The sequence below is a fragment of the Alosa alosa genome, chromosome 9 (assembly GCF_017589495.1).
Source record: "Alosa alosa isolate M-15738 ecotype Scorff River chromosome 9, AALO_Geno_1.1, whole genome shotgun sequence".
In the NCBI taxonomy this organism is placed as follows: domain Eukaryota; kingdom Metazoa; phylum Chordata; class Actinopteri; order Clupeiformes; family Clupeidae; genus Alosa; species Alosa alosa.
The window spans coordinates 6,166,463-6,308,770 of NC_063197.1; the positions used below are offsets into that span (position 1 = coordinate 6,166,463).

The 142,308-nt window shown below is 43.8% G+C and overlaps 8 protein-coding genes across 14 annotated transcripts in view; 7 read left to right on the top strand and 1 right to left on the bottom strand.

The window, feature by feature from the left end:
* Positions 1-12,312, top strand: part of LOC125300216 (coiled-coil domain-containing protein 18-like) — a 50,055-nt gene extending 37,743 nt beyond the window's left edge. The window contains exons 19-26 of the mRNA XM_048251940.1: positions 1-5; positions 2,500-2,599; positions 3,079-3,195; positions 3,336-3,404; positions 5,490-5,732; positions 5,950-6,087; positions 7,727-7,939; positions 11,749-12,312. The exon at positions 1-5 is cut by the window's left edge and continues 209 nt beyond it. Coding sequence (XP_048107897.1) covers positions 1-5; positions 2,500-2,599; positions 3,079-3,195; positions 3,336-3,404; positions 5,490-5,732; positions 5,950-6,087; positions 7,727-7,939; positions 11,749-12,051 — 1,188 coding nt within the window. The 3' untranslated portion in view covers positions 12,052-12,312. The remainder of the gene's footprint in view (positions 6-2,499; positions 2,600-3,078; positions 3,196-3,335; positions 3,405-5,489; positions 5,733-5,949; positions 6,088-7,726; positions 7,940-11,748) is intronic.
* Positions 12,313-20,434: 8,122 nt separating this feature from the next.
* scinla (scinderin like a) lies at positions 20,435-31,224 on the top strand. Its single transcript, XM_048253112.1, has 17 exons — positions 20,435-20,567; positions 22,018-22,212; positions 22,773-22,927; positions 24,200-24,361; positions 24,796-24,945; positions 25,449-25,535; positions 25,834-25,966; positions 26,247-26,335; positions 26,499-26,714; positions 27,075-27,208; positions 27,867-27,957; positions 28,060-28,230; positions 28,789-28,963; positions 29,375-29,490; positions 29,660-29,737; positions 30,165-30,225; positions 30,484-31,224. Exons 2-17 carry the CDS (start codon positions 22,032-22,034, stop codon positions 30,642-30,644), a joined length of 2,160 nt encoding a protein of 719 aa, XP_048109069.1. The 5' UTR covers positions 20,435-20,567; positions 22,018-22,031; the 3' UTR covers positions 30,645-31,224.
* A 288-nt stretch (positions 31,225-31,512) lies between these two features.
* Positions 31,513-35,895, top strand: zgc:109982 (uncharacterized protein LOC553564 homolog). The gene is made up of 6 exons (XM_048252728.1): positions 31,513-31,774; positions 32,444-32,605; positions 32,859-33,038; positions 33,384-33,477; positions 34,381-34,564; positions 34,668-35,895. The coding sequence occupies exons 1-6, from the start codon at positions 31,678-31,680 to the stop codon at positions 34,905-34,907; spliced, it is 957 nt and encodes a 318-aa protein (XP_048108685.1). The 5' UTR covers positions 31,513-31,677; the 3' UTR covers positions 34,908-35,895.
* A 1,829-nt stretch (positions 35,896-37,724) lies between these two features.
* On the top strand, positions 37,725-41,050 carry dr1 (down-regulator of transcription 1). 3 transcript variants are annotated; one of them, XM_048253635.1, is made up of 4 exons: positions 37,725-38,119; positions 38,414-38,637; positions 38,967-39,130; positions 39,634-41,050. In XM_048253635.1, exons 2-4 carry the CDS (start codon positions 38,418-38,420, stop codon positions 39,775-39,777), a joined length of 528 nt encoding a protein of 175 aa, XP_048109592.1. In that variant the 5' UTR covers positions 37,725-38,119; positions 38,414-38,417; the 3' UTR covers positions 39,778-41,050. The 3 variants fall into 3 exon arrangements, with proteins under 3 accessions (XP_048109592.1, XP_048109594.1, XP_048109593.1); XM_048253637.1 differs by having other exon boundaries at positions 37,725-37,878; positions 38,407-38,637; XM_048253636.1 differs by having other exon boundaries at positions 37,725-37,878.
* A 1,899-nt stretch (positions 41,051-42,949) lies between these two features.
* On the top strand, positions 42,950-84,858 carry gng12b (guanine nucleotide binding protein (G protein), gamma 12b). Of its 2 annotated transcripts, XM_048252714.1 has the most exons (4): positions 42,950-43,248; positions 54,262-54,324; positions 83,715-83,824; positions 84,253-84,858. In XM_048252714.1, the coding sequence occupies exons 3-4, from the start codon at positions 83,732-83,734 to the stop codon at positions 84,376-84,378; spliced, it is 219 nt and encodes a 72-aa protein (XP_048108671.1). In that variant the 5' UTR covers positions 42,950-43,248; positions 54,262-54,324; positions 83,715-83,731; the 3' UTR covers positions 84,379-84,858. The 2 variants fall into 2 exon arrangements, with proteins under 2 accessions (XP_048108671.1, XP_048108672.1); XM_048252715.1 differs by lacking the exons at positions 42,950-43,248; positions 54,262-54,324 and adding an exon at positions 82,518-83,437.
* Positions 84,859-90,228: 5,370 nt separating this feature from the next.
* Positions 90,229-93,080, bottom strand: gadd45ab (growth arrest and DNA-damage-inducible, alpha, b). Of its 2 annotated transcripts, none has more exons than XM_048252386.1 (4): positions 92,919-93,080; positions 92,111-92,212; positions 91,714-91,927; positions 90,229-91,088 (listed from the first exon to the last, which is right to left on the bottom strand). In XM_048252386.1, exons 1-4 carry the CDS (start codon positions 92,966-92,968, stop codon positions 90,975-90,977), a joined length of 480 nt encoding a protein of 159 aa, XP_048108343.1. In that variant the 5' UTR covers positions 92,969-93,080; the 3' UTR covers positions 90,229-90,974. The 2 variants fall into 2 exon arrangements, with proteins under 2 accessions (XP_048108343.1, XP_048108345.1); XM_048252388.1 differs by lacking the exon at positions 92,919-93,080 and adding an exon at positions 92,313-92,866.
* A 1,411-nt stretch (positions 93,081-94,491) lies between these two features.
* sec16b (SEC16 homolog B, endoplasmic reticulum export factor) lies at positions 94,492-120,876 on the top strand. 2 transcript variants are annotated; one of them, XM_048253420.1, is made up of 26 exons: positions 94,492-94,736; positions 95,096-95,132; positions 95,543-95,863; positions 96,071-96,159; positions 96,610-96,712; positions 101,992-102,067; positions 102,434-102,551; positions 102,918-103,069; positions 103,276-103,337; positions 103,444-103,582; positions 103,849-104,094; positions 105,318-105,415; positions 108,816-108,897; positions 109,456-109,573; positions 109,717-109,828; positions 110,210-110,315; positions 110,464-110,601; positions 111,441-111,554; positions 113,448-113,532; positions 113,753-114,127; positions 114,608-114,636; positions 114,819-114,935; positions 115,022-115,117; positions 116,274-116,391; positions 117,515-117,570; positions 120,487-120,876. In XM_048253420.1, the coding sequence occupies exons 3-26, from the start codon at positions 95,601-95,603 to the stop codon at positions 120,493-120,495; spliced, it is 2,901 nt and encodes a 966-aa protein (XP_048109377.1). In that variant the 5' UTR covers positions 94,492-94,736; positions 95,096-95,132; positions 95,543-95,600; the 3' UTR covers positions 120,496-120,876. The 2 variants fall into 2 exon arrangements, with proteins under 2 accessions (XP_048109377.1, XP_048109376.1); XM_048253419.1 differs by lacking the exon at positions 95,096-95,132.
* Positions 120,877-132,761: 11,885 nt separating this feature from the next.
* On the top strand, positions 132,762-136,208 carry LOC125300656. 2 transcript variants are annotated; one of them, XM_048252729.1, is made up of 10 exons: positions 132,762-132,772; positions 132,870-132,996; positions 133,202-133,500; positions 133,666-133,756; positions 133,989-134,105; positions 134,235-134,310; positions 134,390-134,641; positions 134,867-135,038; positions 135,179-135,327; positions 135,572-136,208. In XM_048252729.1, the coding sequence occupies exons 3-10, from the start codon at positions 133,466-133,468 to the stop codon at positions 135,613-135,615; spliced, it is 936 nt and encodes a 311-aa protein (XP_048108686.1). In that variant the 5' UTR covers positions 132,762-132,772; positions 132,870-132,996; positions 133,202-133,465; the 3' UTR covers positions 135,616-136,208. The 2 variants fall into 2 exon arrangements, with proteins under 2 accessions (XP_048108686.1, XP_048108687.1); XM_048252730.1 differs by lacking the exon at positions 135,572-136,208 and adding an exon at positions 135,447-135,559.
* Positions 136,209-142,308: the final 6,100 nt, after the last annotated feature.

The following is a 142,308-nucleotide window of genomic DNA, read 5'->3' on the forward strand; positions in this document are numbered from 1 at the left end:
CTCAGGTGAGAGATCCACTGCCAACTCCGCAGAGCTCAGGTAGTACCACCTCCATCTCACTCCAACTCTCCTCCGCCATCCCGCTGCACCTGGCCTCAGCCTGGTCTCTCTCACTCACCTGCATACGCCCACGGCAGCCAAACAAACATGAGACAAACATCCGGGCCCTCTCGGGTCACTGCATGTCCATCATGCAAATCCTATTGCATCTTTTGGTGCTGGCGTGTGTCTACACACTCAGTACCTCCACTTACTCCTTCCACAACAAGATTTTTTTCTTCATCCACTTAGCATTACTCAGATGGACCTGGTCCTGCATATGTGTGTATAAGCGATGATATGTGAGAAGGCCCCAGACTGTGTGTGTGTGTGTGTGTGTGTGGGGGTGGGGTGGGGTGGGGGTGTTTTCTCTTTTGTGGCTGTGTCTCTACAAAGCTGACCCGAACTGACCTGCGGTGCTGCTGTGGGAAGACTGTAATCATATCAGCACTTAGGCCATTGAGAAATCAAACAGACTGAGTTGTTGTCACTGTTCTAGCCACATATACTATATGTCTCTAGGGGCACTACTGTTGACAAACAAGACTTTTCAACTTCAACATATTTTTTTTTTCAGTGTTCTGAATGATGGATATTGTTATTATTGTCACTGCATCTTTTGTCTTGTGTGTTTCATGCCAGTGGTATAAAAACTGTATTTGTAAAAATAAGGACCTTGGAAAAAGGACCTTGGAAAAGTGAAGAGTGTTAAGGAAAAATGGTTATTTTCTGTTTGTGAGCTTTTGTCATGTTTTGTCAGTCAGCATCACTTTGCTATCTTTGACGCCTCCCTTAGTAGGTGTCATAGCTGTTGATGTCTGTGTGGTAAACGTCGGACTGATTTATTCTCCTGCCAAAGTCTGTTTTTGCACAACAGCAAACAACAGCACAAAGGCACCAGCCACTGGTAAACAACAAACACATCCCTGGAGAACATGTCACATCAGACACAACCGTGGGTTACTGTTTTGTTTGCGGTGCAGCAACTTTGTCATCTTTGCATATTTTATCCCATATTGTGTCAGTGCACTTCCATTGTGATGGGTGGCAAAAGGGTTTAGTTATATTGTTATATAACAGCCCTATTACACTCCATTATCCATGAGATCATGCATGGGCACCCACTTCATTATATTTTGGGATAGCCCTCAAGTTGATATATTATGAAACAAAAACATGAGGGGCCCTCGCCCATTATATTGGTGGATTTCGTCAAGCAGATCCCCAAGATCCCATCTTTCATATTGTTTTTATGAAAGTGAGTTAACCTGAGGTCTCCACCTAATCCCTATAGCATTTTGGAGATCCCCCAATTTCTGTTCAATCCCCTCTCCCTGCAAAGGTCTGCCAACATATGACACTATCCATTATATCTGGCTGCAAGAAAAGAAACAAGCTTCTGTCTGCATAAGCACCCTATAGGCAAGTACTGAACTATTTTTGCGATGATCATGACCTTGTCACACAAAAGCAAACAGCCACTTTCTCTCTGTTGCCATGATTATTATAAACCTTGTATTGAAAACGCACATAACCCCGTGTCAGAGAAAGGGAAGACACAAGTAAAAGCCCAGTCTCTGTATGTAAACACAATCTAATTTTGAAGGTGTATGATTAAAAAAAAGGAACGTTGATAGATAGGTCTATGTGAGTGTGGTGTTTCGGGGCACACTGTGGAAGATAATGCTGTGGTGTGTTATCGCTGCTAGCATCCTTGGAGGGAAAGCTCGGGATGCTCTCCCCAGCACAGCGTAAACAGGCCTGTCAGGCCCGAGGGAACCAGAGGGAGACGGCAGGGTTCCACGTGTTCTCGACAGTCGGTTCCGTGTTCCCTCATGCCCCCATCTCCCCCATCTCTCTCACTCCCTGTGGTGAGTCTCTCGTCAGGCTAAATGAGAGGCTGTTTTGCTGGAGCTCCATCATCAGTGAGATCAGTGAGCCTCGGGCAGCCACCTGCTTCCCGACAGACGCACACATTCGCTGGGATCCTCACATAATCAGCTTCACTCAGAGCTGTTGGCTAAACACTCAGAAGGGTGTGAAATTACAGCAGGCTGATCTGAAAAGTTACATTTTTTCTCCCAAATCCTTATATATTGTTTATAGAGGCTCAGTGGCTAAATACTCCAGGAAAGCATCTCATTTATAAATGACCTTAATGTTTCATTTTCTGATATATATTTACTTTGGTGTGTGTAGAAGGGTGTAGCAGGGGAAGCCTTTGCTAGTCTTTGTGTACTGTGTATCTGGATGTGGGTGTGCATATGCCTTAAAGGGTGGGCGTGTATGTGTGCAACATATTTCCATCAATGTTTGGATCTGTAATTCTTCCCTGTGTTAAGATCCAAATAAAACCATTAAAATGTATGTGCACATGTGCCTCTGTGTATGTGTGTGTGTGTGTGTGTGTGTGTGTGTGTGTGTGTGTGTGTGTGTGTGTGTGTGTGTGTCTCCCTAAAGGGAAACACAACAGGAGTTGGAACAGAGAAATGAGGAGGTTAAGGACAAGGACACACTACTGAAAGACAAACAGCATGAGCTCCAGCAGAAAGCCTTGCAGGTCTCTACAGACCTACAGACACACACACTCACCCCATACAATGCTATATTATGTAACATAAGTGTCATATGCTGTAATTATGACATACATCCACCTGCACCTGTGCAGCTGAATAAACACAGATGCACAATGCAGGCACTTAACCGCTTTGAATTAATTTGAAGCTATAAGCTATTTCAGAAAAGGAATTACCTGTTATATCATGAAAATGAAAAAAAAAAACATGATGCTCTATATCATTTTACCATATAGCATAATATAAAATATTTTATAAAGAAATACAAATATAGCATAGTTAAGGTGACTTAAGAGATGTGGTTGTTACTACCAAGCAGAACAATTTTAGCAAACTTGACTTCATTTTCCCCTGTTGAAATGGGGAAGGGGAAAGAGAGTAGATCTGCCCTGCAAAGCCAAAGTGCAGTATCTGCGAAAATTCTGAGAACCTTACTGACACTGTGTTGCTTCCCCACCTTCAGCTGAGCCAGTTGGAGTCTGCCGTCCAGGAGCACCGCGCTGACATGGAGCAGAAGCTCCTCTGCCTGCAGGAGGCCACGGAGAGGTCCGAGAGAGAGCTCAGCGAACGCAACAAGCAGGTCTGCCCCCTTCCTGCTTCCCATCCTACCTGTCGCCACTCCACCTGACAGGTCCTGCCAACCACACGCAGAGTTGGCGGAGCTGTGTGTTAAGAGAGCCCTGGAGGGGTGGTGGTGTCATGGTGCTGTCTGTTCACTAGGTGGCGTTCCTGAGCGAGCGGTTGGAGCTGGTCAAGGCCCAGCTGCAGGGGAAGGAGACTCTGGAGGAGGTAATGTTAATGTTATTGCCCTTCTCACTACCACCAACCACACAGTGTAGTGGTGGAAGAGCAAGGCCCACAGACATCAATCTAGCTCTGTCACAACAATACCCCTACACCACAGAGCATGCCTCGCAACAGGAAATAATCTCTGTCCATCCACCAAATGGAGACGTGTGGATGATCTCCATTCCCCCTAGACTGTTTCCCGTAGTTTCATCAGATTGTCCCACACATTATCCCCACCCCACCATCCCCAGAAGTATGGCCCAGTGGGAGAGCACAGTAAACACATTTGGCTGTGGGAAGGCTCTGGCACGCTGCTCCCAGTGTGGCTTAGAGAGAGGGAGAGAACGGGAGACGAGAGAGCAGGTCCCTCAGCTTCCTCTGTTCCTCTGACCACTGGCCCAAACAACACAGCGGTTGCGGACACCGCTTTCCTAACAATGAATGTCCAGTTTTGTGTGTGTGTGTGTGTGTGAGAAGCAATGAGTGTGTGTATGTGTATGTGGCATTGAAATGCTTTTTTGTGGCATACTGTACAAAAGCTGTTTCAAAAAACATTTGAGACCACACTTCTGATTGAAAAACTAAAAGCCATCAGCTCAGAATTGGCTGAAACCAGTCTAATTTAGGATTGTTTAAAGAGACAGAGAGAATCAAAACAGTCCAAATCCACCAACGAACTCTTTCAAGTTTTCAGAAATCCCTAGAACAACCTACCAGCCAAGTACCTTAAAAATGCCAAGTGTAGGAAAAGGGCTTCTGTTTTGAAGAAGCGCTGAATAGTGATTTTTTTTTCTTTGTTTGTTTACTGCACATTGCATGTTTTCATTTGATATGTAAAATTAAGCATCATTATTTTTGAAAGCATTCTCATATAACAGCATTTTGTTTTTTTCACAAGTGCCTAACATTTTTGTACTGTACTGAATACATTTTTTGTTTGGTTTTTGGCTGGTCTTGGGAGGAAGGAGGAGGCAATGGGAGGAATCGACACATTTTCAAAACTCATTACTGTCAGTAGCATGTTGTTGTGAAACGGTTCATCACTCAAAACAAGCACAGAGAACACAAGACCAACAACACTTAGGTCATTTTTCTGTTTTTATACAGTTGTTTGTGGAAAACAATGGGGCAGCATCATAAATATGGTTTCTGCCACAGTGTGTGTGGACAGTAATTGTTTGACATACGAGGTGCTAAGTGCTAAGTGTTGGAGATATCATGCAGTTCTCTGGTTAGCAGTATCTTTGCTTTGACCTTGAGTCTGGGATGAGGGGATTGTGTAATGTGCTTAGATTATGCCCCCTATGCTGTTTTTCACTAGACAAGAATGACCAGCTTTGATGTTGAGACCCCTCATAAACTTTTCATGGTGGTGTGATGTTACGTAGCCCTCTATAACATTCCATCACCATGGTCTCCCACAAAACCCTTGGCCAGTTTGAGTAAACCTGCCACAAACATTTCACTCCTATATGCAACGTGGGATTTGCCTGTGAACATTACAGTGTAGCAGTAATGTAACACTGAGTTGACTGCAGAAATGCATAATAAGCATTCATAATGTCGTTTGGTGTCAGCTTTGCGTTTGCTCCACCAGCCAGAACATTAACCAGCTGCTTGCTGCTGTGAGCTTTTGTGGTAGCTTCTCTCCCTTTGCCATGTGCTTGTGACACACCATCATGTGTGTGTGTGTATGTGTGTGTGTGTGTATGTATGTTTCTGAGCTTTTGTGGTAGCTCCTCTCCCTTTGCCATGTGCTTGTGACACACCCACCATCATGTGTGTGTGTGTGTGTGTGTGTGTGTGTGTATGTATGTTTCTGTGAGCTTTTGTGAGCTTTTGTGGTAGCTCCTCTCCCTTTGCCATGTGCTTGTGACACACCCACCATCATGTGTGTGTGTGTGTGTCTCTGGAGGCCATGCAGCTTGTGTTATTCTCCTCCTTTCACATGTTGTGTTTGTGACACGTTGGCGTGCACATGTGTGCGTATAAAGACATGTGTGTGTATGTGTGTGTATATGTGTGTATGTTTCTGTGTGTATAAATGTGTGTGTGTGTATAAATATGTGTGTGTGTGTGTGTCAGGAGGCCCTACTTCAGGCCCAGCAGCTGCGTGAGTGCAGGGAGCAGCTCCAGCGGGCAGCACAGGGTCTGCAGGACATGCGCAGCCGCTGTGAAAGCCTCTCCATGCAGCTAGAGGAGCGCCGCATCCAGGAGGAGAAGGTCCGACTCCACTCCCTTAACACCAGCCCACACTTACACACGGTCAACAACACAGTCCTGCACAGCTCCTCTAGTCTGCAGGAGTTAGTTGTGGATTGTTCTCACGTGGATTGAGTTGTCACTTTGTATTCATCTCTGAGTACAGGAGCAAAATGAAGTCTGCTGATAGTGGTGATCTGTGTACTTATAAAAATGTTTGAGAGCATGTAGTGGATCGTGAATATCTGTGAAGCATTTGTATTATCTGATGAAGTATGTGAGGCATTATCTTTCCCCCAACACACACACACACTCACACACACCCCCCCTTGGCCTGTGTCAGGAGAGCCAGGTGTGGCTGCTGGAGGAGGAGCTGGACAGGGCTGCGGAGCAGGCGGTCCAGACCGAGGGGAGGCTGCAGGAGGCCGTGGCCACGCTCACCCAGGAGCTGGAGGCAGTCAGGAGGCAGCACCAGGCAGAGGTGCGGTCTAAACACCACCCACACAGCCACCCAGCTCAGAGATGAGCACCAGGCAATGCCCAGACAATGCCAAGTCTTTGTAGTTGTAGTCTTTGACTGATGTTGTGTACGTCTTCAAGTATTTACCTGACACCTCTGCTGGATTGACTGAGTGACATCACGTCACAAACGTTGTAGAATTCAAAATAACTTTGTGAATCTTTGGTGTGAACTGGCCTAAAAGTAAATACCGGCAGTAAAAAGTAAAGCCGGCATTTGCCTAGGCCGTGTGCAAGCACCTCCACAGGTTACTGCAAGCTGTTGGGTCTACTGCTGCCATAGGACTTGGTTGCATCTCTACAGCTTAGTAGTACTAGGCATACAGTTTCAATACAGGCATATCATGTAGAATATTTACATCAGCCATAGAACCTTCAGCCTCCAGTCAGATAGGCTATCCAAACGTTTTGTTCTGGGACCAACTCAGTATTTCTTCACAAATGTAAGGATGCAGTTGCTATGTAAGTGAATAAAATGTAATTGAATTTATGCAAGAGAAATGCAGTTCAGTCACAAAACAGTCCTACTCTGTGGAGAGGAAGATGTAGACATTTTTATGGCCTCTAAGTGAGAGGAAGGGGCCATATCCAGGCCGTAATGGCCTCTCCCCATTTTCCACTCTCTCTTCCAAAGATGCACACTCACAAACTCATTTTCACATCAAGTCGCTTAACCGTCATGTTAACCGAGTTTGCTTTGCAGTGGCCCATATCTCAGGAGATTAAGGAACGTAATTTGCGTTGTAAAAGTAGCTGCAATTGTCCGATCAGTTTCCTCACAATTTGATTTCTGCGCCGCCTTAGAGTAAAACAAATGATGTGACATCAGTCAGACATCCGAGGTTTGTGCAGTAATGGAGAAACTCTTAAGCGGTCCTGTGAAGGACTCCGGTCTGCTGCAGCAGTCACCCTGGCTCCAAGTGCATTTTGGATGACTGTAATGCGTAGCCCCATTCTCAGAGTACGCTTCAAAAACAAGACAACGGTCTGCGTGTTGTTATGTCCGTGTGCGCTGAAGAAACAGTTCTTACAGTAATTGCAGCATATTTGAGAGTAAAACTTTCAGACACAGCAACTAATTTGGGCAAGTTTCATTTTTCATGGCCCCTTTAAAAATGAGAATCTTGATTGCATGAAAATGTAACCTAGATGTTATGTTTCAGTGTTTTACACTGAGAGACAACTGCTGATCTGTGGTTTTGTGTTTTTCCTCCCTTTTTAATACTATTCTGGATGTGTGTGTGTATGTTTGTGTGTGTGTGTGTGTGTGTGTGTGTGCACATATGTGTGAGTGAGTGTGTGAGAGTGTATTTTCATGTATATATGAAGACTTTGGTTCCAAAACGCTATATCTCCGTTTTTAAAAACAAACAAAAAAAAGTCATGCTATTTAATTGTGTATTTCAGGTAATATCAATCAAGTTGTGTTGTTTTAAATGAGTAAAGATAAATGCAGTTCTACTGGAATGACTGAAAACAAAATGTAAAAAAAAATATTTATGAAAATTCATTAAAATGGTTATAGCATTTTGGAACCAAAATATATATATATGTGTGTGTGTGTGTGTGTGTGTGCATTTGGCCTGTGTGCTGGCCTCTAGCTGACAGCGCTGCAGGAGAGCCAGGCGGAGATGATGAAGGCTTCGGAGTGTGTGTCCAGCACGCTGCGCCACTCCCAGGAGCTCCTGAGCCAGGAGCTGCAGCAAACACGGGCCCAACTAGACGAGGCCCAGCACAACGCCGCCGCCCTGCTGGCCGAGCTGGGTACCCGCGAGCACCTCCTGCACAGCACCAGCGAGGCTCTGCTCCTCAAGGTGGGAGTCCGGCAGCAGCAGGAGCTGTCACATGAAATATCACTGATTCCAGGTCGTTCTGGGTCTCTAGCACATTTAACCATCAAACTATGATGATAATAGAAGTGTTGACCATTTCCGAGCAAACTTTCCCATTAAATATTCCAATGGCCCACAGAAATGTCTGGAGTCAGCCCAGTTCAGTTGAAAAATATGCTCTATTGAGAGGTTGCTATAGCTACTCGCCTATTTCCTGATTTATGGCAATAAACACTCCAGTAAAACCACAACCATTGAGGATTCCTGACTGACCTGCGCTGAGGATATCTTCCCTCTCATTCCTTTTAAAGCTCTTGTTTATACTGTATATTTTCCCTTCACTGTTTCATTGATGGACAGTTACAAGGATACAAGGATACAAGGAAGTTTATTGTCACATGCATATAGTTACTGGAAGTAAGAAATGCAGTGAAATTATGTCTGGTGTCAGCCTATTTGTGCATTAATGGGGGGGGTGGAAGAGGGGGGGTAAAGAGTGCAGTAGAAGAGGGGTTTAGTAGATTAAGTGGCAAGGGCTGCATAAAAAAAGGTGGGGGAGGATTGGGATTGGGTGGGGGGCACCAACAAGGAGCACCCAAGAGCAACAGGGGCAAGGAAAAACTCCCTTACCAAGGAAAAAACCTTGGGCAGATCCACGGCTCAGTTCAGGGCCCAACTAGTATAGTTGAATGATTCCATGTTGTCACGTGCAAGTCCATGTTGTAAGCAACATATTGTATAGCTGCTGGAGGCAATGTGTACTGCTTTTCTAACCTTTACCATAACGGCTGCACGCTAACAACACAGTTGTCAGACAGGGAAGCCAGTTTCTCTAAAAGTTTCTTGGATTGATTGGCATAACTTTAATGGCAGAAATCAAAATGTCAAAACATGTCTAGCTCATGGGCGGATTATGAACTTTCGGGCCCCTGGGCCCAGATGTATTAAGGGCCCCCCGCTTATTGTCTTATATGTGGGAGGGGGGGTTTGGGGATCCTCCCCCAGAAATGTTTTAATTTGTTTGATGTGATTTCCTGTATTCTGGTGCATTTTGGGGATGGCCAATACTAAATGCAATCAGATTCATAGTCTACATCCTGATTTGTTGATATTGAGGCAATGATTCCATGCAAAGGCTTGGGCTTCAGGGCCCCCTGACCCCTTGGGCCCCTGGGCCTGGGCCCGGTAGGCCCGTGCAGTAATCCATCCCTGGTCTAGCTAACAGTATGCCCTGGCCTGGTCACTGTGAGTGTTCCTCCTGCAATGGCAGGGACTCCTAGTACAGCCACTGCAGGAAAGGACTGGGACTAAAAAAAGGCCCTGGACTTTCTTCCAAATAGGCCCACTACTATCAGCACGCACACACACATTAGCTGTCTATCATGTTACAGTCTCACAACTATGCCAGTGAAAGTATCACATTCAAAACAGTAATTTTACAAAAAGGATCATTATTGATTAATGATTATTCTTTTGACTCGTGCCTTCATTCATATAAGTAGCCTAATAATATAGATCTTTTTAAGACTAGTAGACTAACAGCCCTGGGCAGCTTTGTGCACATCACATCCAGATGTGCATGGCCCTAGGGTCAGAGCTAGTCCTCGCAAATACGTGGTAGTTGTAGTAGCAAACGTCTAGACAAGTAGACTATGCGGCTTATTCTTCGTCATTCAATAATGAGGCAACAACCTGTCTGTTTTGCGCAAGGACAAAAAAACGGCATAGTCATAGGCTACTGATAGACATAACTGAAGCATATTTATTTGGAGAGCTAGACACTGTCTAGGCTACTTGGCTGATGAAGCATATTGAGCAAGGCCGACAGCCGTTTGGATGGACGGCTGCTCTGGACTTCTCCAGAATGTCCTGATTGCCAGTGCGCCCCTTGCCACCGTCATGTTGCCATTGCTTGTTGGGTGGACCATCAACTTGTTCAGAGTTTCAGTGTGTGAAATATTTATCACATTTTATTGAATGTACCAGATACAACAAATTGGATTTTCAGACGTTGGTTAACTTACTCTACAGACTGGAGGTTTTGAAGTTCTTGGCTTTATAAGATTTGAAGTGAATAGCCTGTTTAAGTCTGTCCCAATGTTAATTCAGAAAGCATGGGCTCTCTAATTTAGGGCCACTAAGAAACAGAGCCTCTATTACTGGGCTCTTCCCTGAGGAATGGAGAGACTTCTGTTTTTCCAGAAAACTCTGGAATGTGTGCATAAAAAGGGAACGTTTGTAGATGGTTCCATTATGCCCTAATCAGTGGCGCAAACAGTGGGTATGCGCTATATGCGGCGCAACACCATGGGGGCTCCAAAGCGATGGTAAAAAAAAATATATATATATATATATATATATATATATATATATATATATATTTTCTATTTTCTATATGTAGCTACTGTTGTGCGTTTCTAAACCATTTCAACATTTTGTCAATGTTATATAACATTTTAGAGGACTAACAGGCTACAGTAGGCGCCCTATCTCATAAGATTCCATAATAGAATTTTTACATATAAGAGGGAGTGGGCATTGAGCGAGCGGGTAGGCCTACGAGTAGTGAGTTGCTTTCTATGGAAAAAAGATGGTTACAGCAAAAAAGCTGTCGGTGGCTAAAAATAGAAAAAGACAGAGGGAAAAGGAGATGGCATGTCAAGGGATGCGACATCAGTTAAATAAGTGGATGGTGAAAGGCAACAGGTAGGATTTAAAGTGTGACGTCTGTGCTTGGAGGCTTGCAAATATTCATGTTAAGAGACTAGCGTTTGTTAAGCATATGCCGATTGAAACATAGCTTATTCCATTCAGATAGCTAGGTGGCTACCATGCTAGTACTGCACTTTTAATGGCAAACAAAAATGTCACGCTAGCAATAACTCATTACATGTTTCCATATCCCAACTATGAAGGCTCCTTGTAATAACTTACTATTGTGTTTTCAATGTGGCGCAAACAAACAAGGCTAGAGTTGGATCAGCCTTATCCTTTGTAACAGCCGGCAACAGGACGTTATGAGAACCGTTTAGACTCTCTTAAAGTGACAATGCACCATTTATTAATACTTCCTCAAGTTAAACATCAAATTGGCAGCATTTCTTTAACAAAAAATATATTTAATAAACACTAATAGTGTAAATTATTGGCATTTTGTTTACTTGTTGCCTAGTTGTTTGTGTTCTTTTTTTTTTTTTTTGGGCAAGGGGGCGCCAATATTGTTGTTGCATACCCCCAGGTAGCTGCGCCCCTGGCCCTAATGCTGAGTGAGCTCATCTTGCTTTATGCTTCTCCCACTGCAGTCTAAAACTCTTACACAAATGCTTGTTTGCTTCGATCAAGATGTATTAGTTAGCCATAAATGACCAACAGTATTGTCCAGTTTTTATCAAGAATGTGTGCTTGCTCTCTTGGCATTCATCCTCCAGGTAGTAATTTGTCAGTGTTGTGTGTCAGTGAGCTAACTTGTCTCAATTGCATTGTATTTGGGCAACACGGTAACATGGCGTGTTTCATCAAGTTTTGATGTCACACCGATCAGATTAATTAGAGTTGTTGACACTTTGCTCTACCAGTCGAGTTACAGGAACCCATGCTTGTATTAGAGTTACAGGAACCCATGCTAGTATTAGAGCATATACATGAACACTTCATAACTGCAAATACTTAAATGCATACATACCATGAATCATCAATGCACTTAAATAGCACTAGCATAAGCATCTGTCTATAAGCATAAACATACATCAGATCTATATGCTCTTATGACTCTTTTCCTGTTACTGCCACAGGAGTCAGAGGTCACCCGGCTGAAGACTAAGATCTCCAGCATGGAGCGCGGGGCCGAGCTTAGGAGTCTCTCACAGAGCGTGGGGCTCCCCCTTCCAGAGAGAGGGGCCCACACCCCAGCCCCCAGGCCCTGGGCAACGGACAGGGACGACAGCACCGGGGGTCTGCCCTTCAGCACACGGGCCGGTGAGCAGACCCATCTGAGCCCCAGACGACTGACCGAAAACAAAGCAGACAAGGCACAAGGCAGCCCCCGGGATGGCTTGCTCAGGATGAGCCTGTTCACTGGACACGGGACACCTTAAAGTATCCACGTGAGTGGAAAACACACGGCTCTCCTGCTCTACATTTTAGGTCTGAACTGCACCCAAATTTTCTGTTTTTTTTCTGTCGTATTTCCTGAGAAATTGTAGTGGAAGAGCCTCAAATTGCTTTAGAGGTGGTGCTTCAGAGCGTATCTATCAACTATTCAGGCCTTGAATGAAAAGGATTTGGATCATTGCCAGATCTCCATAGTAACTTTTGTAAGCATTGAAAAAACAGATAATTTACAATAAATAACTGAAAAAAATTAACAAGAACCTCAAAGAACTGAGTTGTTTTATTGATTGCCCTTTGTTTCCTGAGTCCAGAATGTGGTCCACCTACAGTTATGCAATGCAGTGCATTGGGGCCTTGACAAAAGAACTTGTAGTGACATTCCTTCCTCTAATTAGACATCTAATGCATGGAAATCAGGCTGCTGGCACAAGGCCCTGAGAACAAATCTGCAGCCCTCCAGTACATCCAGTATCATGGCTGCTCTTTCTTCTCCTCTGTGGCGCACAGAGGAACCCAAATCCCCCAAACCAGACCAGTGGCTGGGCCTCTATCCCAGCCCAGTCAAAGCCACAGTGGGTTGTGCTGTGGCTGTGAGATGAGAGCCCAGGGAGATTCCGGACCAGGAGGGGGGTGATGCTGTGTGTGTGTGTGTGTGTGTGTGTGTGTGTGTGTGTGTGTGTGTGTGTGTGTGTGGAGAGGGAGAGAGAGAGAGTGCATGTGAGCTCATGTCTTTGTGTGTGTCTGTATGTGTGTCACTGAATGAGTGTGTGTGTGTGTGTGTGTCTGTGAGAGAAAGAATGTGTGTGTGTGTGTGTGTGTGTGTGTCTGGTGTGTGTGTGTGTGTGTTTGAAGACACCACACTCAACATAGTTCCTCTGAGGGGCTACATTGGGCTGCAGAGCCGTAACAGACATTTTGAGGTGAGCGAGAAAAATGAAACTTTCAGAGAGAACTGAGAGCGTGCAGGGCCTTTTGAACTGAAATGTAAACGAGCACACACACACATACTCAGACACGCACACACATGCACACACACACACACTCAGACACGCACACACATGCACACACACACACACTCAGACACGCACACACATGCACACACACACACACTCAGACACGCACACACATGCACACACACACACACTCAGACACGCACACACACGCACATAACATGACTCACTTTCTTCACCAGTGCTCTGCTCTCAGTCCTCTTAGTAACAGTCTCTTTGGTGCTTCACTATGGAGAATGACAACAAGCACAGAGTTAGTATTAGTTGTGGTATGGGCAGAGGCTAAAGTTATGGCAGTGGTGGCTGCTGCTGATCTGGTGAAACGTGGCACTACCCGCTTGGCAGCGGAGAGCCGGGCATTAGCATGGCTGTGCTGTACAAGAGGCCCGGGCAGGAAATGAGTGCGGAGCGAGTCAACATCTGGGGGCCATTCAGCCCTGATGCGTCGTCCAAATCCTCCGCCCCCAACCCCTTCCCCCCACTCCTCCCTCAACCTCCGTCCTCTTTAGAGGATGCTTACTGGAAGAGTCATCAGTGTTATCATCTCCAGGAGCGCACTTACCACAGCACAGCACCTTGCCTCCTGTGAGCGCCGGCGATACAAGATGAGAGCATTTCTATTCCCTCCTCAGCGGTCCGGCCTGCGCTAGGAGTGGACTCTCTACAGCCCCCCTCACCACACTCCTCGAGGTGAGAGAGCCGCCGGGGCTAATAGAACTGCTCTGACCTGTTATGGCCTACCCTGCCCTCCTTTTCTCTGCTACTGGCCTCCTTGGCAGTTGAGCTGAGCACCTTGGGAGGGGTGTGAACCACCGTGCCCCAGCCTGCAATTGGTTGGGCGTGCAGCACAAGCGTTGCTCTGCTCTGCTCTGCTCTGCTCTGCTCTGCTCAGCGGGCGGCGAGTGCCAGAGTAAGTTTCCACTGCACTGCCGCAGGCTCAGAGCTGGCTTTGCGCAGGCTCCACTCCTTCCTAGCCTTCCCTATCGAGTCAAAATAAGAGCTCTGGTGAAATCATGGGCCTATATGCAACAGGAACCATGCGTTATGTAACGGTGCAGTAGTTGAGAAAAGTGTAGCGCTAGAGTATGACAGTAATTCAGCCAAAGATAGAGAGGTAAACGTTGATGAGCGGCGGCACACTAGCAACATTCCATTCCTGTCTTCCGTTTGTTTACACTTAGCAAACGCTTCTGTCCACAGCGACTTACAAAAAGGGGCCAATCAAAGTGCAGGGCGACAAGGACGTGTTAGTGCTGCAATAAGTACTCCTCACATAGAATCGAGTACACTACACTGTAACCCTGACCTGAAGACAGTGTGTGAGTGTGTGTGTGCGTATGTGTTTACGTGTGTGTGAATGAGGATGGATGTTGAATTTGTATTTGAGCATGTGTGCACGAAAAATGTGTTGATTCTGTTCTAAGTTTTGTCTGTCAGCCTTTGAGGCTGTCTGTGTATTCACATTGCTTCTGACTATTTGAGCACCATTTCTTTTTTTTATTTTTGTGAGGTGTGACTTTCTGTGTGCGTGTGTCTGTATGCCTATGTGTGTGTGTGTGTGTGTGTGTGTGTGTGTGTGTGTGTGTGTGTGTGTGTATGTGTCTGTTTGTCTGTCTGTGTGTGTTTGTAAGGGTGGGTCTCGGCGAGCTGAAAACAATGGCCAAAACTGCTGAGGCTGCTCAGAGGGGTTTAGCAGGCTGCTTTGCTCACTCACCCCTGGCAAGTGCCGATGCTCAGTCATCCGAAGGCCGGAGCGTCAGAAGCCTCTCCCCACTGCCACCCTGCCATGCGCCACAAACCCACCAGGGACGGCCAGGGCCGGATCCTGAAATAACCTCAGGGCCCACCTCATGCTGTACCCTCAGGTAAGAGATAGGTGCTCTGGGGGCCTCTGAGTGTGGAAGTAAACAGACAGAGACGCACTCTGGAGTATTATGGTCTTGATTTACTGGAAGCAAGTCAGTAGATGCATGCGTTTCAGCTCTAAGCCATCTTTAGGGTTTTGAATTAAGAGAGAGTATACACATGAGAATGCATCTCCTGTTGTTTAGTATCACAGTTGTTCTTTATTCACTCCTGAAGACTCTTTTTATACTTGGAGTTGAGCGCACCTGCTTTTTCTTGTTGGGATTCCCAGTGAAATGGTATAAGCCGTTTATACTTTTTTTATTTGTAATTGTGGTAACAGCTATTAGCCAAAATATCTTAAATGTTTTCAGAATCTCCCCCATCCACTGGGCGCCAGTGGGCTAATGCAGGTCACATTCACACTAGGCCCTACTGATTCATGCAAACGTCATCTTAGATCACAAGTCACTGTGTGTTTTTTTTAAATAGTTAATATTTTTCTGTTAAGACAATAGGATCAGGTTGATGTATTACTGCAAGATTACTTATTATAGGAAGAAGGAAGTCAGTGGTCAGAAAACTGAGCTATAATGCGAGATTGGAGAAGCCGTCTTAGACTTGTGTGCATTTATTTTAGGAGCACTCTCAGACTCAGTGAAGAAGAGACGCATGTGCAAAAAGGTGTGTTCTGTGAATAGCCCAGTGTATACGGTGTGGGTGGGTGGAGTATTAGGTGTTTGTTGCAGCAGTGTTAATTTAGTCAGACGAGACAGAGGAAATATGTTCGTCAACTACCTTTTTTTTTTTGACTAAGACGAGACGATGGCCGACTAGACGGGCAGTAATGTCCTGAAACACTGACTAAGACTATCTTAAGATGCATTATTGTTGACGAAAAAAGACGAGACTAAAATGTTTTGCATGAAATAAAAACTAAGATAAAATCTCCCTTCATGTTCGGCGTCTACAAAATGAGAAGACAGAATATCTAGCTGTTATGTTTTCAAAATATTCAATGAGTTTATACATAACAGCTTTCTGGAGGCTAGTCATGCTGCTGCTGCAACCCTGTGGCTGCAACAATTAAACTACATGGAACAAGAACACTGGAGATTTCTGCCAGAGTTAGCAAGCTAACTACCTAAGCTTTTATGCCACAATGCTACATACCCAGAAGTTGAAGCTTCTCTCATACAAATTAACATCCCCCAGAATGTCCATAATGAAAATGTTCAGCATGTAATGTCAACTATTCATCTAGTTAGACTGATGATGCAAAGTTTGCTAGCAAGTAAGCTAATATGGAAAGTTCAGCTAGCAAGTTAGCTATGGCTAAGATGGAGAGTCTGTTTGGGGAATGTGTTGTGTTTACGCATATCGCCATCTAGCATCTAGGCGGAGTAAAACATTAATAGTTTGGCCTACAACAGTGTTTCTCAAACTCTTTCAGTTTCAGGACCACTTAAATAACCCTAGCTAAAAAACTATACTATACTTCAACAGTGGCCTATAATTAGTCTACACAATAGGCCTACTCACTGAACCACCTTGCTTATTGTCTTTGCACTTTGCTTATTGTGTCAGAGGATTCATACTGTATGATTTAAATTGGCATATCTTACATAGACAGTGTTGCAGAACTGTTTGGATTTACATAAAGTTATATTGCAAACAACTCATCTATATTATATTTTACCACGCCTGCTCATGGACCACTTGGGATAGCTTGCAGACCACCAATGATCCCCGACCACACTTTGAGAAACACTGGTCTACTTAATATGACAGTGGTCCAGTCAAATCTTTTTACTGTCTATGGTCAATCCCAGCCGAAGCTATAACTGTAGCTCGACTTACCTGTGCATGTAAACATACTGACTGACAAAAATCAGAATGAGTAATTATAACAGACGAGTAGCCCTGTGGACACACAATGTTGTTAATCAGAAATAATTTGTTATAAAAAAAAATAAAATGTGTTTAAAAAAATAGGTGATTAACTTTTGCTCTTTCAGAAAAAGTTATGAGTGACACAAATCACATGAGTGAAGAAAGTTCCCTGTTTAGACGACTTCTCTTAGATTCCTTTTGGTCTGAGTCACTGTGGTTGTGAGTGAGTGACTAAGACTGTCCAGACATGCTCGTTAAACTGGCTTCCTAGAGATTTTCCCTCCAGTTAAAAACACTATTCTAGTTGTCATGTACACGAGTAGTATACATAAAAGTAGTACAAGTACAATACAAACAAAACACAACACAATGAGTTTGTGAGGCGGAGATGAGTACTCTCTCTCTCTCACACACACACACACAGAATCTTACAAAAACTCTTTGTTCCTCTTTTGACTTCATACATTTTCCAACAAATATCTGTCACTTACACACAGGCGATGCAAGAACTGTTGTGGGATTTCTTCCCCACTTTGTAAGATGCCTTAAAGATTACTGCCGCATCCTTGTAGGGCAGTCTCACTCAAATGCAGATTAAGCTGCGTGCAGAGGCCATGTGGCAGCTCTGAGGAGATCTGCGGGGAATATTAAAAGGAAAGCCCCCTCACTGGCTCTTCTCTCTTCTTTAAGACCTGACCACCTGGCATAGGATTCTAATTGCTTAACGGCTCTATTGTGATGTCATCAGCCCATGTTAAGTCTATGGGGAAATTTTGAGTCGTTTTTATTATAGTTTAAAAAGTATAAAAGTTACAAAGCTGAAAAATACATATTTCTTTTAAAATAGAAATATATATTTTATGTCCAGCCACAGAGGCCTTCTTCTGGTACACAGGTGGAGAAGGGCACAGTGTGTGTGTGTGTGTGTGAGAGAGAGAGAGAGAGAGAGAGCATGCTTGTATAGGTGTGTTGTGTATTGTATATATACTGTAATGATAGAGAGCTGCAGAAGTACACAAGAGCTACCACAATATGTGAGTTTGTTCTTTCACTCTTTCTGTCTCTGTCTCTCTCTCTCTTGCATGCTACATTATTATGCATTATACTATGGATTACAGCTGAGCTAAACACTCCCTCGTAGACTCATTATGGATAACTGCAAGGTGTGGCAGCTTAAAGAATGCATGGGAATGCAGCCCTACCTGTACTCACGTGTTGTCGTGTTTGTGGGTCTGGAAAGTCTTCAGCTATGCTCTCTGACTTTTTATTAAACTGTAAAAAAAAACTAGGTTGGATTTCACAAACATCCAGTGTGTGCTTGTTAGTATTCATGCACCACATTTCTCATAGCTCAAGTCCACTTTGAAACAACCAGACATTTGTATTCTTCACTCTATATATGATATTATGTAGGGGATATTTCCCTATCATCCACTGTAATGCTAATTCAAAGTGTATTGATAACTAATCAGTTATGCAATCCCATTCATTCTTCATAACAGATCAATTACCACTCCTGAGATACAGCCTGAATGTATATTAGCCTTCTTCAAAAGCTGAAGTGCATCATGCAGCCATTGCTCTGTTTATGTCTAGATTAGTTTACATGATTTATGCTCATATCCCCAGGAGACCTGGCACTCTAATTGAATTGGCACAGAGGAGAGGCAAGATCTTTTTATAGATAGACACTGAAACACTGCAAATCTTTTTTCTTTTTTCTTATCTTTTTTTAGCCAACTTTTTACTTCTACTCCTTACATTTTCACACAATTATCTGTACTTTCTACTGCTTACATTTTAAAAATAGCCTTGTTACTCCTATTTCATTTTGGCTTGTTTTCATTCCGGCTTGTCATCGTTAAAAAAAAACCTATCCAGATAAATTGCTCCATCCGGATAGAGTGAATTTGATTGTGGTTGGATGAAAAGTATAAACATATACCATTCCGACACCCTATTGGTTTGTACGTGATCCTTCGCACCTGCACATGACACAAATAACGTCCTCACACAAATAACGTCACACAGCAAGGACATAGACTTATGTAGTCAAGTACAAAGATGTCCATGGCAGAGACTCAAGAGAACTTGAGTGAAATGTCCCAACCAAGCATCAGCGAGGAGGTTGGTATCCAGGAAGACCAGCCAACCCTTGTACATCCCTGGCCGTTCATTTTCAATGGGCATATATGCGGCTGAAACAGGTAGTCTAGTGCATCCAACATTTTTCAACATGAACATTTTAATAGATTATAGTCATTATGACCTTTAGAAAAATGTTTTTTTGGGGAGGTTGGGTAGTGCACTATAGGCTCCTGTGGCTCGTCCTGAGCTTTTGTCCTTAATGCCATTTTTCCCCTTACATTACTTTTACTTTTATACTTTAAGTAGTTTTGAAACCAGCACTTTTACACTATTACTTCAGTAAAAAGCTTGAGTTGATACTTCAACTTCTACAGAAGTATTTTTAAACCCTACTATTGCTTTTAAAAAATGCTTAAGTATTCAGAAGTACAAGTATGCGTCCTTTTTAATGTATTGTAATGTAATGTTTATTTGGTCATTACAGTAATAGGATATACATAATTTGGTCACTCATAGGACTTACATCCAACAAAAACATTTTACCTATTTTCATAACCTTGCAACTGTTCAAATGGATGCAATAATATAATTTAAATCATTCTCTGTTCACAAACTCTGTTTAAATCATTCTCTGTTCACAAATCTAAAAACATTTTAACTGCCAAATACAAAACCAGATAAGTCATTTTTGAGTAGATTATTTATTGTTTAATGATGTACGCTAAATATCTAGCTATGTGGTGAATGTCAGGTGTCTAATTTCATTCCAATTTCACAATGATCATGGAGGATAACCTGGTTAACACCAGAGCATTTCTCAAGTCTCAATTGCAAAAAGGTCAGTGTAGTTCTCCCATGCTACATGGAGAATGTTTTGATAAAGAATCTATTAGGTTCGTGTAGTTCTCCCAGGCTACATGGAAGATGTCCTGATGAAGAATCTATTGCAAACAGGTTTGTGTAGTTCTCCCAGACTACATGGAGGATGTTCTGATGAAGAATCTATTGTCACCATCATTATCACAGCCAATTCAGCCAAGTTCAAATTGGACTATTGGAAAAAATTAACTTCAAGATGGTCAATCGCATTATTGCATTCAAAGACTCAAATGTGGTTAAAAGTAAGGCATACAGACATGCTCATTTCAAATGTAGTGGAGTCAAAAGTACAGTATTTGTCTTTCAAATGTAGTGGAGTAAAGTCTCAAAATATATTAATACTCAAGTAGGCCTACAGATACTCAAAAATCATACTTAGGCTATACAGTAATCAAGTAAATGTATGTAGGCTACTTAGTTAGTGTCCACCGCAGTTCATTACTGGAACTTTTGACACCTCTGATGACAGAGTGGCCACATGAATGCATGTTGATGAGAGAGAGACTTCACAACAAAGACGAAGAAAGACTGCTGGGATGCTGTGCGAAGGGTGTGTTACGCAAAAGTTTCGGCAGCATGCAGAAGTTAAGTCGTTTTGTGTAGAATGGCGTGCCATTGGCCAGTGACAAGCCTCTCCCCTGACAGCGCCTAACTGTATAAATCGGAAGAGCGTACAATGTTTTGGTGCAGACTCTGGACTACACAGCAGCAGCAGCGCCCCACAACATCTGCCCACATCAGACCGAGAGACGGATCCAGCAACCCTTCACAAAACAAACTAACAGGTAATACATAACATCACAGTTGATACAGACAAGCTGCATGTGTTAGCTTACATGTCAATGAAAAGAGCTCAGGTTTGATCGGTTTTGTCTGGTCCCATATAAGGCCTAACGTTTATTTTATACGACAACTTTTACTTATAAAATTCTGCAATTTATTTGCAGCAAGATATGGAAAATCTTGTCTCATCGTTAGTAGCCTGCTACACTCGCAAAGAAACTTGGATTGTGCTGCATAGACTACCAGTTGCGCTTTGCACCAAGAGGTTTTTTTTATGGCATTGGCATTGTTGCCGTATTATGTAACAGTTGTAGCATTTTTCCCTTTGCAAAGCTCAGCGAAGAGTCGCTCTGCACACTTTCTAAACCCGTGAGTAGGGAACTCACTTTTTTAGTAGTCTACTTTACTGATTGTATGTGTTATATAGGCTGTGTCTTTTGGCAACTGATTTTTTCAGTTCCTCATATCAGTAGGCTATTTTATCGAGGCTATACGAAACCTACTCGTAGCCTATAATGTTACCGGTCTACTTACCACTCGTTCTTAAATGCATCTGTTTACGAAAAAAAAAAAACTTAATAATAGGCTACGAGTTTGACTAAATTGTAGCACTGAACTCAGAAAAAAGGTATGCCCGGAAAATCAAAAGGATAAAAAGTCCCTTGTAGTTTTTTTTTTTACATGCATGTAGGCCTAAGGACTCGCAGATGAGTCATAGTCAGACCACGAACTTTTGAAGCGACTTTCAAAGACGCCAGACACGCACGAACGTTGGGGTAAATGGTTTCACATGGAAACCGATGAAGGCTACTGACTTGTCCACAAATGAAGTATGGCATTGGGAAGAGGTGGCATTCTTTGCCTGCAATGTTCCAATTTACTCTAAACCCACAAATGTTTACATGTGTTAAATGTTATTGCATGTTGCTTCATTTGAAAAACACTTTAGGTTCTGTCCTGTCTTGAAACTGACAGAAAAAATGTTAGAGAGAGCAAGGGACCATCTGTGTCTGTGCCACTGGGAAAGCTCTTTTGAGAAAACCATACACATACCCACTTTTGTTGACCCACCCTTTATGTCACTAAGAATGGTTGTTTACCTTGAGTAAATACAACTAAATTGCACAGGGCATTTGCAAATACAACCAAAATACAATTCTGTGAACCATATTGTCTACATGAAGGTGGCACATGAAGGGACTTTGTTCTACTATTGGCCAAAAACAGTTTGTTTTGAAGCCTGTGCACAGTTTTTATGAATATTTTCCAATTGACAGCCTGCGGGAAGAAAACTGGTGACATTTAGTTGAATGTGGACTTTGTTCTACTATTGTATCAGCCATGCACAGTTTGTTTCCAAAGTCTAATCAATCCGCTGGCCGTATGAATGCTGTCCTTTTATAACCCGTGATGTACGACGATTCAGCATTTCCCCCCTCTGTCCCTGTCTAGCACGTTGAAGCACCATGGTTTTCCACAAAGAGTTCCAGACAGCTGGGAAGGAGCCCGGTTTGCAGGTGTGGCGGGTGGAGAAGATGGACCTGAAGCCCGTGCCAAAGCAGCTCTATGGAAACTTCTACACTGGGGATGCCTACATCCTCCTCTACACCACCTCCGCCCCCTCCTACTACATCCACATGTGGATGGGTGAGTCTGCACTCTACTTGCCTGCCCCCATTCTGCCTAGTTGAGGGCAGACAAGGCATTCTCTGCAGGAAGAGATGAAGGCTCTGTTTCCCATCATAATCTTGACCACAAGTTCCTGTTTGGAAACTAGTTCACTTGCTTTTCTTGAACCCTCTATCACACAGACACTGTTCTATTTCCTTTAGCAACTGTTTCGGATGTTTCGTGTGTGTGTGTGTGTGTGTGTGTGTGCGTGTTGGGGGTAAATTTGTGTAGTGTGTCAACATATACATGTTAACCAAAGGGGCCAATAGATCTTTTTCTTCACCGAATCATTGACATGTATATGTTGACACACTACACAAATTTACATGTATATGTTGACACACTACACAAATTTACCCCCAACACGCACACACACACACAACACACACACACACACACACACACACACACACACACACACACACACACACACACACACACACACACACACACACACACGCACACACGCGCACGTAGCACATGCACACAAACTCAGCCCTCAGGTCTTGTGTTGATGTTTGATGTTGGTGCCCTAGGTAATGAGTGCTCCCAGGATGAGAGTGGAGCTGCTGCCATCTTTGCCACCCAGCTGGATGACTCCCTGGGAGGTGGCCCAGTTCAGTTCCGGGAGGTCCAGAACAATGAGTCTCTCACCTTCCTGGGCTATTTTAAGTCTGGGATCAAATACAAGGTTAGAAACATAGTACTTAGTTGTCACAGTAACATATTTTTCAAAAGTGGTTATTCATAATAGTCAATGTAAAGACTTATTGATTTAACCACGCTAACTCAAACCCAAAGTTTGTCTTTTGTGTAACTCAAATGCGTAGCAATTCATATATACATGGAGATCCAGTGTTTTTCACTGGAAGGAGTACATGGTGGACCATTTTTGAAAGAATGAAGATATACTTAAGAAATGGTTATTTGAAGGGTGTTAAGCTATTTAAGGAAATGAAAGAAGAAGAATGAGGAAGTGGTTCAATTTCATTAGAGATAGTCTGAAGTGTAACTCACAGTAAAAATACCAGAGATGCAAAGTGTCAAGCATTTGATAAATTATCAGTGCAGAAAACAATCAATTGCCTACTCTGTTTTTGTCAGGTCCAGGTGCCATAAAATACAAATAATTAATAGATTTCTTTGAATCTGGTTTGTTTTTGCAAGCTTGTACAGCTCATCATGAAGGCAACATAATTAAAGCCTTGACATTGAGGCCTTCACCCAGTAGACTATTTCAGGAACATTTCAAAAGGGTCTTCTTGTTAGATCTATTTGTATGGGAAGTGTGCCCTCCTGTTCTTCTCAAACTCCCCATAGGCGGTGTTACCATGGTGAGTTTGAACTGGTGGCGTAGTTGAGGTTGAGCACATCTGTGTTGCATTTCTCTCCGCTAATTAGATATACATTTGGCAAGTGAGCAGGAAAGCAGTGTAGTGAGGCAGGTACTGTAGCTTATACTGGTGAATGGGCTTCTGGTTTCCTGTTTTCCCTGCCTGACAAAGCCTTTTTTTTTCATTTATTGGACTAGAGTCAGCGCCATCTTTCCATTATGTGCTTTGTGCAGAACTGGGGAAAAGTCACACGAACACACTAGGAGTAAAGTAATCTCCTGAGGGGAGACACTGCTAACCTTGAGCGATCTCGTGTTTGTGCTTGAGTGTGTGTGTGTATCTATGTGTATGAGAGAGAGAGAGTGTCTGTTACAGAGCTGCTAACCACAGTAATGTTTTCTGGTCAGGACACAGGAAGCACATCTACCTACTAATAGAACATTCTGTTATGAATGTGGTGACAAGACACACGCTACATTTCTTTATGTTTATAGATCTACATCAGTAAATGTAGAGTAAGTCAACAGGCATTCCTTTATAATGATTGAGTTGCATGTTGTGTCCTTGAGCTTAGCTTTGACCCTCACATCTGTCCGCACTGTTGCTCCCCTTCGCCCAACCTCGCACAGAAAGGTGGGGTGGCGTCTGGCTTCCAGCATGTGGTGACCAACGACATGAACGTGAAACGCCTGCTGCACATCAAAGGCCGTCGGGCCATCAGGGCAGCAGAGGTCAACATGGCCTGGGCCAGCTTTAACCGCGGAGACTGCTTCATCATCGACCTGGGCAAGGTAAACAGACACAATGACAGGAGTTAAAGCATGCATAATCCATTCTTGCATTTGCTACAGATGACACTTGTAAAGCCTTGTTTAAATCAGACAAAATCTGGGATATTTTATTTCCTTCTTTCTCTTATGTTTACATTGCTGGAAATTGGAATGTCAACTGTAATGTTTTCTACTTATATGGTTATACCAGGATTATGGGGCTGATCAGAGAGAAGACAAGCACTTGTATTTATATATACGTGTCAGTGCTTTTGTAAATTAAACTGTTAACTTTAATGGGCAAATTGTTAATGATGTCTATTTAGTCAGGTTATGTGCTTTACCACTAAAACCATAGGGTTGGGGCTGTGACTGCAACTATCAGCTAGCCTTGTGGCTATATTGTGAATGATTTCAGGGTTACTGGTGGTATCTTTAACACTTTTAACCCACAGGATATCTACCAGTGGTGTGGCAGCGAGTGCAACCGCTTTGAGCGTCTGAAGGCCTCCCAAGTGGCAATCGACATTCGTGACAACGAGCGGAATGGACGTGCCAAGCTTCAGATGGTAGAGGAAGGAGGCGAGCCGCAGCCCATCATTGATGTAAGCGTGCGTGGAGATGTGGTTGGTGCAGAACAGGAAATGGCACCAAATCACATTGCAGATTTCTGTCTCTGTCTCTCTCTATATATGTATAGACTAGGAAATTGTGCTAAAACTTTGTAAAAGTTTAAGACGCTGTAGATGCCAAATGGTAGTACAGCACAACAAAAAGGAGAGACCAAAGCCATGAAGTCTCAGAGAAATTATAATCTGATAGGTGTTCTCAATAGTCACAGAATTATGAAAGCCCCTGGATATGCACTGCGTTTCAGCTTGAATTCTTCTTCAGGCTTTGGCATAAAGTAGATGCATTTTGTTAATGTCTCAACAGCTTGCATGATTACAGACTCCTGGCTTTGCACTGCTTAGAGATGAACAAGCGAGTTAGAGCTAAATTGTTAGAGAGGACAAAACCTGCCGTCTAAGTCCAAGCTATCCTCTCTGATTTGATCATAGCCGATCATCAGGCTCCTTTCATGGGAAATCCTTGTGTTTATTTTTAGGCACTCGGGCCCAAGCCTGCTATCCCAGCAGGAACTCCTGACGATGAGAATGTTGACAGAGCCAACAAGAAGGGTGTTCTCTATATGGTATGACTGTGCACTTTCTTTCTAACATTGATGCCATACTGTTTAGGGAGTACTTCAGAATATGTATTGATGTGTGAATGCAGTTGTATATGTCTACAGTATATATGAAGAAGGTATAAATGGCATGGATGTGCACTTTTTTGTGCCCACTATTTATGGACATGTACTTGCTGTTGTGTATAGTTCGTACAATGAATAATTATACTCTCACAATCTATATCTACCATTATACAGTGAATCTGTTAGTCACCTCCTCAGGAAAATAAAGTGTCTCTGAAACACCTTCTCTGTGCTGTAGATCTCCGATGCTGCAGGCTCCATGAAGTCCTCTCTGGTGGCCCAGGCCAGCCCCTTCAAACAGGAAATGCTCTCACCCAGCGAGTGCTACATTCTGGACAACGGTGCGGACAGCAAGATCTTCCTATGGAAAGGTAAAGAAGAGACAAGACACTGATTTAAAAACTCTGGACTTACACTATTTCAGCTAATGTCAGAACAAACTGTGGTAAACTGTTGTTGCAAGTGCTTTATATGAGAATCAGCTCACTTTTTATATTAGCCAGATGGACAACTGAGTATTGTGTTTGTATGTTTTTTTCCCCTCTCTTACAAACTCAAAGACATATTCCAACTGTCTGCAAGTGGACATGACAGTGCAGAATTGAACTGAACAAAATTAAATGGAATAAACTCTTGAATCCCCCTTCATAGGACCAACTGCGAGCACTGCTGAGAGGAAGGCTGCCATGAAGGCTGCTGAGCAGTTCATCAAAGAGAAGAACTACTCCAAGAACACCCAGGTACAACACACAGCTAAACCTTATTTAGCTTCTTATTTTCATTATTCCAATGAAATATCTGTTTTGAGATCATACATGATTTCACTGTGCTTGTACTTGGATTCAAGTGTCCTGAGTGTTGTCTCTGAGACTTGATCTATCCTCTTCCGGGTTATGTGTATAGATCCAAGTGATGCCGGCTGGTGGAGAGACCACCCTTTTCAAGCAGTTCTTCTCCAACTGGAAGGACAAGGACCAGACCACTGGCCCTAGCCAGGCCTACACCATTGGGCGCATTGCCCGCGTCGAGCAGATCCCCTTCGACACCTCCACTCTCCACTCCAACAAAGCCATGGCAGCCCAGCATGGCATGGTGGATGATGGCTCTGGGAAAGTCCAGGTAAAAATGACCACAGCACAGATTTGCAACAACACACTTCTCTTACTGTTGCTTCATGCACTTCTGTTTCTGTTGCTTTACTGGTACAGGAAGGTGTTACAACACCATGGCCATGAGTTCCGTTTCCCAGGCAGCTTGTACGGTTGACTGTTTATTACTTTAGCTAAAATTGTCTGTTGTGGAAATTAAATAGCAGCTAATCATTTTAAATGAATGATATCACCTATTTTGGATGATGTCCATATAAGATTAAACCACACATCTCAAATCACAAAAATTAAACAGGCCCACCCCCACCCCCACATTTCTAAATGAATAAATGCAGTCTCATGTATAGAGTGGCTGTTGGTTCTCCCTCAGATCTGGCGCGTGGAGGGAGGGGAGAAGACTCCCGTGGACCCGTCCAGCTATGGCCAGTTCTTTGGAGGAGACTGCTATCTGATCCTCTACTCGTACCGCACGGGAGGGCGCGACCAGCACATCATCTACACATGGTCAGTGTTCATCCAGACCAACAGAGGGCACTGTAATTAGAATGCAACATTTTCTTTACGACTGATGTAGGTTAGCCAAAGATTGTTAAGGCGGAGCAAGATATTCCACCAGGAGCCACTTCCGGGAACCTGGATCGCACGAGGGGGGGGGCAAAATCCCCCTTTATGCAGAGCAGAGGCAGACTGCTCCATTGAAGTCTATAGGCATAGCTCAGAATTTTACCACATATGCTAAGATCTTGGTTCTATAGAGTTAGGAATGTGAATTTTGGGCACATTTTCATGATCCTCAAACCCTTCTGGACATTTCAGGTACATTTTTGAGCATTTCAGTCTAGAGAAAATCGACCTTATATCAGGTGTGCGCCGGTTATGTATGCCGCTGCTGTTGGCCGGTTGCAACGTACGCTCATCAATACGTCATCGACGCGCCTCTTTATGCAGACAGAATTCGATCCCCATTTCGCGCCCATAGACATTAACTACGACAAAGTATCTTGCTCCGCCTTAACAATCTTTGGGTTAGCTAACCAAATTGCAAATCACCAACTGAATGAATGCTGTTTCAACCATCCTCAGTGGTTTGGGGTTGGGGTTTGTTGTTGGAAATTTAAAGTGGTCTTGGTGTACGATTTTCATTTGCTTCTTGTGCTTTTAGGCAAGGCCTGAAGTGCACTCAGGATGAGTTGGCCGCCTCTGCCTTCCTGACCGTTAAACTGGATGACTCAATGGGCGGGGCTCCTGTCCAGGTCAGTGTCATTAAACATAAAAGGCTTTCAACTGGACATAAGAATCTTATGAAGTTTAATGATGAAATGTTCAGGTTTTAACTCTGCTGTGACCTTTCACAGGTGCGTGTCACTCAGGGCCAAGAGCCCACCCACCTGATGAGCCTGTTCAAGGGCAAGCCAATGATCATCCACCTGGGCGGGACTTCCCGTAAGGGGGGGCAGAGCCGTGCTGGGAGCACCCGCCTCTTCCACATCCGCCAGGGCACCACCCGTGCCACCCGTGCAGTGGAGGTGAGTCTCACCCAAATCCTCCCCACCCTCCACATCTGGACATCACCATCAGGACTAATGCTCTACTGTGCAGGCCACAGATATCAACTATCAGTGGGGATCATCTGGATAGAATTACATTTAGCTTTCAGAAGTTTCACCATGAAGTGCTTCTCATATGATCTTGGACACATAGTCAGCATCTTTCTCCTCTTTTGACAGTACATAAGCACATAAATTGCACCTTTGTTTAAATTGTGTACTTCTGCCAAATGGTTTTCCTTCTCTCTGAAATTTTTCCGAATGTTCGTGTCATTTCTGGACGTTTACTTTGACATTGTTTCCCACTTAGCATCGCTGTAGGAAAGAAACAGCTTTTTTCTTACGACTCATTGCTGTTTAATTTAACTCACAGCCTTTGTGTGTGTAGACAAAAGATAAGAATAGGACTAAATATGTCATGTCATGTCATCTCTCTCTCCTCTCTCTCTCTCTCTCTCTCTCTCTCTCTCTCTCTCTCTATCTCTCTCTCTCTCTCTCTTTCTCCCTCTTTGCCTGAACCCTTTTATCCATGTGCAGGTGGAGCCCTCTGCTGCCTTCCTGAACACCAACGATGTGTTTGTGCTGAAGACGGCCGACTCCATGTTCCTGTGGAGGGGCGTGGGCGCCACAGAGGAGGAGATGGCCGCGGCCAAACATGTCACCAGCTTCCTGGGAGGAAGTGCCACTGAGGTGGCAGAGGGCAAGGAGCCTGGTGAGTGGCTCCCGAGAGACCCTGATCCCAAGATCAGGCTGTTTATAAAATAACCCACCAGAACAGAGCATGTGGCAACCTCTGTTGTTTTAAACATTTGTCAGGCAAATGTAGAAATATGTAAATCATACCAAAAATGTAGTTGAAATGAAATAGCAAAAATAGCACAGATGTTACACATCTTGTTAAATTGTTGTTAAATTGATGTGACGTTGGTGTTATGTTAAGTGTCTTCCGATTATATCACTCTCAATCAAATTATTAAATACTACTGACAATATGATAGCAATATTAACGGAGGAACTCCACTGATTCAGACACTTTTTAGATGCACAGCTGCGTGTCTGTTTGCTGAAGAGAAAAACTAAAAATGCTATTATAATTAGTGTCATTGTTATCATCCCTTTTCAGCTGCATTCTGGTCTGCCTTGGGTGGGAAGAGCGACTATCAGAACTCTCGGTCTCTTCAGAAGACAGTGAAGCCTCCACGCCTCTTTGGCTGCTCCAACAAAACAGGACGCCTCATTGTGAGTTGGAAAATGATGGAGCTATGTACTTGCCCTTTTGGTTTCTAATGATAGCAGCCATGGCAAACATTCTCTCCAAGCTCTAGACCTTCTCCACCATTTCACTTTCACAATTTGTGACTGTTTGTCATTTCTATTCATATCCTCTTCACATCGTTTCCTTTCTCAGGCTGAGGAGGTCCCTGGAGATTTCAATCAGTCAGATTTGGCCACTGATGACGTGATGCTCCTGGATACCTGGGAGCAGGTGGGTTTGTGTCCTTGTGTGCTAGGGCCAAGACGTTAAAGCAGCACTGTAGTTATTTTACCTTAATAGCGACTTCACAGTCATTATGATGCTACCCTGACTTATGATATGGAGAATGGAGTCTCTGGCATTGCACTATGTGACACCTGGCATTGCACTATGTGACACCTGGCATTGCATTTTGTACAATTCTTACGGGTAGGGGCATCATCCTTTTTGTTGACTTTTTATGAATTGGTATAATGGCTACCCAGTACATTGAAAACTGACGAAAAGGAATTAATTGTTACTTCAAGGAGTCTGTTGTGTTCAAACTGCTCATTTTGTTGACATGAAATGTTTCATCTGAAGTTTATTTGAAATGATATTTTTGGATTCCAAACCAAGTCAGGCATTCTGGAGCTGACATTTTTTCACCTTTCTACAGATCTTCCTCTGGATTGGCAATGAGGCTAATGAAGTGGAGAGAACTGGATCGGCTAAAATTGGTGAATAATTGCCTCTGTTTGCACATCCACAGTTTTATAGTATTGTGATACTTGATCTTTTCTCATACCCCTAGGCCTAGCTGATATTTCTGTAGTTGAGCTCATCTAAAAGCACTTCCCTTTTATCACCATCTAAACTAAAAAAAAGATATGAAAATACAACCTAAGGGTATCTTAAGCAAACATTTTCTTGTTGGGACTGGTAGTAGATAAATCCCACAGGATACTGAGTGACAACATTCCTGTTTTTCCTTTCAGCCAAAGAGTATGTGGACTCTGATCCCTCTGGCCGGCACGGAACTCCTATCGTCACCATCAAGCAGGGCGCCGAGCCGCCAACCTTCACCGGCTGGTTCCAGGCCTGGGACGCCAAAATGTGGGACACTGACCCTCTGGAGCGCATTCGGGCTCGGTTCTAAAGCTCTTAAACCCTCACCCTCAGCACACCCCAGCCCCACCCACCCCGCATGGCCAAGCCCCCACCCCAACCACTCCTGCTCTCTTCATTATCCAGAGCTAAAGAGATCTGCAGGAACTCGACTGCAGCTGGACCCTCAAGGTTAAAACAGTGCCTGACACCTAAAGTTTCCATGCAGTAACACTGCTGGAAAGGCGGTATACATACACTTGTTTTTACTTTGTTTTTTATATGCAGGATATATATATATTTTAGCTAGTTCATGTGATAAGGGCCAAAACCAGAACACATGAAGTATTAAATGTGGCCTTTTCAGGATTTTTACAGTAGTTTATGTCGTGCATGTTTCTCCAACAGTTTTTAAACACTCCAAAAAATGATTGAAATGAACACGTCATGGTGCTTAAATGCATTCAGTGTATTAAGGATGTATAACATCACTCAAAGGTGATTTCTGGCCACTGTGCAGTTTCTTCTCATGTACCTTGTTTTTTTTTTTTTTTTTTTTAGAAAATGTATCAGATTTTTTAAATCATGTAACAGTAGCAGATTTGTAATAAAAAACAAACTGCATTTTGCTACATGTGTCTGTGTTTGACTCATCTTGTAATGTACTGTACATGAAAGCATTTGCTTTACCTCAGATGCCTTTGTTCATACTCTATATCCATAAACAAAAGCTGATCGTCAAAACAACCAGAATGATATTGGGGGTATGGCCTTCAGTACTGACTATGAAGTGGCGCTTTCAATATAAGCTCATGGCTAGTGACTCCCACTCCAAGGATCACTCAGTCTTAAAATATTACTGTAAGCCTGCAGGAGCAGGTGTTAGGGATGTTGATGGGTAATCAGGTGTGTAGATTCGCCACTCTCATTCTGCTGACTCTGAACTTGGAGGATTAGTTGGCGAGCCGGGAGAGAGTTTGTCCATCTCAGTGAATCTGAGTGCACATTCTCTTCCACTTTTCTTTCGGGCTCCCCTGTGTTTTCTCCCTGCAATTGGGATAAAGCCGTGCTTTTGTAGGTCCGCAATGAACCAGAAGGTCGTCCTCATCACTGGCTGCTCCTCAGGAATTGGCTTAGCGCTAGCAGTGCGCATTGCCAAGGATGAGAAGAAGAGATTCATGGGTAAGATGCCAATCTATAAAAATGCCAAAACTGGACTCACCTTGGATTTAAGAACTCGTTGCACACCCGTAAGTGGAGGACAAAGTATAATTTGCAAGTATGTTAGTTATACATAGGGCTTCGGACTTGTAACCGGACGGTTGCCGGTTCGAACCCCCCACCATTAGGAAAGGCTGAAGTGCCCTTGAGCAAGGCATCTAACTCCTCACTGCTCCCCGAGCGCCGTTGTAGCAGGCAGCTCACTGCATCGGGATTAGTGTGTGCTTCACCTCACTGTGTGTTCACTGTGTGCTGAGTGTGTTTCACTAATTCACGGATTGGGATAAATGCAGAGACCAAATTTCCCTCACGGGATCAAAAGAGTATACTTATACTTGTATACATGCTGAAAATGATGGTTCCTTTCCTGAAAAAGATAATTTGCAGTGACTTAGTGGCCAACACTGTGGATTAACTGGTGGAGATAAATATTGAAATCTTTATTCTTGTTATTGTTGTTGTTGTTAATATTATTATTAGTTATACTGCAGGTTATGATAATACATTATGTTTACACTTACATAATATTGTTTATCACTCTCAATGCTCACTGAAACTTTATGAAGTATCTGAATGTTTGTTGCTCACCAAATATCAGTTTTATGAGGGCTTATGCTTTGTGTCTTTCAGTCTATGCCACCATGAGGAACCTTGCCAAAGGCGAGGCCCTGGTAGAGGCTGCGGGTAAGACCCTGGGACGAACCCTGGAGATCAAACAGCTGGACGTGTGTAACGAGGAGTCCATCAAGGCCTGTGTGGACAGTCTCCCAGACCGCAGAGTGGACATCCTCAGTAAGGCTGACACCGTTTCTGAAGGCATCAGTGTAGCTTGTCTATGACAGTGATGATGATCTGTCATCCATGGCCTCAAGCTGGGATAGCCAATTCAATTCAATAAAAAAATTCTGCAGAATTCTGAAGAGCTGTATAATTGTATTATATATTTAATGTCATATTTTATGTTCAATTGTGTATTTCATTAGCCTCTGTCAGATGTTTACAACTGATTGTGATTGTGACTGAAATGGATGATTCCCTTCTGCAGTAAGCAATGCAGGGATGGGCCTTATTGGGCCGATCGAGTGCCAAACTATAGACGAGATGAGAAACGTCATGGACACCAACTTCTTCGGTTTGATTCGACTCCTCAAAGAACTTCTGCCAGACATGAAGAGGAGGAAGAAAGGCCATATTGTAGTCATAAGCAGTGTCATGGGAATCCAAGGTAAAAGCGCAGATATGACATCACATGTCATGACATTCAAACTAAAAGGGGGGCAGATTTTATTCTACATAAGAACAAATATGTATTTAATTAGATCAATTTAATTTTACACATACTCAACTCACCCAGTTATATTCACTTATACTTAGGCTCTTAATCATCACATACTAAAGGTTTCCTTAGTTTATGCCAGAGTTACAGTAATTGAATTTTCAAAATGGCACTCAAACAATTATGGCAGACCGTCAGAACGTTGGAACACAGTGGAATGCCAAGATCTGAAGAGTTGAAAAGGTTTGTGTGTAAGGTGCCACCATTTAATGCATGTATGTCTTTTTACTCTAGGAATTTTGTTCAATGATGTCTATGCTGCATCCAAATTTGCTTGTGAAGGGTTCTGTGAGAGTCTTGCGGTTCAAGCCCTGAGATTTAACCTGAAGTAAGTAGTCACACACCAGAATAGACACTTCACAGTATTTCTATTCCATGGTCACTGTGATACAGAACTACTGAATCATGGGAAATTATGCTGCATAGAATAAAAATGAAAACAGGAATAGCACAAAGGAAGAGAAATGGGTACATCATCATCTTAGATCAGGATTGATGTTATTGTGAATCAGATCAGGATTGATATTATTGTGAATCAGAACAGGGTTGATATTATTGTGAATCAGATCAGGATTGATATTATCGTGAATTATCTGATGTTCTGCGGTACATTCTCTAAATACAATACAAACACTATGGCCATGGACTTTTTAAGCACATTACACAATGTATATCAGCATTGTATAGGCATATCAACAAGTTAGGGAAAGTTTGGCAAGGAGGACCATTGTACGAGATGGTGTAGTCCATCCAGACTACCATGCAAAGATACCTGTGTCCTACTTGTCATTATGAAAAACATCTGTGGCAGAAGGCTGCCACATCCCTCCCCTCCTTTGATGAAATAAACTATACTGGGACATAAAATCCCCTGTCTTCCTTGTGCAGCCACTAAAGGCTATTGCCAACGGGACATCACACCCTGCCATCAAGTAGGATTTATGTGTGTGTGTGCCCTCATAGTTACTAATACGATATATAGCTTATGGGTAAATTCCTCATTCATTATGGATTTCCTCTCAGGATTTGCCATTAAACCTCTCCTTCTGTTCCAAAAAAGGCTTAAGGAAAAATGGCAGGTCATGCGGTTTTAATATCTAGTAGTGAGTATTGTAGTGCACACTGGAACATCTGACAAGCAGAGAGAGGTGTCTGTACTGTTATTGCAAATAGTGTTAGAGTGACAACACCTTTAAAGAAAATAGCTAATCAATGTTTTTCTCTGGTGCAGTATTACACTCATTGAGCCCGGCCCGGTCATCACTGAATTTGAACGTAAGGTCTACGAGGAAGGCGTGAAGATAGACCTTTCAAAAGCCGACAAGGTGACGGCTGACATGTTCACCAACATTTACATGAAAAACTATGGCCAGATCTTTGAGAGCCTTGGCCAGACACCTGAGGATGTAGCAGAGGTATGCATATTTTAACATTTTAAATCTAAGGAATGCATGTACCGGTATGCTTATACAGTATATTACAACTGCAGCATGCTCACTGTGTTTCTGCCATTCCCAGCACACACACAAAATCATCACAATGGACAACCCGCCCTTCCGCCATCAGACAAACACTCTGTACACCCCAATGACCACTCTAAAGTACGCTGACCCAGAAGGAGATCTGCCCATTGACACCTTCTACAAGATGGTGTTCGAGCATGACAAGGTGTTCAATGCCAGCCTCAACTTTCTCAAGCTACTGCGCTGGAGAAGTCGCAAGAGCTTCAGTCTGGAGAAAGAGGAGAAAAAATCCTAATCAGCCACCTACATACTCTATGCTACATTTACATTTGCCTTTATTCATTTGGCGGAGGCATTTGTCTAAAGCGACTTACAGCAGTGGAATAACATTTGAACTTTTAATCATATTTAGATTTAAGCCACAGAGCTGCAGTACAACAATAGAATAAATTTAAGCTATTAACATTTAAGCATTTTAAGATTTAAACTTTTTAAACTACAGGGCTACAGCTACAGCATTAGAATAACGTTTAAGCACAGTGCAGAGAAAAATATAGCTAGGAGTTATCGCTGTATCTGTCAATACTAGTGCTAGAGGATAGGAGTGTCTATTAAGTACCAGTAGAAGTATGGAGGAGAAGTGGTAGAAGAGGATATAGAGAAGAAGAGAGAGAGAAGTGGAGTGGGAGGAGGGATGAGTGTGTATTAGGTGTGTGAGGAGAGAAGGTATTCTTGGGAGAGTTGTGTCTTCAAGAGCTTTTTGAAGATAGAGAGGGATGCCCCTGCTCTGATGGAGCTTGGCAGATTTTTCCACCATCGGGGGACCACAGATGAAAAAAGTCTGGATTGCCGTGAAAGTGGGGGCGGCAGTGGCAGAGTGGAGGAGCGCAGGGGCCGAGGGGTAACTTAAGCTTTTATGAGAGCACTTAAGTGGGTGCAGACCCAACAATCACTTTGTTTGCAAGTATTACTGACTTGAATTTGATGCAGGCGGCTAAGGGAAGCCAGTGGAGCTCAGTGAACAATGTCTGCTTGTTTGTTCTGTACAGAGGTCTGTGTTCCTTAGTTATTCTTTGTAAGTTGACATTTTATATTTCTCCTTGTTTTTTGATTGAACTCCATGAGGAAACGAGAAAAGAAACCATCATTGTGATGAATCACAGACGAAATGACCGAGTATACTGAGTTCTGCTGATCAGGATAGATCACTTGCTCAAACCCCTGTGAACCTCATGAGTGGATCTTGAATTGGGCTGTGTTTAATAAAGAGAACAAACCAAAAAGAGCCAATGTAATCATTTATTTCAAACACATTTATTTGAGCCAATGTAATAATTTATTTCAAACACATTTATTTGACAGGGTTCATCAGGAATTGACAGTAGCACAGTAGTACAGACCATGTATTACAAGGCATCAGTGATGGTGATTAGGAGTTTCCAGCCATAGGTTCTGTCTTATTTAATAGTATTATCATCGGCTTTGCAAATGTGGGCTTGTCTCTCAGACAAAGAAGCCTAGCCTAACAACTTGCATTAGGCTACTTCAGTATTCAAATGTCGGTGAGAGTAGGCCTAGGCTATGATTTATTTAAATAGCAACAATCACAGGGAGGCCACGTTGCTATCCTAATTTATTAAATGTAATAATTTTTAACTCGCTCTGAATATTTAATTCTCAAAGTTTCAATTATCCCACCTGTGACATCTATATCTTTCCAGCTGACATTTCAGACGTAGGCTACCTGCGCTTGCACGCTGGGTGCCTGATCTGGTGAAAGCCAGACTAGGCCTACTTGCACACACTTTCACTTTAGAATGGTGTGTGAATGACCGTGAACACAAGTTTCAAAATAAAAACGATATTTCGTTTATTTTTCTGAAGAGACGCATATTTTCCCCTTGGGATCTACAATATCATGGTCTCTACGGATATTAGGCCTAATGTTGTGATATCCATTCTACCAAAGAAAAAAATAAGACCTTGCGAATGAAATTCAATAGGCTACTTTTAAGGCCTTAATTTGACAATAATGTAATTAAATGTAAGACTTTTTCAATACGTCTAAGAACCTGCGGGCAGACCTACCATAGCCTAGCCTACTTGCCATGTGTGTTAATTCAAACATTTCCCTTCTTGGTTGGTATAGCAGCAGCCGATAGATGGCAGCAAAGGGCACATACAGCAAATACCACAGTATTTATAACAACATTGTCCAATAACATGACCAGCTGCCACATACCTTTGTGACATGAGTATGGGTGGAGTTCCATGAAACCAAAATGTTTTCTTGTGTAATGTATTTTTCAGGTCAAGAACAGATACTGTAGGTAGGCCTATAGCTTATAGCTGCATGGTATTTTAATTTTAAAAAAAGGGGAGGGGGGTGATACAATCATTGAACATCATGGTTTTAAAAAACAACAACCAACCAAACAAACAAAAACCAGTGTAATTTAACCTTTTAATAAAATGTGGTCATGGGCTTCACAGAACACTAAGCTACAGCATGGTATGCTGTTAAAGATCAACATATAAATCCACATCTTCTCCTGCACAGCAACAATGTCCCACAGGAACCCAGAGAAATGTCACACAGTAGGCCTAAGCATAATGAGAAAGATCAATCTGAAACAAAAGGGGGATCCCTTCAATGCCTCCCTTTTCATTCATAGTCACCTAAATTATTTCATGCATCTGAAAGTACACCACCCCTATAGACTAGTAGCCTATAGATCCGTTTGGGGAGATGCCTATGTAAAACACTTCCTCACAGACAAAATGCAGTAGATAAGTCTACTACAGTCCAACACACCTGGCATTGGGTGGCCTGCAAGACCAACCAACAAGCCCTTGCATTTATGGCCATAACTCTACACACACAAGACATAAAACTGAAGGCTACCAAGTGCACCAAGGCCAAAAAATATTCTGGGCCTATCAAATTTTATTCTGTCAGTGTGTCATGATAGTCATTGCTTACAATAGGCCTAGTGATGACAAAATAAGCGTTCAGAAAATTAACGCCGCCTCATATCAATCAGTCCTGATTGGTTAATGAGCCCCAAAAGATGCTGAAAAACACATGAGAACGCTGTCGGAAGTTGCCCTGTTCTGGAGCTACGAGCGCAAGCGGGTGTTGTAGACTTCGACGAGGGCGGAGACAACGCCTTGGAGAACGCCCTCTGTCACCCCGGGTCGTTGTGCATTGTGGGACTGTTTCCGGGGGAGAGCTCGCCAACGCTATTCGGGCTGACATCATGGAAGTAATGAATTAAATGTTTTATGTAGTGACGGAAGTGCAGTTTAGTGTCTTTATCAAGACGACGCACAATTTTCAGTAAAAGTGTTTCTTTTACTACAAAGCACGAGAAAATGCTACCGACAGCACGTTGTACTAATTAACTTGCAAGATAGTCATGTCCACAAAAGCGCAGCCCAGCAGTGCCGTTGTGTGCTAGTGGAGTGGTAGCAAGCTAGCTAGCCAGTCAGCTAGCATAGCTTATGGTAGGCTAGCAAGCAAGTTTTTAGAACTCTTTAATTTGGTGTGTGTGTTGTTTTAAGCCTATGTCACATTCCACCTCGGTAGTATCCGGCGGAAAGTAGGGTTTGGGATCTTTTTAAACGTGTATTCAGAAAAAGCCGGGGACTCCAAGAAGCATTAACGGTTGCTAACGTTAGCTTGCTAACAAGCTAAGTTGTCTCTATTGAAAGGCCGTTGCGAACCTCCCACTAGCACCAGTGTGAGTAACGTCTCACTCTATTTTGTGTTATTGTGACTTTTTCAACAAACGGTATTAGAAAGATGGCCTCATCATCAGGGAACGACGACGACTTGACCATTCCAAGGGCAGCCATCAACAAAATGATAAAGGAAACTCTCCCTAATGTACGGGTAGCAAACGATGCCAGGGAGCTTGTAGTGAATTGTTGCACAGAATTTATTCATCTGATTTCCTCGGAGGCTAATGAAATATGCAACAAGTCCGAGAAGAAGACCATATCTCCCGAACATGTCATCAATGGTGAGTGCATGAACAGATTTATCTTATCAGTCGCTTGCTGTCATTTTAAGTTATCTCGATGAACCACGTCATCCCCTTCTTTACAACAGTTACCGGCAATTGTAAGCGTAAAACAAGTCAACATAACATTCAGCATTAGAAGGCCATCTAATACTATTGTATATGAATATGTAGTCCATCATTGAGCTATCTTCTGGGTTAAGTATGAACATATGCGGAATAAGTGAAGTGTAGATGGACACACCCACTTTACGACATGACAGGTGTAACTTACAGGTTATTCGTGGTCTGCAAGCTGTGGTCGTCACCCCCTGTTTTATTTCATGCAGCACTTGAAAGCCTGGGCTTTGGGTCCTACATTGCGGAAGTCAAAGATGTTCTGCAGGAGTGTAAATCGGTAGCGCTTAAAAGGAGAAAAGCAAGCTCCCGCCTGGAGAACCTTGGCATTCCCGAAGAAGAGTTACTACGTCAGCAACAGGAACTGTTCGCGAAAGTAAGAATCATCAGCAACAACTGCTTGTCAGGGTTGAATGCTGTAGCCTAGCCGGCCAGACGATTGCGTCTTGATGGTTGATCAGATGTGCAGCATGAAGGGTCACTTGCATGCCTGTCATTGTTTTAAACTATAGGCCTTTGAATAAAATGCAATCACGTGGGGAGTGGACTTGGTAGTCTGCCATGTGTAATTTTGGGCTGCTTCCTTGAAGCTGTGGCCATATCAGTGGTGAGCTGAAGTGGCCAGTGATTAGCCCATTGGAGCACATTTTAGAATAAATTGGATCACCAGTGATGTGTTCTTTCTTTCCCTTAAGTGGTTACATGCAACCATGGCTTTACTTTGTGTTTTAGTGCATATCTGTAACACCTATCTCAGATAATGCTGTGTATCTGACATTTTATCTGTGTGTCAGTCTGTGTATTTATGTATGTAATAATGCATTAGGTTTGATTCTGTTTCTCTGTTTTGTGTGTCTGTGTGCATGTGTGTTTGTCCAGGCACGGCAGCAGCAGGCAGAGCTGGCCCAGCAGGAGTGGCTGCAGATGCAGCAGGCGGCCCAGCAGGCCCAGCTGGAAGCCTCGGCCAGCGCAGCCCAGCAGGCCGGCTCCTCCCAGGACGAGGATGAAGAGGACGACATGTGAGGGAGAGACAGAGCGAAAGGAAGAGAGAAAGAGATGCACACTCGTCTGTCCTCTGCTCTGCCTGGGCGAGCAGAAGCATCTGCAGTGTTTGTGGACAACTACCCCCCCCCCCTCCCCTCCCCTCCCCTCCCTTCTCCCTCTTCCTCTTCCTCTTATCCCTCTGACAAGGCCCAGAGACATTCGCAATCCAGAATGAGCAGTATACACTTACATAGATGTTTCCTTTTTTTTAAGACGAAAAAAGATAAAATTGTTTGGGGCTTACATGTGGCCCTTTTAGATAATTGTTCGTGTTACTTGTTAACCCTGACAAACCAGGCACAGTCAAAGCTTTCTTTCCACAGCCATTCTTTTTTTTCATGTTTTGTTTAATTATTTACTTTTAACAATTGGCCCATGCTATCTCGTTTGGATTCGTCAGATGTTTAAAAAATGGAATTCTCATGCATTATATGGGATGCAAAGAGAAACGATTTATGGAAATATTTGTTCCTGAACTGTTCCTTGCTGAGTATGTACAAGATGAGTGTTTAAGCTCTTGTACTGCCTCTTTTAGGTTGATTGTATAATTGTTCCTCAAATGTTATTTTTGTAATGTTCAGCGAGAAATATTTTCTAAGGGGGTGTTACTGGCTCCTTGAATAGGCATTTGGGGCATCGGGGATAGTTTTGATTTTGTTCTCTCCTTTTTATAGGAACAGCTCCTCACCCTTGTCTTGCTCAGTGGATAATACAGATATTATTTCCAAAAAACATTTGGAGTTTTATTTGTTAACGTTAGCTGTTCATTGTTTTTTTTTTTTTTTTTTTTTTTTGATCATTTTAGTTAATTCAAGGTGTAAGTAGGTTGAGGCTTTTATCTTCCTAATGTTCAGTACAGTGTTGCTATTAAAAGATATTCTCTTTCTCACCCCTAGTACCAAAGACAGGAGAGAGGCTTAAACCCCCTCAGTTACCAGACAGAGTAAAGCAAAATATACCGATAGTGTTTGACTTCTGTATAGAATTCAATGGCTTTGTTGCGGACAGTACCCAAGTTTGTGCACACAGACACATACACAAAATGGTTAGTGACTTTCACTTTGTACAATGTTTTGATATCTGAGAAGTTGTTTTTTCCCCCAGGTGCGATGTGTAAAAGTTGCGTTGTGAATGTGTGGTGAATTCTTAACTTGTGGTGATTGGTTATCTCTAGTTGAAGTGTGTTCACATGGCTTCTCAGAAGCTGTAAGCTGTATTCTCTAAGCAATAAAGTAAAACTGTTTTATAGTCACAAGCTATCCCAATATGATTTTCTCCCTCCGCCCCATTTGAATACAAACTTTGCAGTTTGATTCAATGTTCTCTTATTTAGAAAAAAATATTTCAGTGAATGAGTCATTCATTCCTGTTTTGTGGGTTGCTTATGTACAGTGTCTTTCAACGAGATCCCTACGGCAAAATTTCCAGGATTCATCCATTGCCATTCAAATTAATATTCATGATGTTCTTTTGTCATAGATGAAATGGTCAAGTGTTATATAAGATGTAGGGGGAAGGACCGACACAGGATTTCTTGTGTTGTAAAGACATGGTTGCAAAAGGCATTGTCAGGCATTGTCCTTTCTAAGCGACTCTTGGTGCTATAATGATGTATGATCATGATATCTCGCTTAAGGAACCAACTGTCAGAAACTTTGATGTTGCCTTACTAGAGCACAATGCTACCATCCCTGTGTATCTATCACCACATCATGTACATAATGTAGAACTCATGATCAAGATGTTTGCACAATGAGTCAAGGTACTTCAGACGATACTAGCTGTGCAGCAGTGTATGAGTGATGCCAAATAAAAAAAAAAAATGCAATGTTTCATATATTGGTATGCTGGCCAAAATTTGCGTTCACTAAATAGATTGTTCCATCTTATATTTTAAGCTTAGATTGCCCTCTTGTGGCCATCAAAAGATTAATTGCTCTAAAACAGGGGTGGGCAAACTGCTTTTCACTCTCCTTAGAGAACGTTTGCAATGTCAATGTCAAAACATCATGTGAAATAGAGATAACATCATGTTAAACTAAGTTAACTCTTAGTTATCTCCTTTGCAGCAGATCTAACGTGAACATTATGCGATCCATTTAATTGGGAACAGATTGATTGGGAATGCGTCTGCACTCACGAGAGTGAGAGAGAGCTGTAGGTTCCAGCTGGCTTGTCATTGTTGATAATTGATATCTCCTTATAAGAAACTTTTAAAAGGAAATAATGAAGGCAACAGTAGTTCCCACTACTGACCATTTAGAAACTGAGAGGGCCCAGCCGTAGGTACAGCACTAGCCATAGCGGAGCAGGCAGAAGATCATTGAGAAATAAACGTGAATTAAAGCGACAGTGCACAATTTATACATTTGTTAAACAGCATAAAATTAGCAGTATTTTTAAGCAATTCATATTTTAAAATAAATACTTCTCATACAAAATTATAGGCTATATTATTATTATAAAAATTTATGTATGTGTCGTGAGCTGGGGGGGTTGGTTGTTGTGCGGCCCGCCGGCCAATTTTCAAAACCCAATGTGGCCCTTGAGCCAAAAAGTTTGACCACCCCTGCTCTAAAATGTCAATTGGCCAATTCAAATAAACATTTTTCTCACCAGTCTCCCTAAACCATAGCCTGGGTGAACCCAGAAGCGGACTGTTGTTTACCGTCTATTGATGTTAGCCAAGGTACCTTGGTGCATTTCCCAAAACCAACGGGAAATTGCATTGCAATCAACAAAGTTGCTACCGGTAACTTAGTTATCAACTATGGTTTTGGGAAATGCGGCCCTGTAATGTAGGCCTATCTTCTCTCTGCTCTGGAGAATGTTTGTAATGCTTTCTAGACTGTTCAATTAGGCTTCCTTTGAGGAAAGGTCTTCATAATGAGATGCATAGACTAAACCTAAAGCTTTAATAAAGGTCACACCTTTTGCTTATGTATTTTATAATAAAGCCTTATCCTAACTTCTAAAGAAACCTACCTAGTTGTTATCTGCAAAATATCACCGAGTTAAAAATAATATATATAGGCTAGCCTATATATTAATCTAGGCATTTGCCATTGTTGTGGGGGGAAAAATGAACAGGGGCTGACAGACAGAGGGCGCCCAGGATATGAGAGAACAAAATCATGAAACTGCTCAACTCAAGTCCTCAGACCTTCCCACCATTCCATGTTGCCTATTCAGTCTGTCGATAGTGAAAGGTCGTCCCTCTTGTGCCGTGCCGAGAAAGGAGTTTAACTTGTCAAATGCAGACGGTCAACATTTACGTGGAGAAAAGTCGGAAGAACCTCGTAGACTAAAGAATAATATCCATCAAATTCCTCCAAGACTCAGGTCCCACTGTTGTCATAGACCACAAGTCTTTTTTTCAGAAACAGTTTGTTCGAAGGCTGAAGCGATCACGCTGTTTCCCTTTTTTTCCTTTGGTGGAAGTGAGGTCAGGTGAGTGTTCTGATGTCTGTTTCTACTAGTTGTGAATGTAAATAACATTTCATACGCGTTTTGTTTTTTTACATTGATTTAAAATTAAGTTCCTTTTTTTTACTGAAATGTCATTTCATTTCAAGATTTCTGTAGACATAACGTGTCATTATCGGTTGGGTGTTTTCCTCACTTGTAACAACATGTTTCTGTAGTTTTTGTTCGTCTGTTCCGTGTATCCCAATGGCCACTCCTGTATTAGGCTACTAAGACTGTTCTTATTGGTTTGAATAACTAACCAACATGTTGCAAAAGCGGAAACATTTTGTCCTAAATGCTGTTACCATTAACGTTTATGCTACCCTCGGTTCTTACACTTGAAGAGGCAATTATGCCAAGGAACCTTCTGGATTTAAGTGTAGCCTATACACTATGAGCAGTCTACAAACAACAGTGGCTATTTAAAAGTTGGCTGAAAATGAAAAGAAAAACGTGTGGGCCTGTATTAAAAAGTCTAGTGTTGCAAACCAACACATAGGCTATTTGCTTCAGGATCTTCCCAGCCTCAATTAGCCTACTATAACCTATAGCCTACTGTTGAAGATGATCAGCAAGCATCCACTGTATTAAGCAATTGTAACCATATGGGAAAAAGTCATTGCTTTTTGCTTGTGTGGTTTTTGTGTGTCTGAGAGACCGCATTCTGCTTGCCACTTAATTGTGATTATATTCTCATGTTCTGTTAAAGTCTGGCCATGAGCTTTTGTGAATGATTTGCTTAGATGTGTGAGGTGTTCCTTTAATTATGTTGAGTGTGCAGAATTAAGGTCCAGCAGCAAAGTACACAGAGGTGGCCCTCTCTGAAAAGGCACAAGGGAAGCTGGACTAATGAAGAGCCTATAACTGCTTTGTGTCTGTGCATGATGAATCCAGAAGCAAATCTGCTTTCCATGTAACAGAATGTATACCATTTCTATTTTGTGAAATGTTACTCCGAGGCCCATTTTGGCCCATCAACAACAGAATTGGAGTGACCATATGTTTCTACATAAGTAAGCCTTTGGATATCCAAATCTAAATCAAGAAATGACTTTCCCTTCATTCAAGGAATGAAAACCCAGATGTTGTTTAGCCTACATGATAAACATCTACATATTAAAAAATCTGTTGATTTTTTTTAATTGGTTGGAGGTTGAAAGAGGCTGCATTTCACTCCTGTAGCCAACCCTTGTGGACTATGCCTACAGGTATGTGTACTGTAGATAGACAGATTTACTTAATTGGTTACAGAAGGGAAATTGCAGTGTTGCAGCAGCAATTTACATAAATCACAAAACGCATACTGTAACTTCCACATCCTTCTCTCATAACCAAGTCTAGAGAGTCCAAACCAGAGCCAGCCCTACTCAGCTTGTTTAGTGTCTTAGAGTCACTGGCACTGATGTTGCAGCCCCAACAGATGGGGGAAAGATATGCAAGATCTTGCTGCACACATTAAAGGACATAAGCTTTCTCAAGAAGTAGAGCCTGCTCTGACCCTTCCATTAGACAGCCTGTAATAGTTTGGCAAGCCTGCATCGTTTATCTAGTCATTCACACAGAGATCCTCTCAGTCTTGAAATGCATACCTGTGTCACCAGGGAGAGAGAGAGAAAGAGAGAGTGTGTTCCCTCAGCTGACTGTGAGAGCCTCATGGTTGATTTGTTATCATTTGTTATGGTTGTGGGTCCTACTGTATGGATCCTAATTGTGTTTGGTTGTGTGGAGTGGGACAAGGACCCAGTTTTGTTTTTGTCTGCTTGTCACTGCGTATCAGTGAGAAAATGGCACATTTGTAGGGTGATGCTCTCAGCTGGTCCATTGATGGGGACACTTGGCCATGCCGTTCTGTGTGTGTGTGTGTGTGTGTGTGTGTGTGCATATGGATGCTGATGTGAAATACCGTTGCTTTTATGTCTGTGATTCTAACTGTTTTACTGTAAAATATGTTAGCTGAGCAGAACTCTGAATCATCTGTGGAATGGAGTTGCTATCCAGTGAATGTTGCCTTTCCAGTCTGAGCCAGTTGTCTCCCTCATTGTGCCTGCTCTGTGCTCACATTCCACTCTGGTGGAACGTGAATGAGTGCCACAGCTTTCCCGTGCCAGTAAGTCTCCTTGTAACCCCTAAGGCTGTTACTTGGGTGTCTGCCACTAAGCAAACACTTCTACTGTAGATACACAATGCAATGAAACGGTTAACGTCTCACTCTCTTTCACTTCCAACACACAGAGCAAGCAGTAGATATAATCTAATAGATGATGAGTGCACTGAAAGGTCAAGATGGAAGGGCTGAACTTATGGACACTTTTGGACTTTTACTTTTTCAGTCATTTAAAAAAGTGTTTCAGCAATGAGTTTCAGTAATGTTGCTCAGACAAATTTTCAAAATACAAGAAATTGTATTGAAGAGTTTGAAGTATATTATTTCATACTGTCAGTGGATACTTAGGATGTTCTTATTACTTGTACCATATCATACATAAGTTAATATTAAGTTATCTAGTTAATAAGCAGTTCTTTCTTGGAAGCTGACATTGTGCTGGAAAGCCCATTTGGAGTTCAATGCCAATCAGACTTGTGTGTCCACTTGCCTGGGGTGGTGAGGGCAGAATGTCCATTTTTGGGTGAACTGTCTCTTTAACAGAGACTGACAGTGAGTCCATAATGAGTGGAAGATCAGCTGTTCCCCCCCCCACCACCACCACCACCACCAAACACCACCACTATCGCCAACAACAACGTGTCAGTCTCTCACCACCAGAAGTTTTTTTTTTCTTACTCCCCCAATACCCCCCCCCCAATCTCCCCCCTCTCTCTGGCTGGTAATGACGTGGAACTGGGCCCTGTTGCCTAGCTACAGTGTGTGAACCCCAGTGTGGGTCTATCTCGTGAGCTGGTGCCTCTCCCTCTGGCTGCCTCTACTTCGGTTTCACACTAGCCCTAGGGGAGCTGGAGTCTGCGTCACCACCAGCCCAATAAAAAAAGACCATCGCACCCCTACCAATATGCCCCCCCCCCCCCCATACACATAATTATTACAACCACCACAACCCCCCTCTACACACACATATACCAAAGTCACCACCAGCAAAATAAAAACAGACCCTCTTGCCCCTCCCAGTATGAGATTTGGGGACTATGGTGGGGGTACATTCATACCACCAGCCCAATAAAGATACACCTCCCTTCACCCACCCAAGCTCCAACCATCATCACTACCATCAACAACTCCCTCCACCAAAGCTCACTTCCAAGAATGTGGTGAAGAAGCCAAAACAAGAAGAGAGAAATGTGTTTTGTATTTTGTTTTGCTTTTTTGTATGGTCCTTCTGCCTTGGATTTGACTGGCAGCCCTGCCATCTCCATCCCTCACCGGAGTGGATTAGAGTGCTGGAGTTATTGCAAAGTTCATCTGCTATGCTGCTCTCGTCCTCAGCTACATCAATGACTGCCAGGTTGGTCATGTTTGCACGCTAATGGACTGCACTGACAGACTGAGCTGGGGGTCTCCCTGTGTAATGCCTTGGCTTGAAGCCTAGCATTGGCAATGTTCAATCTACTTTGTGAGAAGCCCTTTTCGGTGTTCGCCGTTATCATGTATTTTTCTTCTCGGTTTGAAGATGACTGAAGTTTTGGTATTTGTGGTTTTGGCTCTCAGCAGGTCACCACAAGCTCACTAATGATGAGTAAATCTTTGATACCCGTAACCATAAAAGAACTTGCCATGATGGAACTCCCATACAAGTCATCTTGGATCCACCCTGAGCTGTGTGTGTGTGTGTGTGTGTGTGTGTGTGTGTGTGTGTGTGTGTGTGTGAGAGATGATGGGGCACGTCAGCTGGATGTGGACGCCGTGTGCTGCCCTTGTGATTACTGCCTGTGTGTGTCTGCCCCTATCAGCGTCAGCCGTGTGAGGTGCTACATGACAGCCCTGCTGTGCCCACCCCCAACCCGCGTCCTGGGCACTGACCCTTCTGCCCACTTTCCATCTCTCCCTCTCTCTCTTTCCTATTGTTTCTCTCTCTTTCTCTCCTTCATATTCTCTCTCGCCCTCTCTCTCTTTACTATTGTTTCTCCCTCTCTCCTTCATATTCTCTTTCTCCCTCTCTCTTTCCTATTCTCTTTCCTTCCCTGTCTTGTCTTTATTCCCTTCCCCCTTTCTCTCTATCTATCTCCATTTACCCTGTCTCTTTCCATTGTTCTTTCTTTGTATTTCTCCCTCCCTCTCTCTCTCTACTTTCTCCCTTTCTCTCTCCCTCACTATCTTTTTCTTTTTCTCTCAGGGACATGCTTCAACACATTCTACCCCAGGGCACAGGGACATGCTGACGCACAACACATTCTGTCATTGTAGCGTGAAGTGTGTGTGTGTGTGTGTGTGTGTGTGTGTGTGTGTGTGTGTGTGTGTGTGTGTGTGTGTGTGTGTGTGTGTGTGTGTTCTGGCCATTGTAATGGTGTGGCCCTGCAGATGTGTCCACTCGTCCAGCCTTTCCCTCTCCTCCTTTGATCCCCTTTCTGGAGGTTTGCGCTATCATGGCTGCTTGTAAGTTCCAGGTTGCAGTGGTCTTTGAGGGTCAGTCGGCCCAGTGCTAACTTTCTGTATGACAACAGCAAGCCTCTTGGAGGCCAAATTGCTGTGTTTACTCCTAACAGTCCAGTCAGGCACCATGTTGTAGTTGCAAGCAAACTCCACTGCTCTCATTTGGCCAACTGATTTTTCCCTTTCAAGTGTCCGTGTCAAACCTTCTGCACTGCATCACCACACGCCACACACTGGGAGAGAGGACACTGAAGAGTGCTGTTCAGTGGAGGTTACTGGGACAAACAGCCTTTCACAATGTTGGAGGGCCGATGAACCCAACTTTGCTAGAACCCAAAGTAGTCAAGTTTTTAAGAGGTTTAAAAGGGTAGAATCGTTATAGACCTTGGCTATAGCTGGGAATAAATTATTTAGTCATTGCAGAAGGGTGCTGTACAAGATATAATCATATAACCTTGGCCCTTTCACCTTTTCTACAAGGTTAAAGCACATCATGATTGTGTGTTCTCATCACTGTTCTCACAGTGATGGCCGTTTAAACACGGCTCTGTCAGAGTTAAACTCTGATATTTGATAATAAGGGCTAACTTCACCCCTCTCTAGTGCCTGATGGTCTTTGGTTTCATCATTCCTTGCTGGTACTGATTGGGATTACACTGAGTCGAGTGTTGAGTTGCCGTGCCAACGGAGGTGAGTGGATGGGATGGTTAAGCTCAGCTGGCCTTATCTCGTCTGTGTCCGTGGTGACAGGAGCCTCCTATTCAAGCAAGCCGGCCATAAACAAGCAGTGTCCGATGTTTTTAGTTTAGGTCTCTCTCTTTTCTCTCTCTCTTCCTTCTCTCTCTCTGTCTCTTTGTGTGTGCTGGCCTTTTCTCTTGATTAGGTAATATTGGCTAATTTACTCACTGGGCTTGTGGCAGATGTAGTTTGGGAAGCAGGGAGGCACAAAGGAGAGAGTCTCTTTCCCAATTGATTTGCCGTGCGCAGAAAGGGCACGATGAATCGCTGGATTGTGTGCGAGGAGAAGGTAGAGGTGGAGAGCAGTAATGCTCAGGCATCGTGCTCAGGCTAGTCCAGTGGCTGACGTAAACATCTCTGTGCTATCCCACCCAGATCGAGCAGAAGCCATGATGACGCTGTGAAGTTGTGGGATTGTTGAAAATGAAAAAATGTAAAGCTAGAATCGAATAGGCCCGTGTGATGTGTCCTTGTATGCACATGCGAAACACAAAATAAAAAAAACCCTCCTTTAATCTATTTGAAGACTGTCTTTTTCGCACTTGTGTCACGTGCCGTCACGGTCGTTCTCATGGGCGAAGAAACAACATGCCCGAGTTTGCCAGACAGACGTAGTCGTAGGCGGCTGCACGGGGTTGTGACGTCTGTGTGAGCTCCTTGCTACCAATCTGCTCAGACCATTCAGCACCACGTGTGGCCTCTGTTGTGAAACATAGCTGAAAATTGCTTCCATTCCCTCAGGATAGTATTTAAGGGGTGAGGGGGATTGTGTGTGTGTGTGCGTGTGCGTGTGTGTGTAATCCACAGGGAGTGGTGTGTGAGAGGAGTGGCGATGTGGGTTATTTGTGGAAACAGGTCTTGGTGTTTTTCATTGGTCCTGGTGACGCTGGTGGTGGTTGCCATACAAAGGGCTGTCGCTGTGACGAGCCTGATTGTTCTTTGTGTGTGTGTGTGTGTGTGTGTGTGTAATTACCATGGTCACATCATTTGACACATCATTGCCAGCCATCTAATTCTTGACAGCAAGTCACTCAGAACGCACACAGAAGCACCATCTGCGCTCAGGAGGGAAGTCATTACATTAGTAACCCTACGCTTTGTCCAATCTGTTTTCATTCTGTCCTTGGATGAGGTACATTTGGGACTTGAAGCTGCTTTCCAGTCAAAATGCCATTGTTGAGCAGTGGCAAGCTTTACTTGTCTGTGGTGCATGAATTTCAGTAACCACACATTTTCAATCAAATGTGTGTATTTTGATTTGATTTGGATGTTACACAATGTAATCACTAATTTCACTCTGTGTATTGTGAATGAAGCTGTCAGTGTGTGGTGCATCCCTACGGTATCATTTAATCTCTATTGAAAACAAACCCCTTCTGTCATGTCAGGACAACAATGAGGCATGCATCAGGAAGTTATCATGATGGCACAATTACGCCTGTCACGCTCTCATCTCTTTCTGATTGGTTGCACAGGTAGAGCAGGAGGTTGAGTGCTGGCCTGGTGAACTCTGACCCTGACAGGTCCCTCTGGCCATAAGAGCCTGCTCATAGGTCTCTATTGTTCCCTTGGAAACAGGTCCTTTCTGCTGTGCTGGGCTATTTATGGAGTCATTTGCCTTCATCAAAGTCAAAGCCCCTCACTGTTACACATCACAAGTTCCGTGAGGTCAAAAGGGCAATCTTTGGGAGTGTGTTTGCAATGATTAGTTCCATTATTTTAAAATCATGGTTTCCCTCCCTGGTTGCCTAATATCCTGGCCTTTCTGCGTAATTCTAGAGATCCCCCCCATCAGATTGGCTCCCAGGGGAATCTAGGCGCTCCTTGGTGCCCCAGTCGCTCCACTCGGCACTCCCATGTGTGAGGCTTTGCACTTTGTCTGCGGTGTGCCCAGTGTGCGCAGGGATTACATGTTTAGTCCTATTAGGTGCGCCACCAGAGAGCTCACTCATTCATTAGCGCGGCGCCAACTCTCAGTGGAGCTTTCTCAATTCAATTCAATTCAAAGGTGCTTTATGGGCATGACAAAAAAGGGTATTTGCATTGGCAAAGCAGTCATACAAAACAGTATAGACATATATGTGTAACATACATAGATCTAAACTTATATAAAATATCCATAGGTAATAGAGGGTAAAAGAAGAAGGATGGAGGACAAAGAAAAAAAAAAGTATCTTTCTCTCTCTCTCTGACTCTTGCTCTTTTTTTGTTCTTTCTTACTCTGACTCTCATTACTTCTTTCATCTCCTCTCTCTCTCTCTCTCTCTTATCTCTTTTATCTCTCTCTTTCCTTCTCTTGCCCTCCCCATCAATCTTTCTTATTCTGTTTTAAATGCCCTTTTCTCCCCCTTACTCTCTGTCTTATACACCCGTATTCTGACTCTCTTTCTCTCTCAACCCCAGTAGTTCTGAGACTCTCTCTCTGCCCCAGCCTTAGACAGCCATTGGCCCTGAGCACACGCGCTCTCAGCCCAGTCTCGTTTATCACCTTCACAGAGGCGGCCGGCCAGTGGCATACAGCACGGATACAAGCCATTAATTACAGAGGCAGAGGAGGGTCTCACTGGCCAACGACCGACTGCGGTGTCTCGCCGGCCTGTGCCGAGCGGCTGGAGTTTGGCAGGTGATGGATGTCTGGAGTGGTAGAATGCCCCCGGCAGCCGCAGTGTAGCGTTGGCCCTGAGTGCTGATGCAACGGCACGGCTCTCCCAGCTGTCCCCCGTCACTTGAGAACCAGTTAGCAGGCACACTCAAGGGGTTACACAAGGCTGGACACTTGCTCGGGAGACAACAGAGGTCAGCCGGCAAAAGCCACACAGTGGCTGAGGAACCACCCAGACACAAGCCATCAGTAGCAGCCTGGCTCCAGGCGCCAGTCTGATGCACTCTTAATGAGGGGTCAAGGGAGGATGTGGTGGTCGCCTTGTGGACAAACTGTTGCAGCCCTCCTGGCTTCCCTGCTTTGCTCCCCCCCCCGGGCTCTGAAGACGGCACACACTGTTGCTCACTCTCCGACTGGAGCCCTGGCAAACACAAGGCGGCCGAGGAAGCAACCGGTTACCTAGCAACTGTAGAACACCGTAGGTAATAAAACATTTCAACACCTCAGTCGTGGCCAGACCGGGAACTTGACATCAGAGCGGGTACTAGCTCTGCGCAGTGTCCAGTAGAATTCCAAATGAGCCCTGGCCGGCCGGCGAAACAAATATGATTAGAGGTAATACATGGCTAGATGGTCCATCTCGGAGCGAGGCAAGGCGTATCGATGGAGCTGGCCGGGGCTCTGGCGTTGCTCCGATCTCTGTAGGTTCTAAATAGACAGTGGGGGGCTTTGTTGTGGCCGTGCTGCTGAGTCTGAAGCTACTGGTTTCCCTGCTGCCTGGTTTGCGCAGGCGTAAGCACCAGCGTTTGTTTGGTGTAAACGTGACCTGTAGGACAGCTCGGCAGCTCACTCCTCCACCATGCAGTCTTCTGTTCCCTTCCTATCTCCGCTCATCTCTGTGCTGCTATGGACACCAGGGCAGTTTAACTGTAATTGAACCATCACAGACAAAAAGCTGAGGATGTGCTGATGTATAGTGTTTTTAATATAGACACTTTTCTTCCTTTGTGAATAAAACTGTGTGACTAGTAAATCCATGGAAATATCATTTGGAAATAAAATCGTTTGGAAATAAATATGTATTGGGATTTTTCTGTGTTTTTTGTCATCTGAGAGTTTTTCTGTGGGGGAAATTCTGAAAACAATCTGGTTTCAGGAAGCCACTGAATAGGGGAAGTGGCACTGTATTTGGACTTTGCTTTATACTTTATGACTTAATGTTTCAATAAAGGATTGCTCTCTCTCTCTCTCTCTCGCGCGCGCTCGCTCTCTCTCGCTCTCCCTCATCTCCATGACGAGTTTCCTGCCTGTTGCCTAGCGATCCATATACCCGCATTTGGCCCGCCACGACTCAGCCTGGTGGCTGCTTGTTTTGTTCAGTCACCCAGATTCCTGTCATTGGGTCCCTGGAGCATTCGGGGGCTGCTGGCTCCTCACGTCTAACCGGTTGTGTTTCCATGCTTGCTTATCGCCAGTGGTCTATAAAAATTCACATTTCATCTCCACGAAAGGAGTTAGTGAAGGGCCATTTGCTCCAGCCTCACCCCTCATAAAGGACATGCATCCCTTCAGGCTTGGATTTCAGCCCTGCATTTCTCTGTAAAACACACTGAATTGTTCCTCTTGCCTGGTTCACCCTAGCTTTTCCCTTTCAGGAATTTACTCTGTGTGTGTGTGTGTGTGTAGGAGAGTGTTTGTGTACACTCTCTACAGCCCAGGATTTTTCTTCTGCTATGAGAAGGTCTTCGTGGAATACTATCTGATTTCAGAAGCAGTGAGATCTGTGCTTGTACTCACAACCACTGTTGAGATGGTGGTGTGTGGTGCTTTTGTGTGTTGAGTGTGTGCTTATGTCCCTGTCACTCCAGTCAATAAGCCTCTACTATCCATCAGCTCTGCCCTTACATAAGCTGTCTCTGAACCTGCATGTCTGTTGCTTAGCAATACCCAAGTCCAGACCCTGGCCGCGGTCCTCTTTTTCGTGCAGACTAATACATTTTACATTGAGTGCTGATAACTGTTTTGATGCCACATTTCCAAGGCGTTTGGCATTGACTGTTTCAGACGAGGGCTGCTTTGGTGTCTGCCTGAACCACAGAGTGTGTCACTTCTCTTTAACATTTACAAACCAGTTACCAGAAAACAATTGACTCAGACTTGACTGTGAGTTTTGACACACACACTCTTGTAGAGGCAGGAACTAACGTAACTCCAGCATGTTTGACAGGTTCCTCCCCCTTAACGCTAAGAGCCGGTTTCCTGTATATGATTTAGAGAACTTGAATGGAGATTTCCATTGAATAAAAGGACAAGGCATAATCCATGTATGGGAAACGAGTCCTGGTAGTGTTAAGAAGTGCTATAACATCCTTCTCTCATGTCACCATCATATCGTCTCTCACGAAAACTAATGAGCCCTGGCCTGGACTGACCTTAGCCAAAGTGATCTCAGTCTGACCAGGGCTGTTTTAATCAGCTCAGCTCAGCGTTCTAAATCGTGTTCTGCTCGGGCTGGAGCAGTGCCTCCCTTCCTCTATAGGCTACACAGCAGGAACATTTTTGGACATTCCTGATGCACTGTGGGCAGTGTGGCTGGCGGAGCACTCAGGAAGCCCCACCAGGAGGAGCCATTAGACACGCCGTAGACGGGCAAACGTTTCCGGCCTCTCTCTCTCTTTTACCCCAGTCTCCCTCTCTCTGTGTTTTCTGTGGATGTTTGGTGGCTGGCTTTAGTTTACACCACAGTGACCAGGAGGAGAGGCGCGGGAAGACAAGGTCTGACTGGTTTCACTGGAATGCAGTGAAAACACACACACACACACACACACACACACACACACACACACACACACACATGCATGCGCCCAGTCTGTGACTCCACCTGTGTGTGTGGTTGCAATACCTCAAACCTCTGCCTTACTTTGACTCAGCATGTGGTTTGAAGGGCTTGAGGGTCATTCCTAGCAGGGCTCTATGACCTCTCTATGAGAAACTAAGCTGCTGACTAGAGGTTGAATTCCATTTTAAGCCTTGTAACGTGGCATGATGAAGCTATAGGAACTGCGTGGATCTTCTTATAAAACTAACATGTCTCTCTGTCTCTCACTTTTAGGTTCCTCCTGCATCTTAGCTGAATCTGTGCATCCAGAGCACTTCCCAACCGCCGAAGATCAAGGTTGGTCATATTGTTTGCGTCTTAGTATGTCACACGCTGTCAATGTTATGCAACAAGCAGTTATCTCAATTACTTAGGGTTCAATGCTGCTTTGCTTTGTACCTAGTGACCTCTGACTGAAACATTTCAAATAGCTATTGTTGTTTGGAAGTTGAAACAAAGCCAGCTTGGCTACGTGTGTGTGTGTGTGTGTGTATGGGGGTGCCTTGCAATGGGAATGACAGACCTCCTCAAGGCTGCCAGATTCATCAGCTCTCACTGTTTTATGATCTGTGTGAATATTATCACCACACTCCTGCCAGATGGCCAGTATGGTCTCCTCCCATGGCTTACTATATGTAAAAACAGGTTTGAAATCGCTTGACAAATAAAACATATTTAAGCATGCACTACAGCAACATATAGCTAGTTAGTTAGCATGCTACCTCTTTATGGTATTAGCATGCTCATGCTAGTTTACCTCATTATGGTGTTGAATGAGACGGCTCTGGCGTACTGCTTATCTAAGCACCCAGCAGCACCAGTGGAGAGGGCTTCAATGTAAGTCACTTCTCTTATCTCTTCATGCATGTTGACAAGTACAGAACCAGAGCAGCCAATTGGATAGCTCACTCACACTAATGCGCACCTTGTCACAGTAAGGGTTCAAGATTGAGGCCCTCTCTGTAGTTCAGCCTGACCTGTCATCTAGGAGCTGCAAGCCACATGGGCCATTCACAAAAACTGCAAGTGATGCTAAGACATCAAGGTTGATGGCCAACCTTTAGTTTGGTGGGATTGTCAGAAAAAACACATTGCGAATCCCCACACCAGGAAATAAAATTTGACACTGAGGTTTTCAACTGATCAGCAAATGATGTACTTGACATCAAGTTGATATTTTGCTACAGGTCAAATGTTCATAATGTTTCCAATAAAACTGGGCAATATGACCCCCCCCCCCATTTTTCAGTGATGGAATTTAAAAAGAAAATCGATTTTCATAAAAACAAATCGATTTTAATAAATAAATAAAAATCAATTTAAAGTTGATTTTTTTGCCCAGCCCAAGCTCCCAAATAAAAGGGAAGGTTATCTGAATAGTTTAGAAATGTTTTCGCTGTTTTCATTTGAAGTAAGTGAAAAGTGTTTTTTTTTCTCCAAAAGCGCTTGAGTTGAATTGAAGGAGAATAGGTTTTTACTGGGTGGAAGCTAAGAGACTCGGTGAGTCAGGTGGTGAGGTGGTGATAGAGACCCTCACCGCCTAAAAAATTAAGTCTGGGGGCGTAGTCTTAATCTGAGCCCTAAACATCTGAGATAATTTAGTTAATCTGAAAGAAGGGATAACATCTCAGTAAATTAGGTTGTAGTCCAAAATAATTTAGGCAAGACCAGGCTTTTATTGAGAAGGTGGAAGGTGAGGGAGTCTTGCACGTTTATCACCTTAAGTGCTCCCCATGCTGCTCAAATGACGGCTCAATCTGAACGCAGCTGGGCCAGATCTGGGCCAGCATATTTCCAAAGTATTTGTGCTCTCAATCACTCTGCTCCCTCTCTGATGTGATGTAACGGTCTTAGTCCACCCCCCACCCACCCCACCCCCGTGCGCTGCTTGAGCGCTTGTCTCTGCCTGGTAACAGTGGACATATGTTTGTGGTTTGTCTCATTAGGAAATGGACTTGGTGCCCCCCTTTATTGTGGACTAGGCCTTTGTGAAGTGATCAGATGACATCCTTGACTAACAACATCAATTATGCATGCATTAGGAGCATAAACCTCCTCTCAAAATCCCTTTTCTCAGCAACTTAGGTGATAGGACACTGTCCTCTTGTGGTAACTTGAGGTATTGCATAGGCAGTTGGGATTTTGATTATTACTATGATTGTGCATAAGGTGTACAGCACTATTGCAGTGTATATTATTTACCATTTGGGTTGGAGCCCATATTGGAGTATGTCGAAAATATCAGTCAGTGAACCACCTTCAAAAGTATTTCAGTTTGGTTTTAGAGTACCCAGATCAACTGCAGACCTGCTGTACCACTGATTTTCAGTCATCATGGCTATAGGTTGAATGATGATCACATTATTATATATATACATTATAGTCTGTTATTGAATGATGAAGTTAATGTGAATGAATGCGAACTGTATGACGCAAGTAGCTCTGTGATTGATAGCTGAAAACACAACTGGTTCCTCTATATGATTGATGAGGTAAATCAGCCTTTTCTCTTTGATGTTGCAAATAGATCATTCAGTGTCTCTCTGACACACACAGCTAAGTCTCAAAGGTTTCTCTCAGTCTCTGAAAGTCTTTGGCCTTGCATGAAATTAGCTGATATGACCTTTGTCCCAGATTTCTTGGCACTGGCCCCCCTCCAGATGAACAGAAGATCCAAGGCCTGTATTTCTCCTCTGTTATATCTGGGTGGAATGAGGGACTTTTCCACTGCTGTGATTCATTTATCTTGTCAGTGAAGATACTGGTGATGTCACCTGCCGTGTGACTGTTGAGTCATCTGCTGTGTACAGTGCATACATACAAACACATATAAAGTACAAAGAAAGTATTTTTTGAACTTTCAAACTTAATTTTGTCTTGTGTTAAGTTTCTGCATTACGGCATCATCTGTTTATTTTATTTTGGACTTTACTTAACCAGTTTTTGTTCAGGCCTTTCCAATGACTGTATATGCAGAGAAAGCAAAAGGGAAGGCAAAGATGTTGCATAATCCACTATATGTTACTGGGAAGTCTCTTTGAAGCTGAAATTGTGTTTGAACAAGATACTGTATATTTTAGTTTGAAGATTGAAATTTCAACTTGCCATATCACTTTGTGATAGGTAGTAGCTAGCCTATATCTTCGTCATGTAGGTATGATATTGGATTTAGTTAACATATAGAGGTAATTAGTGCGTAAAAAGCTACTTACTTTTACAGTACTTTTATGGTACTTTTACATTTAGGACTAACTACATGGAATGGCATCGTGTTAAGGTAATAATGTCCAGCTGACATCTGTAGGTCATAAGACTCTCCCACAGATGGCGGTATTGAGCTTAGCTCTGCACCTACTGGGTGGCAGTAACTGCTGTTAGTGAACAAAAGAATGTCTCAGGATGGGTGAAACCCATTGGTCATGCGTTTTCCCATTAACCCACCCCAGACATTTCCCTTGATTTGTAATGTTCACACAATGAACAATGAAGTGTCTGGGGACGTTAACTTCACAATTCTTCACAATAGCGCAGTGAGACTCTGAAGTGTCTGTCCAGCCGTCTAACTAGGCTACAACACAAGGCAATTAGGGGGAGAGATGGAGAGATGACATGTGTTGAGTGCAGAATGCAGATGTGGGTGATGGTCGGCCAATTCAAATGGAACTTGAATTTGAGATGGCCAGTCTTCCCAAATATTGAGACAAACGCATAAAAAACACAACCACAATGCAAAGTAGCCCATAGACTTACTAGTGCAGCATACTGACAGCAAAAACCTGAAATAATGTGCACATGTGCAGAGTCTGCAGAATGACAATGTGGTGACTGTTTACAGAAAGTTGCCCCATTATCAAGAAATGGCTATGGCACCACCTTTTCATGGTATTTACTGTATTTCTGCTCTCCCATCCCATGACTGTAGAATCCTTCTCAGAGCTCTGTGTGTGTATGCAAGAAGATGTTGGGAATTGCACATATATGTGTTGAAATATTTTCATGCAACTATGTGGTTATACACATCCTCCTTCCATTTCCTCCACCTGCTGTGTGTGTGTGGTGGGGTGTGTGTGTGTGTGGGGGTGTACGTGTACATGTGTGTCATTTTGTGGGCACTATCAGTGCCAATGAGATGTAAGTCAGTATTAGTAGGACTGCTGTCTGCACAGGTGTGGTACAATGGCTCTCTATGAGACTCGGGGACAGGTGTTGCATGCGTCCCCGCAGGCTCTACAGCAGGGGCCTGTGTCTGGGCCGTATACGTCAGTCCGCCGCACGGGTAGAGGCGGCTACCAATCTCCCCCGTCAGTCCACCACGTAGATCTCAGATGAAGCCAAAGCTTGTTCTGCTCCTAGAGTGCCCCCCCTGCCTTACTTAAAAACATACTGCACCTACTGCCATCTCCCCACCCCCCCACCCCCAGCGTTCACCTCCTGCACGTGCTCACTATCTCTGGAGCAAGGGGCCTCAGAGTCCTGGGGCCCTGCAGATGTCTCAGCTCCCAGGGACAATGGAATGTTGTGTGTCCAGCCTTCCCTAGCCCCACTACCCACCACCACCCCCCTTCCCTCTCTCTGGCCCGGCCGCACTTATTTGGTCAGCTTGTTCTTCATCATAACTGCACCAGACTGTGCGTCAAACATGCTGTAGTAATATTCTTTATAAAGCAGCCAGTACATGGTGATATGATGACGCGCACTAAGCCTTGCATAGTTTTCCTGCATATCTGGTAGGTCGAAATGGGGCACACAGTAAGCCAGACAAGTCCCTCACAGCGGAAAGACGCACTTCGCTTTCCCGCAACCTCACTGTATGACATGTGCCTTTGGTTACCCAACCGTTTCCTGAGTCTGTGTGTGGTCAAGTTTTAGCAGTATTTTGCATAAAACCTTTTGTGTATGTGTGTGTGTGCTTGAGTTTGAGCTTTAGTAGTTGGAAGGAACTGAGTGTGTGTGTGTGTGTGTGTGTGTGTGTGTGTGTGTGTGTGTGTGTGTGTGTGTGTGTGTGTGTGTGTGTGTGTGTGTAAGTGTAAGTGTAAGTGTAAGAATCCCTTGTGGAATTTCTGGCCAAACTCTCGCAGTTTCTGTCCGGATCCCAGGAGGTGTGGGAAAAAATGTGCTCTTCACCGGAGCGACAAAAGCTCCCAGGCTCAGTTTCACCCTAGCCCTTTGTGTGTGTGTTTGTGTGTGTGTGTGTGTGTGTGTGTGTGTGTGTGTGTATCCTCTCACCCTTTCTCCTATTTACCTCTCCTCTCGCCATTGGCACCCCTGCATGTTGCATAATGCTGCTTCTCGAGTATTGACCGAGTTGTAAAGCTCTTCATCAGTGTAATAGGGTTATTTGACACTGTAGCTATCTGCATCTTGTGTGTGTTTGTGTGTCTGAGTCTGTTGTCTGACTCCAGGTCTGTTTGGCTGTGTTTTTGCACAAGGAGTGTAATGGGTTTGTCTGTGTGTTGGAGGTAAAAATGCATGAGAAATGTTTGTCTGTGTCTGTGTGTATGTGTCAGAGGTGAAATGCACAGGGTGTGTGTGTGTGTGTGTGTGTGTTGGAGGTGAAGTGTGCAAGGTGTGTGTGTGTGTGCGCGTCTGTGTGTGTGTGCTTGAGATGAAGTGTGCAAGGTGTGTCTGTGTGTGTGTGTTGGAGATGAAGTGTGCAAGTTGTGTGTGTGTGTGTGTTGGAGGTGAAGTGTGCAAGGTGTGTGTGTGTGCGTGTGTGTGTGTTGGAGGTGAAGTGTGCATAACTTATCACATTGCATTGTTGTCCCACGTCTGCCCTTCTCATGACCGGCATCTCTTTCTCTTTCATTAGTCATCATGCACATATATGGGCATCTTCCCCTCCTCTTGTGGGGGCGACCTTCCGGCACTCTCCGCCAGCTTCCTGCCCCTCCCTGCTCCCCTTCTCCTCCCCTCCACTCCCCTCCAAGTTCTCACACTGCCGGAGAGAGAGACGCCAAGAGCAGACAGGCGTGTCCTCCGGCAGGAAGTGATGTCGTCACGCTGGTTTTGATCTCTCCCACTGTGCCGGACGGCGGAGACGATTTTTCAGACACGTTGTGGCTGAAAGAGGAAATGCTTACTTTGTTTTCTGTTTATGTTTGTATGTGTATGTGTTTTTTTTCTTCTTATTCAATGTCTTTTCAGAGGAAGTGGTGGTGATCCCAACTGCCTTTTTGTAAATGCTCAATATCAGAGGCCTCTTAATGTCTCATGTTCCTGTGTGGGTGGTATGGGTGTGTGTGTGTGTGTGTGTGTGTGTGTGTGTGTGTGAGAGAGAGAGAATGCATGCATGACCCATGTCTTTGTGTGTGCGCGTGTATACATGCATACAAGTGTGTGTGTGTTACATGCATGCAAGTGTGTGTGCGTGTGCGTGCGTGCTCATGCACATGCATTCATATGTATAAGTGGGTGTGGGTGTGCATGCATGCAAGGGTATATGTTTGTGTGTGTGTCAGTGAAGGGAAGTAAGGGTGAAGGGTCGATTGGATGTGAGGGGGCTGCAGAGGAAGGACTGCATGAGCAATGAGTTTCTACAGTCTCTCTCTCCTCAGATGATGAAGAGGGAGAACAAAAGAAAAGGAGAGAGAGAGACCGAAAGAGTGGAAGTGGGGGTAAGAGAAGGGGGGAGAAAGAGAAAGAAAAGAAAGACAGGGAGGAGGGGAGGGGAGATTAATCCTTCAGGCCTCACTTTACTCACACACACACACACAGACACACACACACACACACAAACACAGACACACACACACACACACACACACACACACACACACACACACACACACACAGACACACACATTATTAAAATGATTTCCAGTCATGCAAACACATTCAGGTGAAAACAAACACTTGTAGCTGGTGCCCATAAAAGAGAGCACGCATGCACACACACACACACACACACACACACACAGACACGCACACAGACACACCTTTTCTCTGTTACACTTCCATGGAAATAGACCATGTGTTATGCAACTGTTCCAGATAAGTGCATTTTCAGTAAATTCTTCCGTGCAGAAACTGAGCTCTGAAAGAAGGCAAAAGGACAAAACAATGACCTGGTGTCCTGTGTCAGAACATCGCTGTGTGTGTGTGTGTCATATATCCGTCTGCATGCTAGCTGGTAATGGAGATTTGAGTGTGTGAAAGTAGGTCACTCTTGAGGACACGGGGTCACACTGCAGTCGCAGTGGTCAGTAACTGGACAGTGGACTGAGTCATGTTGGACAGAGCTGAAACAGTGGTTTTCCATACTGACTGCACTCAAGGGAATCGGGCTTCCTCATCAGCTGTGTCATCGTGCTGCAGGAGTTCTCTAGAAGCTATTGTTTTTGTTGTGTTGTTCTTCCTGGTTCTGGTTCCAAATCTGCCTTGCCTTCTCTTCCTCAGATGTCAAGCCCATGTCAAAACAAACTCTGTTTGACCCACGTGAGCACCCTTCACTGGTTTGCATGGACCTACATTGGCAGCCAAAAATGTCAGTTACAAATCAACCTGTCTGACACTGAGGCATCTCCCCACGTGTTTGCTTTGATTGTCTTCAACAGTGCAGGAAAGGGAAGGAACATATGTTTCACTGAACCCAACAATGGCTCTCACTTGGGAGAACTCATGCATGGCTGACTTTCTCAGAAGGATGTTCCCCTTTCTCTGTCCCTTACACCTCTACCTGTGTGTCTCACCTGGTTTCCTGCTGTGCCCTGACCTGCTGGCACCATGGCTTGCCTCAGTGGTGCAGAATCTGGGTCAGAGCGGATCGGGTTCACCTGCGTGACCGCAGCCGCTCACACCCACCCAGCCACATCACACACACACACACACACACACACACACATATATACACACACACACATACATACATACACACACATATATATACATACACAAACACACAGAGATACACCTCACCAATGGAAACAACCTCCTCCTTCTTGCCCCTTCTCCTCATCTTCCTCATCTTCATCATCACCATCATCCTTGGTTGTCCTGCTCCTCTGCCCCCTCCTTCATTGTTGCTTTTCACTTCTCCTCTTGCAGGACAGGACAGGGACAGAGGGGGGTCAGGAGATGACGCACGCAGCAGGGCAGTGTCACGGATGCCTCTGCAGCATGGCCAGTTGCCTTGGTAGGGTGGGGTGGGGTGGTGTGTGTCTCGTTGGCACTGTGTGGCGTCAGTAGTTCAAGTGGAGGTGGAGGATGCCTCACACGTTGAGGATGGGGTTGGGTGAGGAGGGTTAGGATGGGGGCGGCTGCATTTTTGTCATTCTTTCCTGCTTGTGTAGATGCACGTGCTTCCTCATCCACGTTTGCACTGTCCTGGAATGCTTTTCCAGGGCATGCTTGTATCTCTCTCTCTCTCTCTCTCTCTCTCTCTCTCTCTCTCTCTCTCTCTCTCTCTCTCTCTCTCTCTCTCTCTCTCTCTCTCTCTCTCTCTCTCTCTCTCTCTCTCTCTCTCTCTCGCCTGCCTTCTTTGTCTTTGCCCTTGTCTTTGTTTCTCTGTCTTCCTGTTTCCCTCTGCTTCTTTGGCCCACCATGTCTTCCTGTCTCCCTCCTTTCCTTTCTCTCCCTCTCCCCCTCTTTTCCCTCTCTCTCCCCCTCTTTTCCCTCTCTCTCCCCCTCTTTTCCCTCTCTCTCTCCCTCTTCTCCCTCTCTCTCCTTCTCTTTCCCCTCCGGGTGGCCCCTCTTAGAGGTGTAGAGGAGTCTTGATGTGGCTGCAGTGAGGAGGACCTCCTGCTCCTCTCCAGACAGCGCATACCTGGCATTCCAGACTTTTCTGTTGCTTTTTCTCCCTTTTTTTTTTTTTTTTTTTTTTTTTTTTTTTTTGTCTTTTGAACCACTTTTGATCGCTCACCAGACAGGAGGAAAAGGAAATATTTGTCCAGCTCCAGAAAAAGCTTGTTTTTAATAGCCGCACTAAGGGCCGCTGGTGGTGAACAGTTCCTTTGAAAAGGCCTTCTTTGATGGGGGAAACACTTTTGGCTGGTTTTTCGGGGAAAAAAGGAGTCGGTGAGGAAGAGGGTGGTGCTGTGCTTTTGCAGATGCGTCTCCACCCGCGTCTCTCTCCCTCCCTCCCTCCCTCCAAACAAACAAACCACCGGCATTCACACTTGCATACTTTCCTCCCTAGCTCTCCGTCTCCCCCTCGGTCTCTGTCTATTACCTCCCCTTTCTCTCTCTGTCTCTCTCTATCGCTCCCCTCTTTCTCCTGATGCTGCTTCATTTGAGATGAATATTTCATTTGCTCTGTGCAGCCTTGTCCCCCCCCCCTCCACTCGCAACAGTACAGCATGCCACTGGAGATGGCTACATAGTCACACATACAAAGTGCATTGTGAGCACTGAGAGTCTTTTGCCAATGCAAACAATGCATTGTGCAGACATTGCAATGAAAGAGTCATGCTAGACACTCCTGAAGTCTTCCTTTTTTATGTGTTGTACAGTTGAGCATTTTACAGACCACATACTGTACACACACGCACACGCACGTACACACACACACGCACACGCACACACACACTATTTGTTTCATCTTGAAAAGCCACTGATCTCAGCTGCACTGTGTAAGCATTGCACTGTCCTGATTGGTATGTGTGAAGGGAAAAGGCCCACTGAGTGGTTCAGCAGAGAGGGAGCTGTCAGGCGCATTACTCAGAGAGAGGGAATGAGGGAGAAGGAAGTAGAGGGAGGGAGGGAGGGAGAGAGAGAGAAAGGGGGAGAGAGAGAGAGAGATGGAGAGAGAGGGATGGGGTGGAGGGGCGACATTGTGGGTCCTGGAACATGTGCCTCTTCATGTAGATTCCCATCAGAACAAGCTGATCTGCTAACATTCTAAAATGGTCTTAATTGCCTCATTCATTACATAACTGCTTCGTTAAGCCGCCCAGAGTGGTTAATCTCATAGGACACTTCCCAAACGCGCTCCTTTGTATTTGAAGTTTGTAAGCAATGGCATGCAGAGCCTTAAGACTTTTGAGTTCAAATTCCTTTTCCCAGTTGTTATGAAAGGGTACATCCTTTTAAGGGTGAGTCACCTGATTCTGTGTGTGTGTGTGTGTGTGTGTGTGTTACAGGAAAAGTCATCTTGCAGTAGCACATATCTTAGAGTGTGTGTGTGTGTGTGTAAGATGAGACCAATTAGTTCTGGAATGACCACATGTAATGTCTGTGGTCTACACCCCAGATGCACATTCCCTTAAACTATCACACACACACACTCACTTGAGCAAGACTTGCATTGAAATGAATTTGTGCGTGTGTGCGTGTGTGTGTGTGTGTTTGTGTTTCTGTCCCCTTAAGCCCAGGAGGCCAGAGCACATTGCTGGCCAGCCACATTAATGCCTGCTAGCCTATGGCACGCGCCTGCCTGCCTGCTCACCCCCCTGCCATCAGACACCAGGGAGGCAGCTGGCATGGAGCAGCCGGCGCCACAGGCACTGCCACCCAGGCGGGTGGCACACTGGTGGGTCCTCGTGGCCTCAGAGGCACCTGTGGCCCTGCTCACCCAACGCTAATGGCTCTTACGGTCAACGTTAGAGCGGTAGGGGTTTGTTTTATTTGAGGGCAGTAGGGGTTTGTTCCCAGAATGCATTGTTTCGGTGAGTGATTGTTGAGGCTTGGCGTCTCTGAACTCCGGATTTCTAATTATAGGCCAGGCGATTCAAATGCATTGCAGCACGACTGTGCGTGTAAAGGTTATGTCACAAAGCGTGCCAGTTTCAGCCATGGAATTCATTTACATTGCCAGCGGGTGCAGAAACATAGCTGTGGCCTAACAGGAAATGACACGTGAATGCAATCAATGATGTGTAACGACAGTTGCCTGGCAAAATCCCCTACTCAGGAAATCAAAGCAGTTTGATTTTGCCATTCCCAGGGGATATATACCAACCCAACATTTGAATGAGCTTGCGTCTGCCAAATACCGTACACAACATAAACATAAACATCTTGTGTGATTTCCTGTGAGAGCCTGTCGCCTGTCCGTCTGTGAGAGTTTCTGATGGATTCTGGAAGGGTGCCATGGGCCTGGAAATGGCAGCAAAATGTCACTCAGTGTACCATTAAGTTAAATCAATGCCCCTTGCCCCTGCAAAGGTGCTTGGGAACTCTGACTAAACATTGACTTCTTTTCACTCATCTGATAGATTGGGTGAGAAGGTGAGTAGGGTGAGGGTGGCGGGGTGGAGGACATGTTCTCTTCTTCCCACGGGTAAAGAATCCGTGCTCTCTCTCCCATCCTCTCCCTGGGGGTTTATCAGTGACTCCCCTACCCCCCGCTAGGAAACAAACTGCCACCTCCCACTCCTGGTGAGACAGACACCCCTCCATACAGAAGTCTGTAATGAATACCAGAGCCCCGACCGCACCCCTCCGCTCAGGGTCACCCCCACGGACACACACTTGTAAGTCTATTAGATACCATCTTCTGCAGCATGTCCCAGTAGAAAGCAAAGCCTCTTTGCAGCAGCAGCTAATAAATGTGTCTGATGCTCCACTGATAACATAATCACAGCCCTCCACATCCCAGGGCTCTAAATGTGCCCTAGCAGCTGTGATAGCACTGAGTTATTACCACCCTTAGTTTCCTTCTGCACTAATCACTGTCTCCCTCCCTCCCTCCCTCCCTCTATCTCTTTTTCCAAACCTCATTCTCACTTTTTCTTTCCCTTTTCTTTCGTCGCCGTCAGGCTGTTCATTTGCTTTTCCCAGCAGTGCTCAGGAGGGAGATCACATGCTCATTTAACCTTGCTGCAGTGCAATCTCCTCTTCCCTGAAGCCTCGCTATTGTGCTTTTTTACGGGTGGGTGCAGTATATTCTGCTTTCTCTCTCTCTCTCTCTCTCTCTCTCTCTCTCTCTCTCTCTCTCTCTCTCTCTCTCTCTCTCTCTCTCTCTCTCTCTCTCTCTCTCTGTCTCTGTCACTGTCTCTCTTTCTCACACACACACTTTAAATGGTGGGAAACAGAGAGAGCAGGGTGTAGTTGAAGGGAGGAGGGGGAAATAAGAGAAAGCTCTCACCAGTTCGGGGAAGTATTTCATTTTCAGTTTGCTGGAGGCCCCCCTCGTGTGAATTCTTAGAAGTGAAGGAGGAACCTGTTGATCATTTCTGTTGCTGAAATGAAACTTCCCTTTAAACCATTAACTGCCAAGCAGGCACCATTTTACAGCACTCGCCTGCACGTGTGAGAGGACACGAAGGCAGAGAGAGAGACAAATAGGGATGCAGAGGTGCACAGCAAGGTGAGGCGCAGAGCACAGGGATGCAGAGAGATCCCGGGAGACAGAGAGACGGAGAGAGACGGGCAGGTACATAATGATGCAGAGAGACCCAGAAATACAGGGAGTTACAGAGAGACAGAGATAGATGCAGTGCCTCCCAAAACAGCAGTGCAGATTTACACAGATTTAGTGAGTGGGGGCAGAGCCTGGATGAATGAGCAACATTGAGCCGAGGAGAGGAGAGGAGGGGAGGGGAGGGCAGGACGTGACCTCTGAGGAGAGCCTACAGAGCTGACTCTGCACTCTCTGCCTTTGCACTCTTCTGACCCTCCCAGGCACCCATCCATGCAATGCCAGTATGATGAACCGTGTTCTTTTCCCTTCGTCCTCCTCGTCTTCTTTCTTTTCTTCTCATTCTCTCTTTTTCATCTGCACGTTACTCTCGAGCCTCTAATTACTCACTGGCCGGAGGAGTGCCAAGGACACTAGCCGCTGCCTGAGCGCCGTATTCCTGCCGCTGGCCGCTGAGCCGTGACCCTGTTGCTAGCGGTGCGACCTCATTGGCCGCGCTCGTGGTTGAGTCAGGCTGCAGGAATGCAGGGTGACGATCAGGTGACTTCCAGGCAAGAGTGCTGCACGTTGCGAAGAAAACGGGAGGTACGGGAGGGAGGCTTCCCGGCCCGCTGGGCTGGACTGTGTTCTGGCCGGCCTCCAGTCCAAAGTCCACTCAGCATTCTTCAAGCTGTAGGCAGCGCAGCAACCAGGCCTTCATGTTCCCGAGATTAGGGACAGGGAGGTGGGAGAGGGTGGAAATGTGTGTGTGTGTGTGTGTGTGTGTGTGTGTGTGAGGAGGGAGAGATGCATGTTTTTTTCTCTTCATTCTCTCTTTTCACCTCCTGGAAGTACTGCTGCTGAGCTTGGGAACAAGGAGCAGCCAAGTGATGGGAACGAGTCACTTAAGCATGCATCTCTCTCTCTATCTCACTCACACTCTCTCTATATAACACACAGACACACACACACACACACTGCAGTGGCATTTTATGGAATTCCTTATATGGAGAAAGCCTGAGTCCCATAGTGATCTCACTCACAGTCACTCTCTCTATCCCTCCCTCTCTCTTCCCTCTCTCTCTCTCTCTCTCTCTCTCTCTCTCTCTCTCTCTCTCTCTCTCTCTCTCTCCTGCTACACCCTACTCCATCCACCACAAAGCCCTCGGTCCTGCAGCTCCAGCAGCGGTGATGCCATGATTAGATCATCTGAATCTCTGCTCTCTCTCCCTCCTCTGTCTCCCCCTTCTTTCCTCCCTTTCCTCCACCCAGCCCGGAAACAAAGGATGGCTTTCTCATCTCGTGTCAGAGTCACCCTCATCAGACCACCCCTCAACACACACACACACGTTAGAATTCTTTATTTGAACCCACCAATCACACATTTCTCACAGAATGAAGTCGGAGATTTCCAGAGGTGAAACACGGCTTTGACACTCATGGATACAGAAAACCCCCAGTAAGGCAAAGTCAAGAGTATACACCCTTAGTATAGTCCAGTATTTTTTTGTCTCTGTCTGTTTAATGTGGAGTAAGAATGTCTTTGTTGTGTTGTTGTGCCAGACAGTAGTCTCCACCATAACAGATGGATCTGTGACCACTGTATCAGATACCTCTGGTGCAGTGTGTGAGTTTCATATTGTCCCTTTTAGTATAAGTATATAATATATATATATATATATATATATATATATATATATACACACTTTTGATCCCGTGAGGGGAAATTTGGTCTTTTATCCCAATCAGTGAATTAGTGAAACATACTCAGCACACAGTGAACACACAGTGAGGTGAAGCACACATTAATCCCGGCGCAGTGAGCTGCCTGCAACAACAACGGCACTCAGGGAGCAGTGAGGGGTTAGGTGCCTTGCTCAAGGGCACTTCAGCCGTGCCTACTGGTTGGGGCTCAAACCGACCAGTAGGCACGGCTCAAAGTCCGAAGCGCTAACCAGTAGGCCAGCATGCACACACACACACCTGCATGTACTCACACATACACATAAGCATGCACACAGACACACACACCTGCATGTACTCACACATACACATAAGCATGCACACATAAACACACACCTGCATGCACACACACACACACACCTGCATGTTCTTGTGGCCCCTCAACAGTTTCTCCCCTTCTGCTGAGTGGTACAAAAAAGGCTTTCGTTTCCTGCACAATTCACCGTTTGTGTGTGTGTGTGTGTGTAAATATATGTTTAACCTACATGATATATGGCTGATAAGAAAGAGAGAACATGAAGCTCCACAGAGCGATGAGTGATACTGATAAGGGTTGGGATGTTGGCCACTTCAAGGAATCATAGCGTGTGTGTGTGCGTGCGTGTGTGGGTGTGTCCATGTGGCTGTGTGTGGAGTCCATCCCCCTCAGAAAAAATGCTTAATTTCACATTCCAGCGCTCAACTCCCATGATGCTTTGCCACTTTGTCCTTCGGCTGAGGAGGACGATGATGTGTGGCCTCATCCCATCTCTATGGTGTCCTCCCCTTATTGCACTCGTCCACGCAGAGGAGAAAGAGGAGGAGGAGGAGGAGGAAGTGGAGGAGGAAGGGACACTGGAGTCCTCATTGGCGTGTTTAGCCAGCCCTCGTTCTAGTCAATTACTTGTTCAGCCTTGATGGTCATTTGCAACCCAAATGTCATTGATACTCAGGGGAATGCATTTGCTCACCTTTTGTGTGCTGGTCTTGGTGAGTAAGTAGACAGGCCTGCATTTGTGCAGTGTGCTCTGGAATCCTTGAAAGTGAGTCATTTGAATAGCGATCCAACCTTTAAACATGTGCAGAATACTCTCTTGAACTGTAAAACAAATGAGGACTTAAAGGAACATCTGATGGACCCTTTATTTCATATAATATTTACATTGACATTATATTTAGTAATTTAGAAGACAACTAAATATGTACAGTATGTATGCACTCTATGCAAATGTAATTAAATTGTTTAGCAACACTAGGCCATGCCCTAAAGCAGGGGTCCCCAACCTTTTATGTACCATGGACCGATTTGATTCCCATTTATTTTTTCATGGACCGGTGGGAGAGGTTCGGGGGTTCCATGTTCCTTGTTGTGCATGCATTACTTGAAAAGAACTAGCTCCAGTTATGTATGAACAGTGAAGGTAACGAACTCTTAAACATTTGAAAAACGTGAACTTGAAGAAGTGAAAATTGAGCAATATGAACTATGAAAATTGAACAACTTGAAGCTACATCTATCATGTGTGAACATGCTTAACAAAATATGGTAACAAAACATGGGAACTAAACGTGTATTACGAATATAATCAGTGGGAGCCCTGTGCTTGTTTCCCTGCAACAAGAAGGTTCCATCTGGGGGTGATGGAAGACAGTGACACCCTCAGTGTGTTTGAAATGTCCAGTCGATTGCGCAATTTGGTCTTAGTTGCAGTCATTGCCGAAAACCTGGCCTCGCATAGATACGTTTGGAACATATCAAATACACCCCGATCCACTTGTCGTACCCACAAATCAAGCTTGGCTTTAAATGCAGCGACTTTATCTGCCAGTTTAAAGACAGTCGTCATTCTCCCCTGCAGTGACAGGTTGAGGTCACTAAGCAACCCGAATATGTCACACAGGTAAGCGAGTTTTGACACCCATCCCTCATCACTAAAATATGCAGCTAACGGTGAGTTTTTTTTTCTGTAAGAAATCTCTGCAGCGGCTCTCGCAACTCAAACACTCTGGCCAGTGACCTGCAACCAACCAACTTGGATAGCGTACCACGGTGACCCATTCACCCTCTATAACAACTGTGCCTCAATATCCTCTGACATATCATCAATTCGCCTATGGACAGTGCTTGCAGAAAGCGGTACCGCAGCCACGTAGCGCAGCCACGTTCACCGATGTGGTTGCTTTTATTTACTAGTTTTTTCTCCTTCTTGCTCGCGTTTCTTACGCTCAAAGAACTCAAGGGGGTTTGTCTTTAAGTGTAGGATGCTTGGACTCTAGATGTCGAATTAGCTTTGATGGTTTCATTGCTTCGTTTGACAACTTATCGCCAAATACCACACATAAAGGACTTGGTGCATCGCGAGTCACCGGTCTCTCGCGAAACCATATTTTAAATATGACTCGTCATATTTAATTGAATGAACCCTTCTTTTTCTTTGAGGTATCTGGCTCACCATCGTCAGTGGGTATTATTGCGAATGTGACATTATTGCGAATTAAATTGAGTTTATTTAGTTTGCATGCATTTTTTTTTTAAACTCTTGTTGTAGGCTACGGCCTGGTTAGGAATGTCCCGGTGGTTGGGGGCCGCTGCCCTAAAGCTTACTTTGCATGTGGTTTATTTGGTTTTCGTTTTTAAATTCCTCTCAGCAGGTGTACGTCTCATGATTTGCATATGAATATAATTGAGCTTGCTGCATTGACAGGCAAACAGTTGCAACATTTGCAAGTTGCATTTGGAAGTGGGCCGAGCCCTGCTGTGCAGTTCATGGAGCTCATTGTCTTACACACAAAGGAAATAGATGAAATTACACAGGAAAATTGATATGTGTTTGTAGTGATTTTCTCTGAAGTCCTTTTCTTGGTACCATGTGATGTTGGCTATCTCTTTTGATTGCATCAAAGGTCTTTCTCTAAAACGGCTCTTCCCCATGCGTGACTTCTTTGTGTACTCAACAGGTGTTGCTATTCATAGCTCGCCTATAAAAAGTTTCTCTGGAAAATAGGGAAAAGGTGAGTGGACCTCGCCACCAACGTCCTTGAGTGTAGCATGAGTCAGTGGAACGTGTAGTGCGCACATCATGAGGGAAGATTGCCTAGCGCCGCAGGTATGCACCCAGTAATGGCCACTCTGTGTGTGTGTGTGTGTGTGTGTGTGTGTGTGTGTGTGTGTGTGTGTTTGCTGAGGTCCCTCTGACAAGCCCAGCACTGTTTAACAGGAAAAAAAGAAAAAGAAAAGTAGTCCTCTACACACATACATTTCAAATGAAATGCTGCAGACGAAGCATAAATGGCTCTTGCCGGTTATGAAAATGTGCATGGAGATGATCTATGTTCTCCCCTGAAAAGGGCTTTTGAGAACAGACTCCCATTGCATAGTGTTTCCACACAAGGAGTGGCACATAGTTATGTTTAATGCTGTAGAAGTGCTGAAGTGTTTGCAGTGGAAGAAAAGAGCAGTGTGTGTGTGTGCCCCCGTAGGGAAAAGAGCAGACAGAGGAGGCAGTGGCTGCTGGCTGACTGGGGGTTTGGGATTGGGTTGTGTGTGTGTGTGTGTGTGTGTGTGTGTGTCTGTGTTGCTGGGTGGGGAGGTGCAGAGATACTGTATTAGTCCTGTAGCAGTAAGGGGCCAGTGGCTTTTGCTGGATTCCTCTCAAATGAGCTCAGTCTAGCCTCCTGTCTAGACGAGGACGGACTGGCGCTCCGACCTAAATGTACTCGCGCTGCTGCCGCGCCAAGTGGCGTAAAAATACCCAGCAGCTCAGGAACACTAGGAAGTGGTGTGTGTGTGTGTGTGTGTGTGGCGGGGTGGGGGGTTAGCTTCTGGCTCCAGCCTCCACCCTTAGGATGGCGGCATAGCTGTGTAGCGAGACGACTTCATTTCTTTGTCTCCTGGTTTCTCTCTCTCTCTTCTCTCTCTCTCTCTCTCTCTCTCTCTCTCTCTCTCTCTCTCTCTCTCTCTCTCTCTCTCTCTCTCTCTCTCTCTCTCTCTCTGCTTTGTCTTTGTAAAAGTTCCCTGTGAGGAACTCTCTCACAGATGTGCAGGCAGATGGAGAAATAAACAAAGACATGCACACACAGAGGCAGACAGATACATGTGCAGCCAGCTAGACAGAGTGAGAGACAAAGACAGAAACATATGCATACAGGCACGTAAACACGCATGAAGGCAGCAAGACAGTTATGGATAGACAGACAGACAGGCAGAAAAGCACGTAGACAGACAGACGGGTAGACGGGCGTTTCAGACACCAGTTGAAGGTTACGCCACCGAGACCCACCACAGGAAACTGAGGCTGCTCCTTTGCAAAAGTGAAAGCTTACAGTATGTCTTACCCATCCAACCCCCTAAACTGCCCCCCCCTCCCCCAAAAACCCCAAAACAAAACAAGACTCACCACTACACTCTCTGTGACCTCCAGCGAAGGGAGTCAGGTTGCAGGTGCAAAAACATACCACACACGGGGTCACAATCCAGAGCTCAAACACAATATATTTAGAAACAAAAACGAACCCGAAAATGTGCTTTTCATGTGTAAAATTATTGATTGGTATTTCAGTTCCCCTCAGGCCGTGTCACTAATGGCTATTTATTTCCGATAGTTTTTGGGGAAGTATTGTTGGTTACAAAAGGGTTATACTAATAAATGTGCAAGAAGTCAGACTACTTATCAGCTCTGATTCATCTTCAGTTGATGATCTCACCCTTTGTCTGAGGAAGAAGACAGTTCAGCTGCACAAAAGTCAGTCTCTCCACACATGAATAATTTGCATTGAGCAAAATGATTAAATCTGCTGGCCGATTGAGACAAAGCTTTTGAGTCATTGTAGAGCCTTTCTCAGAGCGACTGCAACGTAGACCTCTGGCTCTTTGTGCACAAGGCTTTTTAAGACACCCTTTGAATGCGGTACCTATAGAGTGCAAATGACACATGAAAGGAGTTCATACTGACACTTGGGCGCACACACACACACACACACACACACACACACACACACACACACACTCAGACATGCACAACCACACGTGGGGATTGAGTCATGACTGGTATATGTAGGAATGCATTTGCCAGTGGTAAGTCATGGAGGTACAACCAGCGGTCACACACACACACACACACACACACACAGCTATGATCAAGGGCAACCAGTGATCAGCACTCAAATAAACACCTGAAACGGTCTACCTTTGTGGCCCCTGCACCTGAACTTTGTATTCTTTGTCACACAGAACGTTATCCCCGCCACCTGCCCCAAGACTTCAGCCACACACACACACACACACACACACACACACACACACACACACACACACACACACCCTTTACCTGCGGGAGCCAAAAACAACACGACAGGAAGGAGAATAAAAGGGGTTAGGGAGGGCCGTCGGCATGTTGAAAGTGCAGAAATTTAAAGTGTCTCCTTCCTATTTGACTCACCGCCGAACGGTGTACAGTGAAGGTATCGGTAGCAGAGGTGTGTGTGTGTGTGTGTGGGGGTGGGGTTTAGAGGCAGTTAGCTTAAGTTTCACTAAGCCATGCGTAGAAGTGGCAAACATCAAAACAAAGGTCAAATCCTTTTTTACCGTCTCTGGCAATGCTTTCTTTCTGCCGATGGAATGACAATGAAAGGCTTATCAGGAGTTATCTCTTCCTCTGGATCAGTCAGGTGCTTTCAATAATGCAGTTTGAACTCCATAACACTAACAGATTTTGGCGGGACAGCAGGAAAGCAAATGGGATATCCAGTCTCACTGAATTTTACACAGCCCTTGATCAAGCTCAAATGCACTGTTAAGTAGCCTACTGTTTGACTTCCAGAGTAGGGACTAGAACTGTTTTTATTAGCAGAGTCAGGGTTAGTAGAAACCAGGGTTAAAGCTTAGGTTAGAGTGTGAATTAAGGGCATTTGTGTGTGTAAAGTATCAATGTTGTATCACTTAGTATATATTTGGTCTGGCTGAAAAGTAAAAAAACAAACTCTTTATGATTTACTGTAAACTTTTCTATGCATCACAAATTAAATCCTTTTAGATTTGATTAAACCTACATTCACATTCATGGCAGTCGGGAGTTAGGGTGTGAATTAGGGCCATTTGTGTGGAGTGTCAGTGTGGCAGTACTTATATGTGGTCTAGTTACAATGCAAAAAGTACATTTGTACAGTTACTGGAAATCTTTGGATATGCAGCACCTAATCAAAACCTTTTAGCCTCATGTAAACACACACGCACTCAAATGGCAAATGTAGTGGCCTTTTTTTTTTTACACACCTTGCGCACAAAAAACTTGCCTTGCTTTACACATTGCTTGTCCAGGCTGCAGCAGGAGGTGGCTAATTGAATACTCTCAGCATTGGGTTTGGACTTGACTTCTCTTTGAGAACTGCCAGCTAATGGCCTTGAAGTGTTGCGTGAGAGTTTGTCTCTGCAGCTTCAAAGCAAATGGACTTCATGCAACAGGTTTGCACGTCACTCCCCCTGCTTTCCCTTTGGCTCTTTGTGTGAGTGTGTGTGTGTGTGTGTGTGTGTGTGTGTGTTAATAGAAACAGATGGCTAGATGTTTTCTTTTCTTTTTTTCTTTTTTCATCAGCATCGCATCTGGATGGACCGTGTCTGACTACATGCAACCCAGACAGGGCCAGTCACTCCCACCTCCCTCGCTTTCTTTTGCTGTTCTTCTCTCTCTCTTTCTTTCCATCTCTCTTTCGTGCCATGCTGTTTCCTGTGCCACCCTGCATCTGCACGGACGGCCCTTGCCCAGAACCCAAACATCCCGTCTGGTGAGGAGGTCAGCCAGAGCAGTACACAGCTGGCTCACCCTGCCGCAGAGATGTTGAGAGAGAGAGAGAGAGAGAGAAGGATAGTAGATCAGCGAAATGGAGACTGAGAAAGAAGGAAAGAGCAGGAAGTCGGGAGAGAGTTAGATGCCGGCACACTTGAAAGCCCCTGGTGCCCCTCTGAAGTTGCTGTCTCACCTGAGCCCGCTCGGCAGGGTGGCAATGCGTCAGTCAGGGTTTTGCTGTCTCCACCCGGCCCGGTAGCAGGAAATGTCAGGTTTGGCAGCTTCTGTCGCAGCAGTGCTTGACTCACCCACAACTCACCGTGTGGGCCTCTTGGACACTTCCTGGACTGTTTTGTACAGGCCTTTCTTCTTCTTCTCCTTTGGAGCGGTGGAGGGATCAAAACAACCCCCACCCCCCTTTACCACCAAAGTCAAAGCTGCCCCTTACGCTCAACCACTGCCTGGGCTACTTCCTCATGCAGGCGCCTGGACCACAAAGCAGGACTCAGAGGCCAGGTGGGGAGGCCAGTGGGGGAAGTAGAGATGAGTAGTCGGCTTGAGTCAGGCATGGGGAAGGGGAAGCGGGAGATGGATGACACCCAGCCCCCCCCCCCTCCCATCTCACTCACTATAGTCTCTCGCTCGCTTACTCATGTACTCATTCAGCCCTGAGGCCGCTAGCTGACTGGAAATGTGGAGGATGTTGGTGGGGGCCTGAGGAGTAAACAACGTGTCTGCCTTCTCTCCATTTACCAGTCTGACTGGGTGGAGTTGCCTCGTCAGTGACCCTGTCCGTCCGACACGGCGGTGCGGCGGCAGGTCGTCTTGTCTCGTACTGCAGTGGCGTTCCCGTCCGCTGCTCCTCGTGCAGAACAGAGCAGATCAGAGATGGACACGGGAGGCACGAGTGAGACGCGAGAGACGAAGAGTCTGTGACTCAGACACCAAGAACCCAGCTGCAGCCCCGCGATCCTGCACTACTGAGATGGGAATAACCTCCGACTTGGCAGAGTCTCTGATGGCGGCTGTTCTCTTTCACCAACACACTCAGACAGACTCACACACCTGTCGCCTCCAAGGGTGTTTGCACAACACAATCAATTATCATCCCACTCAAGCATGCAGGCTTTTTACTTTCTTTCTCGGCAGCTGGGGTGGGGGGTTGTTGATGTCACTGGTTATCTTTCTGCTGCATGAAGCATTTTTGTGTGTGTGTGTGTGTGTGTGTCTGGTGCATGTGGGTTGAGTGTCTCTCTGGCATCGTCTTTCAACAGTGTGTGTTTTGAGCATTAAGAGAGACGGTGTCCTCTGTTGCACCAAACACACACATGCGCGCGTGCACATACACACACACACACGCACACGCACACACACACACTTACTCATACTTACTCACTCACAGACACACTTGTTCAGTCAGACTGCCCCTAAAGACAAACTGGCTCCCAGATAGCATCAGGCAGCCTGAGATTAGCACCCCATAAGGGTGCAGTTAAGCTGGGGCTTTCTGGCCAGACCTGCCCCTCTCTCTCCCCCTCTCTCTCTCCCCCTCTCTCTCCCCTCTCTCTCTCCCCCCCCTCTCTCTCCCCCTCTCTCTCCATGCAAGTGTCGGCTCCCTCAGCTGGCTGGAGTGTGGCGGTCCACTGATGGCCTGTCTGCATTGTCCTCACGTTGATCTCATGTCCCCAGACTCCTAGGGTCCAGTGTGTGTCTGTGTGTGTGAATGAATGGATGTGTTTGTTGGGGAGGGTGGGGGGCGTTTTAAAGGCCCAGACAGGAACCTCAGCCAGCCTGCTGCTGTGAGATTTAGCAGTGCGCGCGGCAGATAATGGACTTGCCAATTCTCCCATGACCGACCCGTTGTGCCGACAGCTCGCCGATAAGACTCGGACTCGAACTCCTTCACCATAAGTCGCCTGACCCAGCCGCTTCTGCTTCCTGGGCAGCCACAACCCCACCCAGTCATTAAGCCGAGACGAAGGCACATAAAGAACAAGCCGCACTACCTTTTAAGTTGCAAGCGATGCATCTGTGGAATGTGGCTGTTTATGAGAGGGAAGATGGTAGAGTGAATGCCAAGAGTGTTTTAACACTGTGGATTCTCCACTGCACTAACAGTGGGTTGGTGGCTCAGAATGCACTCTGGAATTTCATGCATGTGCATTCTATGATAAATGGGAGAGCCCTGTCTGGGAATTTTCTAATATGATTGTATTTGAGTACTTACTTGTAAAAGCATAGGATGCATGTCATTTAAAATACATTACAATTAGTGTTTGCATACAGAAATGATTGTGTTTTGCATTTAGTTTGTAAACTAACAAGGCATACATACTAAATGGAGAAAAAGGAGATCATAAATTAAAAAGCATGCCATTATGCATGTAATTTCAAATCAATAAAACTTGCAGAAAAAAAAGAATGCATTAGCATTTTCCAAATATGCATAGTAAAGAAGACGGAAAAGGGAGAAATTGTAGATCGTAAAAACTGTGTGTAAACATATCATCGTACTTGTTGAAAGGGTCTGTTCTGCAGCCTCCGAGGTCTGGGCAGCCATTGTGGTCCCAGACCCCCAGGTGAGGCAACTGCTGGCTGACCTTTCAGAGGTATGCATGGGGTTTTGGGCCGGCCTGTGGAAACCCAGCTGTGCACATACCCTCTCTCCGTGGCTCGAAGTCCTGTAAAACCATCGCCTGTCTGCCCTCAAAGGGAGTGTGAATATGAATGGGGGATTAGTATGAAAGGCACTGTGTCCCGCAGGCGCAGGGCAGGACAGGAGGCAAAGGGGGAGCGCAGCTAGAAAGCACAAGGTTCATGGAGGAGGACACCCTCAAAGGGGGCATAGCTGGCTGGCAGAATGAAAGAGAAGCTTGCTGGAGCTTGTAGCACCATGCTTTCCTGTACATGTGGGAGCAGTGTGTGTGTGTGTGTGTGTGTGTGTGTGTGTGTGTTCAGGGTGTGGAGTGGAGTCTCTGGGGGGCAGGGGTCCATTGGGCTTGTGGAAAGGAGGTTGGCATGGGTGGTCCTGTTGTTATTTGTTTGTGGAAAGTGTGGATTCCAGACGGATGGACGGTCTCCTCGTATTTCCAGTCCACCCTCACCCTCACCTGACGGGTGGTCCCGCTGTGGCTCCGTTTTACCCCCATGGTGGGGCTGTTATTCCTGGCACAGCACCTCAGAGAAAGACCCCCTCGCCCACAAACCCCCAGCACGAGAGCCAGGGATGGAGGCCCAGAGCCATGGCTGGAGGCTTACTGTTGCCTCTGGGCTGAACTCGAGACCCGCAGCAATAAGTGTGTGTGTGTGTGTGTGGCCCAGGTGAGCAGCTCTGGGAGCTTTCTCTCTCTCTGTGTGTGTGTGTGTGTGTGTGTGTGCACAGTTTTTCTGAAGGTGGTCCATGTGACTCGGCCCCCATGAGGCAGCTGGGGACTACAGTCAGACCTCACAAAAGCACAGCTTAGAATGCTTCTTGCTTGCCTCCCTCCCTCCGAGCCTTTGAGCTCCTCAGATAGATCATCTTCAGGACGGGCATCATCAAAGGAAAGCCCTAATCTTCACTGTGAGGAGATGAAAGATGATTGCTTGGCATCAGCACCCTCCCTTTCAAATCCTTCCTCTCTTTTCCCCTTTTCTCTCCTCGTGAGTATTTCACGTGTGTCACTTTAACGTGCGTAGTCCATTCACTTCACTTCACCCTCGACGATACACTCGGCCCACCTCGCGTCTTTGTGGTGTGGGTCACCGCAAGGTCACGGCTAAGTGAGCAGCAACAAAGGCTTCCATGAAACAGCCTTCACCACACACACACACACACACACACACACACACACACACACACACACACACACACACACACACACACACACACACACACACACACACACACACACACACACACACCTCAAGCAAAAACACTTGAGCATCGTAAAGAGGGCCTCAAGCCTCTTCTCCACAGAGCTAATTGCTCATGAGCCTCCGGTTTGCATCGTCTACACAGCCCACTGCTCCTGAAGAGCCTCTTCTGCCTGCGAAAGCAACTAACCGTTAGCGTCATAGCTCGTCCTGTGCAGACACTAGACACTGGGGCTTGGCAACAGGCGCCCGGCTCCAGGTTTTGCTCATTATGGCGAGGCTGCCTTGCCCGACTGCTTTTTTTGGTCTGCGTGGCGGCGGTGGTCGGGGCGTTTGTGTGCTCAGACGACTGCCGTCGCGTAGAGAACGGGGTCACGGTGCCATTTAAGGGGCTTTTGCCTTAAAGCCCCACGGTGGCAGACAGAGAGTCTATGCACTCTGCATGCAGGCTTTGGTTTTTTAGAGAATTATGCCCCTCAGGAGACAGAGAGAGGGGGACATTGAGTGTTTGCCTTGCACTTTTTATGTTTTTTTTCTTTTCGTCTTGGTTCATTTTAAGTCCACTTCGCAGTGGAATTTACTAAAATACTAGAAATGCTGTTTGAATTTTAGGGACTTTCTCACAACTGTATTTCAAATGTGCTGGCATTCTCTGCATTGATTCTGTAGATTGAATGCACTCAGGCTCTGAAGGATAGCTCTGGGTTCTGGCTTGCAGTGCATGGCTGTGGTGGATATCCTGCCATTGCCTTTGCACTCTCTGCTCTTCCTGTTCCGGCACTATTTTTACTCTGTGGCGGCACATCTTTTAATCATTTATCCCGGTGTCCAGAGCCGTGTGGAGAGGGGGATGCAGTTTCCTGCAGAGGGAGTAGAAGTGAGAGGAGGGGAGGGGAAAGAGAGAGAGAGAGAGGGAGGGAGAAGAAGCAGTGGAGGGAGGAGAAGAAAGCGAGTGGGCTAATTAAACGGATGTGGGCTCCTGACAGTCTGAGTGAGCACGGGGCGAGAGCAGAGGGGTTATTTATGTTGTCGTTGCACTGTGCTTCCGTCCGCACCAGCCCAAGCCCCCACAAAAAAGAATATCCAACTTTGCAGATCTCTCTCAGGGGTCTGGGACGTCTTCCCACACACACACACACACACACAGGTCTCAGGTCAGCGATATTGGGGAAAAAAATATAACAGTAAAAAAAAAACAGCCGCTGCTGAAGTCACTGCATTCGCTGCAGGCACCACCCTCCCCTGTAATTAGCTGCTAAATGCAAAGTAGTGTTTCATCGTTTCAAACGCTGACGCTTAAAAATAGCTCCCAGCGTTTGGCATTACAGCACATAGCAGCTTCTTCTGTAGACTCCAACCCTCTCTGTCTCTCTTTCTCTTCCCCCCTCTCTCGGCCTCTCTTGCTCTGTCCGGGCGGTGAGCGTCCATTCATAAAAGGATGCCTGGTGTCAGCAAGTGCTCTCGCCACCATCTGTGTGGCACTCTGTGTGCGTCTGCCCGCTTTCATCCGCCCCTGTGTGGCTGTCTTGGAGGCCGTCCAACTGGAGCGCTTCTGGAATGAGCTCATAGAAATCCTCATTCCCACCCTCCCACCCCGTCCCCCAACATGCTCTGTGGTGCTGGGAGAGGGTGAGTTCACCCCGTCCTGCCTCTGCCCCCGGCCCCCACTCTCTCTCTCATTCTCGCGTGCCTGGGTGCTGATAAGTCCTCTGGGTGCCTCGCGGTGTCCAGAGTCCACACATGTAGAGATAAAGTTTGTCCAGCCGGCCGAGGAGAGGCTCTGGCAGCCCATAAAGATCTCCGTGTGGCTGGCTGATTTATATCTGCGGACTCCATAGATGCTGCTGCCATTTGGCCTCATCTCCTTTCAGCACGTTTCTCAAGCAGGGGCGTCTGGAGGCCACTGTTGTCAGCTCCTCGCCCACCCAGACAGCGTCAGCGACCTGGGTGACTTTCATAAGTGGCCAGGCCTCACAAAAGCTATTTTTACTTTCACACATTTATTCATTTAGAAAACACGTTCGTACAAAGCATAGTAGGAAGATCAAGCATTGTTTCATTCTATTGTGCAATCAATTGGGATATGGATTCTACAACTTTAATATTAGGCATGTTATTCTATCAGTCTAGTGACATATTTTCTCATGCCTTATTCCTTCTTTTGTGAAGCTATGTGTAAAGGCCTTGGTTATACTCACTTGCACACAGCTTCAGGTGCACACAGAGCTTCAGGTGCACACAGCGCTTCAGGTGCACACAGAGCTTCAGGTGCACCCTCTCTCAGGGACATGCACAGAGATTTTGGGGGAAGGGGCTCAAGTGAAAAAGGGCACTTCCCATAATTTCCAAATAAAAAATGCCAAACAAAAAGTGGTTAAATCTTTACACTTACCCCTCTATTTTGAGTTTTTGCTCAAAATTACACACCGCCCACGAACAATGGCCCTGTTTCCTGTCAGAGAGTGGCAGAGGGTAGAACGATTTTTTAGGCTGTTTTGCACATCTCTGGAAATGACCACATTCTGCCCTCTTGGTCATTTATTTTGTCTTGGAAACACAACTGAGGCCCACTACCAGGTTTTGTGTATCTGTATCTCAAAGTAGATCAATATAGAATGAAATATGAGTACTTAAGACCATTATTTGCCAAGGTATGCTCATGCGTTTTGTAAAATGCCCTAAAGAAACTCTCCATAGGACTTTTGGTTACCCAAAATGCATACTGACAATAAAAGGCTTACTGTGTGGCAACCTCTTGGTGTAGAAGCATAATCCTGGTCTCAAATGAAAAGTAACACTTTGAGGTTTCTTGTAGACTATTTGGAATGTATGTCAGGGGTTCTGATATAGAATGACTACACAAAATATGTAATGATTACACAAAAGTCTGTATGACTCATTGAGTTCTGGGGGTGTATGGGGTTAGTTCGTAACGCAAACATGGCAGTCGTCTACACATATTCCACCCCTTCCACCGCCAAAAGTTGACATGTGAATCAGGCTTGTGCAAAATTCCAGAATTGAGTTGAAACTGGCTCTTAAATTCAAATTCAATTCTTGAATTTCACTTGTATTTCAATTGAGGTAGCAAACAGGAAGCAGAATTGCAATTCGTATTGTGCACAACCCTGATGTGAATACATCGTGCCAATCATGTGTTGTGATCTCACAGCTGGAGCAAGGTTGGTGTGTCATGATTCGTGAAGCATTGCGCACGCACAGTTATACCAGAAATAGATGCCCAATAAGTGCCCAAAAAGTGTTGCAATATGGCCGCCAAGTGGAGGGACTTGCCTAAAAGGACTTTGTTGAAAGCACCAAATTCATGTGATATGCTGTGTGATGAGTACGCCACGATAAATTTAAGCTAGTTGAACCTGGACTTGAGATTTTACTGGGGCACAGCAGTTCAGTACTGGGGCACGGGCCCGAGTAAAAAGGTTCTAGTGACACCCCTGCTAAATTGGAAGAAAATCCCAGAGGATTTTGAAATTCTGGCCGGACGCATTTTTTGGTTCTCAAAGGAGGACATGTCCGGGGAAAAGAGTACGTCTGGTCACTCTAGAGTAAGGTGTGAGAGGGGGAGCTTACGTTTTAGCTATTAGATTGTAGCTCATGATTTAGGTTACTTTAGCAAGAATCAAGTTCACTAGGCCACATTTTCTTTTCGTCTTGGCAAGTAATCTGTAACCTGTAACTAAACTCAAGTTACCTCCACACAAGCCAAGAAACCGCACAATTGGGCTGGGCGCTGAGAGCCTGTCTGCCTGACATGAAGCCTGGCTATGACTGCATGTGCGTTGTGTAAGACGTGGAGGGAGGGAGGGAGAGAGGGCACCGCAACAAGTCTAATCTCCCGACCTCATATTTAGGTTTTTAGTCTAATCAATATATTTGACAGGGAAACAGTGTGCAAACTGGAATATGTATAGCCACGTTTTTATTTGAAAGCACTCAAGAGGAAAGGGCACTTTCTCTCCTGGACAAAAAAGGGTAGGAGCCCCTTTGACGTCTATGTGTGCACGTGCCTTCCCGTTCCCTCTCTGACGGCGCAATTTTGATCACTCAGAACCTAGCAGACGTACTCGCAGACTCACTGGTCTGGTCTGTGGGTGAATTTCCGTTCCTCTTTCCTATTGTAGGTCAGTGTGTTGATGCCCCTGAGCATAAGAGCTCATTCTGCTGTGGGTGGAAGCGAGACTAGGGGGAAGAGAGGAGGGGTAATGAGGCAGCTGCCTGCAGGATGGGTTTCAGCTTTTGCCCCCGCAGATCCGCTAGCTGCCTGGGTTGATAAGTCGCAAGGCCCAAAGCTGTGTGTGTGTGTGTGTGTGTGTGTGTGTGTGTTTGTTTGTGTGTGCTGCCTACCGCACATGCAGGAGGGGCCCTGTTGTCTCCGCATGGCTTCTGAGATTGTGCAACCACTTCCGTCTGTGTCAGAGTATGACTGGTGTGTGCACAGTGTGAGTGTGTGTTTGCTGTCCTGTGCGTAAGATGAGTTGGCAGATAAGCCTGGCTGTGGCTTTCGGGAAAAGCGCCGAGCAGCAGAGCCATTGGAGCCAGTGAAGCTACCAGCTGCTAGCCTCTGCATTTAAGCTCCTGGCCTGTCTTCAAAGGCCAACAGCCCATTCCAGACATCTCTCTACGGGCTTGTGTAATGCGGCACCGATGGGGCTCCGACGGGGAGGGCCAGCAGCTCAGTAAATGACCACTGACACACTCACGATTCCTCCGGCCAGGGGGCTGTGCCATGACCCGTCTGCATCTTCTTTTTTTGGGGGTGGGGGAGATTGTTTACAACAGTTCGCTGTTCCCGTATAACACTCCCTTATAGCACTAACTGTCCTGTATAGCACTGCTGACCTGATGTCCAATATAGAACAGATTCAACAAAGTTTTTCTTTGCTTTAGTTTTTGAAGTGTTTACACAGCATTAATAATAGCAACCTAGTACTTTGTAAAAGTGTAATAAATTGAAAAGAATCTGTATGCAGATATGATTGCAGAAGAAGAATCTTGCTAAGGTGTCGACTGTCTGTTTGTTTATCTCCTGACAGGTGTGTAAAGGTCCGAGATGTCATCCAAAATGCAGAGTTCAAATAACATCGCCCAGGCTAGGAGGACTGTACAGCAGCTGAGAATAGAGGCCAACATGGAGAGGATAAAGGTACCAGTAACCAACCGCCTCCCTGACTTCACCCAAATCCCCAGGATTCTGTCGAAGGCCTCTTCCAGGATGTTTGCTCCGCTTCTGCGTAACCCTATCAAGGATGTGCTCTTTCAGTGTAATAGCTTCCTGGAGCGAGTCAGCTCTGATCCCCACACCTTTTTTTTTTTCAGTTACCGATCTGAAGCAACCACCTCAAACCCTTTCTGTGAAAACACTTCTCGCCTTGTTGCTCAATTACTCCTCTGGGTATTTGTGCAGAGAAGAACCCCTTTGTGTTACTTTGTGTCTGTTTGTATCTCTTTGTGCAGAAGACGCAGAGAGGGGTGGAGAGAGAGGGGGGGCATGAGAGAGGGGAGAGCAAAAGAAAGCAAGTTCTGTGTGCTTTTGTTTCTTGTGGTAACTCGTCTGTTTCTTTGTCCTCACAGGTGTCGAAGGCCTCTGCAGACCTCATGCACTACTGTGGAGAGCATGCCAAGTACGACCCTCTTCTCATGGGAATCCCAGCCTCAGAAAACCCCTTCAAAGACAAGAAGCCCTGCACCATATTGTAGCCTGAAGTCACTGCATCGTCTTAAGTTTTTTTTTCTTTTATTTCTTTTTAAAAATATGACGGATACATTCAGTTTTTTTAAAAGAAAAGTTAATATGCTACTACTTATTTGGAACAGGCATCTAACTGTCAGTTGGAAGGTTCCCCAGAACTGTGTTCATCTTATCAGGCACAAACAGTTGCATTTTACCATTCCTCCCACTACCACAGTACCACCCTTTCTTTTTTGTTGGTCATGATGGTTGTCTGATTTGCAGCCCCCCCACCCCACCCCATTCATTTGATTCGACATTTGATCAGCAGGACACAGAGTGTCTTTCTCCTGTGTGACCACACTAGACAAAGTCCTAATTGACTCTCTTGTTAACACAGGCAGTCAAAGAGTAAGAGTAAAGGAAGGAGATGGATAAAAGAAAGAGAGAATGAGAGGAGGGCAGGATTAGGGCAAAGGTCACATGCATTGAGGCACTTGTGTGTGTGTGTGGGGTGTAAATCAGGTGCCTCTGGTGGCGTCACAGTGACGTCCTTCACCCTATAGCAGGCACGACCTTCTTTTTTTACTCCAGGGGGAGAGGCTAGTCTCTAAACAAAACAAAAGCCTGTGTCATTCCTCAGAGTCAATGAGCGTCTTTTGAGCGTCTTAACCCACTCGATTCTTTCGTAAGCCGTCTTGGGGAAGATTGAGTGATCTAATCAAACAGGGAGAGGAACAGCAGAAACTATTTGGGGGAAAGAGAAAGGGTGGCCGACTATTTGAAATTCACTGACTCCGCCACAGTGTCGTCCATCGGGGTTTTGTGCTTTGGTGTGTCGCACAATATTTTTCCATGTCAGGTGTCTTAACTGTTTATCTTCAACGGCAGTCCTTCACCTGAATACCGGGACGCTGTTATATAAACGCGAGCAGGCCTCAGTCATGTTTGCCGCCGATGTGACTTATACAATGCCCCGATTTTTACATAAATGTCCAGCTGTATTGATTTCTGGTTTGCAAATACATGTCAGATAATTTCACAAGTCAACATTCGTGATTACAACACTGATTTCTGTCACCAACACCTGTAACTTATGTCCCCAAAATCACATTCTGTATGAAAATGGTACTAGAAATGAATTGAATGAAAGAAATATATGTAATATTTAAGTGTACACTCTGAATTGACATGGATCTGGGCTCTTATAGCAAGTTGGACTGGAATAGATTTGGCCGGGCTTGGCACAGATTGGCAGGATCCAGTCCAGATATGGGCCAGATCAGAGCTAGTCTTAGCCATTACCAGGAGGGGTTGGCTGTAGAAAATTAAAACATCCAACTGTTTAAAGTATACGGTAGAGTAGCAATATGTTTAATGAAGATCATGGTACATAAATATATGGTAACCCTTTAATAATGAGTGTATGCCTTATGTTCATGTAAAATTATTTGGATGGTCTTGATTTATTGTTATGATTATGTCTGTTTTATTTTTCTTTGTTTTTGGAGAATGAAAATGAGATGTTTTAATGTGTCTGTGCCATCACATCCACATTTTTACCAGCAATGGAGATGAATGATGCGGCTTTTGAATGCTTTTCTTCATCTATGGTATCCCACAACATTGAGCAGGAAAAAGACTTTTAAACTGACAGGGTTTTTGTGATCACAGTGAATGTTGGGCTGACTGTTATTATCTTGAATTATAACATTCCATGTTTACGACCTCTTTGTTTTTTATGTTGCTGTTTTCCAATACGCTCAAGATTGCCATGCAGTGTGTGTGTGTGTGTCAGAGAGAGAGAGACTAGGCGAGCATGAAGAACTGTGTGTGTGTGTGTGTGTGTGTGTGTGTGTGTGTGTGTGTGTGTAAACATGTGCTGCACAAACTGGCAGAGCGTTAACAAATGAAGAGACCAGCCGAACCAGCCAAGGCCTTAATGAAGTACTCCTGCTCTAACGTCCATTTGCTCACACAACCAATCGACCGACCGACTGACCACTCTTCTTACAGTGATGTCTAAACTGTGATCCTAGCAGGGAGATGCCTTCCCTTTCATGGGGAAACTTCACTGTGCACAGAGGTCTTTGTACTCCCTGTGTCGGGCCTGTCACTGTGGAAATGGGGATGTTACATGACTGGACAGTTTTAGAGTGTGAGCAGTTTTGACCACTAAAGTAGCCTTGCTGCCGGGCACTACAATCCAACAAGCGACTGTTCTGTTATGTTCTGTAGAGTTATCTGTTGTAGTCCCATGTGTCATTTAAAGTGTTTCCCCCCTTATCTCCTTTGTGTCATTTTAGAAAAAATTATTTGCAGATGTTTCAGCTAATCTATATTACCCCCCCCCCAAGTGTCTGTTCCTTAAAAGGTGTGTGTTTATACTATATGAGGAAAGGATCTTAAATGACTTTCATTGCCTGTACCGCTTTGCCTTTGGCATTTTAGAATGGAGTTGTGTGTTGACCATGAACCTCGTTTTTCATTCTCCTCCAGTTCCAACTTGTAGACTTGTTATCTTCTCCTCACTTCCCTGTGCTTTAATGCCACAGCTGTCTGTCTCTCTGGTGCTGTAAAAGTGGTCTGCACCCCTAACCCCAGTCTAAAGTGAAATATAATTTTATCATCAGTTTGGTGTCTTGGTTTCTTCTTTGTGTTGATTGTATGTTGTAATTGATTAAAGTCATAATGTAAGTGTATCTCTGCACTTTTCTGCACAATGTCAATATTTAACAAACCCTGTGTAATATTACACCATTGCACTTCATACACCACATGAATACTCTGAACATAGAAATCTGGTCTATACTTATGAGGTTATATATGCTATTCTAATCAGTTCTACCAACACTATTCTATTATCAGTGCTATTGGTGCTTAATCAGCACTGATTAATACTATTGTGAGTACTATAAATCTATCAATACTTTACCGCAGGACATGAAGACTTAAACAAAGAGGTTTGATAGAAAAACAAAACCACATGACCCTGTCCTTGTCCCCTGCTGTTGATCCTTTTTAGTGGCCACTGGGTCAGCGATCCACATCTCAAAATTGGCACTTGCTCTAATTCGCGACTGCTTCTTTTGTTTTGTTTTTGTTTAGCTTGAGGTCAAATCAGCGATGTTTCCCTTTTCCCTTTGGTCTGCTGTTTCAGCCAGAATCAGGTCAGGCCATATGCGCTGGCCCACATTGATATAACACTGCTGCAGTCACGTCCCCGATGGATGCTCCTGGCTTTTGTGGTGTTGTCATTTGACATGATTGTGTTACCAGCGAGCCTGGTGTAAAAGCTCCAGGATGAGCCTGTAATCTAGTGTGAGGGGGCCAGGGGAGGGGGCATCGAATGTCTCACCTGTTTTCCTGCAAGGCCTGAAACAGTTGAAGTGTCATAGCGTTTGCTAAATAGCAGCAAGTGAATGTTCCTATTCCTGTCTTGCCTTTCTGCAACCACAAATTAATATCTTACTGGATTTGAGTTTTTGTATGTACATGGATATATTTATCGGAATGAGACTGAAAAAATTAATTATCCAGAACAACAGATACTACTAGCAGTGTCTTCCCAGCCAGTGTAATTTTATTAATGTCTAGGAATGTAAAGTTCTTAAAAGTATGCACAGATTTGCATGTTAAGATGCATTCATGTCACAGAGAAGGCATCTGTATATCCACACAGGGTGAACTGCATAGTTCATCAGAATGCACAGTGTTGAAATGCTGAATTGATGGGAAGAGACACAACCCCCACACACACAATCTCTCAGCTGTGAGCACCAGTTCACACTGCCCTGCTTCTTGTCTGACCTTAGCAGGAACTCTAGTAGTTCATTCCCAGAGTGTGGACTCTGACAGCCCAAAACCACAACCTCAGAGGCCATGCAAAGTATTTCCAAGACACTGACATTTTGGAGTTCACCGTAAAGACACAACAACACTGCCCTCCACCCCCCAAGAATTCCTTTCTTTTCCGAGTAGGGAGGTGCATTTAGTCAGTCACGCCCTCCACAGTTGTTGTCAGTCATGGAAACTCCAGAGTTCACACTCACTAAACAGTTACTCTCACACACAAGACAGAAGATAGTGATTTAGACGTCACTCCTCTGATCAGTGTGCACTCTTTAGTGTTCAACCCCCATTCCAGTATTTTGTGAGGATGAGAGACTTTTTGTAGAGGGTTGCCCCCACTACAGAGCAGTAGGATCAGCATAGAGTACTCTCATCAGACCGCCTCACCCTTCTGCATACCGCTCATGGTGACAATAACCCAAACGGCACAGCTTGACCTGATTCCGCAGGTCCTCAAATTCAGTTAAGACTGCAGCACAGGTCTCAGTTTCAGCCAAGTGAAACTAGATGCCAAGGCCACTTTTACATTGATATATGTAGGCTATTGTTTAGCATTGCACTTGTAACTTATATCATTTATATGTTTTTTTTTTTTATTCATGCTGCCCTCCCAATGTTTCCAGTTGATAGTGACGGCATTGGGTGGGGTCTGTTTCCTGCTGATGAGAAATGCTAACTTTGTCCTCCCTTCATTCCTTAGAATGGGACTATTTTTAGTCCCTGGTCTTTCCCTGTGCCCCATGTCTCATGGCCTTGACTCATGCTGTTATTGTTTTTGAGGCCTTTGTCCATGTATGGCGCACAGCCATTAGTTTTGGTGTCCATCTGAACTCACTCATGAATCACTCACTCTCTCCCTTCCGTTTTTAGCACCGTCGGGGGGTAAGTTTCTCCTGTTCTGTGTGAAGATAGGGGGTTGTAGGTGACTGGTTAGGCTGTCATCTTGGCCTGCAATAGAAAATAGAACAGGCATTCTGCCAACCTCCACCTCATTATACCTCTAGCTATTTTTAGAAACATTCACAGCGTGTCAGTGCTTTTACAGAGCTTGGCAGGCAGTCGCTTTGGGGAAAAGGGAGTTTTCAAAGCCAAAACTGTGATGCACATCCGATTGCCATTTTTTTCAACCTCACTGGAAAGTTTGAAAGGAAAATGTTTTATTCTATCTCTCATGCAGCAATAGTGAGGTCTTAATCAATCAAGACAGACATTTCACAACATCAGCTGTTGTCATTGCAAAGGAATGCTAACCCATTGTTACTGGAAATGTTGATATTCTGGACATCCCTTCCAATAATTGGGCTTTTTGGGAGTAAGAAACGACCCTCTTATGGACTCTGATATTGCACAAATCAGCACCCAGCTGTTTATACAGCTTCCATTAGTGTTGTTTTTTGTTTATTCAGTTGGCAGGGCATAAGAGGTAATGTCACACCCTCCTCTTTCAAACCACAGAGCGCACATGGAATGCCCCCCTACACCCTCCCAGCTGGTTTGAGGTGTTATTCCAAAGCACCTGCAGGTACAAGAGAAGGACCTCTTCACACCTCTCATTGCCTGGTGTGTCACCTTTAAATCACAACTACAATGAGTCTATGATAGGACATTTTATGAACATGTATGTCTTCTGATCAGACTAAACCGCTCAAAGGAGCAAAGCTAACTACACATATGCTAATCTGTCGCACTAGCGCTGATGTGGTCTCAGTTCCTAGAAACAAGCAGTAGATAGCATGACCCTTTGCCTGGAAAGTGTATCAGTCATGTCACTGTCCTCATGATTGTTTTCCTGGTCATGTTGACATTTTTGTGCTGACAGTTCAATGTCAAGTGTTTGTGTGTTTATGCAGCTGGTTACTTTGTTGTGAGTCAGGGCAGGGCACTAGGTTTGAAGCAAATTGAGCGTTGTGTGTAGCAGGGCACTCTACCAGCAACTGACCCCATCACTTGCTTCACATGGTCAAACGAGTCAACGAGTACATTAGTATACTGCACACTTGGTTCAAATTACACATCAGAAACAGATATCAGGTTCAACTATTTATTCCATACTAATACAAGTGTGGAGAACACAGCAACATAAATACAATTCATTAAATTAAATATATTAACACAAACCAACATTTCTTTTCACTAAATGGATGTTAAGGAATAGGTCAATACATGTACTTCCTAAACTTATTAAGAGGTGTAGAACATCTTCCCTTTTTTTAAATAGTAACTCATGAAAGGACAAAAACAACATAAGTTAAAAGCTGTTCTCAAAAATTCCAGAGTATCCAGTAAAGCAACTCTCAGTACTCCTCACAACAGAGACTTGCCTGCAAGGCAGAGTACAATCCATTTCCTTTTGCCCCAGTTCTTGAAGCCTGCCCGGTTAGGAACCTCCTTGAATTATATATATATAAAAAAAAAAAAAAACACCCCCTTCTCGTGCTCACCACGTGCCGGTGAGCATTCACATGATTCGGTTTCCTGTAGCACAGTCCCTTTTCCCGGCAAATGGTGGACAAGATCATTCCCTGGCAGTTCAGCATACTGCTGAGTCATTCTTCCTGAACAGGTCCTGGGACTGCATCTGCTCCGATTATGCATTAAGTCCACACCCTTGACAGTCAAGTCCAACTGTTCTTTTGTCTTGTTGATGCTTGTCATTCATCTTCCCAGCCAGTGCAGGGGCTGTTCGGAGGGATCCTTTGGACTGGAGGCATCAGACACATCATCTAGTGCAATACTTTTAAAAAAGTAAACAGTGTGCAGTTCTCATTCTTGATCATCGCTCAGGGAGGTTGATAACGGGCACCCACTGGTCTAGAACCCGGCTGTCTCTGCAGAATCTGTTCAGTTTACTCAGGGCTGGGTCTTTCCACGTGGATGACTGGGGATTCTTCATGAACAAATACTCAAATTAGTCTCACAGTGATAACCATGCATATGCCATAGTCAAACAAACTTAAAATAAGATCTAAACATAGAATTAGCATAGACTGTAGGCTACATGTTTAGTCAGATATGCTCATTTGCTTGCTTGACCAACCACTAGGCTCTTTTTTTGCATTCATTACATTTTCTAGTGTGCAACTGCTGGTTGCTTTAGAGCTTTTCTTCCTGGAACTGCTGTTTGCAGAAGTACCCCACAGGAAGTTCAATGAAATCTGCCAAGGCCAGCCGCAAAATTTCGCTAACTGGAATCAGATCAGTCAGCCCGGCTGCCAATTTACTGCTGCACTAGACAGCAAGGAATTCCACATCAGAGACCCTCATAGATCAGGAAACGTTTAACAACTTCAATCAGCCGAGATGGACTTTTAACCATCTTCAAAGGGCTGCAACTGGGGAGCTGCAATTGCCTCTGGTAACTGTGCAGTTTTGGATGTCACATCATTGACTCTGGTGTGACTTAACTCTATCTGATCCTACTACTGAAAAACATTAATTTAACTGTAAAAGTCAGCAGAGAATAAATCATTCTGTCACAAACGCAGACTTAATCATAGAGAAACCGTACTTACAGTGACTAAAACACAGTGTAGGTCCATTGGCTCTCCTCCTGGTTTCATTCCCCCAAGGATCTCTGCCAGACGTTGCATATTGTTCACACGCAGGATGTTGATGTCATTCTCACAGCAGAATGCCTGGATCAAGGTGAAGTGAATCTGAAGTGCAACGTCTTGAACATCCTCCTCGTCAGTAGCCAAGAGACATAAAACCACATTGTCGGGGTCCCTAATGATAAGTCAAAATTAGAGCAAATTAGACGTGACTTTAGCAAACACAGAAGGTTTTTATTTTCAATTTAACTACAAATACGTCGAGGTCAGTATGCATAAGCGAAGCAACAAAGCACTCAAGCAAACAATGTACATTTTTAGAAAAAAAGTATTAACGTGACATGATATTCATACTTACACATTCAGGGACTTTGCCGCCTCGTATACTCCTACAGTGATGCAACCCTGAGGTAATGCAGCGCTGAGGACATCTTCCACCGCCCTTGCCACGGAATCCATTCTGTAGAAATGAATATCTGTTAGTTTGTTTGCCAACACCTGACTAAGGACTAAGTGACTAAATGAACTGACAACAAAAGAAAATGGATGATGCTAACTACCTATGAAAGCCGCACAAAAACTTATGAAAAACTCCGTCAGACTCCGCTGAAGTTAGTTGAGAAAGCCCCATGCACAAAAAAACACCGCAGCCAAATTCTGTCAGGAACGTTAATCCATCGATAGAAAATTCTGCAAAATGATAACGTTACTGTCGAGGGTCAGACGTCAATTTAGAAGAGAAGTTTGCGTAGCTTGCTAATTAGCTGTTGACCAAAGACCTTTACCCACCGAACTGCCTGGTAACGTTCGGCAGGCATGTCACGAGCGATAGAAGAATGCCTCGCCATTTCAACTAATTAGGCAAGCTAGCCGGCAAGATAACTTACTAACAAAAAGTCCACGTAAACGGTCAGAAATGTTTCCCATGTGTTAAGTGACTTCAGCAACGTTGCATGACAACTGCGAAATGGGCAACTCTCAAGCAGAAAACGTCAAGAACGTAACGTTAGCTAAAATTGACGTTAGGTATCACCAAGATGCTTGGCCACATTGATCATAACTTGCTGCAGAGGTTTTTCTATCAATGTATTGCACGTAACATACAACAAAACTTCAAATACTGCACTTATAGATGACATGCAAGGCCGTATGAAATAATAAAGTACCTTTCAATGGCGTTATCTCCACAAGGTTCTTCAAAAGTCATATTGCACATCGGGTAAAATTCCGGTAGCGCTATGATGTCCCTGCTGTGAAACGCGTAGTACTCCTTTTGCGCCAGCACCGTGGGAACGTCGTCAGTGGAACTCCAGAAATTGAATGTTAAAAGAAATGCAGGCAAGTTTCTAGCGCCACTTATTTGCATAGTCAACGCTGATTGGCCACTCAAAATCAGACCGTAACCTGTAGCATGCCTGTAACTATGCTCAGCGCCCTCTGTTGCCTGACTCTCACATAAACTCTTGATCATATTCTTTATCTTTAAGTAATGCGTGAAAAGTCCCAATTTGCAAAATCTTGTGGTAGATTCTTTTAGGATATTCAACTTCATGCGGGAAAAATAAAGCAGTTTTAGTTGTGTGAGCGTCAATCGCCTCAGCGTTGTTTGTTTGAAAGCTTGTAGGCTTGAATAATTGTGGATCAAGTCAGTTAAAATGTTCTGCAACAGGTAGCCTGACATATGCGACCCTTCCAGTTTTACTGACACGCAGCTCTCACCACACGCTAATGTCACAGCGACATCGTGTGGATTTTCGTAGCATCGTAGGCAAGCGCACCAGAGCCGCCCTCCGCAGTTTAAAAAATAAATAAATAAATAAATAATATATATAAAAAAAAATATATATATTTTATTATTATTATTTTATTTTATTTTAAACTGTTGTTTTTGTTTTATATATATTTATATATATATTAGCCTACCACTAAATCCAACGCAACCGCAGGTACCTTTTATGCTTAATACATTAGCGATTGTTCAGCTAATAACTTGAATTCAATTTGGTTTAATTCATGCAGATGTAATGGTTTGTCAGATAAACAAACTTTATCTTAGCCGATAAATGTAGGTTTCGAGCAGAAATACAGATCCTTTTTTTACCCACCTCGTATTTTCCTCCGATGCATGATGAAAGTAGATGTAGAAGGATGTTAAAGGTGTTAACTTTTGGTAGGCAGCACTGTAGCCTAGTTGTCATATTAATTACATAAGTAGAAAAGACTTTCATGCATATAGTGATTGACGGAGTAGGCTAGCCTAGGCCTACGGCACGTTTCCCAAAATCATAGTTTCTAACTAAGTTACTAACTAACAGGTTAGCAACTTTGGGAAACGCACCCCTGGATAGTAACTTCTCTGCTGTTGTCAAATGGTATTATTTCGCTACAGGTGAATCTATTGGAAAACTGGCCATGGCTCTCTCTGCATTCAGGCCATTCTCGAAAAAAAAAAATGGTTCTTGTCATTTACCGTTTATTTTATAGTCAATTGTTTTCGGAGCCTTTTAGTCACCAGCCCACGAATCATGCATGCTATGCTATGTGTATTCAGTGGAGAATCATTATAGGCCTAGGCTATGTTACATGACAGGGACATTCTATCAATGCGTCATCGTCTAATTCATTGTGTAGACTAGGCTACACAGTGCATTGCGCACTAACTAGTCGCATCTAACCCACTTTTCTGGCTTTACCTCACTCGAAGCTGTGTATAAAAGTGGGTCTGTCAGACCACCAGTGAACTTGTCTGTACTCTACAGGTTGCAGCCTCGCAGAAAGAGACCCACATTCCCTCTTCAACATGGAGAACACTAAAGACCGCCTTAAAAGTTTTTCCTTTTTTTGCAGAGAATATTATGGCTCGGTATGACGAGCAAGTCGGTGTAGTTCCGCACAACGTGGCATCCCTTTTCACTTTCCAAAAATGGGAATGAGTGCAAATGAAAAACACAACGCGGTGTCAACTTTAAATTAGGAATGTGTATGTAAGTAACTAAATCACGACGTTTCATTATACACATATGTCATTCTTAGGCGTTTCTCTCTGAGTCTGGGCGAGGCACAAGATGTTTACTCTACATAGGGTGTAACGGTCTATTGTCATCCCGCCCAACTCACACACATCACAACCGGCGTTATGATAGGCTATGTGGCTTATGCCATAAAGATATATGTAGCCTATCATACCTGTTGTGCTATTAATAGGATCGCTGAAAAGTAGCCTATTTGCTGAGACAGGAAGGCATAATCTTGTACTTCGCTCTTTGAACGGACTGGAAACTAAGAGGTCATCTCAGTTGATTGATTGACACACAGTTGTGATTTCCAATAAATGATGTGGCAGATGCACTTTGACTGCAACAAGGAGCGACTTGATTCAAGTGAGTTGTATAGCCTAGTAGTAACTTTTACTTTCTCGATGAAAGATTTTACAGTATTTGACAATATTTAATTAGATATTTTTCATCAGATATAATGTGGCGTTTTAGTATGAGACGATATAATGAATGCTAGTACTTTGACCTCTATGTTATCAGAAGATAGTCTAAAATGTCTACAGTAAAGCGTAGGCTATACAGCAGAGTAGGCTAGGCTACTTTTTCCTAAACCTAAATCTAATTTGGATCATTTTAACTAAGTAGAAACGAACTAAACTTTACACTAACTAGAATAAAAGGCCAGACTTTCTTTCTTTCGTTTCATTTTCATTATCATGTAAGACCAGAAAAATACTTTGGAGAGTTTAGCCTACTCATAACACATACAATGGTTCGAATTTTCCACTTTTTAGGCCACCAGTGACCGCCTCAGTGACTATTGCCACCAGACTTGGTGCTGCTGATCTGACCATGGCTTCTAGAGGTGACAGCTGGCAGCACCAGGACAGAGAGACGCACCAGCAGCATCATCGCCCCAGAGACGACTACCCCAGACCCTCTCACCCCACAGGGCCAGGACCTTACCCTCATATGGACCCCAGAGAGAGAGAGCGACCGTGGTCTGCTGTGGACCCCAGATACGCTCACTATCCAGCCAGGCCAGATGTGACCCATGGCAGTGCCCCATATTACAGGCCAGGATACGGTCATCCACACTCTCGACCCTTTTCCAGGTCAGTCTCAATTGAACAGCTGTTCTCTGTGAGAGTAACATTACAGATGCTCACTCAAAATAATGGATTGATTGATATCTTAAGACTTTAGTGGTAGTGCTGCTTTCGTTTGAAATGTGACGGAAAAAATGGCTGCTGTTGGTGTTGTATTATTCGGTTCATTATTATCAGGTGCTCTATGGATAAAGGTCTCTTGTGCTCTCTCAGGCAGGGATATGACTACTCATACTGGGAATACAGAGACCCCTATGCGTACTATGACCACCATCACAGAGGCCAACATTATCAACATCCAGGTACTAGCACAGCCGGATGTCAGAGTAATGCACACATAAATTATAATTTATCCTTTTTTTGGCCGTTGTACAGTGTCTCCAGAAAGATTGGCACCCCTGGTAGAGTTCTCTAAAAACAGGTATTAAAAAAATCATCTGTTGGTGATTTATCATGCTCACAATGAAAACAATGTCCAATCTTGAAGGAAAGCAAATTTATTCTGAGAAACAAAAATACCTAATAAAGAAATTAATATTTTTAATAAAAATAATCCAATAATTCTGGAGGGCACTGTATGTACAAAATACATGTTATACATAGGCCTACTGTCCATTAATATTGTCTATAATGTTAAAGGGACACCAGCAGCCGGGAATCTAATTGCTTGTACGTGGGAATGCACTTGGCCATTAAAGCTGAGTCTTCGTCTGATTCTTTGTTAACGATTAATGTGAATGATATAAATACAGATGCCGGTGGATGGTCATCTCATGACCAGTGGAGGACAAACCCTCCTCCTGACAAAAGCCATGGCCAGGACTGGGGTGGACTGCCATACCAAGAATGCCACAGGTCATTTGAACTTCTTCAGGCATACATAACCTAGTGATTTGATGTCCGGTGCTTCTGTGGGAACAACAGTTACTGTACACATAGCACTGGTGACTGGAGACCAGAGGTGTCAAAAATATTCACATTCATTACTCAATTAGAAGTATAGATACTAGGGTTTAAAAAAGACTTCTGTAGAAGTTGAAGTATCAATCCAAGCCTTTTACTTAAGTAAAAGTGTAAGAGTGCTGGTTTTAAAACGACTTAAAGTATAAAAGTAAAAGTAATGTAAGGGGAAAAAATGCCATTAACAAAAGCTCAGGCTTAAGCTTAGCCACATAGACAGGTGATATTTTTGAGATATGTGCTTCCTAGAGGCATTTTTTAGTAAAAGATGGGAACAGGACTTTTTAACATAATTAAGGTGTGCTAAATCCAACTAGCCCTGTTCCCAAGCTGAATTTTGAGTTAATGACCATCTAATTAGCATTTAACAAAATGGTTGCCAAAATGGCGATTTTGGGCACTTTCATTGGGCGGATGTCATTATACCATGTAAATTACTTCATATTGTTCACAGAAATCTCCCTTGGCCAATAGATCAAGGATACAGGCTGTGAAAAAAGAAAAAAAATCTAGTATTATGCCTATGTTAATTACCTGAAAAAAACTGAGCAGGCACACGGTATTTGAAGAATAAGACTTATGTTTTTTGAGGGTCAAGAAAGATGTGTAGTGATGAAATGTAAAGTTTAAAATTGTGGCCTACTGGTTAGGTCTTTGGGCTTGAAACCAAAGGGTTGCCGGTTCGATCCCCGACCAGTAGGAAAAATGTGGGTGGTGGAAAGGTTGAGCACTAGTCTCCCATGCCCACATCCACGGCTGAAGTGCCCTTGAGCAAGGCACCTAACCCCTCACTGCTCCCCGAGCATCACTAGCAAGGCAGCTCACTGCTCCAGGTTAATGTGTGCTTCAATGTGTGACCTGTGTGTTCACTAATTCACGGATGGGATACATGCAGAGACCAAATTCCATGTATATCAAAGTATACTTGGCCATAAAACCTGATTTACATTACATTTTACATAATTGAAGCGAATTAGGTTGGTAATGTATGTAGTCTCGGAGTAAGTTACACTTTATGGTAAGGGTACATGAATTAATTAATGATTTATGTATTACTTCATTCATTAATATCTAATTAATCATCAGGAATTTACTGAGTTCATAGTTTGTCATTTGTGACCTCATTCATGAACACATTACTAAAGTATTAGGTACGGTGGGCATAATTCATCATTATGAATTATGAATTCATCATTATGAATTATGAATTCATCATTATGAATTATGATGTATTAACCATGATCATGACTTTATTTTTCTGCCAAAAATGTGGTCATCACCGCTCAAATTCTGATTTGAACATAACTTTGGAGTTCTCTAAACACATGTCATTATTCACTACTTTAGTTGAGGGGATGCAAAGACATGATGAATGCATGAGCAATTATCCTAAAATTCATGTAATCATGATGATCATGCTTAAAAAATCATAAATCATAATGATATACCTATCACACCTAATGCTTTAGTTGATGTGTTGTTCATACATGAGGTCATCATGAATGAGAGTATATGAATTCATGTCAATTCCTGATGATTCATAGGATATAAAGGAATGAAGTAATGCATAAATCATGAATTAATTCATGCATGAATTCATGATAATTCATGTACCTTTACCATAAAGTGTTATCCATATCCATATTTCTTCATAACATTTGTGTTAGTAAAATGATTGAATGTCCTGTGAATAGCTAGATGAATAACTTTATAACTACTGCAAGTTCAAGTTCAAGTTACTTTATTTGTACCCAGAGGTAGATTTTGTTTGCAGTGTATAGTGCTAGAGAATTTGCCAGAACAGGAGCACAGAGGATACCATCTTTACGGCAATTCACTCTGCCCTGTCCCTCCTTGACAATAGCAACACCTATGTGAGAATGCTGTTCATTGACTTCAGTTCAGCATTCAACACCATTATCCCCTCCAAACTGATCACCAAACTCAGTGAACTGGACATCAATACCTCCCTCTGAAACTAGATTCTGGACTTCCTAACCAACAGACCGCAGTCTGTTAGATTAGAAAACCTCACCCACTCAACCCTCACCCTGAACACCGGCGTGTGCTGAGCCCTCCTTTACTCCCTCTTCTCCTACAACTGTATACCTGTACATGGCTCTAACACCATTGTCAAGTTTGCAGACAACACTATGGTGATTGCTCTCATCAGCAACAATAATGAGACAGCCTGCAGGGAGGAGGTCCACCACCTAACATCGTGGAGCACCAACAACAACCTGGCACTCAACACCAAGAGGACCAAAGACCTCATTGTGGACTTCAGGAAGTCAAAAGCTAGCACACAAAGCCCCATCCTCATCAACAGGACTGAGGTGGAGCATGTCACCAGTTCATGTTTATGGGTGTCCACATCTCTGTGGACCTCTCTTGGACCCTCAACACCTCTACCTTGATCAAGAAGGCTCACCAGCATCTCTTCTTCCTGAGGAGACTAAAGAACACAACCTCTCTCCTCAGATCCTGGTGAACTTCTAAACCTCTACCGCTGCACCATTGGGAGCATCCTCACCAACTGTGTCACAGTATGGTGGCAACTGCTCTGCCCAAGGGCGTCAGTTTGTTTTTAGAAGTGGTGGGGACAATAACCATAAGCTTGAGTGTGGTTTGAAAAAAATGCGGGGTACCCTTATGTAAGCTATTCATCCATTCAACTCTGCATTACAATATGCTCAACAGTAGTGTTGCACCGGTTAAGGTTTTTTAACATTCGCACCCACCTGACCCGTCAGGAGAGTCGATCTGCACCCACTCGACCCTCAAAAATATGCACTGATTAACTACCCGAACCTGACCCGAACAAAAAAAAAAAACAATGTGCCTATAGCCTAGGCTATGTAAACTGTGCGTAGCCTACAATTTATTCATGAAATCATTCAATATTACAACAATAAAAATAGCTTGTGTGCTGTCTTAATTGAAACATGCTTCACGCACAAATGATAGCCTAGGGCAAAGAGAATGGACATCTCAACATAAGGATACATTAGAAGATGATGATTGGTGTAAACTTTGTCACATGATGTGATAAGCAGTTCTGGCGCTTAAAAACGCAACGGTACATTCAGTCATAAATAATTCAAACTTAGGCCTAGTGCTCGTCATGAAAAGAAAACAGCAGCTTAATATTTTTTCAGGTGTTTAACAGTAGGCCTAGGCGCACTGTTAGCAGTTATGCTGTAGGCAGTGAGATTATTAGGCATTGCATCCTGTCACTGGCATTCCTAACCACAGTCAACTCTAGCAGGCATTAAATGACTGGAGGGTCGGGTGGGTGCGGATCGACGCTCCTGACGGGTCGGGTGGGTGCAGATGTTAAAAAACCTTAACCGCGCAACACTACTCCACACATATCCAGGCAGGTGTGCATGCTGTGAGGATGTGATTGTGCGCGCCTATCGCATGGTTTAGACTCGATGATTTTGGTATGTGGGGATTTTTTCGGTCGCAATTGGTTTGGACATTTTTAGAAGTGGTGGGGACAAAATTCAAATTATAAATAGTGGTGGGGACATATCCCCCCGTAATCTACGCGTATGGCTCTGCCTCCGACTGGAAAGCACGGCAGAGGATGGTGAAAACTGCCAACGCATCACTGGTCCCCGTGCCTCCTTGCCTGTGCCTGTTGAGGTGTCCATGTCGATGGCAACCTTCACAGGGACAACAAGGAGGCGAACATTTTGCCCCTATCCCATCCATAGTTTTCTATTTATATTTATAAATGTACACACTTTATTACACTTGTTACAGGTAGTTAACGGTTGTTCGTGATTAGTTCAAAGGAACTCCAATGATTTTAAACTCCAAACATGTGTCCACCCACCACGAAGAAGATGTTTACCAATGAAGTCAGGCCACACTCTTTGCCAAAGAGGACTGTAAACATAGTCAAGAGTATAATAAGGCTAATTAGCATAATACTCGTTTTTTTTTTTTGCATTTTTATATTTTTCATAGCCTTTACTTTTTTATTTATTGCCCACGGGAGATTTCTGAGATGCACAGATGTGAACAATATTAATTTATTTACATGGTTATAATGATGCCCGTCCGAAGAAAGTGCCCAAAATCGCCATTTTGGCAGCCATTTTGTTTATGCTAATTAGATGGTCAAAAACTACAGGGCTAGTTGGATTCAGCACATGTTAATTATGATAAAAAGTCCTGTTCCCAACTTTTACTAAGAAATGCCTCTAGACCCATATACAAGGACTTTTTCTTGAAATAGCACTTGTCTAACAGGGGTTCATAGTGCACTAACATTTTCCTAAAGGCTATAATGACTATAATGTTATATTAACATTTGGGATGCACTAGCTACCTGTTTCAGCCACATATTTTAGTACAATGCAAATACATTAAAGAACCATAATATGTGTAGTATTGAGCATTAACATGTGTTTCATGGAGCCGAAGATATGATGACTAATTGCCGATAAGTATTAATGGTGCAAAAAGTCAAACTTCAGAGGCATGTTATCAATCACCTTTATTGGAATGGAATGTACATCTAAGCTTAGCTGCAGGAATCTGTGAGGGCAACGGATGTAAGATAAGATAACCGGACAAGACAATTGGTGTACCCAGGGCAGGCTTAGTGGCAATAACCCTTGTATGTTTGTCTATATATTTCTACTTCGTTACTTGACACCTCTGCTGGTGACTAATTCTTTTGGCCTTTTAGATAGTTGCATGTATAGTATCAACAGTACTCCTAGCACTCACCAGCCGTTAAACTGACAAGTAACTGTTAAAATACAGCACTCACCGACGCACTTATTCTTACTGTACTCTAATGTGTTTTTTTTAAACTGTCCTAAAATTGTGAGAATTGTTCTAAAACTTACTGTTTACCATGTTGTTAGTCGCTTTGGTTAAAAAAGCGTCAGCCAAATGTAATGTAATGTAATGTAATGTAATGTACTACAACTATGCTTAATTCACACTTCTTTATTTGCATTTTCCATCCCTGTAGCTGCATTCTTCTTGCATTTGTCATATTGAATAGATTAAGGAATAAGTGTTCTCTGCACTTCTGTACTAAAGCTGAAGTGATGTTCCCCATTTGTTAAAAGCCCTCGCCACATGAGTGAATATACAGTAAGATTGATTAGAGACTAACATCACTGCCTGTTGGATTACACTATTTGCAGCTATGACCAAAGAGGGGAGAGTTCACAGTACGACTACAGCCAATCAGAGGGTCACTACAGGAGGAAGAGTGAGGAGGTACACACCTGGCCTGACAGTGGCAGGCTGTTTCATAAATGGCAAACTTAACACTGCTTGTATACTTGTGACAGAAAAGCAGTAAGTCATTTGCAGTAAATTGTACAGTAATATGGCATTTTGGAAACAGCCAAAGTGTAACATAAGTATTTAGCCTCATTGTGTGTCAGTCAATGATTCTGAGGTATCACCTATTATAGCTAATGCAATACTCTCCTGATGCAAAGAAAATGCCACCACTTTCTTCTCTACTGATTAGTTTTCGGTTTGGGTTTTTCAGTTACATCAATTGTAACTGTAAGCATCTTTCACACAGCATGTTTAATCTCAACTGAAGATCTTTCATTTCACTTATGATGTCCCCAGTGTGAGCCAGGTGTGCTGGCCAGCTCCAAGGCCTCAGGTCTGTCCTCCAGCAGTACTGAGCTCAGCCAGTATATCAATGGGGCAGAGGAGAGCGATCCCATCCCACAGTCCTATTTAGGTCAGTCATCATGCCTGTATCGCAACTCGATTTAGAAATCGGTTAGGATTTTCAAACTGTAGTGTAAGCATGGCATCCATTGTAATCTGCTTGATTATCAATATCTGGTAGAGTGGTGCCAGCCTTATTCTAGAACTGATCACTCTCTGATTCAGTTCTGAACAGAACCAGACCAGATATACTGTTGCTTGCCATAGGGTTGGCAACTTGGCATCACACAAAGTCTGTCTCCATCATCTCATCTGACATAAAGTTATGATTATGGTTACTTAGCAGAAGCTTTTCATTAAAACAACTTAAATTCATAAATAAAAGTATATATATAAAATTCCTGCTAAAGTGTATAAATATGCTGTTTGTGTTCAGAGCCAGAGATTGTGCCCCAGCTGACTGCTCCGCTGAAGTATACTCTCCCTCATGCACTGGTCAGCTTTGGTCCGGCTGGACAGCTGATCCGGGTCAGCTCTGCTATCGCCTCAGATGGCGAACGGGCCCTGGTGGAATTTCATAGCCTGGAGGTATGGGAGCCTTGTAGTCATAGTGTCTCTGGTCAGAGGAGAAAAGTGCTTGGCATAGTATGTTCTGACTTGAGGTTTTGAGATTTAGAAGTTTGTAGAGCAATGGAAATAGTATCAAAATATAAGGAAATAATGAGTTACTACATGGGCTAGGAGGTTTTGTGTTAATATGGGTTATTATGAGTTGTTCAATAAAATTCTCCCAGGTCATCCTTGGAGAGTCTCAGGAACAAAAGGACCTGCGAGCCTTCCCTGGACCTCTGGCCAGGTACCACCACAGTGCCTCATCTCTTGGATAGCACAGCAAACATCAGTTGTCATAATAATAAGTTGACCCAATGCGTCTGCTCACATATCCATTTATCTCCTCCCAGGCCAGACCTGCACAAGGTGGATGTCATCACCTTTGCTCTGCAGAGGGCAGAGGCCTGTCTGAAGGATGACACACTGCAAGATGCTCCCTCTGCTGCCCTCTTGTGGAACCTGCTGGTACTGCTCTGCAGACAGAATGGGGTAAGTGTTCCACTCAATACAGTTACAGGCTTTTATGATCTACACTGGAGTGGGAGATCAATGTTTTACGGAAATATACGGAAATATACAAATGCAGAATCAAAGTTTGTTTCTTGGTGCAAGTTTGAAAATACAGACATGAAGTGAGTTTGAATATGTATAACCTGTTACTTTGGTTTAATTAAATACATCAGGACAGTTGTGTGTATTTATCAGGTTGGCTATCTCCACCTCAATGTCTTAATATATTCTTAACCCTTGCTCAGAGAATCGTGGGGTCTGACATCGCAGAGCTCTTGACGCGAGGCACCATCTCCCTGGGTGCCTGTGAGGGGTCTGATGGGCAGGGCAACGAGGCCAGCCTCATCGACCTGACCGACAGGCCCCCACCAGAGGAAGAGCCCCTGGACACAGCGGACCTGCTGACGGGGAACCCCACGGCTTGCCCTGCTGACTCCACAGAGGAGGCTCTGAGGAGCTACACACAGCTGCTGCTCTCCGGGAGGAAGAAGGTCTCTGTCATCACTATCACCACCATCATCATCTTCATCATCCTTCTAATCAACTTTAAATTGATAATTTTCTTACTCATCATGTCCATCATTATCATTGGGTGATGATGTGTATTTAATGACTATGATAACTATAAGTTCCATAACTAGGATTCTGAAAAAAATAACATTGATTTAATTTTTTACACTTATAATTATTATGACAGTACACAACTGTCATTGTTATTATTACTATTACAATTATCAGCAACTTGTGATTATTATTATAACATTCATTTTAATAATCATCACTATTCTGTGGTACGTACGGCAGAGTACAAAGCTTTGTTCACGACGCCGGAGACAGGTTACAAACACACAAGCATCCTAGGCAAGCATGAGAGCAACAAGTCTGTCGTAGACAAAGTCTTACGATATTTATAGGACTAAACAGGCTATTCTTGAAGGATTACATGAGATAAAGAAAAAAGAGTTGTCATGATAAAGAAAAACTATTATCACTCCAGATTCCCAAGGGAAGTTGACCTCAGAGGTCATGGACAAGGGAATCACTCCAGACTCCTAAGGGAGGTTGACCTCAAAGGCCAATAGCCAATTTAACAACAACAACCCCAGTAGACATTTAACAGCTACAGTGTTGTCTAATTACTGGGCATTACTCCACAATTCTATTACTACTCTTTTAAATAGTCCTTTTCATATTTGTAATTACTCCTAGTTTAGTCCAGTGTTTTGGTTTGAAGCTCCTGTAAGGCGGGGATCACATCAGCCAGCGGCAAGCGGCAGCTGCAAATGTAACACAACGCTCAGACCATAATAAATTTTATCTCGTTCCTAAGCAACAGAAACGGTTTGTCAATTGAATACGCTTGCGTTGCGCTTTGAAAGTTGAACCAAGTTCAACGCTCAGCTTAATCAACCCTAGCGTTACGCCAGCGTTGCCACCGTTCCGCTGCCGAGGGCGAGGCCTCTCTGAAGTGAATTAAACCAATCACATGCAACCCAAAGTTAAATTCTGTAAATTCTGTTTAATATGTTGCCTCGGGGCCCAATAACTCGAGGCCCATGTCATCTTTGTTGCTCATAAGCTAAACTGGTTATGAGGGCGCCGACAATATGAAAGTCTTGCGGTTTTCAGTGAGCACACATACTGATGTACTAACTAAAACATGTAGTCTATGCCTATGTAAGTATAAATGTTCTCCCCCCCTCTCGTCCTACAGGAGGCTCTAGAGTCGGCCATGAAGAGTGGCCTGTGGGGGCATGCCTTGTTCCTGGCCAGTAAGATGGACAAAAGAGCATACACCACCGTCCTAAACAGGTACAGTGGACAAAACAGCTGAAAATTGCACTACACCTACACACCTTCACATTTTAACCACCATCTGGTCAAGTGAGTTGAATTACGTTTATTGAAAAAAAAAAAGATATGTAGTGGCCTCTGGGCTTGAATTGGAACAGTGGTGGATAAATTAAATTGAACGAGAAACATCACATGAAAAACAAATAATAGATCAAATTTGACATTGCAATGACAACAGTTTAATAACTTACCCAACATCTCAAAGATCTCAACATCTCAGGTAGAAGTTTCAGATCACCTTACACTACCGTTCAAAAGTTTGGAGTCACTTTTGTCCTTGTTGTCCATGCCCCTACATCATTAATGTTGTAAATGACGATGAAGAAATGGCTGATCTTTAATGCAATATCTACATAAGTATACAGATGCCCATTATCAGCAACCATTCATCCAATGTTCCAAAGGCACATTCTGTTTACTAATCTGATACCATTTTAACTGATCTGATAACATCTCTAACTGAGAAAACATTGGAGATTGGAGAACCATTTTGCAATTATGTAAGAAACTGCTGCCCTGATTAAAAAAAAAAACAATGCAACTGATCTCTGGTATTCTGTCTGTAATGGAGTGGAATGGGAATGTCTAAGTGACCCCAAACGTTTGAACGGCAGTGTACACTTTCCCTCTATGGATAGGTACCACCTCCATAACATTTTGGGGTCAGATGGTTTGTGGCCTGGCTTGCTGTGTTCAAGACATAAACACATTCTGGAAAAGATTTATGCCCTTTAGATAGACATAGGCATGGACAGTAATGCAACATAGACTATATGTCAGGATAAAGCTTGCTTAACATTAAAAGGGTAATGGGGATTGCAAGCAGTAAATAGACTAATAACAAATTAGAACTGTTGTGTGTCTTGTAGAATGTATATCTTTAATGTTTAATGAGGCGTACAGTACCCTCCATAATTATTGGCACCTCTGCTAATGTTGACTGCAGGTATACAAAATAATCTTTTTAGTGATTTATTGTAATCTCACAATGAAAACAATGAGGACAAATCCAACCTTGAAGGGAAGCAAATTTATTCTGAGAAAAAGGAAAATCTCATAAAGAAATACATATTTTTAACAAAAACACGTTGCCCATAATTATTAGCATCCCTGCTTGTAATACTTTCTCAAGCCTCCCTTGAGAAGTTGGAGAATACAAAACAAGGGATTTAAGACCATTTGTCTTTACAAAATCTTTACTCAAAAGAGTTTAGATCAGGGGACTGAGATGACAATAGCAGAATCTTGATATTCTGTGTTTAGTAAACCATTTTTGCTTTAATCTGGATGTTTGTTTTGGTTCATTGACCTGATGAATGATCTAGTCATGACCCACCTTTAGTGTCTTGGCAGAGGTTGACAGATTTCCATTGAAAATGTTCAGGTTTTTCTTGGTGTTCATGATACCATGCACCTTAATAAGGTTCTCAAGGCCTTTGGGAATAAAAAACAGCCCTACAATATCACAGCCCCTCCACCAAATAACTCATTAGGCATGGGGTTCTTTTCAGTATAGTCATTCTTCTATGTACGCCAAACCCAACTAAAGTGTTTCTTGCCATAGAGGTCAGTTTTCATTTCATCTGACAATAGACCACAATTCCAGACAATATCACTGTAGCATTCAGTAACTCCTGCCATTTAATTAAAAATGTAAATGGCAGGAGTTACTGAATGCTACAGTGATATTGTCTGGAATTGTGGTCTATTGTCAGATGAAATGAAAAAAATTGTATAAAGGCTTTTACCTGGCACACCATCCTCTAAATAATCTATAGCAGTGAGATCACTTTTGAAGATTTTCTGTAACTCTCAAACAGTGGTTCTAATGGATATCTTTTGCCTATCTTACCATCCTCCATATTGTGTGTGGGGTCAAGATAACCATTGGTCTTTGTCCAAGCATGTTTGTCACATTTTTAGTCGATTAGAACCTTTTAATTATTATAGTTTTAACTGTAAATAGTAGCATTTTCCTTACTATGCATTTTACCTAGTTTTATAGCCATTCCACGACTGACTGAAAGTGACTGAAATGTCAACATTTCTATTTAATTAAATTTACTGTATTCTCTTGTCTTTTCCATGTTCTTTTCCATGTGCAAAAGAAAGTAATGAACTACTTCTGAAAGTCCATAGACACTCTGATTAACTTAAAGAAGTTGAATATAAATAGGAAATTGCATTTTGTATACAAGACTAGTTGTCTAGTGGTGCCAATAATTGTGGGCAACGTGTTTTTGTTAAGAATATTTATTTATTTTTTTCCCCTTTCCTTTTTCTCAGAATAAATTTGCTTCCCTTCAAGGTTGGATTTTCCCTCATTGTTTTCATTGTGAGATTACAATAAATCACCAAAAGATAATTTTTTTATACCTGTTTTTAACATTAGCAGAGGTTCCAATAATTATGGAGGGTACTGTAACTATTTTTATAGAATTTACTGTAAAGTTAAATATGTGGTTTTAAGACAAATAATCTACAAACTAAAACTGTTTTTAACTGATTGATTGCTCCGTGTTAAAGTTCCCCCAGAGGCCTCTCAGTTTCCACAGCAGTGCCATGCCTCTCCGTGTGTGTGCGTCAAAGAGCGGCGCGTCTGGAGTGGTTAGTGTGGGAGTCTCTGTCACGGCACTGTACTCTGCGATCTGTTAGCACATGGGGGGTTCTGTCTCTGAGGCATATCAGGTGTAAATGACTCCCGCGGCTCCCTCAATAGGTCACGTCTAAATTTAATTTATCTCCTTTAGCCAAACTGCCCATGGCAGGTTTGGGCACACTTGCTGTGGCACAGCTTGGCATTCTAATGTTTTGTAAATAAGACACAGCTTGTCTCTGCTAATATTACTTAGGCCCTAGTTCCTGCGAATCACTTAACGTGTAATACAACACCTCTGACTTCATGCTGAGGATAAGGCAAGGGCTCTATGCGTCTGAGGTAGGAGGAGCACATGGCTGGCAAGGTCTGATGGAGGACTCCGGCACTCCTCCAGGGTGTTTATGTGTGTGTTGGAGGAGCAGGTGGACGGACTTGTTCATGCACTTGCTGCTTAAACTATTTATGTCTGCTCTTTTCACTACCATTTAATGGGCATTTTGACGGATTGGGTAGCAATCTCTGTGATGTCTGTTGATTGAGTTGCTCAACATGTGTAGGTTTTATTGGTATACATCTGTGTGCACACCAATATTTGAGACTATCAGTGAAGAGTTGCAGTGAATTTTGGCAAATACGTGAATCTATTTAAATATCTTAGCTATGTTTATAATTAAAAGCCTGACATGGGTGTGTGTCTATAAATGTGTCTCTGTGTGTATGTAATGTACAGTATGTGTGTGTGTGTTTGTGTGTGTTCAGATTTACAGGCTGTCTATCGCCCAGTGACCCTCTTCAAACCCTCTTCCAGCTGCTGTCCAAGAGAATCCCGACCGTTGCCACGGTAACACTAAGCCCACTAACCTTCATAACAGCATGACACCTATAAATTCGAACATGAGTGTCCCCTCTCCCCTATAGATCCTCACTAAATATACAGAAACCTTTACTGGTAAAAACTGCCTGTACAGCCAAAGTCATTTTAGGCAAGTTCCTCCACTCGGCGGCCATTTTGCAACACACTTTGGGCACTTATCGGGCATCTATTTCGGGCAGAACTGTGCGTGCACAAGGCTTCACTACACCAACCTCACTCCAGCTGTGAGATCACGACACATGATTGGCACAATGTATTCACAACATACCTCATGATTGGCACGATGTATTCACATACCAACTTTTAGTGGTGGAAGAGGCGGAAATGTAGACGACTGCCATACATTTCTATGCGAGATTCTTTGTTTGCTGTGTCTCCTCATTGAAAAGTCTCTGGTACAGCTAACAAACATTTATGTTTCCTGAATACAGAGAACCGAAAAGCATTGACCCAGAAAGAGCCTTGATTGATGGTGCCCTATGATGTCATGTTAGCTCTATGTTAGTTCTGATTTCTTGTGGGCAGTGCTGCGGGAGTGACAGGTGGGGCGACTGGAAGCCCCATTTGTCCGTCATGCTGTCCAACGAAAGTGAGGATTGCGATACTCACCGCAGGGCTATCATTACCATGGGAGACACGCTAGGTATGTGTGTGGCAGAATTTCACAAAAGAGCCGCCGTCTCACCTTGACGAAAATGCCATGTAATTGTTTTACTGAGGTTTGTTTTGGCCTTAACTGTACCTTATGAGATCTTGAAAAGCAAACATGAGTAATTCCTCTTGTAGCCTCTAGGGGGCAGCTGCATGCTGCTCATATCTGCTACCTCACAGCACGTACTCCCTTTGGTGTGTACACAAACAAAGCTGAACGCCTGGTGCTTCTTGGCAGTAGTCACAGGTAAGGCTTGGACAGAATTCGCCTTATTCACCCGGCGGCCAGAACGAGGCTAAAGGGTACACTTGCCATCACACCTCAGTCCAGGGTGGTGGTATTGCACTCTGTTTGCAAACTTCCAAAAAAAAAACTCACTGAAGAAGAAGAACAGGTCAGTGAACCCTTCTTCTTTTTCGGCAGTTTGCAAACGGAGTACATTACCAGCACCATCTGCTGAACTGAGGTGTAATGGCAAGTGTACCCTTTAGCCTCGTTCTGGCCGCCGGGTGAATGAGGCAAATATCAGGATACCTGTTGAGCATGTTTGAATTCTCTGCTGTTGTGTGAAAATAAAGACTGAGGTAAAGCTGACGCTCTGTTTGGATGTGTTCTGTCTCTGTGTAGTCTTCCCTTTCTGAAGTTCATTCAGAGCTCAGCGATGCAGTGCACAGAGGTGTTTGAGTACAGCCAGAGGCTCGGAAACCCTGCTCAGGTTGACCCACCTTTTCAGGTATGTTTCTGCTGATTAGATGTCACAACAGGAGAGAGGAATTTGCGAATTTTGTCTTCAAGTGTCGAACTTCCTGAACTCATGAGGCATTGTGTGTGTGTGTATTTGTTTGTGTGTGTGAGTATGTCATTGTCCGATGTATCTGCAGGTGTATAAGTTCCTGTATGCTTGTCGTCTGATGGACTGCGGCCTTGCCTCTCAAGCCTACCACTACTGTGAGGTGGTTGGGAAAACTCTGCTCACACTGCAGGAACCCCCCACGGTGCTACTGAAAGAACTGATAAAGGTAGTCACAGGAGTACCATAGACACACTAGACACACACACACACACATACACACACTTATTTACATACACACACTCATTTACATACACAAAAGTAGGGGATGGAGACAAATTGACAAGCGTTATTTTTGTGGAGAGAATGTGCAGGACTGGACGGCGGTCATATTTTATACTGCTTTGCGGTACATCTAGTTTTGTTACCGTTTCGTGGCTTCCGCTGAGAAAACAAATAGTTGGCCACACAAATTTGACAGATTCAGGTGTTGCATGACAACGTCACACAAATAGAACTTGACAGATTCAGGTGTTGCATGGCAACGTCTTACTTGCTGACTTTCACTTTCCATTAAGCGAACCAACCACTCGCAGAATGATATGAAAGACACGAATAGAAGCACAAAACCCATTTTCCTTGACAGCAGTCTGTTATACGTAGCAACGTTCTGTTATACAAAATGATCAGACCTTAGAACGTTGGGAAGTCCTATTCAAGTGAATGGAGCATTCTGCAGCATTATGAAGAGCCGTGTAATAAACGCCAATAAAACCCACACACACACAGAGTTGAATTAACATAGCTTAGCTGACCTATCACATGAAGAATGGATTCTTGCAACAATTAAGGCCAACCTGTGGAAATAAACTATGCAATTTCATGTTCCTGTTCCTGATTGTTACCAGTCCTTTACATTTCATTATGGGTCCTTGAAATGTCATGGGAGCATTTTGAAATGTCAATGAAATTGTGGTGCCAACCTGTGAGGAACAGTGCTGTGCCAAGGACTCTGTGTGCAAAATATACTGCTGAGCCACGTGAGCCCATCTTGATCCTCCTCCTCAGCTGACCGACAGGCTAAAGCACGCTGAGGCCTCTCTGGCTGACACAGGAGCAAACGGGGACTTGGAGGATCCTGATTGGCTGATCCAGCTGCGTGCCAGAGAGATCGGAGCTCAGGTACCCTACGAGTTTCATGTGGGAGTAAAACATTCTATCCATGTGAACTTTGTAAACTTTCCCTAAAGACTTTGATACGAGGTGTTAATTACCCCTAAACTGCTTTATAGGTACTTTATGAAGCTGAAACCTTTAGTAACATTAAGCAATAATGCAAAGCTTCAGAGTTATTAGTAATGCCATGCAGTAGACTATGAAAGCATTTGATTGGTGTGAGAAATTGGCAATGTCTTCAGACTCAATAGAGGTTTCATGGATGAAATCTAAGGCAATAAACTAGCCTATAAACACTTTGCATCACCAAGGCTAATATTGTTAACTAAGGCCTCACACAATTAAACAAGCACAGGAATATGATTAGATAAAGTTGGGGCTGTGTACTCACCATTTTAAAAAGGTCTCTTTTGTTAAAGGAGAATGCCGGTGTGATATTGACCTAAAGTGTGTTGAAACATGATACCGAGTGTGAACGGATGTCTCATAGCCCATCTCGGCTTGTCCCCTGCACTCCAAAATCTGGCGCTAGTTAGCCGATGCTACCAACAGCTTTTTCAATGGTGGTGCTTCGGCATCGGGCTAGCCATGCAAATAAATCACTGTTTTACACCATTTACGAGGCTCAGTGTATCTCCACACTTCATTGGTAGACTTCCGAGGGCCCTGACATTTAAAACGAGACATTGAGAACTTTGAAAAAGCACTGGTAGTTTACTTAACTAGCGCCAGATTTTGGAGTGCAGGGGACAAGCCGAGATGAGCTATGAGACATACGTTCACACTCGTTATCATGTTTCAACACACTTTAGGTCAATATCACACCGGAATTCTCCTTTAACGAGTCGTTTATATTTTTAAAGGTTTAAAATTTTCCTGTCTACATGGAGACTCCACTCTGTAAGCTTTTTAGTTTTTTTGAGTTTTCATACATAAAATACTGTTTCACAAGCTGGTCACACACAACTATGACCACTTGAAACCTATTGAGACCCCCTATACAAACAGACATTAAAAACACTTGATTGTAAAACTAACACCTACAGTATCACCACTGTCTCATTGTCCCAACCTTTAAACACAAACTTAAGACCTGGCTCAAAGCAAGCCGAATATGTGAGCGTAGGTATTGTGTGATAATTGTATTGTATGATTTTCTGTGTTTTTCTGTCTTAGTTGTTTTATTTTTACTGTATGTTTTATTCTAGGTTGCCCTGTTAGGATCTGGCTAGGGTCAGCAGATGAAAATTAACTCTGGCTATTTGATTATTGAGCATTGTCCCTGGAGAATTAAAGGGGAACTATGCATTAATTTGCCTTAATTTAACAGCTTCAGAGTCTTTGGAATGGTAATATGACTTTTTCTGGGTTGAATGGTGGCCGTCTCGCACTTTTGGTCCGACGAGCCACCGGCCTCAGAGTCAGAAAGTCTCGCGGACTCACGATGTAACAAATTGCTTTACGGCTCTACACACATACACACCAGACACCGGCTAGAAAAAAGGTAGCGATGGAGTTTCTTAGACATTCATCATGGCAGAGCCAGCAAAAAGAAGCAAAAAGCAGGTAAACCGTTGTCGAGAGGGGGGCAGACTGACGAGGAGTGTACTCTGGAAAGCTGAAGGGGGGAAAACTACAAGCAAAAAGCGACAGTTACAGTTAGTTACATTAATTTTTACTGTACCCCCCCTCCCCCAAGTGTTGCTGTTGAGACTTAGCTGTTCACTTTGTCTTTGTGTTTTAGGTTTCAGACATGCTTATAATCACTTACACATTGAATTCAATTGATGTTTTAACTCCAAGTAACACAGAGGCTGACATTTTCTGACATGATCTGGCAACATGGCTTTCCTTTTAATTGTTGTTATAACAGTGACTTAGAAATATATATTTGCTTAGATGAAGCACTGGGTTTGTAATGATCCATACCAGCCAGCTGGAGTGGAGAATGCTGTGGATCCTGAAGAGAACAGAGTTGGCTCAGGTAACACCCCACCCCACCCCCTTGACCCAGTTTCCAGTATCAGTCAGCAAATCTTTCTCTGTATATCCACTAGGGGGCTGTGTCACACTGACCATGCTCCGGTGACCGTCTTGCTGGAAGCCAAATGCACTCACCAGCTCTGTATAATTCTTCGAGTGAGTTAAGTGTGTCAGTGGGGAACGTTAAGAATGTGTGATTCCTGTTTATCCCTCTGCTGTAGGTGTGCACTCTGACAATCAGCATTATGGCGAAGGGGCGTGGGCACTCACTGCTGCTGCCACTGCCACTGCCACTGGCCTGCCAGACTCCCTCCCCGATGGGGCCCAGGGGGGCTGGATCCCACAAGTGGACGGCTCTCCTCCAAGCACAGGTCAGCTGATGCAGGAGTCCCCACTGCTCACAGGCTACGGGCAGATGATGGTACCCTCACTCACGGAACCCAGAAAACAGGCGGAGTCTGTGGCCAAGCCTATCCCACACTGTGCTGCTCATCACCAGGGTCCAAGTCTCCTCCCCATCCTGCCCAGCTCCTATTATCCCCCTCCAGGAGAGGCTCTGCATCCATCCCCCTGCTCTCCTCCAGCAGAGCCCCAAGGTCAGGATGGAGGACAAAGCTTGCAGTCTCCTCAACTCCTCATTTTGCTATAATCTCCACAAATATTAATATTTGTATTATGTGTGAATACAGACTGTTTGGTTGAACAGAAGGCACTTCTGTCTTTTAGCATACTTGAATGTATCATCCTGCTGAGTGGATCCTGCTTATAAAACAATATTAAACATATACTGTAGTAGAACAATATAGGCAAATTCTCTATACATCACTATTATCCCCTAGTTACCCTTGCATGTACATTTGAAATGAATTGAGATATATAGCTCTAACCATGATATGTGTTGTAGTTTGTAGTATAGTACAAAATATACAAGGCAAATTCTAACACTGACATAATGGAAATGTTACATCACTATTATCCCCTAGTTACCCTTGCATGTAAATCTGAAATGAATTGAGATATATAGCTCTAACCATGATATGTGTTGTGGGAACCACCACCTTATTCCTCCTCTGTAGGTCTAGGCTTCTCTTCCGGACCAGCAATGGTAAGTAATGAATTAGATCAAATCGTTATCTGACCTGTGAAGAACTTATTTGATGTCACATTTGTGCTTTTGATGACATACATTAAGTTGTACTTGAATTTCAAATGTTTTAAGTGTTCTGGCAGTGTAGTTGCACAAGTAAAAAATTGACGTCGGTCAAATGTAAACCTACACTTCCGTAGGTGCCTCTCTACACGAATGATGCGACCCCGGGGGGCGGTGATTTGGCCGAGCCGACCCAGTTTCCAATCCTGCCAGAGCCCAAAACCAAGGACACAGCAAGCATCCAACCAGGCAAAGTGGGTGTCGCCTGCAGACCAAATGCCTACCCTCTACATAAGACATTGTTGAGCTTATGGTTTATCGATTATTATTCCTTTCGCAGAGCACTAAGGCGGGCTGGTTCAGTGGATGGTTCCGGAGCAAGGCGAAGGACACGAAGAGCGAAGAGAGTGATGTCGCCCCCCCTTCTGCCCCACAGGTATGATGTCATCGGCCAGACATTGGGTGTGTGTTTTTGAAGGAATATGGGGTACATAGTGATGCACTCAGTGACAATCAAATACAAATGGAATCAAATACAGCACTGAGCTGTTTTGGTCAGTTTCATGTGTGACATGAAGCAAAGGTGCAGTAAGCAAATGGGCTTTTTGCATTGGATTTCTTTTTGCATTTTGCAAGAAGTAATTCCCTAATTTTAGATGCACAGTTTAAATCATATGACTTGCGATCCATTACCACAATTATTCTAGCAGCCTTTCTTGTCAGCGGAGGATAATGAATTCTAAAACATTGTCGGTTCTGAACCTCACTGCTCATTCAGTATCCTCTTTTTTTAACTTTTTTATTTATATACTTTCCATTCTGCTTTCATTTCTACAGCCTCAATATTACTAGTTGAGAAAGAATGAATGAAATAATGAAATGTATTGATGCTGAATAAGGCAAAATAAGGCTTTGGAGTTATATATATATGGAGTTATGGATATAACCAATTAGAATTAATATTATGTTTGAATTTCTTATGCACAGATTGTCTAATCCTAGTGTATATGTGCTAGTCCTAGTGTATTACATTGTACTTAACAGTTTAATAACTATGTAACAAAAACTGGCAAGGACTAACAAGGGCAAGAACATTTTTATCACATCTAGCAAACTACTATTAACAATGCTTGAAAAACAAACAGTTTTAACATTGTAAAATATGGATATAATATATAATCTATTAAATGTATAGATTTATAGATTTTATAGATTATGTATTATATTTACATATTTATTCTGATATTTGAAAACAACCTTTAAAAGGCGTAATTCTGTTGTCACTAACACAGTGTTTTGAAGAACTGTAGCCTACTATAGCCCTGCTTCTTAACCTGTTAGTAGGTCAAGCCAAAAGCTAACATACATTGTGTGAGGAACCTTTTATACCTAGATTTAACATTAAAGGGAGTCAGGTTCACAAATGCACAACTAAATATTTCATCACTTACACTGTTATGTTATTAATTTGTAAGTTTTGCTATGTGAAAAAAAGGCACTGTGTGTCTTTAAAGTGGTGCTTGTATAACTGGCCCATTTTGAGCGAGACAGCAATGCGACTCACGAGGCACAACTTTTTGTACATTTTGCAGGAGCCAACGAGCAGTCCCATTTTTTCGTCGGGGCCACTTCAAACATCAGTGGAATCCTCTAGAACATTAAACGCTCCCCCTTTGTCCACAGGTGTCAACCCTTTCTCCAGACAAGCTGGTAAGTTCAACAGCCTGTTGACCTTAATAAGTATTGTGCCACAGTATGAGGTGTAGGTCAACAAAATATCATCATCTTAAAGATAGTGAACAGCTAGGGTAAAGCTAATGTGTGAAACTATCCTAGTGTCTTCACCCAGTGTATTTGGATGTGTTTGGGATGTTGTTGTGGTAGGCTTTCTGTAATTTCTGCTCTCAAAGACAAAACAAATGGAAGAGTCTCCTGGTTGGTTGTATGCACAGCCCCCCTTTCTCCTTGCCAGAGTTTGCAGCTGTGTAGTCATGACGCAGTAAAGAACTCAACTTAATGGGTCAAGTTCAGTTGCAAGGTACACGCGAAAAAAATAAAAAAAATAAACCACAGAACAGACAAAAAACACTGGGAAGCGATGTTTAAGAGGTGTTATGAAAAATAAAAGCCACGTATTAGAAACAATGACCCTGGTTTGTGAGAACTGATTTTAAAAGAGTTTCTAATGGATGTTGGGGATGTCGTCCATGGATGTAGGGGAGTCCAAATCAAGAGTTACTTGTAGTTCATTCCATATGGCATATGTTCAAAAAACAAAACAACGGTCTAGCTCAAAACTCCTGATTAATGTACTTTTGCTGCCAAAGGAAAATTTGAAAAAGTGTGTTTCACCTCACTGTGTGTTCACTGGGTGCTCTGTGTGTTTCACTAATTCATGGATGGGATAAATACAGAGACCAAATTCCTTGTATACGCAAGTATACTTAAAGTAAACCTGATTTACATTTAGATTTTTACATTTACAAAGGAAAAGTTTTAACTCCTTATAGACCCCAGCTTGCAGTATACTGATAGGTGGAACAAGCCTCTTTAGATGTGATGTCCAAAAACTCATACAATTTCAAGACACACCTCACCTTATTGTCACAGAATAAGAATGTCCACTCAATTTTGACAATGCCAGATAGAACCATATCATTCTAACAGCCGAAAAACATGTAGGAAACATAAACAGAAGAACCTGAGGTCTACTGAGTATAGCCAGAGATAGCCTAAATATAGCTTTTTATTACTGCATATTCTATATTCAATCTGTGTGTGGGACTGCCAAGGACATTTTTCTTCACGTGACACATCTTGTTTTCTCATTTAGCTGTAGGTCAGGCTCCGGGTGTATTCATGACACCGAAGCACGGGTCTATGCCACAGGTGAGTTTCTGTGACAGCTGCCCTTCGGCACATGGATCTGAAAAGCTAGTGTGTGTCTAGTGTGTGCACCAGGGATGGAAATTAAGTATTTTTTCCACCTGCCACTGTGGCTGGTGGATTCCAAAATCTACCAGCCACTCAACTTTTTTACCAGCCACTAGAGAAATGGCATGAAAATGTGATATCATGACTATAGTAGCCTACTTAAAATGATCACGGTTATCGGCATTATTGCGATACTACTAAAATGTGCTGAATTTTGCCCTAAACCTACAAGCACAGTAGCAACAAAACTAAAAGCCAACAGAACCACAATAATATGCCATAGTGTCATGTCATAAAAGTGGTGTGGCTCCTTTAGGAACTCACGTTTGTGTGAGTTCTGGAGCATCCTATAATCGACTCTCCACCTTGATCTAACTATACACGGGTTTCCCGTTTACCAACAAAACTAGATGCGCGCGCAGCCGTGAGGCAGAAGACGCTTGGTGGCCGTCCACAACATTATAAACTTAACCTAAATAGTCAGCTGCTGTAAGCTACAATCGGATTTTTTTGTATACCCCTGTTGTCTCAATGATTATAACATCTCATTTCAGACTATATTTCAAAGTTTGACGTTCATTTACATTATTAATATAACATCGTATTTTGTCATTTTTGGCGAAGACATGCATTCCGTTAGGGATATTGAACATATTTAACATTCTCTAACCATTGTGATTTCGAATTGGTGCAGTTTTCAGCACAAAAACTCATTTTATTCTTTTGCTCTTTTGCATTGCTCTATGCTGTTCTATGGTGCTTTCTGCCTCTTGGTTGCGAACGCATGTTTTCGTGACGTTGCATAGAAATCCATGTATACTGTACATCATCTGATTTAAATATTTACAGGTATCAAGGCTATATTTAACATTTAGTATTTATTTTCTGTTTGGCCTGTTATGAAATCATGCACTGAACAATAAATGCACAGCTCAGCTTTAGGAAACTTAATGCTTAGCATTTTGTGAAACTACATTGGAAAAACTCTGGTTTTAATATTTACAGTTATCTAGGCGATATTGTTAACATTTATTTTGTATTTGGCCGTATCGTGTATTACAACAGTCCAAAGTTAGAGACCTCGTAGACATTTGCTTCAATTTCAAAACCGGATTACTCTGACGGCTAATTGCATAACGGAATGCTTTACACCTTTGTGTTCGGTAAATTCTGCTGTTTATTCTGATATGTAGGCTAATCTCCTGAATGAAAAGTTTGTAGGATATTCTACCACGACGAATGGGTGTGGAGATGTCCGCCTGTTTGCGTCATAGGTCTAAATCAGGGGTGTCAAACTCAAATTCACAGGGGGCCAACATTAAGAACTGGGAGTATGTCGCGGGCCAAGCGCAACATTTATTGAATAACCTATGTTTTTATTGAATTAAAACTATATACACACAAGGAAAAAATAGAATGCAGGCATTTCTGAATATAGCCTAATAGAAAAAAATATATTGAATATCTGAATAGAAAAAATCTATTGGCCTATTTTTTGCAGGTGAACTATAAAAATTGTAAATAACATTTAACATGTACATTTACATGTAATTGTAACTATTAACAGTTAACAAACTCTCCCTCTGAGAATGGCCGTGCTGTTTGCGCGATATCCTGTGCAACAGTAAAACTCGCTTTTGCAGCATCATCACTTGGCTTGGCTTGGGTAGTCTGGGTAGTCTGCACTTGCTTTCAATTCTCCCACCTTCTCTAGCTTAAGCTTCGCATCCAGATCTTTGTATTTGTCTTCATGTTTAGTTTCGTGGTGCCGTTTTATGTAGTACTCTTTAGTGACAGCTACGGTGAATCCACATACCAACCAAACGGGTTTGTCCTTGAATAATATGAACGTATAATCGTTTTCCCACCTATCTTGAAAGCTCCGATTATCAATCTTTCGCTTCGCCATTTTCGTTGATAGTTTGTCTGGTTGCATGGATACGTTTTGTTTATGAACAGAAAAGGCGACATTAACGATCCAACGCATTTTGGGATTTGAAGTGTTATCGATGTATGTAGCAACTTGATGGGCTGCGTTGCCCTGGGCTGCGCTCATGCGCTGAATAGAATAGCGTGCTGGGCCAGCTCTAACGCGGATGCGCTGAAGAGAATACTGTCGGGCCAGCTCAGATATGGATGCGTTGTATAAACTACGCGGCGGGCCACTTCTAATACAGATTGAATAATGACCTCGCGGGCCACAAATAAGCAGCCAAAATGGCCCGCGGGCCTGAGTTTGACATCCCTGGTCTAAATAGTAGCATGTCATCTTGTGAAGGTGTCCCGGGCCGGATTAAAATAGCTACGGGCCACTTCAAAAGACAAATTCGCGTCAGAATATTAGTCTGTTTAGATACAACGCAGATCCACAAATCTCACTAGATTTGTTTATGCAGTCATCCTGAAATAAGCTAGCAGTGGCACATGAAAGCATAGCGACAGTTTGTTAATGGTAATGGCAAAAAGTGAAGCACTGCACCAGTGACTATAGGCTATGCTGCAGGTGGCGGCTCACTGGTAGCCTAGTTGTTGAACTTCAAATCAGCGCGATTTACGGCTGGTAGCCTAACGTTACATGATCCCTACAGACACTTTTTTATTTTTAACCGTCAATAACTATGAAAATTAGATCGGATCTGACTATTTGTGGTAGCCTATGCTAGCTCTATTTATCTACCCGCCATAGTGGCAGGTAAGTTGACCAAATTCACCCGCCAGCGCACAAAACTACCCGCATTTGGCGGGGGGCAGGTGGCTAATTTCCATCCCTGGTGTGCACGTGTGTGTGTGTCTGTTTTAACTCTTGAAGCAGTACTCTACTGCCTTCCTAATGTTTTGCTCTTTGTTTGTTGTTTTGCTGTCTACATGCAGAGTGCTTAGCATAGGACAGGCCCAAAGGATTCTTCAGGATGAGGATAACCCCACGGATAGGTCAGCAGCAAGTAAAAGAGCATTCCAGACGTGGACATCAATATTTGATCAAGCCAAAACAATGGAATTGTGGGACAGCACCATGTGGCAATTGGCATACAATTCCTTTTTTGGATACTAGTTTTGTGTTTTCCAGCCTTTGGAGGTTACATGCTGCTGGGCATAGGAGCACGCAGGTCAAAGTTGAAGGGTGGACGAGGGGGAGGAAGATCGGCTTTTAAGGGCCTGGCACCATGAGGAAGCTCAACAGCTGAAGCCTTGTGGTTTTGTGCTGAGGGCTGGGAAAGGACTGCTTGGATGCCAGAGAGAGCGAGAGACTGTGGGGTTGAGGTTGGTGAGGGGGGCCGGGGGGTGGGGGATCTGTGGTAGTAGGGGTGGGGGGTGGGCTTGTATGAGGTGGTGGTGGTGGGGGGGGATGGGGGTATTGCTGTTGACATGCTTGATGTACCCCAACAGCCTCATCTTTAGTGAGGCAGCATGTTTTGTGTCATCAGCAAAAGGGCAAAGCAGGATAAACACTATATGACCAGAATACCCACTTTAGCATTCTTAAATCTGCACCAGCTGACTGAGCATGCTGCACAGTGGTGTGCGGGTGTGGAGGCCTGGCTGGGGGATGGACCATGGGCGGGGACAGAGGAGGTGCTCAGCTCACACATGGGAGTAACAGGGTTAGGGTGACAGGCTTGGCTTCGCTGCATGGTGGTGATGAGTGCCAACAGCCAATAACACATACTTTACATTCTGCAGTCTGCCTGGCAACTTTCTTTCAATACCACCCCACACACACTCCAAGGATTAATGAAAATGTATTGTGTCCAATCTGCGACTTAGTCACACCAGCACTTTGGGTCCTAAAATGACATTTAGTAATAAAACAGTTTTCTATCTTAGGTGATAACCACAGAGAAATGAAGAATACAATACTTGAATAAGGATGGTGCATACTTCAAGAAGTTTAAAAAATAATCCGAAGTGTTTTGTAGCGACAGAGACATTGTTGGGATTCTGGAGCTAAATGTATTAATGCATTCCTGTACTATTTGTTAGTTTTTATTTTTCTGTTCTGCCAGAAGCTCAAATATGTAAGTGTGTCACCAAGCCACCCCACAGCTGTCTGTAAACACAGTGTACAGTAGTGACCACTGAAATTATCCACAGAAGAACAACATGTCCATTTCATTGAATATGATCTAGACTCACTGGTCTAGTGCCAGACTGACCCAGTGCACTACCATGTGTGTTGTTATATAACAGTCACCCTGACAGTGGGCTCCAAGCGTCTGATTTAGATTGACTGCTCTGATTTTGGCAGTTGTTTATGTGGGGATGTAGTGGCATATCAGATGTGCATCTGTATCAGTTTTAAACGAGCTTAATGAGTAGTTCACTGGGTGTTTTGCATCAATACTGCATAGGCCTATTTATTTGGGTTATTAAAGGCAGAAATGTATGATGAAATAAGTGTGGGTCAGATGTGGAGTAACAGCAGCTTCAGGACAAAATAAAGAACCATAATGAGAACCCTAAACAATCAAAGAACCATAATGAGAACCCTAAACAATCAAAGAACCATAATGAGAACCCTAAACAATCAGGCACTGGTCAAATTAAGTATAGCAGTGTTCAGTAAAGTAGCCTGTAATTCATCTTGTGATGAGTTGATTGCCTGAATTGTAATGTAATATTTTCTGTTCAAAAAGCGACCTTCATGAGTAGTTCACTGGATGCCTTATAGTATAGTATAAGTATATATACTCTTTTGATCCCGTGAGGGAAATTTGGTCTGTGCATTTATCCCAATCCGTGAATTAGTGAAACACACTGCACACACAGTGAGGTGAAGCACACACTAATCCCGGCGCAGTGAGCTGCCTGCAACAACAGCTGGCGCGGGGGAGCAGTGAGGGGTTAGGTGCCTTGCTCAAGGGCACTTCAGCCGTGCCTACTGGTCGGGGTTCGAACCGGCAACCCTCCGGTTACAAGTCCGAAGCGCTAACCAGTAGGCCACGGCTGCCCCGTAAACCATAATGAGAACCCTAAGCGAGCTTAATGAGTAGGTCACTGGATGCCTTGCATCAATAGATAGATAGATAGATATTCCCCTTGAATTTCCCCTTGAATTTCCTCAAGGGGAAATTCAAGGGTCTCAGTAGCGTAAAGACATAACACACAACATGCACTTACAACAGAAATGGTAAACATTAGTATAAGTATAAACATATAACTAAACTCAACTGTACAATAAAGTCAGTAGAAGATCAGATAAGAATCTAACAAACTAAATACTAAATACACTATATAAGTTAAATTAAGAAAGTCCAATGTGCTTGAGGGTGATCAAGCATAAGACGCTTGTAGTGACAGGGCCAGGACTGGTGAGGTGCTAAAGGGAGTGAGTGTCGTGATGAAGGTGCAAACAGTAGTCCAACCATAGTCCTTAGTTGTGTGTGCCTGGCAAGGTGCTCAAGAGAGTGGGTGTCATGGTAAAGGTGCAAAAAGTAGTCCAACATTAGTCAACAGTGCAACAGTAGGGTCTACAGACCAGCATAAATAATATAGTCAAATAGGAGAGTAAAGTGTAATGTAAACAAGGTAAAATAAAAACTATTTCAGTGCAAGAACAGGTTGAGGTAAAAGTGTAGCAGTAAAACAGTAGTGAAACATTAGGCTGTGTACAATAGTAAGTAGTAAGCAGTAGTGGGCAGTCAGTACTCAAAAAACATGGACGTGGAGAGGCAGACAGACTAAGCAGAGAAGTCTATCTCTCCTCTCCCCTTTAGTGAGGCATTGAACAGTTCAATGGCCCTAGGAACAAATGACTTCCTCAGCCTTTCAGTTGTGCATGGCAGTGGCCAAAGTCTCCAGCTGATCAAGCTCTTTTGGTTTTTGATAGTGCTGTAGAGCGGATGACATTCATTGTCCAAGATGTTGATCAGTTTGTTTAGGGTCCTTTTGTCAGCTATTGAAGTGATGCACTCCAGTTCAGCTCCCACTACAGAGCCAGCTTTCCTTACCAGCCTGTCAAGTCGCCCAGCATCCCTCTTCTTTGTGCTTCCTCCCCAGCATACCACTGCATAGAAGAGGGCGCTGGCCACAACAGACTGATAGAACATCCTGAGAAGCTTGCTGCACACATTGAAGGACCGCAGCCTCCTCAGGAAGTACAGCCTGCTCTGTCCTTTCTTGTAGAGTGCATCAGTGTTGGCTGACCAGTCCAGTTTATTGTCCAGGTGGAGACCCAGATACTTGTAGGTGCTTACCACCTCCACATTGACCTCATCAATGGAGACTGGTAGCAGAGCGGGCTTAGACCACCACCATCTCCTTGGTCTTTGAGGTGTTAAGTTGAAGGTGATTGAGTTTGCACCACTGCACAAAGTCCTCCACCAGGCTCCTGTACTCCTCCTCTTGCTCGTCCCTGATACACCCCACAATTGCAGTATCATCAGAATCATTGCAGTATCATCATCAGTATCTTCTGCATGTGGCATGACTCGGTGTTGTAGCGGAAGTCAGATGTGTACAGGGTGAACAGGACTGGAGAGAGCACAGTTCCCTGTGGCGCTCCGGTGCTGCTGATCACAGTGTCAGAGAGGCAGTTCTTCAGTCTGACGAACTGTGGTCGCTCGGTCAGGTAATCTGTAATCCAGGTTACCAGGTGAGCGTCCACACCCATCTGCAAGAGCTTATCTCCCAGTCTGAGGGGTTGGATGGTGTTAAAAGCACTTGAGAAATCAAAGAACATGATTCTCACAGCACTTTTCCCCTTGTCTATGTGAGAATGTGTCCTGTGTAGAAGATAAGTGATGGCATCGTCCACGCCCACTTTCTCCTGGTATGCAAACTGTAAAGGGTCTAGTGCATGGCGTACCTGGGGTCTGAGCATCAAGACCAGCCGCTCCATTGTTTTCATCACGTGTGATGTTAGAGCGACAGGCCTGAAGTCATTCAGCTCGCTGGGGTGTGGTTTCTTGGGAACGGGGGTGAGACATGATGTCTTCCACAGTGTTGGAACTTGTCCGAGACGTAGACTCCAGTTGAAGATGTGCTTCAGTGGCTCCCCCAGTTCAGCAGCACAGGCCTTGAGCAGCCTTGGACACAGTCTGTCAGGCCCGGCCGCCTTACGAGGATGGAGTTTTCTTAAGAGATAACTTACTTGGTCCGCTGAAATGATGGGGGGGGTGAGGGGAGTGGAGGGTGAGGAGGAGGAGGGGTGATTCTGTGAGGGTTGTCGTGTGGCTAGAGGCTGATGGCCATTGGCTGAAGCCATTGTTGTCGCACTGCTCATGGTCACCATGTGGGGGAGAGGTGCGATAGCCCGATCAGCAATGATGGTGGAGGGGGCAGCATCTGAGGTCTGTGTGTCTGATGGCTGTTGACTGAGGTCGTTGTCACCTCTTTGTTCGTGGTAGCCATGTGGGGGAGGGGTGCAATCTCCAGTGATGGTGGGGGTGAGTGTTGCACTGGTAATGAGGTGGGGTGAGGGCTGGGGGATGGGCAATCGAACCTGTTGTAAAAGTGGTTCAGCTGGTTCGCTCTATCCAGGTCTCCCTCCGCAGAGCTGCTGCTCTTCTTAAGGCCAGTGATAGATTTCATGCAGTCCCACACCTCCTTCATGTTGTTATCTTGCATCTTCTGTTCCATCTTCCTTCTGTAGTCCTCCTTTGCCTCTTTCAGCTTAGTCTTGAGTTCCCCCTGTACTCGCCTCAGCTCTGCCATGTCCCCCTCCTTAAACGCCATCTTTTTCCTATTGAGAAGGGTCTTGACATTACTGGTTATCCAAGGCTTGTTATTTGGATAGCAGCGTACAGTCCTTGTGGGAACAACAATGTCCATACAGAAGTTCAGATAGTCAGTAGTGCAATGTGTGACCTCCTCTAAGTCTCCTCCATTCAGTAGCACACTCCAGTCAGTAGACTCAAAGCAGTCTCTCAAAGCCTCATCCGCTTCCGGTGTCCACTTCCTGAAGGTGCGCGTGGCAACTGGTAGCCTCTGAACTTTTGGCTTGTACATTGGCTGCAAATGGATGAGGTTATGGTCCGACTTCCCCAGTGGGGGAAGGGGGGTGGCACTGTAAGCATCTCTCACGTTTGCATACATGAGATCTATTGTCCTGTTTTTCCTAGTTGGGCAGTCAACAAACTGGTAAAAGTTTGTGAGGGTGGAATCCAGTGTAATGTGGTTGAAGTCACCAGAGATCGCAAAGAAGGCATCACTGTGCTGAGTTTGGAGCCTAGCGACAGTAGAGTGAATGACGTCACACGCTGTGTCCGGGAGGGCTTGAGGAGGCACGTAGACACAAACAACAATGGCGTGCGAGAACTCCCTCGGCATGTAGTATGTGCAATATGCAATATGGCGTATAGGTTTATTTATTTGGGTTCTAAACAATCACACAGAGGCTGTTCTGTAAATGTAGCTGTTTATCCAACATAGGACGAAATGTCTGTAAACACAGTGTACAGTAGTGACCACTGAAATTATCCACAGAAGAACGACATGTCCATTTCATTGAATATGATCTAGACTCACTGGTCTAGTGCCAGACTGACCCAGTGCACTACCATGTGTGTTGTTATATAACAGTCACCCTGACAGTGGGCTCCAAGCGTCTGATTTAGATTGACTGCTCTGATTTTGGCAGTTGTTTATGTGGGGATGTAGTGGCAATGAGTTTACTGGGTGTATTGCATCAATACTGCATAGGCCTATTTTTTTGGGTTCTAAACAATCACACAGACTCTCTTCTGCAAATGTAGCTATTCATCCAGCAAAGGCAGAAACACTATTTGAAAATTAGATAGAAAAGGTGGACCTTTCTTTAAAATGTAGTGAAAATGCTGTAGTGATTGACTGCAAGTGTAAATATGTCTTAGGTGTCTTTATTTCAGTGTCTCCTGAGGATCAAGATGGTACCTCTAACTCCGTTTTAAATGTGTTTTTGGATCACTTGAGCCAAGATGCCCTCTAACTCCATATAAATAGCTTGGTCATGGGGGTTTTGAGGATGTCCAATATTAAGCAGTGGCTTGCCAACCCAGTTCTAGTGCCAGACTGATCTAGTGGACTAACATGTGATGTTATATAAGAGTTGTAGGGTCAACAAATTGACAAGTTTACAAAGGGGCCCTCTCCACACTATCATCAAAGTGTAATGCTACTTTGAGCCTGGTCAGGGGTTTAAAAAAAGCGATTTGTTTTGACATGATGTCATACCCCTTGCGCTACAAGCTATAAGTTATTTTGTTATTAATGCAAAAACCGTCCAGTTCCAAACTACTCAGATTAATGTATTTTTGCTCCCAAATGAAATGTTGAACTTATCATCCATAAATAGACCCAAGATTGTTTTAACTCCTTAATTCCTTTAAGCACATAAACAATAAAACATTAAACACTACCAATAGTATTGCAGGATATTTTTTTAACTCTTAACTACAGCTGGCTTGATTGTGTACTCAGTAGAGCAGGAAGGACTCGCACACAGGGGACCAAAAAAACGTTTTAGACTGAAATCTTACATTTTAATATCATTCTTTTTAAGGCTAAAAAGAGTCCTTCCTGCTTTACTGAACTTCTCTGCACCATAGAACTGTCTCAAGGCTGTCTTGAACTACCTTGACTCTTTGAACTACTTGTTAGTGTACTTGTCAAAGGTACTGTAATTTCCCGCCACGGTTTATACATTGCAAAATTTTTTCAGCTATGAGGTTAATGTACGGGGGCAGTTAATATGGTATTAATGTTTTTTTTTACTTGCATAAAACACTGTCCTGCGGTATACACAATGCAGCTAATACACAGGAAATTACTGTACCCACCATTCCCACCATTGGGGAATGTCTTACTGTGCCATCTTATTTACGGCTTTTCAAAGCCACCATATTTGCTGCGTCCGGAATGGGAAAAATCCTGCCTTCTAAGATAGCATTTGGTGGCAGCAAGGCATGTCTGTTTCAAACCTTTCAAATTTTACCTTCTAGATATCTTCATTTTGGCAAATTTTGAAATCCTTCATGCTGCCTTCAACCAAAGATTCTTTAGAACCTCTCTGCGGCTATAGAAGCTAAGTATTTTGGTTGAAAATGCCCATATATACAGATAAGGTTCTAATGAAACTGCATTTCAACTGGAAATGTAATGAACTTGCTTGGACAAAGACTCATGTTTATCTTGCCCCTACACACAGTGAGGAACATAGTAAGAGAGGCAAAAACATTCATTCCATCTTCAAAATCTTCAAAAGTGACCTCAGTGCTAATAGATTATTTGGGGCATGCCAGGTAAAAGCATTTCCTGTCATTTAATTACAAATGTAAATTGCAGGAGTTACTGAATGCTACGGTGATTTTGTCTGAAATCATTGTCTATTTTCAGATGAGACAAAAATTGCACTTTTTGGCAAGAAGCAGTCTAGGTGGATTTGGTGTACATGTAAGCTACATATAAGAATGACTATACTGAAAAGAACCCCAAACCTAATATGATAATTATAGTGTAGGGTCTATGATATTTTGGGGTTGCTTTTATTCCGCAGGCCCTGGAAACCTTATTAAGGTGTATGGTATCAATCATGAACTCCAAGAAAAAGCTTCTGCCATTGTTATCTCAGTCCCCTGATCTACACTCCATAGAAAAATAGTGAGCCAAAGAAGGGAATGACCAAGTGAGGACCTAGGAATCTGAGATTTTGTGAAGAGAAATGGAATCTGGAGAGATTTAGTGAAGAGAAATGGTAAAGTGTTACCAATTTTTTATTTCTTTATGAGGTATTTTTGTTTCTCCACATAAACTTGCTTCTCTTTAAGGTTGGATTTTCCCTCATTGTTTTCATTGTGAGATTACAATAAATCACCAAAAGATTATTTTTTAGACCTGATTTTAATTAGGGGTGGCATTAATTCTGGACGGCCCTGTAACTCAACAATGCTACCCAAGCAATGGCTGAAACTGAGGGAAGATAAAGCATAACAGAGCAAATCAACACAATGTACAGCAGTAGAAAACAGAATAAACTGCACTCTTTTTACAGCAGTAGAAAACATAATAAACTGTGCTTTTTTCTTTTAACTGTGCACTTTTCTCTCTTTGTTGAGAAAGTGTTTTTGACACATAGTCTTTGTGCCACTCTGGGTCATGAACAGTTCTCCGCTGTGACGAAGCAGTCACAGGTGGTGTAGCCTGCAACGTCTTATGTGCTTCCTCAGGTGGATGTAGAGTTAAAGGCACAGCTCGGGTGCCTGGAGAAGCAGGGGCAAGATGGCTGGCATTCCAGACTTTACCATCAGAGAGGACAGTTGCAGGACCCCTCTGTGCAACAATCTGGAATGGTTTTGTAAACTTGTGTGCACCTTTCTTGACCCTAACAGGCTTTTTAGTGCACACAAAGCCACCAACCTGAAAAGTTGGAGTCTGTACGCTGCGAAGTTTGTCTGTGTATTCCTTTGACTTGATTTGTTGAATAGCGTCTTTTAGTGCTGCATGGTCCAGTTGTGTAGTGCGTGTAGGAAGGCTTTCCAGCTGAGAGAAAGCTGACCCATTGTCTGTCACCAACTCCAGTGGATTTTCCTTCACAGCTGAAGACAGTAGACAGGAACTGAATTACTGTAGAAGAAGTCACCTCAGAAGTGAACGCAACCTCTGGCCACTTGCTATAATCGACTAAGGTTAGGGCATAACAGCAATCAGGAGGAGCGCGGTGGTAAGGAGTCAGAACACGGCAGTTGTACAGATGAACTTATTCTTTACTTTACTAATTCTCACTCTCTCTTGTACACTTGTCTTTATCCATCTCATTACCATATCATAGCGACCCCTACAGGTTGCTAAGATACCACATGTAATAAAGCCATTGATTAGATTAGATTCAACTTTGTTGTCATTAAGCAGAGTACAGGTACAGAGCCAACGAAATGCAGTTATAACCAGAAGTGCAAAAGAAGCATTAAATACCATAGTGTAGGTTGGTACAGTATTCTGCAGTTATGTAGACGATACAGATTAATTATGTACAACATTGTATAGTTAGGTAAGTACAGATTTTCCAGATGAAATGTCTACACAGTGAAAACATTGTGTAGACAATGGAATTAAAATAGCCCAACCCTTCACCATACCTAGAGACTGGCATGATTTTATTTCAGTTAGCCTAGCTGGTTTGATTTGCATTGAGAAATGATCTTATGGATAGTACCCCATACCAATCTCTGTATGGTGAAGGGTATGTGATGATGTGGGGCTATTTTAATTATCTTCTATTATCCTGGATCCATGAAATAACTGGCCTTTAAAAATAAAAATCTGCCTGCCTCTATGGGAATTTAACATAGGGGGTTCCTTACTTATGCCCCCTGTATTTTAAGGAATAACATTTATTTATTTACAATACATGATTCATTCAAAAAGAAAATTGGTGTCTGTCACAGACTGAGCTGTGACGCACACGTGTACTTAGCGCGCAGGCGGCCATTTGCCAGCATCTTTAAATCACTGCTGTCCTGTCCTCAGTGATGGGCAGTAACGCGTTAGAAGTAACGCGTTACTGTAATCCAATTACTTTTTTCAAGTAACGAGTAAAGTAAGGGATTACAATTGCAAAAACAGTAATTAGATTACTTTTACTTTCCTGCAAGCAGCCTGCGTTACTGCGTTACTAAACCGTGATTTTGCCATAGACAGTAAAAGAATTTAGGATTTTGCCATATACAGACAGACATATAAACACGTAGATAAAATACTATAATAATAAGTGGCAACAAATCCATAGTTCCACAGGCTGATGGAGGGGATTTGGGAGTCATTAGTCCTTTGGGCAGATTTCACAACTCTTTGTAGTGCCTTTCGATCAGCAGCGTTGCGGTTACCGTACCATGCAGCAGGGCATACAACACCATACAACAGAAAATGACAGATTTGACTATTTTGTGGAAAATATATGCTAATTTTGATACCAGCAACATGTTTAAAAAAAAGTTGGGACGGGGTAATAAAATGCTGGATAAGTTGTGTAATGATAAAGAAAACAAAACGAAGAATGTTTCACAACTAATTAGGGTAAGTGGCAACACGATTGGGTATGAAAATGAGCATCCCAGAGAGGCAGGGACTGCACAAATGATGAAACAATGCCATTTTAATGCTTCTTAACATGAAATTGAGTTAATCATCTACAGGACATAATATTTTTAAAGCCTGTGGTGCAGGTTTTTTTCTGCTTCTTTTCTGGCAATTTTCTAGTTGTTAATAAACATTTAAACAATTATCCATTGTATTTGATGTTGTAAGGTATCACAAAAAAGAAAAATAATAAGGAAAAGTAGGTGATCTTTTAGCGGTTAGCACAGGTTTCCGATGATTCTTCTTTCTCCCACAATGCATTCCATGACGTCACATGAGGTACTCGCTTTGGGACGACAGACATTGAGAGAGACGAGTAGTGAGATTAGCAGCTAGTGAGAGAGTAAGTGTCAGATAGATAAATAGAGATAGAGAGATAGAGAGAGAGAGAGAGAGAGAGAGAGAGAGAATAGTATAACATAGCATAGATGGATAGTGAGAGAGAGATAGCATAGTATAACATAGCAGAGATAGATAGTGAGAGATAGCATAGCATAACATAACATAACATAGATAGCTGAGAGAGAGAGAGAGTAGATATAAATAGATAAAATGGTTTACTACTGTGTTTGTGCCGGGTGCAAGAACTCCAGCAAAACTGGAAATAGGGTCCATTCCTTCCCCAAGGACAAAGGGATCTTCCGAAGCTGGGTGCAGTTTGTCAAGGTTAGGCGGGCAGATTTTTCAGCTAGCTCTGTCACCGCCTTCTCGAGAATATGCAGCCAAGATTTCAAGGAGGAGGATTACCACTCAGGGATGCCAAGATGGTCTCACTTGGTTTAAAGAGTGAGAGGATGGCGAAGTTAAGTCCTACCGCTGTGCCGTCTGTCCATGCAAACCTCTGCCTGCCCTGTCCCGAGGTCGAGACACCGGCCAGTCGCAGTTTGAAAATTGCCACTGTAAGCATCATGCTAATGTTTACAAGCTGCGCCGCTAGCTAGCTCTGTGTGTATTTTGCATACCGTGTTTCCTTTGACACAGCCTCCACTACAAGCATGATCAGTCTGACATTAAAAGAGCATATTTCGTGATTCACGAATATGAGCCAAAACAAAGTAAAGCCCTGAAGTAAATGTCCATATCGCCATGAAAGCTTCATGGCTAGTGTTGGGATCAGTGGTGGTGATCATCAAGCAGCTTTCACACTTTCACTAAACAGTGTGTTTGCGTTTTGTGTTAGACTGCGGTTCTCTTTCACATATATTTGACCATGACAGTGTCGCCAGGGCTGTAGTGGAGGCTAACGCAAGTAAACACAGTTTACCCACCTCTGACATTTCAGAAATAGAGTTTATCCACTTCTCACTTCAGAGTTTAGCTACCTCCCAATACAGTAAATACACTACCTCATAGAGTTTATGCACCACATGCACTCTAGACATTTATTACCACTAGTATTGATGTAAACATTTAACAGTAACCTTCAACATCATCAAATATGTTCTGAATGTCTTTCATGTATTTTTTAAAACATCGAGTAGCGCATATCAGGGTCCACTGTAATGTAATCTTTTTTCTCTTGTATACCCTCTTCGCTGACCTTTTTAATATTTGTTTTCACAAGATGTTGAAAGACGCCTCACAGCAGAAGACCATGGACAGTGTAGACACTGTGGAGAGTGTCGATACTGGGGATCAGCTCTTGCTCTCCTCCACTTCTGATGCTGGGACACAGTGTGATTTGAAGCCCCCCCAATGGTCTCACGGTAAATCCTGGGTATTTTAAGGGGTAGATATTCTGTCTAAAACATTGCCAGTATGTAAGGACATTTCCATACACATTGATGAAATGAATATATAGCCTACACCAAAAACATAGCCGCTTAGATTTGCCATGAATGTTATATGTTTGTTTACTGCCTTTGCCACAGCTGTGCAGGTTAACCTGAAGCCCAAGATGGTCAGCGTGGGCACACAGACGTCTTTCAGCCCACAAACCTCCACTCCCCTCGCTAGTCCTGAACAGACAGATGATGATGATGATGATGATGATAACGCCTCTGTCATCAGTGACTTATCGTGGGTGCCTGAAGAGCCGATGCATGAGGAGGATGAGGAGGAAGTATATGATGAGGAGCCACCTTACATCGCAGGACCCTCACCACAAGTGAGATAATTTAAAACCAACAGACCATTTTGAATGCTCATTTTTTTATGTACTGTAGCTTTGGTAGTTTGACCCCCCTCATTTTTTGTTGTTGTAGTGGCATTGACAAATTCATTGTTTGCCAAGAGGAGCTGATGGGGCTCTTTGCCATCTGTCCGGCCTGTTGTGAGAGGTCGGACAGTAGCATCGTGCAGCAGGAAGGAACTTTTGTTAAGATCAAGCAGGTACGGTTTTGTTTACGCAGCATGCCATCTGATTAGAAAATCAGAATATCTCATTAAAATCTGATAGCTCTGACTGTCTTGCCAGTTAATTTACAGTGTGTACCAGGCTGGCTTTAGTCTGTTGGTTTGTGATGTCATCATATTTAAGTGTTATACTGTATTGGTCATGTGTGTTTCATTCAAGTTTCTTTTTTTACATATCTAGGTCTGTGCATCATGTGGCTACCACCGTTTCTGGCAAAACCAGCCAATGCTCCACAGGAACATGCCGACCTGCAACCTCCTGTTAAGTGGGGCCATTCATTTCACTGGCTGTTTGGCCACCCAAACATTAAGAATGTTGACCCTGTTTGGCCTGCAGTGCATCAGTGCAAGCAGTTTCTTTTGACATCAGCGCCACTATACCATCCCTGTAATCGTTCAGGCCTGGCAGAACGATCAAGCCAAGATTTTTAGTGATCTACGGGCAATGGATGGCGGGCTAGTTCTTGCTGGTGACTGCAGGTAAACCAGTGTGAGAGCTCATAGACCAGTTGCACGTTTTGATTTTGTTATTTGTTATCATGTAGGGTGGTTTAGTCGGCATTTGCAGATGACATGGTGTATTATCTTTACCGACCTTGGTTATTAAAAACTGGAAACATAATTAAAATTTGTAATTAATTCCAGGTCAGATTCTCCTGGGCACTGCGCGAAGTATGGGTCATGTTCTCTGATAGAGGACAGAGTGAACAAGGTGGTGGATGTTCAGCTTGTTCAGGTAAAACTGATATTATTAGACAAAGAAATGAACTCTGAAATGAAATGAAAAGAAAAGATTGTATCTTAATATAACGTCTTTCCACTAGTACAACCACGCATAGAGCTTTATTGTGTATTGCCTAACTAGAGTACGGTGTATCATAATGCCTGGACCAGCAACGCTTCGGTTCATTCACACCTCCTTCAACACCACCAGCATTCTACACTTACACTGTTATGTCATGTTGCAGAGCTCAGAGGTCCCTAACAGCTCATGGTGTGAGCTTGAAGGGCTCAAGCGCAGTGTTGGCCTGCTGAGGGGAATGGACCTGCATTTGGCAACGCTGATCACGGACCGACATCGCCAGGTATTTACACTAAAAATGCAGTATAGAATGTAAATATCTGAATTGCACTGAAGCTGGATGTTTGTGGTTTGCTGATGCACTGAGGGCCACACAGGTCAATCATCCACAAAAGTTTGTTTTTTTCTCTAGGTTGCCGAATGGGTGAGAGAGGAGCTGAGTCCTGAAGGGACACGGCATTACTTTGATGTGTGGCACATTGCCAAAAGTATGTATCCATTGTTGGAACCTTGAAGCAGTTTAGCAGTGTTAGTGCATATCAATTAATACCATTTATTCTAAAACAGGTCTGGGGAAGGCATTGGATGCAGCTTCAAAAGAGTGTGACCAACTACGATTGTGGAGGCCAGCTATAGTGAATCATCTCTACTGGACTGCAGCCTCAACCCCAGATGGCAACCCAGCGGTCATGGAGGCCAAATGGAGAAGTTTAGTCAACCACATCCAGGACATCCATGACCATGACACCCCTGCCTTCTCCAGTTGTGCCCATGGCACTCTAGACGGGGATCAGCGCAACAAAGAGTGGCTGGAGCCAGGTACAGTACACACAGTATGTGGTATTATGCACGCTCTACATAGTTTTGTTGTATTTGCTGTCTTTGAGTGATTGTCTGAATGCTTTGTCATGTGACCTTTGTGATGAATTTATTTTTTCATTCCCTGGCAATCTCATAACTTTCTGTCTATCTGTCTTGTCTATTTGTACGTTTTCCGCCTATGTGTCTGTCTGCCTCCCTGCCTACCTGTCTTGGTCTTTGCAGGCTCATTGGCAGCAGTAAAGTTGGAGAACATAATCATGAGGACAGCCTTACTGAAAGATTTTCGACAGCTGTCTCCACAGCATCAGACCTTCTCCCTTGAGGCTTACCACTCCCTTATCTTGCACTTTGCGCCCAAGCACACAGGGTTTTCATACCTTGGGATGTATAGCAGGTCAGTGCTATCCAATGGAATAATACTACCAATTATTATGCCTTTCTTAGTAATGATGGTACATATTATCATGCTTGTTGTAGTATTTTGTCATACATACACCAAGTTTCAAAGGTTTTCTCAAATGTGTTATTTTGTAGGCTTCTCTTAGCGGCGCTGCATTACAATCACAATGCCAATCGCGAGACAGCATGGAGAAGTGACGGGACGGAGAAGTACTGTGTGCGGTATCCGCGCTTCAGAAAAGGAGCCCATGTGGTGCGTCCCATCAAAGAGGCAGCCTCATACGGTAAGCAGTGTCATGCAGTTCTATCATATCTTGAGATGGCGCACGAGACATCTGTGATCAGTGACCATGATCTTTATACGGCATTGTTATCATTATTATTATTATTATTATGTCTGCAGGTTATGCAACATCATTAATGAAGGTCCTTCGAACAGATCCCTAAGGAGGAGGCCGTCAGCCTCTACCTAGCCCGGCAGTCACGCTACAAAAAAAACTAATTATACATTATTATTTTTTTCCACAGACAAATCCAATTATTTAGTTGTAAGTATTTATTTTAGTTGTTAGTTATCTAATTTCCTTCTGTCCCTTTCATCTCATTTGGTGGTGGTTTCCTGCATGCTGCATGTTTTGTTTTTTCTTTGTGTGCTGTTGCTTTGTTTTTTACTTTGCACAAAATCATTACTTTTTCTCGTCTTTGTAAGTGGCAGTAATTGTCTCTGTACCCCATTCAAGGGGTCCTGCATGCTGCATGTCTGCTCCTCTGTCTGTGTGCTTGGATTTTCTTTTTTGTTGTTATTTGCATGAAATATCTTGTATGTAATTCAAAATAATTTACCAATCATTTTACCTGTGCCTTGTCAACCTCTGTGTGCGGTGTTGTCTGGGCTCACTGTGTCTGCTTGATGTGCTTTTGCATGTATCACTGCATGTATATGCATGCATGAAATAGTATGGGTTTGTGTGTGAGAAAGAGAACCATCAGCTGACCCTCAGGTAAGACCACACTACTGCAAGCCAAAGAAACAAGGTGCAAATGTTTCGGGTCTAGCCCTTCATCAGTGTTCCTTGTATGTTTGTAACCATTTTTTTTACTTTCAACCTGTGTCTTTGTCCTTGTTCAGTAAATGTTTAAATGTTCAGTAACCATTACAAGCAATGCCAATAAACTGTTTTGTTTTAATCAAAATTAATGTGTTCTGTGTACTTTATAACATTTTAAGGGCAATGGAGCGATCACAACAGAATAAGCATAACAATTATTTTTATTCATTTTCATCTAAACGAGGCCATTGAAAGCCCTGATAGGTCTGGTCACCACTTTGAAATTGTTGTCTGATGGTTGAAACCACACAAGAGGGTAGAGGCTTCCTTATACTCCTGCCTAAAACTCCATAAGCCCAGCGTATAGCCTGCCTGTATGCAGTGTACCGGTATTGCCTAGGGATAAGTAGGAAAGATTGTTTAGTTTAAAACTCTTTAAGTAGGTTGGAGACGTCATTGGGGGCCAAGCAGCGAAGCTGCGAGGCAACCCTTAGTGTTTCTATGAATTCTTATTATTGGGGGCCAAGCTGCGAAGGCACCCATTGTGTTTCTATCTTTGGGGGCCAAGCAGCGAAGCTGCGAAGGCACCCATTGTGATTCTATGATTTCTTATTATTATACTTTCTTCCGCCATGGAAGTCAATGGCAGCCCATAGAACCGTCTGGTAAAAAGGGACAGTACCATGATTAATGTCACCAAGTTTCATGATGGCAACTCAAGCACTCTAGCGCCACCAACAGGCCAAAGTTGGATGTGCGTTCACGCACGTAACTTTTGACCCGTATGGCCGATTGTCAAAAATGTGGTATCGTTGTAATCCTTGGACCAAGCCGATTTCAACGCACCCTATGACGTCATTTTCCGCCATGATGGATTTTCCGCCATATTGGATTTTATCGAAAGTGAAACTAAAGTTTCACGCCTCACATAGTTTGTCCGATTTTAACGAAACTTAATACATATGATCTTCAGACCAATCCGCACAAAAGTTATCGATTTTGTCTTCGAACTAAAACCGTTCGCCCGTAACAACCAAATCGAATATGCGCGGCCGCCAAACAGGAAGTGAGCTCATATCTCAGCAACCCTTTCATCTGTCATAACCAAACTTAGTACATGGACTTATATCCCCATCTGTAGAGCACTCAAAAATCTGGTGACCTTTGACCTCTAGGGGGCGCTGTAATTAGCGAAAATGCATTTTGGCCTGTAGCTGTTGATGTGTTTGGAATTAAAACATACTAGTGGTGTCTGGTAGTACTTTTGGATGTCCTTAGGCTGACCCAGGCCAACTTGTGATGTCAACATAATTGATTCGGCCGCCATATTGAATTTAATCAAAAACACGAAAAAGTTTTCACTGGTCACAAATTTCATCTGATTTTCACCAAAATTGGCTCAGACCATCTTCAGACCATGCCTTATCAGTGTTTAATTTTCTACAACGATTGACAAAAGCATTCGCCCGTAACAGCCAATCGAAATTGGTGGTGAAGCCGCCAAACAGGAAATTACCTTGTAACTCAGCCAATCTTGGGTTGTTTGGCATGGAACTTGCTGTGACTGCTTATGTAACCGCATTGAGTTGCATGACAAATTTGGACTGCTGAACTCTCTGCTTGGCCCCCACATTGCTGCTTGCAGCTATATTTGGGGGCCAAGCAGCGAAGCTGCGAAGGCACCCATTGTGTTTCTATGATTTCTTATTATTATTTAACATCTTTCTTCCGCCATGGGAGTCTATGGCAGCCCATAGAACCGTCTGGTAAAAAGTTGTGAAATTTGGCACACTGATTGGGGACAGGCCAATAATTAATTGCACCAAGTTTCATGCCGGCACCTCCAGCGTTCTAGCGCCACCAACAGGCCAAAGTTGGATGTGCGTTCACGCACGTAACTTTTGACCTGTTGATCCGATTTTGAAAAATGAGGTACCTTTGGAATCCTTGGACCAAGCCGAGTTCAACGCACCCTATGACGTCATTTTCCGCCATGATGGATTTTCCGCCATTTTGGATTTCATCAAAATCACTTAAAACGTATCAGAGGTCACACATTTTGTCCGATCGACACCAATCTTCATAGATATCATCTACAGACCATGCCTCATTAACGCATTACTTTTTGTCTTCGGAACTGAAACTGTTCGCGCGTAACAGCCAATCGAAATTTGCGGCGAAGCCACCAAACAGGAAGTGAGCTCATATCTCAGCAACCCATTGATCTATCATAACCAAACTAAGTCCATGGACTCAGGACCCACTCAGGGGGACGCTCAAGAAATCTGGTGACCTTTGACCTCTAGGGGGCGCTGTAATTAAGAAACATGCCTTTTGGCCTGTAGCAGCAGTTGTGCTTAGAATTAAAACCCACTAGTGGTGTCTGGTACTACTGTTGAACGTCCTTAGGCCGACCCAAGCCAACTTGTGATGTCATCGTAATTGATTCGGCCGCCATATTGGATTAAATCAAAAACACAAAAAAGTTTTGGCAGGTCACAAATTTCATCTGTTCCTCACCAAAATTGGCAGAGACCATCTTCAGACCATGTCTGATGAGTGCATTGCTTTCTGGAACAATTGACAGAAGCTTTGGCCTGTACCAGCCAATCAAAATGTGCGGCGAAGCCGCCAAACAGGAAGTGATTTCATATCTCAGCAACGCTTTCATGTATCAAAACCAAACTTAGTACATGTACCTCAGACCACATTGGGAGGACGCTCAAGAAATTTGGTGATATTTGACTTCTAGGGGGCTCCGTAATTGACAAAAATGCATTTTGGCCAGTAGTTGCTGATGCGCATTATTTTGCAATGGAAGTCAATGGCAGCCCATAGAACCGTCTGGTAAAAAGTTATACAATTTTGCACACTAATTGGGGACAGTCCAATAATTCATTTCACCAAGTTTCATGCCGGCACCTCAAGCGCTCTAGCGCCACCAACAGGCCAAAGTTGGACTTGTGTTCACGGACGTAACTTTTGACCTGTTGACCCGAATGGCAAAATGAGGTATCATTGGAATCCTTGGGCCAAGCCGAAGTTCACACCCCACACACCCTATGACGTCAATTTTTGACCTCTGTGTTTAAATCACAGCAAGTGTGATCATATCTCAGTCAATCTTTTATTTTTGATGTGAAACTGATGACTGCAAGTTCCATCTAGTTCATTCTAATGTGTTCGTGCAAGGGTGGGACGGGGTGGGATGGGCAGGGGTGGTTGCAGCGGTGGGCTGGCTGGGGGAGGGGGCGGCGACACTCAGCCCTGGTTCAGCCCCACAAAATCAGTTATGTTTTGATGTGAAACTTGACCTTGTAACTCAGCCAATCATGGGTTGTATGGCATGGAACTTGCTGTGACTGCTTAAGGCTATATGTCTGATGCAACGGCATTGACTTACATGGCAAATCTGGCCTGCTGATCTCACTGCTTGGCCCCCTCATTGCTGCTTGCAGCTATATTTTCTTATTATTATGCAACTTTCTTCCGCCATGGAAGTCAATGGCAGCCCATAGAACCGTCTGGTAAAAAGTTGTGAAATTTGGCACACTGATTAGGGACAGTCCCATGATTAATGTCACCAAGTTTCATGATGGCACCTCAAGCACTCTAGCGCCACCAACAGGCCAAATTTGGACGTGCGCTTCACGCAAAGTAACTTTTGACCCGTTTGCCCGATTGTCAAAAATGAGGTATCGTTGGAATCCTTGGACCAAGCCGAGTTCAACGCACCCTATGACGTCATTTTCCGCCATGATGGATTTTCCGCCATATTGGATTTTATCGAAAGTGAAACTAAAGTTTCACGCCTCACATAGTTTGTCCGATTTTAACGAAAACTTAATACATATGATCTTCAGACCAATCTGCACAAAAGTTATCGATTTTTGTCTTCGAACTAAAACCGTTCGCCCGTAACAACCAATCGAAATATCGGGCCGAAGCCAAACAGGAAGTGAGCTCATATCTCAGCAACCCTTTCATCTATCATAACCAAACTTAGTACATGGACTTATATCCCCATCTGTAGAGCACTCAAGAAATCTGGTGACCTTTGACCTCTAGGGGGCGCTGTAATTAAGAAACATGCCTTTTGGCCTGTAGCAGCAGTTGTGCTTAGAATTAAAACCCACTAGTGGTGTCTAGTACTACTGTTGATGGTCCTTAGGCCGACCCAGGCCAACTTGTGATGTCATCGTAATTGATTCGGCCGCCATATTGGATTTAATCAAAAACACGAACAAGTTTTCACAGTTCACAAATTTCATCTGATTTTCACCAAAATTGGCACAGACCATCCTCAGACCATGCCTTATCACTGCCTAATTTTCTGGAATTATTGACAGAAGCATTGGCCCATAACGGGCAATCGAAATTTGCTGTGAAGCCGCCAAACAGGAAATGAGCTCATATCTCAGCAACGCTTTCATGTATCAAAACCAAACGTAGTACATGCACCTTTGAGCCCATCGGGAGGACACTCAAGAAATCTGGTGACCTTTGACCTCTAGGGGGCTCTGTAATTGACAAAAATGCATTTTGGCCAGTAGTTGCTAATGTGCATTATTCTGCAATGGAAGTCAATGGCAGCCCATAGAACCGTCTGGTAAAAAGTTATACAATTTTGCACACTGATTGGGGACAGCCCAATAATTAATTTCACCAAGTTTCATGCCGGCACCTCAAACGCTGTAGCGCCACCAACAGGCCAAAGTTGGACGTGTGTTCACAGACTTAACTTTTGACCCGTTGACCTGAATGTCAAAATGAGGTATCATTGGAATCCTTGGGCCAAGCCGAGTTCAACACACCCCATGACGTCAATTTTTGACCTCTGTGTTTAAATCACAGCAAGTGTGATCATATCTCAGTCAATCTTTTTTTTTTTTGATGTGAAACTGATGACAGCAAGTTCCATCTACTGTAGTTCATTCTAATATGTGCGTGAAAGGGTGGGACGGGGTGGGATGGGCAGGGGCAGTTGCGGCGGTGGGCTGGCTGGGGGGGGCGGCGACACTCAGCCCTGGTTCAGCCCCACAAAAAAACGTTAGCGTGGAAGTGAGAAGGGCATATTAAAATAAAACATAGTCCAGTCCATTCAACTTCATTTCAGTTTCAAAAGAAATACTGGACTATGTTTTTTTTTTTTTTAAATTTCCAGAGCACACTTGGCAATCTTTTTTCCACCCCATTTCCCAGTTCATTCCCACTGCCCTTGTTTTGCCTGAGACACTGCCTTAGTACATATAAAATACAGCCTCCCTTCTCTCCTGTCTATGCATTTTCTCCACTACCATTTCTCATTTTTTACTCCTGCAGAAGCCATCATATGTCCCTAACATAAATCTGGTTTACCAGCTTCCATGCCCCATAGATCTTTCCATTTAATCCGCCTTTTTTCCACCCCTTCCCAGTTCCCCACTGCCCTTGTTTTGCCTGCACATGGCCCATTATATTCCTATGCTTCAATGCTGATTGCTGATTATATACAATCACAGGGGGCATTTGGGGTCCTCTTCATCCCAACAGGATTTATTATCCCACATGACTGGCTTAGGCATAGCAGACCCCCATTGGGAAATGTCTTACTGGGCCAGCCAGGTCTACTGCCAAACTGACCCAGTGTACCAACATGTGTGCTGTTATGTAACAGTCACTTAATCCCCCATCTTCTCCAGCTTTTTTATTGGGTTATATAGAATCACAGGGCATTTGAAGTCCTGTTTATCCTGACGGGATTCTTATTATAATACTGACCTACCATTGGCTACACCAGAATTAGTTCAGTCAAGTCAAGTCAAATCACTTTATTTATATAGCACATTTAAAAGCAACAGGAGTTGACCCAAAATGCTTTATAGTTGAGGCAAACAGGAAAGAGGCTGAGAGGGACAGATAGATACATACATGACACATAGGAGAATTTAAATGAAACATGTAAAAAACAAGTAATAATAAGAATAAAAACAGAGTAAAAATATACTGGCGTTAAAAAGGTAGGCTAGTTAAAGAAAAAAGATAAGAATACAATTAAAATATGTCCAGGTAAAAATAAAATATAGTAAGTAAAAACAAGAATAAAAGAGTGTAGAGTGTACTAAGGTAAACATAAAATAGAAATGAAATAAATCAAAGTAAGGATAAAAAGCAAGTAAAATAGGAATAAAATAGGAGTAAAATGCACTGGGACAGAGATAAAATAGCAACAAGCAA

Coding starts and splice junctions, on each gene's coding strand:
- scinla (XM_048253112.1), top strand. CDS start 22,032: ATGGTTTTCCACAAAGAGTTCCAGACAGCTGGGAAGGAGCCCGGTTTG. Junction 26,336..26,498: donor ACTACTCCAAGAACACCCAG/GTACAACACACA, acceptor TTATGTGTATAG/ATCCAAGTGATGCCGGCTGG. Junction 28,231..28,788: donor GTGCCACCCGTGCAGTGGAG/GTGAGTCTCACC, acceptor ATCCATGTGCAG/GTGGAGCCCTCTGCTGCCTT.
- gng12b (XM_048252714.1), top strand. CDS start 83,732: ATGTCATCCAAAATGCAGAGTTCAAATAACATCGCCCAGGCTAGGAGG. Junction 83,825..84,252: donor CCAACATGGAGAGGATAAAG/GTACCAGTAACC, acceptor TTGTCCTCACAG/GTGTCGAAGGCCTCTGCAGA.
- LOC125300656 (XM_048252729.1), top strand. CDS start 133,466: ATGGATGGCGGGCTAGTTCTTGCTGGTGACTGCAG. Junction 134,642..134,866: donor CAAAGAGTGGCTGGAGCCAG/GTACAGTACACA, acceptor TGGTCTTTGCAG/GCTCATTGGCAGCAGTAAAG. Junction 135,039..135,178: donor TACCTTGGGATGTATAGCAG/GTCAGTGCTATC, acceptor GTTATTTTGTAG/GCTTCTCTTAGCGGCGCTGC.
- sec16b (XM_048253419.1), top strand. Junction 104,095..105,317: donor TGCTCTCCGGGAGGAAGAAG/GTCTCTGTCATC, acceptor CTCGTCCTACAG/GAGGCTCTAGAGTCGGCCAT. Junction 116,392..117,514: donor CCCTTTCTCCAGACAAGCTG/GTAAGTTCAACA, acceptor TTTCTCATTTAG/CTGTAGGTCAGGCTCCGGGT.
- zgc:109982 (XM_048252728.1), top strand. CDS start 31,678: ATGAACCAGAAGGTCGTCCTCATCACTGGCTGCTCCTCAGGAATTGGC. Junction 32,606..32,858: donor CCGCAGAGTGGACATCCTCA/GTAAGGCTGACA, acceptor TCCCTTCTGCAG/TAAGCAATGCAGGGATGGGC. Junction 33,039..33,383: donor CAGTGTCATGGGAATCCAAG/GTAAAAGCGCAG, acceptor TTTTTACTCTAG/GAATTTTGTTCAATGATGTC.
- gadd45ab (XM_048252388.1), bottom strand. CDS start 92,383: ATGGGGCTTTCTCAACTAACTTCAGCGGAGTCTGACGGAGTTTTTCAT. Junction 92,213..92,312: donor TTTTTGTGCGGCTTTCATAG/GTAGTTAGCATC, acceptor TCATTTCTACAG/AATGGATTCCGTGGCAAGGG. Junction 91,928..92,110: donor GCGGCAAAGTCCCTGAATGT/GTAAGTATGAAT, acceptor ACTTATCATTAG/GGACCCCGACAATGTGGTTT.
- dr1 (XM_048253635.1), top strand. CDS start 38,418: ATGGCCTCATCATCAGGGAACGACGACGACTTGACCATTCCAAGGGCA. Junction 38,638..38,966: donor TCCCGAACATGTCATCAATG/GTGAGTGCATGA, acceptor TATTTCATGCAG/CACTTGAAAGCCTGGGCTTT. Junction 39,131..39,633: donor AACAGGAACTGTTCGCGAAA/GTAAGAATCATC, acceptor GTGTTTGTCCAG/GCACGGCAGCAGCAGGCAGA.